Source organism: Leptidea sinapis, chromosome 17 (assembly GCF_905404315.1).
Source record: "Leptidea sinapis chromosome 17, ilLepSina1.1, whole genome shotgun sequence".
Classification (NCBI taxonomy): domain Eukaryota; kingdom Metazoa; phylum Arthropoda; class Insecta; order Lepidoptera; family Pieridae; genus Leptidea; species Leptidea sinapis.
In genome coordinates this window covers 9,010,804-9,154,982 of record NC_066281.1, presented here as the reverse complement: position 1 = coordinate 9,154,982, position 144,179 = coordinate 9,010,804, and the positions used below count along the sequence as shown (strand labels likewise).

At 34.5% G+C, this 144,179-nt stretch overlaps 1 protein-coding gene across 3 annotated transcripts; it reads left to right on the top strand.

Annotated features, from left to right (window-relative positions):
* The first annotated feature begins 72,007 nt into the window (after positions 1-72,007).
* Positions 72,008-143,897, top strand: LOC126968927 (T-box transcription factor TBX20-like). Of its 3 annotated transcripts, XM_050814129.1 has the most exons (7): positions 72,008-72,467; positions 78,662-78,947; positions 123,554-123,827; positions 125,097-125,261; positions 141,724-141,800; positions 142,091-142,162; positions 142,248-143,897. In XM_050814129.1, exons 1-7 carry the CDS (start codon positions 72,239-72,241, stop codon positions 142,666-142,668), a joined length of 1,524 nt encoding a protein of 507 aa, XP_050670086.1. In that variant the 5' UTR covers positions 72,008-72,238; the 3' UTR covers positions 142,669-143,897. The 3 variants fall into 3 exon arrangements, with proteins under 3 accessions (XP_050670086.1, XP_050670087.1, XP_050670088.1); XM_050814130.1 differs by lacking the exon at positions 142,091-142,162; XM_050814131.1 differs by lacking the exons at positions 142,091-142,162; positions 142,248-143,897 and having other exon boundaries at positions 141,724-141,804.
* The last annotated feature ends 282 nt before the right edge of the window (positions 143,898-144,179 follow it).

The following is a 144,179-nucleotide window of genomic DNA, read 5'->3' as shown; positions in this document are numbered from 1 at the left end:
TACACTGTTATGTAAGGTGACACAAAGTCTTTCTTTTTTTACTAGTCCGTGCCAATTAACTAAGGAAATAAATGTTAAAGTTGCAGAAATCTAATTAAAATCTTTTTATCTAGATTTGTAATTTCATTAACTTGAAAATCCCAACATGAAGTTCAGTGCTTTAGAGAAATGCAGGTATTAAAAAGGCAGGACTTTAAAGGTTTTTATTTGCCTCTGCAAGCGGCAGGCTGCGAATTGTCGTCGTATTAGTCGGTATCAGATGGTCTATGGGCACCTACGGTGGGTTGTACCCCCTCCCACCCTCGTAGCACCACCTCACCCCTATTAAATCCATCTGTTTTGGTTTTGCTGCGCCGGCAGATTTTCTTTTACAGTATTTGTTGCAAATCTAACGCGAGATGTTTTTTCGTTTATGTGGGAACTACTATTTCTTGTTTTGGAAATAAGGTTGAGTTCGATGTTTTTATTTATCATGTTGTTTCCGAACAAAGGCTGCATTCCGCATTCCGTTAATCACCATGCATTTGAGTTTGCAATATTTGTTTAATTGTAATTGGTTATGCAACCGACTCCTGAATGGAGAACATTCTTAGTACGAATGTATTTATTACTTGGTTTGATCTTCTAGAATACTTTGAAGGTGAATATACTCAAAAAATAGAGTAAAATTTGTTTATTAAAAAGACTGGGGTCAGTCGGTCTCAAGGAGTCCTCCTCCTCGCGTCGTATTCCTCGTTGCTGAGGGTAGTGATTTCTCTAAGGACTCAACTTTTTGACAATACTTCGTCATCTGTGTCTGTCTTTGGCTACGAGTAGTGCGTCATGAAGTCTGGTGTCCAGAGATGTGCGGATGTGGTCAGACCATTTTATAGGGCTACGACCTCTGGGGCGTCGTTCGTCTACCTTCCCAATAACCAATAATTGTTGAGGTTGTGGCCATCTTTTCTGGCGATATGTCCAAAGAACTCTAAGATCCTTCTCAAGCAGTACACAATATCATTTAGAAAGTTCTACACAGACATTTTTAAAAATTCTTTCGACTTTAGATGCAATTGTGTTTTGGATATTTTTTTTGATATTATACATAACGCAATAACAGAATTACTAACTCGACTTAACCGAGTTAAAGGCATAACAAGTTTATTTTTGTTTCTGGCCATTGCATTAGGTTTAGTATAGTTTCTAGAAAATTCTACTCCTACTACTTGAAACTGCTACTACTAACCTACAAGAAATTGTCAAGAATATAATAAGAGATTTCTATACATTAGATTTTACCAGTGGGAGGCTCCTTTGCACAGGATTTCGGCGAGTTGGGGGTACCACAATGGCGTCTATCTCTGCCGTGAAGCAGTAATTAGTAAGCATTACTGTGTTTCGATCTGAGGGGCACCGTAGCTAGTGAAATTACTGGGCAAATGAGACTTAACATCTTATGTCTCAAGGTGACGAGCGCAGTTGTAGTGCCGCTCAGAATTTTTGGGTATTTTCAAGAATCCTGAGCGGCACTGCATTGTAATGGGTAGGGCGTATCAATTACCATCAGCTGAACGTCCTGCTCGTCTCAACCCTTATTTTTTTATAAAAAAAAAAGGATTTTCTAAAAGCTAAGTTATAAATCACTCTCTTCTGGGGCACATTGTATGAATTTCGGCTATATTGCCGCACAACAATATACGATCATACTCGGAAATTATTAAAGCTATGACTAGTATGTATGCGTATGTTTAAATAGGTAGTATATAGAGAAGTAGTGGGATGTTGCGAACTGTCGTCATATTCCAGCGCTATCAAATCAGAGTGTTAGGGTTGTGCTCACAGCAATTTAAAAATTATATAATAACTAGCTGATCCGACGGACCTATTTCTGTGCATAATAAATAAAATTCTGTTTTTTTATGAATTTGTCAGTAATATTTCATAACACCAAGAATTATTTTGTAAAATATGCTCCCTGGCAATGACGTTGTATCTAATATATAAAATTCTCGTGTCATGGTGTTAAACATTGAACTCCTCCGAAATGGCTTGACCGATTCTCATGAAATTTTGAGTGCATATTGGATAGGTACTGAGAATCAGATAACATCTATTTTTCATCCCCTTTAATGTTAAGGGTGGTCCACACGATTTTTTTTTTTAATTTTTTTGTATTTTTTTTTTAAATTTGTTTGATTATGAGTCAACATTAAAAAATAAATACAACTTCAAATTTTCACACATCTACTTTTGTATCGCGATTTTAATATCGGCAATACAACGTTTGCTGGGTCAGCTAGTATTATGTATAGAACGTCATTGCGCCCTGTTGTAATGAAATTGTTTCACAGCAGAACTGCCAAACCGTGCGTCAATAAATTCTCTCACAGATAATATGTCCGTACAAAACAAATATTGAAAATAAAAATAATCATGGGTCCTAAATCGAAATAGAAAGTATCCTATCTCTCAAGTTGGACTAAACTGCACTCCATGAAGTAATCCCCATTAAAATCAGTGCATTAGTTTAGGAGTCCATCGCGGACAAACAACGTGTCACGTAATTATATATAATAAGATTAGTTGGCCCAGCAAGCATTGTATTCCCATCTAAAGTAATAAAAAAAATCGATTTGTTCCTGTTTCGGTCCGGGTTTTTGTCCCACATTCCTGTTTCGTGCCACGTTGATTTTTTATTCCTGTTTCGTCCCACTTTTTAAATTGTTACTTTTGTACAGCCAGAAAAAAAATGTGAATTACAACAATATTCTAGATATATATAAGAGCAATAGTTTACCCAAGACCAAACGATGGCATGAAAGGTGTTCATAAACCTATTACAGGATATTATGTTCTTGCAGATTGCGGCACAGCTATCTTAGGTTGTCTCAAAAGTATAACGATAAAACTTGGCACAAAAATATCATAAACGGACCAAGTACATCGTAAAATTATCTTGATTCCGAAGTCCATGCATCAAGATGAAGGTGGAGAAAGCGGTAGATAAAAGTTAGGATTTTAAGGATTAATAAGATTGTATAATCATCATAATCTATACTAATATTATAAAGCTGCAGTGTTTGTTTGTTTATTTGAACGCGCTAATCTCTGGTACTACTGGTCCGATTTGAATGATTCTTTCAGTGTTGGGTAGTCCATTTATCGAGAAAGGCTATAGGCTATGTTTTCAAAATTAGGGATCCGTAATAAAATTGCTATTTTGTAACACAAGGTGTAAAATCGAAAACCTATTTTTGCGTGCGCTGCAAAAACTATTGACAATAGAACAAAATGATGTACAGGCTATAATTATTTACTTATTATTACTTATAAAACTATCGCGTGAATTATACTTTATATGGCAAAACAACGTTTGCCGGGTCAGATAGTATAAAGAATATTTATTAATAAGTCACAATTCGAATCACAGACAGGTCTATTAAGTATTCTATCAACAATTCAAAGTTATCATCCTAATATAGACCGCTATACAAGTAAAAAAATCACAATCAAAATCACAGATCAGTAACATAAATTATTAGGTTTTAAAATATAAATTAGGTAAATGATAATTACACATCAGTCACATTAATAAAAAGGTTTTAAAATATAATGTTTTTTTGAAGATATTGAGTTTTTAAACCATTTTATATAACAATTTGAATAAGTAAAATTTGAATTAGATAAAAGGCTCCTGTTTCCATTAATTGATTTCTGGTATTGAATACTAACTTGTTGAGTTAATTAATAATATTCATCGTCAAAAATATGATTTATATAATATTTTGTATGCTGTCCGTACAAAACATGTTGTAAAACACATAAATTACTACCCGGGGCGAATTTGGAACAAAAAGTGGGGCGAAATAAGAATAAAATAATAATTTTTCTTATTTTCGGGACGAAACAGGAATAATATCTATTTTTTTCTGACGTATTTAATTAAATGAGCTGAATCTTGATTTATTTTCAGAGATATGAGTTATATTTAAATTAGTAGCTATTGAGGAGATTATTCTGAAAAAAACCGACACAAAAATAAAAAAGTCTTATTTAAACATTCATAATAGTGCACATAGCAAGGAGCTTTCATTTTGTTCATTTAAACTGAGACTTTAATGTATTTATTCATATTGAATTTCTACTTTTGACAACCCTAGCTAGAAAGCGGGTTTACGTTATAAAGCCCAGCTACTGGCCGCTTTGAGCGTGTAGCTTTCAAGATACCAGCTTCCACGTAAATGAGCTTGCACTGATAAGGTTCAACATTTTCCGCATTCACAAGTTTACATAAAATCTGCAATAGGAAAGTACTCATATAGTTTTGTATTGGTACCGCTATCAGCTTTTATTTTGCTGTATATATATTTCTCATCTATGTAAGCATGCTTGAAACAAAGAAGCAATGTTTAGCAATTGGCATTGTCTATGTTTCTCTAAGATGAAATCCTTAAATATGCTCGTCAAAATGTATAAACTATATCTTTATATATATAAATCCAGTGTCCTGAGAGTTGAACAAAGCAATCAGTATTTTATAACGAGGCGGTACTCGAACGGTTAGCTCAGTTGGTAAGAGCACCGGCACGGAACGCCGGAGGCCGTGGGTTCGAATCTCGCATTGTTCATATAATTTTGTTTTTCAAATTTTATTTGTGTATATATCCTAGAAGTGAGGGTTATCACTTTAAAAACATAACATATTGTTCAGTGTCCTGATGTTTGTTTCCAGTGAACTCCTATACTAATGAACGGATTTTAATGGTGATAACGTCGTGGAGTGCATTTTAGTCCTTAGTTTAGCTTTTATTTCGATTAGGGACCCATAGTTATTTTTATTTGAAATGTTTGTAGAATGGTTGCATAATAGAGTTGATGTCAGCTATAGAGGAATTTAAGATAAACAACCCGCAAGAGATTTTTTGTTATGAACAGAACATCGTCTGATGGGTCAGCTTGTGATATAATATACATAGAATTATTTATAAAATAGCTTAGACCACACGGACGAGTAAAAAAAATAAGGACTCCATGTCGCCTTACATAACAGTGAGGCACCAAAACAAGCCGGTAAACGTGTAAATACATAGCCCCACGCATACACTTACACTAATACAAGCCGATCGGCCGCCATTGTGAGATTTGCCATGGTCTGTGACAGATCAGTTTGCGTCGCAATAAAATATTTTAAAAATGCCGTCGTGGTTTTTGAAACAGTGTAAAAACAATAATATATAAGTATTTGTGGATATATGATAATTTAAGGGAGAAAAAATTGTAACCGCGCACACACTAGCATAAAGGTGCTTCACTTGCTAATATCACGGCGCGGAGTCCTTCTTTTTTTACTAGTCCGTGTTAGACCATACCTTTGAGACTTCCATGCAAACCTATAATTATTACATTAAGCAGACCCTTTATAATAACAATAATAATAATAATAATCATTTATTTCAGGCATAACCCATAGAAAATACAAATTAAAATCAAAATTACAATTAAATCCAATTAACTAACCATACAATAAAATTAAATTAAATAAATTACAAATTACTTACTTATATTAAATAGCTTATTTTCTATTTTTATTAAGATGGATGTCTATCCATCTTTTGAAAATATCGTTATTATATACATTGTTAGAGACAGTCATCAGAATTCCGTTGGTGGAGCGTTTCATTCGATCCCAAAAAGAAGCAATTCTTGTGCGAATTATTGCGAAGAAGTCGGGCATTCTCGCTCTCGCAAACATACTTGCAGCACTGCAATACCTTGGAAGTTTCATAAGAGCTCGATAGGAATCATTATATTGCACTCTTAGTGAACTTAAGGTCTTGTTTGAATAATTACACCACAGTTGGCAGGTGTACATACACAGGCAGAATTTTTTTGTCGGTGCTACTAATTTGTATGCTATCAATCGCGCAGACTCGATCTCATCGCAACTGTATGCACTTAAACATATTTGTATGATACCCGTTTCTGGTAAAGTTTCTATTTTATTACTCACAAAAGCCAATAGTTCATCTACCACTAATTTGCATTCCTTACATTGCACAGTATCACAAACAACAGTGTTATCACTTCCGCGACTCGCGGTATTGCGGGTAGGTGAACGAAACATTGGTATCGCGTTCGCAAAACAACCGTGCGCTGCGGGCAGCTGCGAGCGGGGTACTAATTCAAAGGGATTAAAATTAACTTTATAAATTCAAAGAGACTAAAACCTACAATTATAATATTATTTAAGTATAGTATTAGTATTGACATACATCTATATACATTACATTTCAATGTACTTGATTTAAACATATAATAAAAAAAACACTATTTCAACAATGCACAGGATACCTATATACATCGAACTTTTCACTAATTAATTAAATTTCACTTATAAGATATACCCAGCACTAATGCTTCACAATACGTCAGCTGTATAGCTACAGATATAATGCTTTAAGCATTTCGGTGACGCGAAATCACGAGATTTTATTTATTTATTGGATCACCAACATAAGAAACGGTCACGGTGTTAATGTTTTGTATTATTTACACCATGCTTTGTGTTACAAAAATTATTAGTAAGAAGAAATGAAGAAAAATATTTTAATTTCATCCATCCAAAGTGTCTAACTATATATATTAATATTTCTATTTTAAATTAACTAATTATCGCGTGCGCCTGTCATGTGCATTAGATTTTCCCCTACCAAAAAGAGCCCAACGGACTAAAAAAGTCATCTGGTGTGAAGTGAACACCTCCGCCCAAATTCTCTTGCAACACCATAGGAATCACAGGAGCGTTGTCAGTCTTGTGTAAGGTGTACGCGATTTTTGAAGGTACGCATATCGCATCGTTCCGGAAACAGATTTTCACTTCAAAAATAAAAATAAAATAACACTGCTATATTATGTCCTATGATAACCTACATAATTACTACATTATTGTACATTACAAATACTATTTCTGGTTCCTGCGGCAATTTATATTTGTCCAGTATTTAAAAATGGCTTAATATGCCTTATATTGTTGAGTATACTTGCTGCCCAGTCGTGCGGTGACCGATTCTTATTTAAGAATCCGTTGAAAGCGTATTTTTTTATTGTGTTCATTATTTTGAGTGAAATTGCGAGAGCATTAAGCTGAGTATAGGGTGGGACGCGAAGGCCTATTACCGCCCGCCCTATAATCAGAGATACCGCAATCTCCGCGAGGCCACATACACATATTAGCGTCAAATTAATATGTAAGTGATATTTTGTGTCGAATATTCGACGTAATTTGTACCAGATAGTTGTTGGTGTTAAGTAATTTGATGGATAATGTTTTAATTGAAGATATCTGTTAATGTTCGTTAGTTAATTATACTTGGTGTAGTTAAGGTTTAAGTTAAATTTAACGTAAACAGTAACGCTTAATTTAACATAGACTGCGGAATGTATTGCTCCATCGTATTCCTTGGCATAGTTATCTATATATATAAAAATGAATTGCTGTTCGTAAGTCTCGCTAAAACTCGAGAACGGCTGGACCGATTTGGCCAATTTAGGTCTTGAATTATTTGTGGAAGTCCAGGGAAGGTTTAAAAGGTGAATAAATAGGAAAATGCTGCAAAATTAAATGAAATCAACAAATTTGTTTTTCCTTTGATGTGTCCATACATAATTTCTGTGAGAGAATTTACTGACGCACGGTTTGAAAGTTCTGCTGTGAAACAATTTCATTACGACACCAGGGTGCATATTTTACGAAGTAATTTTTGATGTTATGATATATTATTGACAAATTCATATAAAAACATTATTTTATTTATTATATACAGAACAACGTCTGTCGGGTCAGCTAGTATCGAATATTTATTTAAACCTTTTGACAGGTCGCTTATTTAGCTATTTAGCATTAACAATAGCGCTAACCAGCGAAGATTGGACGGTTACGGCTAACAGTTAAAGTCATCTGAAAATTGTCAAATGGTGCAACACATTTTTTGCTTAATCGGTACTTTAACTTTGTTATTGCTAAAGTTAGTTGGAGCAACCTAGCCTTAGAATATAGTTATTGGTGTTTACAGCTTATTCATATCTTCATATGTTACCATAGAGTCTCCTTAGTGCTTCTCTGTTTTTCAATGTGAATATTTTATTATATCTCCTCAAGCTTTTCCATCTGTCGCATGTCGTTTTACAGCCGGCCGCGGAGTATTGAGTAAGGGTAAAGTTGAATCATAATTACAACTACAATTACTGTTATTTTGTAAAAAATAATCAATTGCTTTGGGGTTTCATAAAACCGCACAATTGATATTTGGTGACATGTTAAACCCAGCTATATCACTTCTAGTACCTTCTCATATAGATTTTCTTTATCGTGTATTGGAAAGAAATGTAATTAAAATAATTATTGGTATTGCGAATATACAGTTATTTCTCTTTCAAAAAAAAATAAAGTTTCCGGATAAGAATTCAATAACAATCATATACTTAAAACCTTCTTCAAAACATACTGCATCTACTGGTATTATTATGATTCCGATCGGTTCAGTAGTTTTCACAGTATAGCTGAAGGGAAAAAAGGTACTTCATTTGTATATAGATACGAGCTGACCCAGCAAACGTTGTATTGCCATATAAAGTAATAAAAAAAAATTTGGGGTGTAAAAAGTAGATGCAACCGATTCTCAGACCTACCAAATTAATCGTACTGCAATTATTGTAAGTATTGATCCATTGCAACTCTATAGCGGATTTGTGGATGGAACAGAATAATATAAAAATCGCGATACAAAAATATAGGTTGATCGTAGAGGGTTGAAAATTTAGGGTTGTATTTTTTTCTTTTTAATGTTGTATCATAAAAAAATAAAAAATAAAATTACATCCAAAAAAATAAAATAAAATAAAAAAACCCTTAACATTTAGGTAAAAAAAAGAGATAGTAGCCGATTCTCAGACCTACTGAATATGCATATAAAATTTGGTAAAAATCAGTAATGCCGTTTCGGAGGAGTAAGGTAACTAACATTGTGACAAGAGAATTTTATATACGAGTTTATGACTAGTTGACCCAGAAAACGTTGTATTGCCGATATTAAAATCGCGATACAAAAGTAACTGTTGAACGTAGATGGGTGAAAATTTGAAGTTGTATGTACTTTTTAAGGCTGACTCATAATCAAACAAATTAAAAAAAAATAAAAAAAAAAATTGGCGTGGACCACCCTTAACATTTAGAGGGATGAAAAATAGATGATGTCCGATTCTCAGACCTACCCAATATGCACTCGAAATTTCATGAGAATCAGTCAAGCCGTTTCGAAGGAGTTTAACTACAAACACCGCGACATGAGAATTTTATATATTAGATTAGTGTAATACTTATCGATTCACACTACGATAGGAAAAAAGAAAGAAGAATATAAAAATTTAGGAGCTATAACTTTTATAATTTAAAAATCAATTTATTGCCCATGTTACATTGTCAGAAAAAATATTATGATGGTAGCATTATTCCGAGCCACACCGCCGACTACCTTGAGGCAGTGATTTTCAAATGTGCTATCGGCGTGCTGTCCTGTAATCTTGGCAAATTACGTTCTCATTATGTGAGCGATCTGAATTAGAATTTGCATAAATTTTTATATTAGTTAACGCTTCGTTCGAAGTGTGAAAATTGGCATTTATGCCGATTTAGTTGCTGAACCGCAGCTGCATTTTTTTTTATGGAAACGGAGAACCACTTGAGTACGGGTCATCTGATGTTAAGTGATCACCACCGCCTACATTCTCCTGCAACACTAGAGGTATCACAGGAGCGTTGCCGGCCTTTAAGGAACGTGTACGCGCTTTTTTTGAAGGTACCCACCCATGTCGTATCGTTCCAGAAACACCGCACAAGGAAGTTAATTCCACAGCTTTGTGGTATGTGGAATAAAGTTCCTTGAAAACCGCACTGTGGAGAAACGCCATTCAGTCAAATGGTGGGGATAATATCCTAATTTGTGGCGTGTCGTGCGAAGGTGGAATTCGGCGGCAGGAATCAGGTGAAATAGCTCTTCGGAACACTCCCCCTGATAAATGCGGTATAGGAACCACAAGCGATGTCTCTACGCAAAGCCAAGTGATCACCACCGCCCACATTCTCCTGCAACACCAGAGGTGTGATGCCGACCTTTATAGAAGGTCTACGCGCTTTTTTTGAAGGTAATCATATCGTTACGTCCCACACAAAGAAGCTAATTGCACAGTTTTGTGGTAAGACAGTTTCTTGAAAGCGCACTGTGGAGGAACATCCGCACATCCAGATGGTGGGTATTATATCCTAATTTGTGGCGTGTCGTGCGAAGGTGGAATTCAGCGGCTAAAATCAGTTGAAAGAGCAATTCTGTTTTCACATTAAATTTGTACAATGTTGTTGCGAAGTTGTTATACTATTTTGACTTGGGTGGGAGCGATTATTTAGCTAGCACTTAATTACGATTTAAATAACGATAATAAGCGGTTGAGAGCTCGGCTGGTGGCGTGTCTCCGCTCTGTAATCTCACGCCGGCCCCCAATCACGCATTTCTCACCCGGGCGCGTTGAAAAAATAATACATCTTCAAGTTTCGTCTATAATTTGCTGTGTGCCGCCGGCGTTATACAGTGCGTGTGCGGCGAGCCTAATAACATACGATACGTGCCTATTCAATTCTATTTAGACAGTAGTTTTCCAATTTCTTATATTATCTGTAATTTGGTGAGGTGATACCGTCATTACATTAACATCTGCTCAGATAAAGCTTTGAATTAAGATTTTCTATATAGAGATATTATTGAATTTAGAATTTTTTAGTTGTGATTTGGTAGTCGATGAAACGAAAAAGCGAGACAAATGAGACAGACATATAAATTCATAAGATTTAACGTGGAGAAAATGAAATAGGAAGCTTTTCGAGTGTTTTGGTACCAGGCGAACATAGTTGAGGAAGAGATTGTCTTATGTCTCATAACCCGAGTATACCTAATAATTATTAAATTCTGACGTATTATACATAGGCACCAGGAAAACATAAATATGCTAGCGGTGATACTAATGTCAGTTGAAATCATGTGTCATCCTAGCAACATGTACCAGGACTTCATATGGAGTTAAGAGGTACGTGCATAATGCATGTTTCACTTCTGAGATATGTATTTTGGACTAACGCAATTTTTTATTGTTAAGAGGACTCTATAGAACATTTAGTTCTATGAAGTATGAAACTAGATATGTCACTTTGTTTTAGTGTGCGTGTGTTGCCGCTATTTTTTTTCAACGTGTTCACAGTTGTCAGAGATTATTTATACGCCTATTAAATTATCTAGGAATTAGTTAAAGTATTCTAAGTCAGTGCTGCTGAGAATTTTAAGTTCTATGGGCAGAAGTCTTTTATCATGGTCAACGTTTTGCTCGTTACTCGTAAAATTTAAGTTTTTTCTATTTTTATGCATTTTTAGGGTTCCGTAGCTAAATGGAAAGAAACGGAACCCTTATAGAACACTTTTTTCTGAAACTATAAGAACTATACTATTGAAACTTGGTAAGTAGTTGTATTCTAAGCGCATTCAGATTTTCATACAAAATAGGAAAAAAAATTAATAAATTTTGGGGGTTCCCATAAATCCACTTACCTAAAATTGAAACTCAAATTTTTTTTTCATCAAACCCATACTTGTTGGTTATCTATGGATAGGGCTTCAAAAATGATATTGAGGTTTCTAAAATCATTTTTTTCTACACTGAATAGTTTGCGCGAGAGACACTTCCAAAGTGGTTAAATGTGTGTAACTTCTAAAATAAGAGAATGATAAAAGTAAAAATAATATATGATGTACATGCAAACTTTCACCCTAAATTCGTTTGAACGATATCTAGTTAGCAGTTTTTTTAATAAGTCATAAATTATCAATAACTAAATTGAAAAAAATACACTATTGTTAAAATATCGATCAAAGTGACAACGAACTACAAGTACTTTTATATTCTGTTACTTGCTGCTACGGAACCCTTCATGGACAAGGCCGACGCGCACTTGACCGCTTCTAATTGTCTATAATGTCTGCTTACCTCTCCAATTTCGAGGGAATAAATTATATTTTTTTTATGAAAATAAGGGACGAGACGAGCAGGACATTCAGCTGGTGGTAATTGATACGCCCTGCCCATTACAATGCAGTGCAGTAGGATTCTTGAAAAACACCAAAAATTCTGAGCGGCACTACAACTGCGCTCATCACCTCAGTAATTTCACTAGCTACGGCGCCTTTCAACAGTAATGCTTACTTGTTGTGGTATCCATAATTTAGCCGGCATCCTGTGCAAAGGAGCCTCCCACTGGTAAAAATCTTTGATCATGTACGAAGCATACACACCTAATTTTGTTTTTTCACCACATTTTTACCGTCCTCAATAATTTCTCTTTGTACTAAAATATCAAATACAAAAAAAATGTAGAGATATTGTTCGATCCATTGTGCGGGTCAGAATTTCATTATCCATAATACCGGTAATACGACAATTTCATAGTTTGTGGATGTTTTGACATTTTGACTGACAGACACTTTCAATACAATTACACCACGGAACGGCGGGACTATTCAACGCGCTGTGATCTATTGTGACTTGACAACATTTACACAACAACGGATTTGGTGAATATCTAAAGGGAATTTGGCTGAATCCGTGTAAATGAAACCAATTCTATATTATGTTGGTTCTATACAAAAAAATTGGTTTGTATTTTCAGTTATTCAGATATTTATATATTACTAGCTGACCCAGCAAACGTTGTATTATCATTTAAAGTAATAAGAAAAAATTAAAATGTTTGGGGTGTAAAAAATTGATGATCTCAGACCTACCAAATATTATCAAATGGTACATAATGTATCGTACTTCAATAATTATTATTGCATATTATTCTGTTCCATCCAGTTAATCTACCAACTATAGTTGTATAAAATTAAGTTTATTTTTTACCGCCTGAGAAAGAAAGCTATAAAAATTCTAATTAGTTATTCATTTTAAACTATTCTTTCAATTTGATTCCTGAACGACTGGGGACACATCAAAGGAAAAACAAAATAGTTGTTTTTATTTAATTCCGAGCATTTTTCATAATTATTCAAACCTTCTCTGGACTTCCACAAATAATTCAAGACCAAAATTATCCAAATCGGTCCAGCCGTTCTCGAGGTTTAGCGAGACTAACGAACAGCTATTCATTTTTATATATATAGATTATGAAAGTTTATTGAATTTAGAGTTATTTTGCGCAAAATCTTGCTAAGATTTATCTTTAACCAATTTGGTACGTGTTTCGTCTCAACACGAGGCATCCTCAGGAGATGTTGACGCGCCGAATTATGGCACGAGATTCCAGATATCAACTGGATATTTACATCTCATAACATTTGGATATGCACATAATATTATGGTTAAACGACACTAAAAATGCGAGATGCCTCAAAGACCTCAGACTCCATGGAGTTAGCCCTTACCCCACCTCTGCGCCTCTTATGTGATTGGATGTGATTTAGATACAATTAAGAACTCCTTTTATGCAAGGGAATAATTTATCTAAACGTTGCCCAACTACCTTATAATATCACAACAACGACTTATGACAACAACGTAATAGTACGCAGATGAAGTCTCGGGCAAAAGCTAGTATATAAAAGAATTAAATTTTTAATTTGTATATTTAAACACATATATTATTTTAGTATTGCGATTCTTTATTTGGTAAAACTTAGTTTCCCGTAGCACGAATTATGAGGTAAAAATATGGTAATTATAGTACACAATTATAATGATACTACTCTTAATACACTGTAATGCACCGTTCCAGAGAAAAAAGCAATAATATGGAATAAATGAATTAAAAAAAAAAGAGAAAAAAGCATTATCACCTAACCTCAAATTATGACATTTATAAGCGTAGGGACATTTTCATCAGGAGGAAAGAAAGGGAAACGCCTAGATTTCGTTTCTGGCACACGCCGTCCGCTGCCGCGGCCCGCTACACTCGGCTCATGCCTTGTTTTAACTGTTCTAACATAACCTAACCTAACCAATTTTTATAAATTATAGTTGATAGAGTTTAAGTCCACGAATATAGTGCTACTAATCTTATTACAAGGTAGTGCACAGTTTTCAAGAAAATATCGAAAAATTATTACAAACGGGTAAAACACGTAAATAAAACACAGAACACAGGAATATTCAAGAAACTAGGATATAAACGGAATAAAGTATAAACATTATATGAAAATGAAAATGGAATATTTGTTTTTTTTTTTACTAGCTTTACAACTCTGGGTTCTAGCCTTTTTAGTGTAAAAATTATAATTGATGAAGCCGCTTAGTATAGTGCAAACTATTTCTTACATTTCATTTTACTGTTTTTCATTTATAATTGACAGTAATCAACAAGTTTTTAGCATTCCCGCCGCCATGACAGACACATCTACAGTTTTATTTACGTGATTTACCCGTTTTAGGTTAGATTTTTTTTTTGTTATTTTCTTGAAAAAGTTGCATCACCTTGTAATAAGAGTGGTATCATTATAATCGTGGACTAAAGCTCTATCAACTACAATATTTTTACCTCCTAATTCGTGCTACGGGATACTAAATCCAACCCGTTTATTTATTGTTACATTTTTTAAATGTATTTTAATGCGACAATTGTTAATATTTTTACTCCTAAATGTCAGTTCAGATCCAAACACAATGGGGTCACTGAAAATCAGTGTTGTGTATGTATCTATTATTTAAGTATGGGTAGACACAATTGTAACTGAGTTGACTCTAGTTTTGGAAGACCAGCGACACGAAAATCTAAGATCTAAGAGAGATTTCGTTATTTTTAGGATTAAGCTATTATTTGTTTTCATAAACTTATATTGTTAGAATATGTGATAAAGTTTTTCTTCCGAAATACATTCATTTTCATTTCACTTCGTAATATTATCTAGAGATTGCATTGAGAGGGTAACAAATAAGTTATCTATACTAATATTATAAAGCTGCAGTGTTTGTTGATTGTTTGAACGCGCTAATCTCTGGTACTACTGGTCCGATTTGAATGATTCTTTCAGTGTTGGGTACTCCATTTATCGAGGAAGGCTATAGGCAATTTTTTTTTTCAAAATTAGGGATCCGTAATAAAATTGCTATTTTGTAACACAAGGTGTAAAATCGAAAACCTATTTTGCGTGCGCTGCAAAAACTATTGACAATAGAACAAAATGATGTACAATATATATATAGGCAATATTTTATTACTTATAAAACTATTGCGTGAATTATACTTTATATGGCAAAACAACGTTTGCCGGGTCAGCTAGTTATTATCTAATATATAAAATTCTCATGTCGCGGTATTTGTAGTTAAACTCCTTCGAAACGGCTTGACCGATTCTCATGAAATTTTGAGTGCATATTTGGTAGGTCTGAGAATCGGACAACATCTATTTTTCATCCCCCTAAATGTTAGGGGTGGTCCACGCCAACTTTTTTTTATAATTTGACACTTATTTTTAAATTTGTTTGATTATGAGTCAGCATTAAAAAATACATACAACTTCAAATTTTCACCCATCGTAACAGTTACTTTTGTATCGCGATTTTAATATCGGCAATACAACGTTTGGTGGGTCAGCTAGTAATATATATATAAAATGGATATCATTCAAACAAGAAAAAAAAACATACTGACTTTTTCGTTAGCAACAGCTGTATGTCGAAAATAAAAGACCATATCTTTTATGGATTAGCCTTTTTGTGTGTTTTCTTAGCGATTCATCATATCATTTGTGACATTGATAGACACTTTGGAAATCAAACTGACGACCGCCGAACAGGTCTCGTAAGGTGTTTTAAATTCCTATACATCGATAAGATTTGTGTTTTGTTCATCAGAAAAAAATACAATTGTGTGGTTTTATGATACCACGATGTACTTTTATTCACATTTAAACATATTATTATAAGAATATAAAATCGAAAATATCTACACTTTTACTTATTCACATTTAAAAATATAATGAAAAAAAAAAACAATTGTTAATGTGGGGGGTTCGAACCCACAGTCTCTCTCAGGAATGAGAGCTTAAACCTTAGACCACAAACCAAATTTTTGATTAAACTACTTCGTAATGTATAGCTAGAATATTAAAAATTTCTCTATACTTTTGAATTGAAAAACAGATAGGTATGTAAAGTAAAGTATTCATTTATTCATATTTTATTTAAAAAATTAACTCGTATACAAAATTATTTTTTTTAAATTAAAACCTAATTAATCTTAATATGTATTTATAAGTATATAAATCCAGTGTCCTGATGTTTGTTTCCAGTGAACTCCTAAACTAATGAACGGATTTTGATCGGGATTACTTCATGGAGTGCAGTTTAATCCAACTTGAGAGATAGGATAGTTTTTATTTCAATTTGGGACCCATAATTATTTTTATTTCCAATATTTGTTTTTTATGGTAATATTTTCTATGAGAGAATTTATTGACGCACGTTTGAACACCTCTGCTGTGAAACAATTTCATTATAGCAACAGGGAGCATATTTTACGAAATAATTCTTGATTTTATGAAATATTATTGACAATTTCATAAAAAAACAGTATTTTAGTTATAACCCGATAGAATTACGTCTGTCGCTAGTATATTATATAAAAGTTTTTAAGAAATTTTCTAAACATTACTCTTGTCCAATTTTAAATACTTTTCAGTTTGTTGATCGTTCATCGTTTGATTAATTCACCCCAATTTCAAGTCACATACGACATTTTTTGTAAAATGCGTTATTAAAAGTGTATCACCCAAACAGAGCTCACATAAAGGTGGTCCCACACTTATTGTCGTGATTCATTGTGATAGTGTCAGAAAGCCGCAAGTTATACGTCACTCGGTGACGGATCACCCGATATACACCTTTGTAACCCTCACAGTGTGTCTAATATTTTAATACTATTACCGCAAAAGGTAAAAGACCCTTATATTGTGTAATGTACTTAAAATCTTTTTTTATGGGAATAACTGGTCCAATAATGTTTCTACATAATATGCTTCCTAGGGCACTAGATTTTTCAGATACACCAAAACTGAGTGTGCCTTACAGCCACCTACTCCCTCACCAAGTTCTGACCGATAATGTTTATATATATTTTTTTATTATAATAAGGGACGAGAACGTTTAGCTGATGGTAATTGATACGCCCTCCCCATTACAATGCAGTGCCGCTCAGGATTCTTGAAACACCCAAAAATTCTGAACGGCACTACAATTGCGCTCGTCACCTTGAGACATAAGATGTCAAGTCTCATTTCCCCAGTAATTTCATTAGCTACGGCGCCCTTCAGAAAGAAACACTCATTACTTATCTCTGCTTCACGGCAGAAATAGGCGCCGTTGTGGTACGCATAATCTACCCGGCATCCTGTGCAAAGGAGCCTACCACTGGTGCAAAGGAGCCTCCCACTGATTATAATATGGTTTTGGTTTATTTTGATAATTAATAATTAAAAAGTTTATTCGGTTCAAAAGTTTACAGAAATCTTATAACTAATAACAATATGGACATTACAGAACCAAAATAGTGTCTAGTCAGCATTATGTTGGGAATTTGACTTCTCAACGCTGGTGTTCTCTAGAATTTTGCATGGTCTTATAGCTAGTTTTAATAGCTTTCAGAGACATTCACATAAATCTAAAATCATCCTATTTATAAGCAATCTATTGCTACACGTAAAATAATATAAATTATTAGAAATAAATTTAAGGTGATAGGTAACTGAAGTAACAACTCCAAGTCAAAATAATGAATTTATGATGTGTTGATTTATCTTAATAATTGATTGGAAAACGAATACTAGGTGACTAATTAATTGCCTTAATCATAAATAGATATAACATAATAAATATATGATATAAAAACTTCCTAAATGAAAAAGCATATTTCATCGCTAGCTTAACAAAAAACAATGTCTGATAATAGATAAATAACTTACCAATAAAGTAGGGCTAAACGGATTCTAACAATACTTCAATCCGAACTAACCAACAATAGTGACTCGTAAACAATTTCGTACACAACAGCCAGTTTGTATTACATTACCCCTTTAAGTCTTTTGAAAAAACGACGGTACGAATAAACGCAGCAATGATGGTGATACAATGCTAAAATAACATTTAGTTCCAGTTTGAAAGATGGGGGAGTTGTTAGAATTATGAGTTGATTGGCCACTGGTGCCGCTCCGCAAGTCATGGCAGCACTACGTCGGCGGCAATCACAAATTAGAAACGGAAAGCTAGCAGCATTGTAATCTCAAGTGGAATCAGGAATCATCGAAATCATGATGTACGAACACCAGCGATAGGTGATTCTGATTGTTTGTCTGCAGACTGCATGCTCGATCGAAGGAGAAGATAATGTACCTGTTCGATGGTACGATCTTCAATCAAATATTACTTATACCACAGATAGCGGTTAAACATGGCGAGAAAAAATGGTATTTTCTTTGATTAAAGCGAGTGTTAGACATTTAAACAGAATGGTTTTTTTAGAAGGGCGTTGATGGCAAAGGCGGAAAGTAAGAGACTTAGAGAAAAGTCATGAAAGGAATCATGCCCTCAAAGTCAAAGTTTTTATTTGCATAAACATGTTAGATTGATGTTACATAAATATTATTAAGTACATGTTTGCCACATTTATGACGTGCAAATTTTAAATAAAATACATTTCTTACAATACAAAAAAAATCATTAGATACAATAATATAAATTTAACAAAAGATTAGTAGCAGTATTATATAGTATATAGTCAAGTTTTTAATTGAATTATAAGAATCCAAAAACTTATTTAGTTTTTTAAACATTCTTCAACTTTTGACAGAAATCAACCCAAAATAATTTTTCAAAAAAATTACATCCTGTATTATTTAACCAATGGATTCTATTGCTGATAAGGATTAAACCTTGCAAAAAATGTATTACAAAAAATTAAAGGAAATACCAAAAGCCTCTAAAATGTTTGGTACTAAGTAAGGCGAGACAGTGCTTTAGCAATCGGCAAATTTAGTACCACATGGAGTACTGTTCACTCTCCAGTACCAGCTTCTTCCATTTGACCGCATACAACGAAGAATAGCTCGAATCATCGACGATCAAGTCATCTCCAATCAAGCTGGATTCTTGAGTGCTCAGAGTAGCTCATCGGGTTGATACCACCAGCCAATATTCACCACTGAATATTACATCAAAATGAACATTCCACAACCGCACGTTTCCATGCACATACTTAAAAAAATATTACTCAAAAGTGAAAAACAAAATTTCTCTCCTTAAAAAACAGTCGAATTGAGTACCTAAAATATTCAATCATTTTGCCACCATTTTATATTGAAAATAGATTTTCTCCTTAAATCCAATTCCAGGTAATTTTCTTCCACGCATAACCAAGCTGTGGAATGAGATTCATTGTGTGGTGTTTCTGGAATGACATACAGACTTGAATGTCAAAAGTCTTCTCTTCTTTTTACATTTACAACCTTCGGATAAGGTTGAGCTTTAACGAGAAGAAGTAACTCATTGCCACTCTTTTAAATCGACATTTACAGATTTTCGTTTTACAAATAATTTCAATTACAATGTTACAATAATATGTAAAGTCATGCAACAAAAATACTCAAACGTCAAAAACACAAACACAAGTAAAAAGCATGAGAAATAGAGAGTAAAAAACAACTTTGTTTTTGTGAATCCTAAAAGAATTCATAAATTGAGTAACATACCTTTTGATCAGCCTAAATGGCCTTGCAAATAAACTTGGTATAACGTTATAACTGAGAATAAACCAAGAATAAGTACAAAGTTTTTTTTTATGAAAATAAGGGACGAGACGAGCAGTACGTTTAGTTGATGGTAATTGATACGCACTGCTCATTACAATGCAGTGCCGCTCAAGATTATTGAAAGATAGATGATTGTGGCTACTTATTTTTCGAATTCCAATTTTAAAATTCGCCCAGCGAAGCGGCGGGGAACGGCTAGTATGCTATATATATTAGGTAAACAATTGATCAACTTCGGATTTGGAGCCCCCGGATCCGTCGACGAAGGGCGACGTGTGACGTCACCCAACTTCTCCGTCAGATCACGGCCCACCTGTCCGATTAGCATCACCTATTTTTTATGGGTCACTGACTCGCATACCGCACACCAAATTGAAATCTATTTCGTTCCGCCACATCAAACAATCCAGCTGACGGTTCTTGTCTTTTTATTGCATTCTTACTCGGACAAAATCCTTTTTAATTTTGCTTGTAATATTTATTATTGATAGCCTTAGTTTAAGTATTGGTCTCTAAAGTGCGGCAACTATTACTACGCCCAAGTGGGCGTACTCGAGCCAGTCTAGAAACAACGTGTGACGTTGTTAAACTTTGCTAAAATTTTAAACTAAAATGTTGCGTAGTAAAACTTTGTAAAAATAATACTACTAGAAATAAGAAAGATACTGTTATCAGATATCATCAGTAAGTATTTTGTATTTTATTAATTTCAATTTTGAATAACACGAAGAGTATGTTACAATATTTGAAAGATGTTATTGAGTGTCAAGATGTCACAACAAGAAGACACAAGCATCTAATAGTTGCTGTAATAAAAAAAGTATTGTTCTTAGGTAGTGCGGTATCTAGTTGGAGCGTAGCGGAGACCAATCCTTAATCTAAGTTAATAGCATTACCTACTTAAAAGAGATGCTTCTGTGGCTCTATTATATATATATATCTAAACACCCAAAAAGATGAGAAAATAAGTATAGAATCATACTGTATTTACTATGTCGATTAGATTATGGGTACCACAACGTTAGACAAATTGTTAGTTAGTGTACTTCAAATTCACCAAAAATCAAAAAATTAAAAATTAAATTAACAAAAAAACAACCGATTTCAAAAACTCTATTCGAAAACAATAGATATAATGTGCACTCAAAAGTATAAAGATAATTGCGTATTTTTATACAATCTAATTAATTAATCTAATTCTAGTTACGATTATTGCTATTTTTGGGATCGCTGTCCTTCCGCCGCGACCCGCTCTCGCCTCTCGCCTCCTAACGACTCAAGCACATCTCACCTATAACTATGTAAATTTATTGAAGTAGGCGTTACTTTGCGGAAATCCATAATTATACAAATGATTTAAGAATTGATGAGTTCCGTTACTTTTTCATGGATACCGTAATCAGAACCTAAACAAACTCTCACCAAACTATTTTTGAAGTATATATTTACCAATAAAAAAAAAATTCACACACACGGGAAGTACCAATAAGTAAAAATATCAATATATTCATTTTTGAAGTCGGTTAATAAGAACTTTAATTTTACTATATTACTTTGTAAACATTCTTTTTGATGAAAAAAAGCCCGCTGAGTTTGTTCCGCCCATTCTTCTCAGGTCTGAGGCATTCATTTTGGAATGGGTGGTAGTTTTTGACTTTCAATAAGTGATGTCACATCCTATTTTGAATAAAAATATTTGAATTTGAATTTGAGTAGGCAAAAGTACCAAGAGACAAAATAGTCCAAGAGCTCAGGACAATTAGCTAGCAGGGCTTTGAGCGTCGTTAAAAATTAAACTATTATCATTCAATGCTCTAAAAATAACGAAACCTTCATCAAGTGATTGTCCATTAAATCAAAAAACAAATCAGAGTAATTGATTTGTGTACACAATAAGCAACAAAAGTGCTTCCTGAATATTAATTGAAATTAAAAGCATAGACAGTTACCAAACATCGTGCATCAAGCGCGGCCCTAGAGACTCCATTACTGGTAATAAAATGCCTATTATTATCGAGGGGCCAAAAGTCGATGCACGCGATGCAATTACTTGATTGGCGGTGATCTGGTTGAGACTGGTCGAGTCTTGATTGATGGCGAACATAATTAGAAATACTTCAGAGTGTGGCTTCATCAGGCTTATCTTAACGGTGAGCAGCACTTACCTCGCTGAATCAACAAACGCATTCAACTGGAAGAATGAACTCGAAACAATATCTTAATAAATTAGTCTGTGAATCACTCTGTTTAATCCAAATGTTTTGAGTTTTCTTGAGTGATAATTCCGCACAATACTGACTAGTCAACATTTTCTGAGGATGACTCGTGTAGAGGCGAAACACTACATTATACACTATATTACGTTTAGATTTATGATCCGATTTTTCGTGATTCGTTAGTTCGATGCGAAATGTATGCCATTTGGTCCCATAAAATTTGACATAGTTTGGCTCAGTAGTTTTCATTTTATGATTATTTTTGTTTACGTGGATGATGTTATTATAATCTATGTACTGTTTTTTAGGAGTTTTCATTTAGGTTGATTATTTAATATTATTATTAACCCGTTTGCCGATAAGTGGGTCTAAGTACCTGTCATTCATAACTAATAAACGTTCTTCACAATATTTCAGTGTCTGTGAGACATGGACATAACCCAAAATGGGGGATCTATATTGTTTAAGGTACCCGGAAATTTTCGTAGGCCTACATATATCTACTTAAAAAAATACTTTTTAATATATGACAATTAAATGCAACAAAATCTTATAGTTTCAGGTAAACTATAAGATTTCGTTCCTAATAATAATGACACTACACTGTTTAATATAATATGTATAATCTTAAATTTAAACAGAGTTTTTTTTATAGAAGTAGGCGTTATTCTGCGGAAATCTCATGACATCTCCTCAGCATGCTTCGAGTAGAGGCGAAACACGTGTCGAATTGTTTGGAGACGAATATTGGCGGAATTAACACTCAAGAAAACTCAAAACATTTGAATAATTATGGATTACCGCAAAATAACGCCTACTGCAATAAAAAAAAACACTGTTTAAATTATCGTTATTTAGTTTTTCTAGGAAAAACTTCTTTTGGCACGTTGCGGACTTTTGAGAGGTGATATATTATCCAAATGTTTTGAGCCTTTTTCAGTGTTAAGTCCACCAATATTCGTCTTCAAACAATTCGACACATGTTTCGCCTCTACACGAGGCATCCGCAGGAGATGTTGTCTCGCCAAACTCTGGCACGATACTGATCCTCAGGAGATTTAGACTAGCAAAACTCTGACACGAGACTGACGAGTCAACATCTCCTGAGGATGCCTGGTGTAGTGGTGAAAAACGTGTCGAATTGTTTTTCGGAATTGACACTCAAGAAAACTCAAAACATTTGGATAATTATGGATTAACGCAAAATAAAGCCCACTTCAATAGTAAAAACACTGTTTAAATTTTCGCTATTGAGTTTTTCTAGAGAAAACCTCTTTTGGCACGTTGCGGACTTTTGAAAGGTGAAAAATTATCCAAATTTTGTGAGCCTTTTTAAGTGTAAGCTCCGCTTAGATTCATCTTCAATCAATTTGACATTGTTTGTTTCGCCTCTACGCGAGGCATCCTCAGGAGATGTTGAATTGCTATTTTCTGGCACGAGACTAGGTGAAAAATTTTCAATAAAGTTTCGTTGACAGGTTATCATGAGTGGATATCTTAACTTTGTTTTATGATAATAAGGGAGAAGACGAGCAGGACAGTTCAGCTGATGGTAATTCATACGCCCTACCCATAACAATGCAGTGCCGCTCAGAATTCTTGAAAGACCCAAATATTTCGAGCGTCACTATAATTGCGCTCTTCACCTTGCGGCATAAGATGTTAAGTCTCATTTGCCCAGTAATATCACGCGCCGCTACGGCGCCCTTCAGACCGAAACACAGTAATGTTTACTAAATAGGCGCCAATAACTTACAATATAGCAGCGTCTAGACGAACAAAGTGTGCAAGAGAAAAGAACATCTCTAACGGAGATACAGCAAGAAAGAAAAGTCAATCGAATGATAATGATAAACGAATCTAGTGATGATGAGTTCAAGTCGTAAATAGTCAGCCACGCTTGAAATCAAAATTGATGGACATGGTCTGCCAGATCGTCTTTACGCTAGTATTTTAAATCTATGTCGTAGTGTTGGTAGGCGCCTCCCAAGATGGATCAAAGATCTGCAGTGTGATTCTCTAACAAACGTTTCAACGTTGCCAGCATCGATGCGGTCTGCGATGTAACATCGTACAGCAGTGTGATTCTCTAACAAAGGTTTCAACGTTGCCAGCATCGATGCGGTCTGCGATGTAACATCGTACAGATCGAGCAGGCCAGCAACTGTTGTAAATTTGTAATTCTGTAGTCACTTTAAGCTCATCGGCGATCTTACGGTCGAGACGGGCTCTACGATGTTGTCTCGGGCGAGCCAGTGATGTTATCTTATTTTTTTATAAACCGATAAAAAATACGATTACGAAATATGGCATTTAAAGTGGATTATAAATTAATTTCTAATTAAGTACTTTTACTATTTTTATACTAAGTTTAAGTAAGTTATGCAAAATACTTTAACAAATGTTCATTATTTAAAAAATTCTTGGACACTGGCAGAACCCATTGCCTTTGTCTTGCTTCATTAAAAAAAGTTGTTTATCGCCGCGCGAAATGTAAACTCAAGATTTGAAGTGGTTTAAAACTAATCACCAACACCCTTAGAAAAGTGCTTACTCCACAAAAAGTCCATGTTGAACCGAACTGCACAAAAATAAACCTAGCGGGACACTTAAAATTCCTATACAGCCATGGGGACTATAGTTCTTTAGAAATCAACCAATAGTGCGTGCTCTTCATGCATAATATACGTCGTTTAATCATGTTTTGTTTTAAAATACAAGTAAGTATTAATTAAAGCATTGCTAGTATGTTCCTTGATTGCGTACACACTTTTATTAGAGAGATAATATTCATTGTGTAAAACTATTTTTTCAATGCCTACATTATTCAATAAATTTCAGTGCCTCGCAATCTTGCCCCATCCACTGCTTAATTAGAAAAGTTGGTCGAATTTATGGAGTCAAAACCATGGATAGCCACCGGGCATGCTCGCACTGCCCGTGCTAGAGAACGCAGTCATCAAGCATGGATGGAAATCACCAACTTCTTAAATAATAGCAATGGAAATGGATGCATCAAAACATGGCAACAATGGCAAAAGGTCTGTAAATATTTATTTTCAAAGACACACATAATTTACTTTTAAGGAGAAGAAATGCTAGTATAATTTTTGTCACACAGTATTGGAAAGATAAAAAAAGGTGCCGTAAAGAGGAAATGTAGTAGCATTGCCATTGCTAGAAGAACAACAGGCGGTGGCATGGGTGAAACAGCAGTAGCAGAACTGACTCACCTAGAACAGAGAATTGTTTCTCATATGGGGGGAGAAAGTTTTGCTACAGGGCATTAAGATTTAGAATTGCCTGTTATCCATGTATGTATTTGCCTTAGTATACATTAATATTTAAATATGTACCTACTTTTAGTTTATTTATATATTTATTTACTGTTTTAGGAAGCTGAAAGTATTGTTCATAATCAAACACTTTGTAGTGGACAATCACAAAGCATACTGCTACAACAGGTAGGTAACTTATTTATATTTAATTATTTAAGATAGTCTTACATTTTAATTAAAATAAGTACAAACATGGAAAATTATTTAAAATGTTTTTTTATTTTATTTCAGATTAACATAAATGATGACACTTATCCACAACTTGAAACTTATTTGGCATCTGAGGTGAGTATATTATTGAAATAAACCAGAGATAGCCTTGTTAGTAGGTTTTCATTGATGTACACATTTTAGTCTTTAAGTAAACTGCTTTAATGGTGAAGGAAAACATTGTGAGGAAACCTGCATGTTGGGAAGTTCTCCATTATGTTGGACAGTATTTTGGCCAGCAAGGTGGAGTATGGTCTCAACCCTTTCAATTTAGATTGCAAAGCAATGCTCAAGGGTTAGTGGTGATGAATAATTATTATCATTGAAATATAAAATATACAGAATTTTGTTAATTAAACATGGAGTTAATGTAATTTAAACTATTTCAGAATCTCTTTACTGTAGCTGTTGCAGGCGAGGAATTCACAAGAGAAATTTCTACTGATACTTCTCAAGCAGAAGAAATTTGTCAAACTCCTAGATCTCCTGCAGTAGAGGAGCAGGTACAGTTAAACATTGTTTAATTATTGACAGCATTATATCAATGCCAAAAGCTCATGTGAATCATCAGTTCTTATAGGAAAATATATTATGGTAATATTATTTACTATCTTTATTCAAAAATACTATCTATACTACTAACCCAAAAAAGGAGTGTTTTCAGAGTTTATGTATGTATGTATGTCAAGTAAATAATATGCATTTTTTTGTTCCACTGTAACTTTTAAATGCCTAAACAGATTAGGATCTATGTAGCATTTTTAGAACTCTTACAATATCTTTTTCTTTTTTAATTCAATGTGGCACAGTAGCTGTTTTATTTTTTAAATTGCTACTCGGTCTTCTTAAGAGGTGCCGCCAACAAGTACAGTACACATTCAAGACATGTAAGTGATAGCACCCATATGTCACGTAAGCAATATTTTTTAATTTAGATAGGTACACAGGTACTTTTTGCAATTCTATGAACCTAGTTATAATACCAAAAATGTGGTCAGCTGGTGAGAGTGAACGTCGGCGATGGGCGCACAGTTCCCCGAGAAGGCGATCGAGACGTGGTGGCAGTACGCCAGCGACACGACGCCGACTCCTGCAAAGATCTCCTCCGTCACAACGTCGCTCTAAAATGGCTAGTTTGACCGAAAGGTTTATAGCTATTGAAGAGCGACGTGTTGAAACAGAGGCACGTATCGCTCGCTCGCAGGAAATGTACGCCCAGGCTCAGCAGAGGACTAGTGAGAGTGTAGCTCAGCTGGCACAAGCTTGGTCTGCACATGCTCAAGCCCTCAATAGTTTTGTTGAAGCTCTAACAAATAGAGATAAGAGTTAGATTTTTTTTATGAAAATAAGGGACAAGCCCAGCCCATTACAATGCAGTGCCGCTCAGGATTCTTGAAAAACCCCAAAAATTCTGAATGGCACTACAACTGCGCTCGTCACCTTGATACATAAGATGTTAAGTTGTTTGTTCAAATAAATACCTTTTTATTCATGTACATAAATGTTGGTGCACATAAAAATGTAAATTATTTTATAAATATATTATTATTTTATTACCCATGTGTTTTATTCAGTTTAGTGTAGTGTAGTTTATTTGTATTTACATAAAGTCTACTAAATCTGCAAGGTAAATATGTAATTAGGCCATCTTTGGTTTGGTAGGTCCAGTAAATTCTTTTTGTGAAAAAATGTAATTAATTTAATGAAAGCATTTCGTAATTTATAGGTTCAGTTATATCAACATATCATTGTACATAAACCAGTGATTACCTGGACGTCATACGAATTGCTTTAATTTTGAGATTATATTACATTATATCAAATAACATCAAAACCCGGGTTTTGATTTCAAAAATGATAATTTGATGCAATTCTAGGCTGCGGTTCATACATTTTAGAGCGATCTCCTTTAGCGATGTCAAGGTGTGAAAACGAGTCAAATAGACATTTTTGTATTAATAATATTAGTTATATTATAACATCGCTGACCCGACAGACGCTGTTCAGTCAATAGAACAAAAAATGATGTAAGTATTCGGGAATAATGCAGTCTAAAGCCATCGGAAATGTTTAATAAAAGTTTATGATTTAAAATAAAACAAAAACGTATTTCAGTACTGAAGAAGAAGGAAAGAACACGTTCACAGCTGGACAAAGGCCTATATTGCTTTTTTCTGAATGCTTTTATGAGGTAGTAATTAAATGAAAAAGGTTAATTTTGTATTTGTGTAAACAGCTTTAAATTAAGTAACACTTTAATAACCAATTTTTTAAATCATTAAAATAGATAAAGTATGTTATCCTTAAAGGCATCGCGAATGCCCCCTGGTTAATACAAACCTGGGTAAATCTCCAATCGAGGGAATGGGAAGAGAATATAATGAGTACCTAAATAAAATGCCAGGCTTGTACATTGGTGCAGATGGGTTTACAATATTTATAAATAAATGTACTAAAATTTATAAGAAGTAAATACTGTTGTTTTGTATTGGACTTAATTTTAATTTTAACACGATATTTAGATAGTTCAAGTTGTATAATATGGTGGGGAAGGTAACAGATAATGAAAGGTGTGTAACAATGTAAGTTATCTGTACACTTAGATATATATTTTTTTATGTAATTTATGTATTAGTGTGCGATTGTTGGGTTTCCGAATAAATTAATATTAAATAAATACTACAAGAAATAAGATAAGAACACTGGGATCACATATCTCAGTAAGTTATTGTTTAAATTAAATTTATTATTAAAACAAAACAAATCTTATAACTATATTTACAATACTATGACTACATAAAATTAAAACTATCATTACGTGGGAGCGTACCAAGAATACTGGCAGTATTACCGCGTTGGATATCTAGGCTGATCCGTTGACCGAAATAGCTGCCAGCGCTTGGATTTCCAAATAAGTATTTTGTATTTTATTAATGTCAGTGTGTCAGTGTACAATAACACGAAGTGCATGTTAAAAACATTAAAGATGCCATTGAGTGTCCACACAAGCATCTAATAGTTGCTTGCTTTTTAAGTCTATCTCTGGAAGACGTAGTGTTGGTAGGCCCCCCAAGATGTACCGACGATCAGGACAAGATCGCCGGAATACGTTGGATGAGGGCAGCGCAGGACCAATCGTTGTAGACATAATATGTCCACTGTATCTAAACTGAATAAATGACTTACATTGTTGCTAATGGACGAAAAATATTTTAAGCAACTGGAGTAAATGGTCTAACTTATGGCATGTTCCATATTTCTGCGTTGTTTTTATATTCAAATTAAAATATTTTTATTCAAAATATAAAATCACTCGTTGAAAGTCAAAAACTGTTAGTTTTTCCATGCCTCAGACCTGAGAAGAACGGGCGCAACAAACTCAGCGGGCTTCTTTATTTATACAAATTTCTTTAATTTTACTAAAAACAGGCAGCACTGAAATAGGTCTGAAATTAGCAGGGTCAAAAGAACTGCCCGATTTAAACAAAGGTATAACTTTGCTGTATTTCATGAGGTCAGGGAACACACCCTCATCTATGCATTCATTAAATATTATTGCTAATTCAGGTGCTATAATGTCAAGTATGTATTTAACAATATTAGTCGAATGGCCCCATAGGTCTTTTGTATTTTTTAGGTTAATTAATTTGAAGATTTTTATTATATCGCTACCTGTGATATACTTAAATTTCAAATCAGTAGAAGATACTGGTACGTGTAATTTAAGCATATCATATGCTGCTTTTGGCGAAGAGTATGTAAAGTGATAATGTACTCTGTATATTAATACAGAGTACATTATCACTTTAAATCGTTCTTGCCCAGCTTTGCAAATGATATAAACCATCAGGCAAAGAATGGGTGTTCGATAGCAGCCGACAACTCGCAGATTTATGAGCACAACGCAGATATCGGCTATTTTCGGACAATATTGATATTTTCAACTCGTGCCACGAGCCAATGCGTTAAAGTACTTTACAAAGTGAAATAAACTGAACTAATAGCATTCAGCTTCAATGGATATACTTTTATTATTAAAATTTCTTTATTAAAGCTGTAGGAATGTTATTTATTATTTATTCACCTTTTGACACAGTCCTGTCACTGTCACTGATCACTATCGTGTCTTGTTTTCTTTAAAAGGCATAAAAGGCATTTATTTTCTAAAAGTTGATTTCTTTTTGATGTCATTTCTAATATACTAGATACTACTACCGCTTCGGAAACAAATGGCGCTCTGAGCGAGAAGAAGCAAGAAACTCTCCCAGCATTATTTTTTTAATATTATTTAATATATACATTAATCTTATATTGAGGATTGGTCGAAGTGAATGTGACCACGTACCGGAAGACGCAGTGCTGATATACCCCCCACAAGATGGACCAACGATCTGGTCAAGAGCGCCGAAATACGTTGGATGAGGGCAGCCCAGGACCGATCTTCGTGGAAATCTTTGGGGGAGGCTTTTGTTCAGCAGTGGACGTCTTCCGGCTGATGATAATGATGATGATGAAGGATTGGTCTCCGCTGCACTCCAACTAGATACCGCAGGCGTAGTCGCAAAATGCGGTAACTAATACTAAGCCCAAGTGGACGTACTCGATCAATGTGTGTCCCAGTCACGAACAATGTGTGACGTTGATGTTCTATTAAACTTTGCTAATAATTTAAATTAAAATTGGTTGCGTAGTAAAACTTTGTTAAAAGTGCAAGAAATAAAAAAGACACTGGGATCACATATCATCAGTAAGTATTTTGTATTTTATTAATATCAATGTAAAATAACACGAAGCGTATCTTACAAATTTTGAAAAATGCTATTGAGTGTCAAGATGTCAAACACACAAGCATCTAATAGTTGCCGTAATACTTATTTATTTATGAAATTCTGCCAACAAGGTATACACTAATATAAACACAGTATAATACAAAAACAATAACATTCATATGGTAAGCGATGCCTCAATTATAGACGAAAATGACATGCTATTCAATTAAATTAAGCCAAAAAATAAAATAAGAACTATAATATATTATATATCTACGAATACAATGTTAATATAAATTTACACAAAATATTATCGAAAAATAACGATTGAGGTCATCCCTCCTTTGAAAGAACCGTTGATTTTGATTTGATTTGATTTGAAATAACGTTATGTAGTACTTTAAAGAGGAACATACTGTCGTACATACATAAAAGCTATAATTCAAAGAATTTGCAAAAGTAATAGAAATTTATAATTAAAACTCGTGTCTTATAAAGAGTAAACGATCTTATGCAGATTTAAGCTTGAGTTGTGGAAATTGCAGCGACTTGAGATTACGGAGATTTTCTTAGAGTTGTCGTATGGTCTATAGCGGGTTCCGGGATGCACTGCTCCGAGTCGTCCGAATTCCCGAGCCACAGCTCTGCTAAAGGCCCGCAAGTAATCAACCTATTAATAAAGGGCTCAAATGTAATACGACTAATTAAAATGTCGCCCATCTTAAGACGTTCCCAGTTTTTGGGATCGTTCCAGCCGGATTAGGATAACCTCGCAACAAATTTATTTTGGCGATACAATTATTTTTACATGTACATGAGGATTTCAATTTTGGTCGGGTTAAATTATTGTTTAATGTTGAATTTACAGGAAATAAGAAAGCTGATCTTACGATCGCTGTTACCAAAAAGCATTCATTTTCGTTTGTTTGTAAGAACAAACTGAATTGGGTATTATTTTTTGTGGTTTTTATTTCGTCATTAACCAATGGTAAGTTTTTGGGGCAGCCTGACATTCCTAAAATGTTACCACATAATTTTTTTAATAATAATAAGGGTAGAGACGAGCAGGACGTCCAGCTGATGGTAATTGATACGGCCTTCGATTACAATGCAGCGCCGCTCAGGATTCTTGAAATTCCCAAAAATCCTAAGCGGCACTACAACTGCGCTCGTCACCTTGAAACATAAGATGTCAAGGTGACGAGTCCGGGCCTGCAACGTGTACGGCGAACGAACTGACGATTACATAATACCTCGCTTGCTAAATGAGCTGCCCTTCATTGAGCGCAAAACTTAAATACTAAAAACATGAAATATATAGTAAAGGATTATCTATTAAATTATAGCAACTAAGAGAATTTGAACCTGCTAAGTCATATTTATAAGTTATATTTATTCGTTTTTAAGTCTTTTAAAATATTTTCACTGTGTTCATTTAATTTATAGCATAAGTTGTGAGTTGTGACGTATTAATAAGTGTTATTAGCATTAGTTGTTAACCTTTGTGGTTTTTTTAGATCCTAATTTGACCTAGTTTTATATCGGTATATGTAATATGATAAATAAATAAAAAAAAAAATTCAGTAATTTCACTAGCCGCGGCGCCCTTCGGACTGAAACACACATTATTGCTTCACGACAGAAATAGGCGCCGTTGTGGTACCCATAATCTAGCCGGCATCCTGTGCATGGAAGCCTAGTGAATGCCCAGCAGTGTGATTCTCTAAGTTAAAATAATATTAACATCGGTTGCACATCGGATGTATCCTCAGATGTAGTACATATGTTATTCTATTAGTTACATTCGACCCGCCTTTGCGACACTAGCGCTTCACGAGCGAGTGTGACGGATGTTGGAAACATCTTTTTGACATTTATGTATGGAGTTTGCTATTCTAATTGCTCGCCTTCGACTACATCGTACGCCCTCGCCTTCGATTTTATGTGTCAAACATAAAAGCGTCTCCTTTGTAGCTTTTTCCTACGATGTACCATCGATGTACGCGTAAAGTTTTTACAGAAAGTTGTACAGAAAAGTTCGCGATGCCTTTTAGGATAACATACTATATCTATTTTAATGTTTTAAAAAATTGGTTATTAAAGTGTTACTTAATTTAAAGCTATTACATAAACTTTTATTAAACATTTCCGATGGCTTTAGACTGCATTATTCCCGAATACTTACTTCATTTTTTGTTCTATTGACTGAACAGCGTCTGTCGGGTCAGCGATGTTATAATATAACTAATATTATTAATACAAAAATGTCTATTTGACTCGTTTTCACACCTTGACATCGCTAAAGGAGATCGCTCTAAAATATATGAACCGCAGCCTAGAATTGCATCAAATTATCATTTTTGAAATCAAAACCCGGGTTTTGATGTTATTTGATACAATGTAATATAATCTCAAAATTAAAGCAATTCGTATGACGTCCAGGTAATCACTGGTTTATGTACAATGATATGTTGATATAACTGAACCTATAAATTACGAAATGCTTTCATTAAATTAATTTCATTTTATCACAAAAAGAATTTACTGGACCTACCAAACCAAAGATGGCCTAATTACATATTTACCTTGCAGATTTGCAGATTTAGTAGACTTTATGTAAATACAAATAAACTACACTACACTAAACTGAATAAAACACATGGGTAATAAAATAATAATATATTTATAAAATAATTTACATTTTTATGTGCACCAACATTTATATACATGAATAAAAAGGTATTTATTTGAACAAACAAGTTAACATCTTACGTATCAAGGTGACGAGCGCAGTTGTAGTGCCATTCAGAATTTTTGGGGTTTTTCAAGAATCCTGAGCGGCACTGCATTGTAATGGGCTGGACTTGTCCCTTATTTTCATAAAAAAAATCTAACTCTTATCTCTATTTGTTAGAGCTTCAACAAAACTATTGAGGGTTTGAGCATGTGCAGACCAAGCTTGTGCCAGCTGAGCTACACTGTCACTAGTCCTCTGCTGAGCCTGGGCGTACATTTCCTGCGAGCGAGCGATACGTGCCTCTGTTTCAACACGTCGCTCTTCAATAGCTATAAACCTTTCGGTCAAACTAGCCATTTCAGAGCGACGTTGTGACGGAGGAGATCTTTGCAGGAGTCGGCGTCGTGCCGCTGGCGTACTGCCACCACGTCTCGATCGCCTTCTCGGGGAACTGTGCGCCCATCGCCGACGTTCACTCTCACCAGCTGACCACATTTTTTGGTATTATAACTAGGTTCATAGAATTGCAAAAAGTACCTGTGTACCTATCTAAATTAAAAAATATTGCTTACGTGACATATGGGTGCTATCACTTACAAGTCTTGAATGTGATACCGTACTTGTTGGCGGCACCTCTTAAGAAGACCGAGTAGCAATTTAAAAAATAAAACAACTACTGTGCCACATTGAATTAAAAAAGAAAAAGATATTGTAAGAGTTCTAAAAATGCTACATAGATCCTAATCTGTTCAGGCATTTAAAAGTTACAGTGGAACAAAGAAATGCATTTTATTTACTTTACATACAAACATACATAAACTCTGGAAACACTCCTTTTTGGGGTTGCATAAAATAATTACATTTAGTAGTTAGATAGTATTTTTGAATAAGGATAGTAAATAATATTACCATAATATATTTTCCTATACGAACTGATGATTCACATGAGCTTTTGGCATTGATATAAGGCTGTCAATAATTAAACAATGTTTAACTGTACCTGCTCTTCTACTGCAGGAGACCTAGGAGTTTGACAAATTTCTTCTGCTTGAGAAGTATCAGTAGAAATTTCTCTTGTGAATTCCTCGCCTGCAACAGCTACAGTAAAGAGATTCTGAAATAGTTTAAATTACATTAACTCTATGTTTAATTAACAAAATTCTGTTTATTTTATATTTCAATGATAATAATTATTCTTCACCATTAACCCATTAACATTGCTTTGCAATCTAAATTGAAAGGGTTGAGACCATACTCCACCTTGCTGGCCAAAATACTGTCCAACATAATGGAGAACTCCCCAACATGCAGGTTTCCTCACAATGTTTTTTTTCACCATTAAAGCAGTTTACTTAAAGACTAAAATGTGTACATCAATGAAAACTTACTAACAAGGCTATCTCTGGTTTATTTCAATAATATACTCACCTCAGATGCTAAATAAGTTTTAAGTAGTGGTAAAGTGTCATCGTTTATGTTAATCTGAAATAAAATAAAAAAGCATTTTAAATAATTTTCCATGTTTGTACTTATTTTAATTAAAATGTAAGACTATCTTAAATAATTAAATATAAATAAGTTACCTACCTGTTGTAGCAGTATGCTTTGTGATTGTCCACTACAAAGTGTTTGATTATGAACAATACTTTCAGCTTCCTAAAACAGTAAATAAATATATAAATAAACTAAAAGTAGGTACATAATTAAATATTAGGCTATACTAAGGCAAATACATACATGGATAACAGGCAATTCTAAATCTTAATGCCCTGTAGCAAAACTTTCTCCTCCAGTATGAGAAACAATTCTCTGTTCTAGGTGAGTCAGTTCTGCTACTGCTGTTTCATCCATGCCACCGCCTGTTGTTCTTCTAGCAATGGCAATGCTACTACATTTCCTCTTTACGGCACCTTTTTTATCTTTCCAATTCTGTGTGACAAAAATTATACTAGCATTTATTCTCCTTAAAAGTAAATTATGTGTGTCTTTGAAAATAAATATTTACAGACCTTTTGCCATTGTTGCCATGTTTTGATGCATCCATTTCCATTGCTATTATTCAAGAAGTTGGTGATTTCCATCCATGCTTGATGACTGCGTTCTCTAGCACGGGCAGTGCGAGCATGCCCGGTGGCTATCCATGGTTTTGACTCCATAAATTCGACCAACTTTTCTAATTAAGCAGTGGATGGGGCAAGATTGCGAGGCACTGAAATTTATTGAATAATGTAGGCATTGAAAAAATAGTTTTACACAATGAATATTATCTCTCTAATAAAAGTGTGTACGCAATCAAGGAACATACTAGCAATGCTTTAATTAATACTTACTTGTATTTTAAAACAAAACATGATTAAACGACATATATTATGGATGAAGAGCACGCACTATTTGGTTGATTTCTAAAGAACTATAGTCCCCATGGCTGTATAGGAATTTTTAAGTGTCCCGCTAGGTTTATTTTTGTGCAGTTCGGTTCAACATGGACTTTTTGTGGAGTAAGCACTTTTCTAAGGGTGTTGGTGATTAGTTTTAAACCACTTCAAATCTTGAGTTTACATTTCGCGCGGCGATAAACAACTTTTTTTAATGAAGCAAGACAAAGGCAATGGGTTCTGCCAGTGTCCAAGAATTTTTTAAATAATGAACATTTGTTAAAGTATTTTGCATAACTTACTTAAACTTAGTATCAAAATAGTAAAAGTACTTAATTAGAAATTAATTTATAATCCACTTTAAATGCCATATTTCGTAATCGTATTTTTTATCGGTTTATAAAAAAATAAGATAACATCACTGGCTCGCCCGAGACAACATCGTAGAGCCCGTCTCGACCATAAGATCGCCGATGAGCTTAAAGTGACCACAGAATTACAAATTTACAACAGTTGCTGGCCTGCTCGATCTGTATGATGTTACATCGCAGACCGCATCGATGCTGGCAACGTTGAAACGTTTGTTAGAGAATCACACTGCTGTACGATGTTACATCGCAGACCGCATCGATGCTGGCAACGTTGAAACGTTTGTTAGAGAATCACACTGCTGCACGATGTTACATCGCAGACCGCATCGATGCTGGCAACGTTGAAACGTTTGTTAGAGAATCACACTGCTGTACGATGTTACATCGCAGACCGCATCGATGCTGGCAACGTTGAAACGTTTGTTAGAGAATCACACTGCTGTACGATATTACATCGCAGACCACATCGATGCTGGCAACGTTGAAACGTCTGTTAGAGAATCACACTGCTGTACGATGTTACATCGCAGACCGCATCGATGCTGGCAACGTTGAAACGTTTGTTAGAGAATCACACTGCTGCACGATGTTACATCGCAGACCGCATCGATGCTGGTAACGTTGAAACGTTTGTTAGAGAATCACACTGCTGTACGATGTTACATCGCAGACCGCATCGATGCTGGCAACGTTGAAACGTTTGTTAGAGAATCACACTGCTGTACGATGTTACATCGCAGACCGCATCGATGCTGGCAACGTTGAAACGTTTGTTAGAGAATCACACTGCTGCACGATGTTACATCGCAGACCGCATCGATGCTGGTAACGTTGAAACGTTTGTTAGAGAATCACACTGCTGTACGATGTTACATCGCAGACCGCATCGATGCTGGCAACGTTGAAACGTTTGTTAGAGAATCACACTGCTGTACGATGTTACATCGCAGACCGCATCGATGCTGGCAACGTTGAAACGTTTGTTAGAGAATCACACTGCTGTACGATGTTACATCGCAGACCGCATCGATGCTGGCAACGTTGAAACGTTTGTTAGAGAATCACACTGTTGAGTCGCCACCCTTGGGCCTGGGACTTACCTATTCTTTATATGCCGCGTGGAAGCACAGGGCATATTATTAGGTATCAATAAATGATAATAAACCTTCATAGTTAGTACATGTTTAAAAAATATGTAGTAGAAGTTACAATTACATAATAGTAGGTATATTGTGCAACTCGTGCGACAAGTTGTCGTTTGCCCTTACTTGGTTGTATTACAAATGCGACGATTTATGTATTACTTATTTCTAACTCGTTTTTAAACTTTTGTAACTTAAATTATAGTTTTATTTATTAAATTGTCAGACGCGTCAACCACAATTCAGTTTTGATACTTGGATTGTGTTTTTTTTTTTGTTATTATTTTATTTATTTTAGCAATTAAAAACTATAACATATTAAAAACAATAACAGATTTATTTACGAAAGAACTAACGTGTAATTTTTAAATGTGTAATTTTTCAACCGTGAACCAGTAATGTGTAAGCATTATTGTGTTTCGGTCTAGATGGCGTCGCGTAGCTAGTGAAATTACTGGGCAAATGAGGCTAAACATCTTATGTCTCAAGGTGACGAGCGCAATTGTAGTGCCGCTCAGAATTTAAGGGTTTTTTAAGAATCCTGAGCGGCACTGCATTGTAATAGGCAAGGCGTTTTAATTACCATCAGCCGACCGTCCTGCTCGTAAATATATTTCATACCTATTGAGCACAATAATTATTATTTTCGTAGATACAAGTATTCGTTGCTCTTCGTTAACATTACGTAATGTATGTACTTAAACATTTCGGCTGCTGTAATCTTAAACTTTGGCCATCCGCCACACTCTCTTATAAGACTGGAAGGCAAGTCATAAAATGTGTCGGTACTCGTAAACTGGTACTCGAAACTCAGCTACCGGCGCCCGCGTAACGATCAAAGATACTCGCCGACAAAGAGACCGCGACTCTGTTACTTTTGGCCCTGTCAACGCAGACACGCTTGAGACATTATGTCTTCAGGCGATCCATAAGCGAACACTACGTTTAATTGAATAATAATTGATATTTTGCAGTAAATGTTCATGATAAGCATAATTACTCACGTTATATTAAAAATATCGCACATTATTTGAAATTATACATCTTTTGGTGAGTTAGGGAAAATTTTTCAGAGTAAATTTTACGAAGCGCGCACACCGTCACGCAAATTCGACACCTTTTTTTTTAAATGAAAATAAGGTACGAGACGAGCAGGACGTACAGTTGATGGTAATTGATACGCCCTGCCCATTACAATGCAGTGCCGCTCAGTATTCTTGAAAAAGCCCAAAAATTCTGAGCGGCACTACAACTGCGCTCGTCACCTTGAGACATAAGATGTTAGGTCTCATTTACCCAGTAATTTCAATAGCTACGGCGCCCTTCAGACCGTAATGCTTCACTGGCAGAAATAGGCGCCGTTGTAGTACCCATAATCTAGCCGGCAACCTGTGCAAAGGAGCCTCCCACAGGTAAAACCCTGACGTTAGCCTGTAGACCATTTGTGTCATACTTCAGCTACCAACCTCACAACCAATGATGAAATTTGTGAGTAAAAGCATATACAATAATTAAGGTTAATGTGTGAGATTTTTGTGTTGTCGAACTTGCATATAGGAATGGAATAACAATTTATTTTAATACCAACGAATCCTTAATACTGTAGTTTCCTATGGAGAACAACAAGAAATAAAACACTTTTTAAAATATATATTTTTACATTATTTTTATGATTAAATCAATATTTGGGGTTGTGAATGCCGATATAAAAGCACTTAGTTTAAGCCTATGTAAATAATGTTGACTTGAATCAAACCTTGTGTCCTTAGGTCATCAATCATTGCAATATGGAAAATGGTAAAATGCAAAGGATTGGATAGGACACAACTGAGAGCCCTCACGGGGTTCTTATCCGGCCATTGCAAGCTGAAAGGGCACCAAGCCAGACTGGGTCTCAGTGAATCAAACCTGTGCAGATTCTGCTGCGAAGCCACTGAAGACCCCATACACATTCTTCTGGAATGCGAAGCATTTGCCAGAATCAGACTGGGGTATCTTAAAACACCTCTACTTAAAGCAGAGGACGTGCCCTGCGTGGACCCTCTGAGTATCCTACGCCTTTTAAAAGTAATAGGTCTCGAGGATATAATTTAAATCGCGGCACAGTAACACGTATCCTAGTTAGTAGCATCGATTCTCCTCCTTAACTTTTAAGTTGGGGGCAGGCGTGCTAGCGCAAGAAGGGGACACAATAGATCCTAGGATTTAAGTGCATTGAAAACCCCAAATCATAATAATAATAATCGAAAATGGTGTTTCGAAAAGCAAATTAGACTTTGATACTGATATCAATAACGCTGTAGCATCAAAGTGAATTAATACCTTGTAATCATGAGGTTAATTCACTTGCGTACTGCACTCGATGCTTCAGTCGGCGGTGTTTTGGCAACTAAATCAAAGTTGTAACGATAATTATGATAAATTGTTTATTGATAAACGTTTACACTCGCAGACTTCGAGATGCGTCATTGTTCAGTAGTTTTGTTATGTGTCATTATTTATTTACTTACTGCAATGTATATTAAAAGGCATAAAAGGCATTTCTTTTCTCGAAATTGTTACTTTTAGAATGATTTTTGATCACCACCGCTTCGGAAACAAATGACACTCTCAAGAGAGTAGAAACGGCGCCAGAAACTCTCCCGGCAATCTTTTTTTGCGCTCTTCTAGATAATATATTGTACTGTCATTGTTATTGCTATAAAATAATCGTAATCTAGTCTCCCAAGCTGTCCGATCACTTAGATATTATGCTGTGGAGTAGTAGGATTTACGACTGAGCCATTTTTTAATAAAACATTTAAATTTATTTATAGGTAATGCCATAAGAGCAAAAAGGTGACGATTTTTGTGAACATATATTAAATTTTCAACAATGTAATGCCAGTCATAATATTTATTTCTTTTATTTTTCCTTGAGTGACTATTGATATTGATATTTAATTAAAACTTTTTTTTGAAACGTCTAGATTATTTGGCGTTCCGTCCGTTCCGAAGAGCTGTTTCACCTGATTCCTGCCGCCGAATTTCATCTTCGCACGACTGTTCCACATCTGGATGTGTGGCGTTCCTCCACAGCGCGGTATTCTAGGAACTTTCTTCCACGAACAACTAAGCTGTGTAAATGAGCCTTGTGCGGTATTTCCAGGTCATCTTCCTTAAAAGGCCTGCAATGCTCCTGTGCATCCTCTGGCCTTGCTAGATAGTGGGGATGGCAGTGATCACTTAATTTCAGGTGAACGGTACGTTTTGTCCCCTACTTCCATAAAGAAGAAGAATCTAGCCGCATCCAGCATGCGTTACATTGCTATGAACGAAACAATTAATTTATGTTTAGAATTTTTTGGTCAACTGTCGCGTGCGTCCTAAGAAGACTTATAGATATAAACGTTTCATTTCAATCTGCTTATTGCTTTCGGAACGCATAGGGAATAAACATACATATTATATTCTTAAATATTAGTTTTTATTTTAACGGCCACATTAAACAATTATCAACAAAAAAATTTTTTTTTATGACAATACGGGACGCGAATAGCAGGACGTTCAGCTGATGGTAATTAATACACCCTGCCCATTACAATGCAGTGCTGCTCAGGATTCTTGAAAAACTCCAAGACTTCTGAGCGGCACTACAATTGCGCTCGTCACCTTGAGACATAAGATTATAAACCACTACAATGTTTACACATTTCTGCTTCACGGCATCAATAGTCGCCGTTGTGGTACCCAAAATCTAGCCGGCATCCTGTGCAAAGGAGCCTCCCACTGGTAACTACAAACATTCTCCACATTCTTGCTTTATTCTCAGGTAAAACTCTATACCTAGTTTATTTGTAAATCCATAAAAGTTTAAAATAGACAAGTCGAAAAACTGCATATGCCTGTCTTATCTTAAAACAACATGCACTTGCTTCCTATTGAAGGGCCGACACTTCAGATCATTTTTTTAATTTTGGATGCGTTGATTTATGGCTTAAATTAAGCTGAAATATATTTGAAATAGGAATATATATCTTCTACGCTGTAATACTTGCTAACGGCTAACATTAGTAAAGCTTCTTTCTCCAAATACTCTTACATTTGGGAGGGATGGTTAATTTCCCAGTTGAAATTTATATCTTCATTCATATTAATTCTGATATATATGTAAAATTTCAAAGGCTTAAATTTCTAGCATAAAATGCACTTTTTCTTAAATTCGTTGTTCTGCAAATACCTCATACACGTGCAATAAATGAAGTCCCATACACATTAAAATTTAAATAGTTTTATTCAAAATAAATAAATCACCATTCAAAATAGTATGCTTCAGGACCTGAGAAAATAGGGCGCAATCAACTCAGCGGACTTCTTCTTTTTTTGAAGTTAAACTTCTTTAGGCGCGACTTGGGGGAACTTAGAATTTTTTTCTGACGGAAGTAACGCTCAGTAAAAAAGTCAATTGAAACAATTTTTTAACCCGATATAATTTTATGGTTTTAAAAAAAGAATTTCAATATTCTCATTAATATTTTTCGAAAATCTCCAAGTGTATAATTTGCTTATTTATTACAACTTTTGTATTAAATAATATAAAAGCTATCAGAATTTTTCTGACATTTGCGACATTCGTTAATTTTTTTTTTGGTTTCTTCGTCCATTATTAAGATAGGCAAAGGGTTCGAGCTCATACAGCCATAGTCGTTAATATTCAATAACAACGTCACATTAATATGTGTTTCTTATCAATTATTTTATTTAAAGAGTGAATATATTAAAATGTGCGAATGGTATTAATGAATTATAAATAGAATATAAAATTAAAATAATAATCAGTCCAAAAAAATGGTGGAATCCCAGAAACATTTTACTCTTTCATCAATAAATAAGCATAAAAGAGAAAATCAAGAACCTGATAATATAATAAAAAAAAATATAAACCTCACCTGTAAAAAGTTTAAGTGATTATTTTCTGATGAATAATAATATCAAAAAATATCATTATATCAATCTTTATAAAATATATAAAAACTCACTTGATTAAATAATATTAAATTTATTATAAAGGCCTTTTATTTTAGGCAGAGAAAATGCCAACTTTGCTCAAAAGATGAAGTTATATCGCTAGCGTTTCCGAGAAAAAAAATAGCAAAAAATCTAAAAAAGCTCCTCAGTAATACGTGAGTGCTTATTAAATAACAAGGTTTTATTTAATGTAATATATTTATGTATCTGGTAATTATTCCTAAAGTTAATTATTATTAAGTTCAACTTCAATCCCGCGTAAAGATTACACGCACACACTTTTTTTATAAAATTTATTTAAAATCAAATTTTTATTTAATGTAGTGGAACGAAGTTCCTTACGGCAGGCTTGGAGGGGATAGGGAATTTGCTGCGCGACCGAACTGAAAAAAATGTGATAGTAAAACCGTAAGAAAAAATCCGTGGAAAAAAGTGCGTGGAATAAATCCGTTAAATGAGACGTGCGCAGGCACGACAGTCGCATACACAAGCGAGTAGTGTATATATTATCAATATTATTATATGATAACGATTATAGCAATATTAGAACGATTTTTTTTGCAATTTGTGTCGATTCTACATTAGCCGAAGGAACTTCGTTCCTACCTGGTGTCCCACGACACCACATTTGTCTTTTTATTTAATGTATTTATGTTATAGTAACCTTTGCTTAATAATTCCATTGATAACTGCTACAGAAATATTATAAAGTGATTCCAAAAAACTATGAACCGCAAAATAAAAAAATCAATGACTATAAACTTATAAGCCGTAGACAGATCCACCATCTGTTACGAGAACATCTCAGCTAAGGGGCTGATGATGACTATTGTCAGCAATTAACAGCCGGCAAAAAATTTCGGACCACCGCCGTGGAAAACACCTTGACTAATGTCCCAGTTGACAAACGGAAAAAACGAACTGCAGGGGTGCGGCATTCTTAATGACCAGGAATATGTCCAAACATGCCTCTTCTTATATCGACCACCACGTGGTTGGATTGGCCATTTAATGGTAGCATTGTATTTTGTTTGTTCAAGAAGCATCCTTACACAAACAATGAATTCAAGCTCTAAAGGTTGATGCATACAAATCCAATATACTTTATATCTCTAGGGTCTTTCAAATAAATTTATAGTTGAGAATAAACTAAGATTAAGCAAAATGTTGACTATATCGCTGACAACACTAAAGGCATAACAACCATTTATTTTCTCAAAATTGATTCCTTTAGTACTCCTTTTGATGTCATTTCTAATATACTAGACACTACTACCGCCTCGGAAACCAATGTCGCTGAATGAGAGAGAAGGAGCGGCGCAAGAAACTCTCCCAGTTCTTTTTTTGCGCTCTTTTTAATAAAATATACAATATTGTATTGTTATTGCTATTGCTATAAAATAATCATAATCTATAATCTAGTCCCAAGCTGTCGTATAACTTATATATTCAGCTGTGGAGTAGTAGGATTTACGACAGAGCCATTTTTTAATAAAACATTAAAATTTATTTATAGATAATGCCTCAACAGTGGCTGGGACTTTATTATAAAAGTGTTTACATTTACCCTTAAAGCTATTATGTATCTTATGAATCACTGTCAATAGAATGATAATTCTGAAGTTTTCCGAATGTGCAGACGCGGGAAACGTTATACGTCCGAATACACCAAACATAAGCAAAATGTCTATTTGTAAATATTTTGCATATTCTTAGTTTGTTCTCAGTTATAACTTTACACCAAGTTTTATTGTACGGCCGATACAGTTTGTTATTTATTCCAATAAAATATTTGATATTTAAAACACTTTCAACTTTGCAGAATTAATTAATTAAGTATTATGCGAACAATTATACATTTTAACTAATAACTTAAAATGGTAAATTAATAATAAAATCTTTAGCGTCCTTGTGTGATGTTTCCGGGACGATACGACATGGGTACCTTCAAAAAAAGCGCGTACACCTTCTGCTGGCAACGCCCCTGTGATCCCTCTGGTGTTGCGAGAGAATGTGTGAAACGTAGCACGAGAAATATAATAAAATTATATATTTCTCGTGCTACGTTTGTAGAAAGAACAATATTGTAAAAATCATACAAAGATGGCTTTGACAATTAATGATTAAATAACAAATACGGCTGTATGGGCTTTAACCCTTTGCCTGTCCTAATAGTGGACGAAGAAACCAAAAAAAAAACTAATGTCGCAAACGTTTTAAAACTTTAGGAACCGTTTTCACCCTGTTACTTTTGTGTTACAGAAGCGCGCGCGCGTCTAAAGATTTATAACTTCAAAGAATCAGTCATTTATAAATCAATTATTGTTTGAATGAATGATTGATTGGTTTCGCAATATTTTTTTATATACAATTTAAATAATATGACAAAGAACTCTTTAAAAGTTCCAGATAATCCGCGATTATTTATTGAATCTTATTTAGCCTTGTTTGTCTATGATTATTAATTGAGCGTGCTTGAAAACATCAATTTAATGCCAATATTAATATACTTTCACAGCTCGCCATCAATCTTGTTAATATCGAGTTTCCAAATACTTGTCACACGACACAATACGGAGGGTATCACAAAAGATTCGAAATGGAGACATCTTCAAAATGTCATTTGGGACAATTCACTCAGAAGACACGAAATAAAACCACTAAAATTAATTGAACAATGATGTGGTGTGTTGTGTAGTTACATTTGCACCTGGCGCCATGGGAGCATTCAATATTTTTCACATGAATAGAGTTTCTTGCGATCATTCGGAGAAGAAAAAAGAAGCTTGGAAAATCCAAAAGTACACACCTCTCTTATCATTTTCCAGAATACTCTAAGCCGAGGAAAAATATAGGATAATAAAATGTATGATACCTATGTTTGAAAACTTTTTTATTACTCTATTTTTCTTAAAAATATATTTGATTCCGACAAAAAAAGTGCGTACAAATAGAAAAATCTATTTCAGCTTTCGAGAAAACTGCTTTTATTGACACGTTGGGAGGAGTACACTACCACAACGCTTCGCTTATGAGGCGTGCAATTTATGCATAAGAAAGTATACCATATAAAATTTCGAATGGGTGGTAGTTTTTGATGTTTAATAAGTGATTTTAAATCCTTTTTGGACTAAAACTTTCTCAATAAACGACAACACAGTTAAATTTTGCTACTTACATTTTTATTGAAGTGAAAACTTCTTTAACATCGCTGTGAATTGAAAGTCGATGAAACGAAAAAGCACGACAGTAAAAAGAGATAGAAACAATAAATTCACACGATTTAAACGTGGGAGAAAATGAGATAGGAAGTATAATACAATGTTTTGGTACCAGGCGATCATAGTTGAAGAAGAGATTGTCTTATGTATGACGTGAGTATACCTTTATATATTCTGACGTATTACTGCATAGACACCCAGAGAACATAATTAATATGGTAGCGGTGATAGACATGTCTTTCATAGCGGTTGTAATCATGTATCACCCTAGCAACATGTACCAGGACTTCATATGTAGTTTAGAGATTAATATAGAATGCAGGTTTCACTTCTGAATTTTTTTTAAATTTTTATAACATATTATTCAAAATTTCATTACGATTAGTAAATTTTTTGAGGAGGACAATGTCGAGACCGTAAAGCAGAATTAATACCAGATCAGATATTATGTTGTTATGTGGCTATCTTGGCAGTCAGATAAGACTTAGAAGAACCAAAATACTATTTCAACAATATACAGTACATACTATATGTTTAACTTTTCACTAAATCCATTAAATTTCACGTATAAGATATACAAAACATTAATGTTGCACAATACGTCAGCTGTATATCTACAGATATACTGCTATAAGAATTTCGGCGACGCGAACTCTGAAGATGTCACTCATCCAAAAAGTGTCCAAATGTATATATTTCTTTAATTATTTATTTATCGCCAGTCATGAGCATGTCTGTGATTTGAACCCATTAGATTTTCCTCTACCAAAAAGTGCCCAACGTAATGTGCCAAAAGTAAATCTAGGTTATGCCTTCTAATGTATATCGAGTACAAAAAATATACATACAACTACTTAATTAATTACCAACAACTCCAACATACGTTGTTTAACAATAATTAATCTTAAATCTTAGCCTTGAGAGACGGAGCTATCATATTGTACAAGTTCTACTACAAAAATTTAACAAAACCTTATGGAATGCGCGTCATGTTTGCCAAGCCAGCAATAGTACGCTTAGATATTTTTCCTTCGTCAGAATTTACATAAATGATAAATTAGAACCGCCTAATGCCGTGCTTTGGTCATTTATAAAGCAGAAAGTTGACCAAGAGTACTCGCATAGCGCGCATGCCAACGGTCTTGCGCCGACAGCGAGATACCAGGGACCACACTGACTCATGCGCATGAGAAAAATCTGATCGAGTATGTCTTGTTGACGTATGTAAATCATCTATAGATCATTATCTGACAAACTTAACGTTGACCTGTTTGTCTGTACCAGTTAAAGATCTAAAGTCATCACTTATAACCAATGATGATCTATTTATACATACCTATATAAGCACATATCGTTCGCAATCTGATAGAGGAACGGTAAGAGTGTGTTTAAGACAGTGTAAGTACACTTTTCTTCTTACTTGTGTCTCAACTGTCACTATCCGAATCGGGTTCCAAATTCAACATACGTAACCTGAAGACAATAAATGTTTTACATTGTTGTTTATTGTACAAGAATATTTAAACAAGTGAAGTAAATTCGGCAATGTATAAATATAGAAGTCGAAGTTCTTATTATAGTAATTTGTGGCATGTTCCATATATCGGCTTTCTTTTAACACTACGTGATTCGTCTTTATTTGTAGAATATCATTGCTTATAACGTTTATTACTAGAATTATGAAAAAGATAACGCTTACGGTCGTTTTCAATAACCTATCTATCCTTAGTTTAGCTTACTAAAGGTAAATTTATTTATTTCAATAATCTATCGACATTGGATATATAGCATTGGATTATAACTATATTGGACATAACTATTGACAGATAAGATCTTGTCATTAAACGGTGATAGCAATATATAACTACGGCACGTTATTGAAAACGGCTGAAGGCAATACTAACTGTTAAAGGTTCTATCCATACCGCTACCTACGCCCTCTTTTTCGAACGACGACCAAAAACACATATTAGTTTATAATTCTAATATATGAATCGTGTTTAAAATTAAAAGCGTTTTAAATATCAAATATTTCATAAAAAAATAATAAAGAATAAACTGTATAAATATAAATTATCTTATATTGGATGCATCAACCTTTACAGCTTGAACATCTACATGTAGATATAGTTTTTTATAAATTTTTATTTATTATTCCATAGCTTTGATTGATTTATAATATAGGTGTGAAACATACGCCCCCGATAGACACAGCCGTTGACCGACGCACGCGTAGACCACCCACACTTGGCCACCAACAGGCACAGTTCCAAGTTACAACGTTCGAACAGGGAGCTCACGACCCAAATATTTGTTTGCACGTGGACTGTGCAAAAACTCGGATACGGGCATTGCAGACAAAATGAATGCTAAGTTGCCTCTGACCTGACTGATTTTATTATCGTAAATACATATATTTCTATAAGAATTTTTCTGTTACTATAGAGCCTTATTTTCTACTTAATATAGTATTGAGCCTGAGAGTTGAACAAAGCATACAAGATTTTTTGACGATACTTCACTCGAACTGTTAGCTCAGTTGGGAGAGCACTGGCACGGAACGCCAGAAGTCGTGGGTTCGAGTCCTGCATCGTTCATAAAATTTTGTTTTTGTTTTTCAAATTTTATTTGTGTAAAATTTTATTCCTATCGGAACGCACGTATAAATAATAAATGGTAACCTATTAGTGAAATAATAACCTTTCGTTGGCTACTAAATGCACAAGTTCCGGGAGATTTTTTGTGCTAGTAATCAGTGGTTTGGTTGGAGCGTGTGAGGTAATTTGTAGACATTATCTCTCTCAGATCAGTTTACTGGCACTCGGACTATAGAGACATTAAAATGATCTTTATGATTTGTTGCGTGATAACTTTTGGGTAATTCAGGGCGCAATTTTATTCTCACGGTTTCATAAACCGAAATGTCGGCGAAGTCATCATCATCATCTCAGTCGGAAGACGTGCACTGCTGGACAAAGACCACCCCGAAAGATCGCCACGACACGGTCCTGCACTGCCCTCATCCAACCTATTCCGCCGATCTTGACCAGATCGTCGGACTTGTCAGATGTGGAGTTTAATCCTACTACTCCACAGCTGAATATTTAAGTTTTGGTACAACCTCAAATACTTTATTTATGACCAAGCACAGACGACGCCACAATCAAACTTTCTTTACAAATCGTTCGCTTCTCGATGTCATCCACCCTAGACGATAGCTCTATCGTGATCGGATAGCCTGGGACTAGATTATTATTCTTTTATAGCAATAGCAATGACAGTACAATATTGTATATTTTTATTAAAAAGAGCGCAAAAAAAGAATGCTGGGAGAGTTTCTTGCGCCGATTTTTCTCTCTCAGAGTGCCATTTGTTTCCGAAGCGGTAGTAGTATCTAGTATATTAGAAATGACATCAAAAAGAATTCTAAAGGAATCAATTTTGAGAAAATAAATGCCTTTTATGCCTTTTTATCTTGTGTGTTATCCTATTAACACTACGTCTTCCGGTACCTACGTGGTCACCATTCGAGGACTTTGCTGCTCCAACGGCCATCTGTCCGTCGAGCTATGTGCCTTGCCCACTGTCACCATGGTTTCGCAACCACTGGGCTGTGTCTGCAACTTTGGTTCTCCTACCGATCTCCTACGGATTTCCTCATCTCTGATTCAATCTCGCAGGGAAACTCCGAGGATAGCCTCCTCCATTGCCCTCTGAGCGACCATGATCTTCCTCATATCCTGTGCTCCGTATGTCGACATCACTGGCAAAGCATACTGGTTAAAAAGCAGACGGCAACGTACGGCTAATTATTGCTTATCCCGATTGTCAAAACTCTATTTTGTAAGTTCTTCCGGGTATTTTGGTTATAAAAACATAATTAACGATTTTACGTCTTCGAGAACAATTTGTAATGGTTTACGATACTCGATAAATCACGTTTGGGTGTCTTGTTTCGGCTGATGGTCGGATTGCTGAAATATTTGAGAACGGATCTGTCATCTCGCGGGTAGCTCTATTTTTTGGAACACTTTTTGTGCTACCCACTGTCACTGCTAATGAGGTATCTGGGTCACTGAATCTTCGTTTTTCTAATATAGCCCAATGCCTTTCTGAAGTTGTGTGAAGCTTATCGCTTTTTTCTCTAACAAAATACCTCTTAAAATAACATGCTTTTCTGAATGACTTTTTTGAAAAGCAAATACTCAAAAGTCTCTCTGACTCTGAATTTTTTTTGCAAAATGATCGTTCACGAAACAACTAGACTCATAATCACAATCAAATATTGTCTGAAGCAAAACTCTGCCTACGCGTCTTTTAGGCAGAGTTTGCGTTGAGTTGTGTTTTGACCGCGCTTTGAATGCAATGCCACGCAATGAAAAAGTGTTCAGTGAAAAACTGTCCAAATAAGAGCATCCAAACTTAATGGAGTGTCGTATTTTAGGTAAGTGCATCTTTAAATTAATAAAATTATGTAACTTGACGTTTTTAATTATTTTGCTATATAATTATATTTTAATTGCTAAAACAAAATACATCGCCGACGAAATGTGTTAAAGAGACGTCGGGATCTTTCGCACATTTCGCAAAATTATTACCGAGCTTCTTATAAGCGTATACAATAGACTTTGAACATTACTGCCATCAAATAAGGTATTAATTTGAATAAATATTTTAATTTATCTGTAGTAGTATATACAACGCTCGGATATTTTTGACGACCTTTTATCCAGGTCATTGTGAGTCTGGTTATTTATAATACGTAAATGAAAATGATATTTTAATATTGTACCGTCATAACAATTAATAGATTTTAATAATGATTAATTTCAAAAAAGAAATTGTTAAAATATAAATGAACACAGTAGATACGAAAAATGTTACTGGTGCAATATAAAACGAACAAACACATAAACACACGCACATATACACAAACACACACTACAAGCACACATACACATCCAAACATAATATAAACACAATAACCGATTATAACATAATATAATAATAGATATATATATATATATATATATATATATATATATATATATATATATTATATTCGCATTCATACACATAATATTGTTCTTTTAATGTTTTTTAAACTAAGTTTATATATTCGTCAATGTAAATGAAGTTGAAATTCATAAGTTGATTTTTTGTTTATATGTTAAAGCAATGTAAGTTGAAAATTCATTGGTTGATATTTATATATATATATATATTTATTTATATATTATATATAAACATATATAATTGTAATTGGCTATTATATGTACACTAATTTTTAAGACTCATTTATAATATATATGCTGTTGGTCTTTTGAATAAATAAATAGACGTATAAACAAACAACTTATTATTAAAACGTCTCAATAAATTTCATTTAGTTGCGTAACGAATAACTCTATGCGACCTCGAACGTAAACAAAAATCCGAGCAAATAAATTTCTAAACCATTCCGCGGGCCCGGAGTGATACTATCGCAAAAGCCACTATTTACAATCCGAGTAGGCCATATTTTTGTCAATTTCCCTCTGACATATCCCATTCCATATCCAGAAAAACACGGGCCAGACATAAAGCTGAAAAACAAGGGAAGAAAAAGAGAGTCCCGGTTGAAACGACAGATAATTGTGTTAGCCAGGCGGTGGCCACGATTTCGAATAAGTGATGCTGGTTGGTGCAACTACCCAATGAGATTGTGTGTTTTTTCCATCGAGACTGGGAAGACAAACAAGGGATGCAAATTCATGTTGACACCGCAATCCATCTTGTTCGATACTCCGGAGACCTGTTCTACAAATACTGTGATTTAGATAATGTTTTCTTTGTTTTTCCATTGAGCACTGTATATTGTTGTTTACAATATTATTAGAATTATCTACGTTATGCAAATGATTTGAGTTTTCTTTAGTGTTAATTCCGCCAATATTTGTTTTTAAACAATTCGATAAGTGTTTCGCCTCTACACGAGGCATCCTCAGGACGTGTTGTCTCGCCAAAATGTGGCACGAGACATATTGGTGGATTTAACATTAAAGAAAACTTAAATCATTTGTTTAATTATGGATTTCCGCAAAGTAACGCCTACTTCAATAAATTTTCATACTCTAAGTTTACCAGTTAGCTTAAATTATAACAATTTTTTTGGCATTCTCAGGTAAAAATAAATAATGTGCCCTTCTTGTTATAACAATATTTTTGGCAAAATTTATTAAAAAATTATAAGAAATTTTTAGGTTCCTTTAAAGTATTTATAGTAAAAGCATGAAATTAGTACGTTAGCAATTTGTTACTTTTTTAAAGTGATCACCCTCACTTCTGGGATTAATAACACAAATTAAATTTAATAACAAAATTTATGTACGATGCCGGACTCGAACTTGCGACCTATCCGTGCGAGCGCTCTTCCACAGAGCCGTTCGAGTGACGTAAAGTTCATAAATCTTGTATGCTTTGTTCAACTCTCAGGTTGTGGCTTCATCTACAGGATCTACTTTACAGTTGATAACCTGCTCAACCTCAATCATTTCATATTTCGAAATTGAGCAACATCTTTCAAATCTAAACAATTTGTTTTAAAGTGATAGCCCTCACTTCTAGGATTAATAACACAAATTAAATTTAAAAACAAAATTTATGAACTTTACGTCACTCGAACGGTTGGCTCAGTGGAAGAGCGCTCGCACGAAACGTACCAAATTTTGTTTTTAAATTTAATTTGTGAAGTTAGTACATAATTTTATTAAATAAACGATCTATTAGGTAACCTTATATTTTAAACTAGATAATCAACAATTAAATTCTGTTGATGAGCTGAGTCAATCGATTGCTTACAAAATAGACCAAGTAAAACTATTTTGCATTAAGAAAAGTGAAACTTTTAAAATCCTAATATAAACTAAAAGTCCTAAATCTTGTATCCAATGAGCGTCTTTGTAGCGTTGTTTTGAAGTTGTACAGTTCTCGGTAGGTAGTGGCGGGCAGCAGGAAGGCTAAGTGTGGGTAGGTGTGGGTAGAGGACAGATTGTGAAGCAGGATCGGGTCCACTGTCCAATAAATATATTGTTTCGCGCAGAGCCAGCGCAGATAAAGCAACCTCGCGCCTCGTGCCGCCTCGATGATTCCGTGTGGCCCGTCTGCTAGCGGGCGTACATCTTATGCTATATTATAGCATCGATTTTCTCAATCTTCGGCAGAGAAGGAAAAACGAATGAACCTGATGTTAAGTGAGCACCGCCACCGACATCCTGGTAATCACAGGAGAGGTGTCGGCCTTTTAAAAAAGTGTTTAATTTTTTTGTTCATCACTTGATGCTAATTGATCATCCCCGCCTATATTATCATAAATATCATTAAATACTGAGACTCGAGAGCTAATGTGTAATTCGCACTTTAAATTCTTATTATCTATATATATAAAAATAATTGCTGTTCGTTAGTCTCGCTAAAACTCGAGAACGGCTGGACCGATTTGTCTAATTTTGGTCTTGAATTATTTGTGGAAGTACAGGGAAGGTTTAAAAGGTAAATAAATAGGAAAATGCTCGGAATTAAATAAAAACAACAAATTTGTTTTTCCTTTGATGCGTACCCCGTCGAATTTATTGACGCAACGGTTTGACAGTTATACAATTTCATTACAACAACAGGGTGCATTTTTACGAAGCAATTCTTGATGTTATGAAATATTATTGAAAAATTCATAAAAAACATTATTTATTATATAGAAGAAGCGGCGCTAGAAACTCTCCCAGCATCCTTTTTTTGCGCTGGGACTTTACTATAAAAGTGTACACATTTTACCTTTAAAGCTATTATGTATCTTATGAAGCCTACTAGAATAAGTTACAAGCAATCCCTTATTCATAGTGTTATAATAATGAAAATCACAATTTAGAGCAAAAAGGTGACGATCTTTGTGAACGTATATTAAATTTTCATAAAGTATGTACATTGAACAGTCATAAAATTTATTTCTATAAATTTTTCCTTGAAAGACTGTCAAATATAAAAATATATAATATAATATAAAAAGTATAAAAAGCTGAAATTAAAAAACACAAAGTTGCTTTATGGTGGTCCATAAAGTATTTTATCACAAAATAAGTGTTTAAATATCGTTTTAATTTTTTTAAATTTTTCAGTTTTTTATGAAAATATTATAGCAGTATACAAGTCGCAATAGTTGCGCCATAAATAAAAAAAAAGAGCAAAAATATAGTGTATTAAAATCAACGTGTTTACCGTGAATGACCAGTTTTAAATTTATTCTTGTCTCTTTTTTGTTAAATAAAAATATTGTTGTTGTACTGAATAACTGTATTGAATTAATTAAAAAAAAATACGGGTTGCACTTTGAATAATTAGGGAATAATTTCGCAGGAACTGCTTTATTTATCAGTATAAAAGAACTAGCTATTATGTGGTTAAATACAGTATACATTTAGTATTACAATTATTTTACATTAAAAAATTTATCTCTCAGAAAAATCAACCTTCATTCATAATTTCAACGACTGTCTTACGAATTTTCGATCAGGTCACGTGTCCTGACGAGAGCTTAACGTGTTTTAAGTTTTCACTTCATAAATATTAATTATAAATTACAATTTATGTTAGGCCCGCTAACAGTGAGACCACACAAAAGCTCCAGAAGTCTGGAACGGTGTCAACCAACGCGGATAGCTTGGCGTTTGCACATTATGACTAAGCTACGTGGATAACGTTTTATTAAATGTTACCTATACTTTCCTCGTATCTGTAACATATTGGAACCTGCTACTAAGATATATACTTAAAACTTTGAAAAAGGTTTATTATGACTCACAATTTCAATAAGTTTCAAAACTTCCAAACGATTTTGGCAAATGAGTATCCTATGTATGAGAAGTTTACTATAATATTATAGTCTTATTTTTTAGAGATATTTACTTACATTTTTTTTTCTTTTAACTTAGATTTAAACCTAGATGATTTAATTAGAAGATTTAATGACATATGGACTGTTTAACTTTACTGACGCCACTATATCGTAAATCATTTGTGCATGCTGTCAGATACATTTACTAAATATATAGTCGTTACCAGAGACTTACAATTTACCAGTGGGAGGCTCCTTTGCACAGCATGCCGGCTAGATTATGGGTACCACAACGGCGCCTATTTCTGCCGTGAAGCAGACATGTGTAACCAATATTGTGTTTCGGTCTGGATGGCGTCGTATCTAGTGAAATTACTGGGCAAATGAGACTGACATCTTATGTCTCGAGGTGACGAGAGCTATTGTAGTGCCGCCCAGAATTGTTGGATTTTTTCAAGAATCCTGAGCGGCACTGCATTATAATGGGCAAGGGGAATCTATTAGAAACAGCTGAACGTTCTGCTCGTCTCGTCTCTTATTGTCATAATAAAATACTAGCGTATAGACGAACAAAGCATGCTAGAGGTAATAACATCTCGATTGGAGATACACAAAGACAGAAAAGGAAAGCGAATCCATCGTTACCACTGACCTCTAGCCACTTCTATTTACCACTGGACTGGCGAGTGTCAAAATGATTTTGTACCTGTTTGATATTCGCCATTTTGGCGCTGTTGGTCACGTAGCGAGAGTCTCCGGTACTAAAACTAGTGATGACAACCTCAGCTAAACAAACATCGATAGAAAAACTATTTACAAAGAAATATTATATACTTTATTACGTTGGTCCCTGAAGTATAAATAACACGGAATATGACCGAATTAATTCAAAATGCAATAATACTTCAGAGCACTTTATACACTTCTCTCGCAGCCATTTGTATTATACGTCAAAATTAGTTCTCTGGACGCTCGCGATTGGCGCCTCAAATAGGCACAAAAATTTGGTGTCAAACATACGGAACAGCCTGTCCAGTAGTATTTATACAGGTCAATGATTTTTACTGTTATAAATTTTGATTGACAAGTCGTAAACAGTCAGCAAAGCTTGGTATTAGGTCCTTAGTTATTTGAATATAAGACTAGCTAACGTATACGTTGACAAATAAAATGAGGTCTAGCATTATCGGGCTGTCTGATCGTTTATAGTTTGTCGCTTATATATTCAGCTGTGGAGTAGTAAGATTTACGACTGAGCTTTTTTTTAATAAAACATTTAAATCTATTTACAGATAATGCCTGAAGAGGGGGCAGGGCAAATTGTTGGACGGAGAGATGATGGTGGGGCAGAAAATTCTCAAATAGCGACCACGTACCGGAAGACGCAGTGTTGATAGGCCCCCACAAGATGTACCGACAATCTGGTCAAGATCGCCGGAGTGGAGGTCTTTGGGGGAGGCCTTTGTCCAGCAGTGGACGTCTTCCGGCTGATGATGATGATGATGATGCCTGAACAGCGACTGTACTCCCAGTATAGAGTATATAAAAGTATACACATTTGCCCTTAAAGTTATTATATATCTTATGAAGCCTTCTAGAATTAGTTACAATAAGAAATTCCTAATTTCTAGTGTAGTAATAAAAGGCATAAAAGGCATTTATTTTCTCAAAATTGATTCCTTAAGAATTCTTTTTGATGTTATATCTAAAAACTACTAGATACTACTACCGCTTCGGAAACAAATGGCGCTCTGAGAGAGAAGAAGCGGCGCAAGAGACTCTCCCAGCATGATGAATAATGAAAATCACAATTTAGACCAAAAAGGTGAAGATTTTTGTGAAGGTATATTAACAATTTGTTATGTTCTTAAAGTGATAACCCTCACTTCTGAGATAAATTACACATATAAAATTTGAAAACAAAATTTTATGAACGATGCGAGACTCGAACCCATGACCTCTCGCGTTCCGTGCGAGTGCTCTCGAGTGACGTGTCGTCATAAAATCTTGTATGCTTTGTTCAACTCTCAGGTTGTCAAATGTAAAGTAGATCCTGTAGATGAAGCTACAACCTGCGAGTTGGACAAGGCATACAAGATTTTATTACGATACGTCACTCGAACGGCTAGCTCAGTTGGAAGAGCACTCGCGCGAACGTGACAGGTCGTGGGTTCGAGTCCCGCATCGTTCATTAAATTTTGTTTTGAAATTTTATAAGGTACCTATATTAAATTTTGTGTAGTCAGTAGACCAAATAAAGAAACTAATAATATTTTCCAATCAATTTTCAAAAGGATACTGTATGTAATACATTCTGAGTGAATGAGAAAAAGGCAAGAATTATTTCCTCGGTTTAACGATTGGAAAGAAAAAGGTTAAAAGGTTGGGTAACCATACGATTTAGTGTGTCCCGGGAGGAATTCCTTATTGTCACCCCTCCCGGGGGATGTTTACTGAACCTGGCAAGGAATCGAGATACTTTACAATGAACCTTGATAGATTTATGTGTGATGTTCTTATTTATGTTTTAATCTCTGGCAGTTCTGTAATCTAATATATAAAATTCTCATGTCACAGTGTACGTAAATGAACTCCTCCGAAGCGGCTCGAACGATTTTCGTGAATCTTAGCGTGCATATCGGCTAGGGTGGAGAATCGGACAACATGTATTTTTCATCCCTCTAAATGTCCACCCCAATTTTTTGACATTTTTTTTCAATTTGTTTAATTATGATTCAGCATTAAAAAATACAAACAACTTCAAATTTTCACCCATCTACGATCAACACTTACTTTTGTATCGCGATTTTAATATTATTCTAATCTATCTACAGACACGCAATAGAGTTGCAATATGGCAATCGAATATAATAATTATTGTAGTACGATACATTTTATGTATGATATATTTGGTAGGTCTGAGACTCGGTCGTCGTCTATTTTTATACCCTAAAAATTTTAATTATTGAATTTTTTATTACTTTATATGGCAATACAACGTTTGCTGGGTCAGCGAGTTTATTTATATAATTATAATAGCTGACCCAGCAAACGTTGTATTGCCGATATTAAAATCGTGATACAAAAGTAACTGTTGAACGTAGATGGGCGAAAATTTGAAGTTGTATGTATTTTTCAATGCTGACTCATAATCAAACAAATTTAAAAAAAATGTCAAAAAAAAACAAAATCGTGTGGACCACCCTTAACTTTTAGGGGTATGAAAAATAGATGTTGGCCGATTCTCAGACCTACCCAATATGCTCACAAAATTTCAAGAGAATCAGTCAAGCCGTTTCGGAGGAGTACGGGAACGAACATTGTGACACGAGAATTTTATATATAAGATTTATAGTGACGATTCAGAAGCTATGGTTATGCCTTTTTGAATAACGTTATTTGACTTTGATAACTACGTGAATCTGAATTTTTAGTGTACTTATTTAAAATACATTTATGTTACAACGTGTTTAAAATTGGCTTCGTATTGATGTGACAACTGGGCCGAAATTAAATCTTATAATAATTGGCACATCCAAAAAACAGATAATTTTAAATTTTATCGACATTTATTTTTTACCTACATTAACGCTTAATTATGTCGGTACTATAAAGTGCGAAAGAGATGGACATAATATTGTCTGTCGCACATTTCGTCGGCGATATACTTTGTACTAGCTGACCCGGCAAACGTTGTTTTGCCATATAAATTATCTTTAGAGTTAAACCGTTTCTTGGACATTGCAACATTACCTTATTTTTCTAAAATAAACGTAGCCTAAGTTACTCCTTATTACATAAGCTACCTGCCAATAAAAGTTCCGTCAAAACTCGGTCCAGCCATTTTAGAGATTAGCCGGAACAAACAGAAAGACAGACAGACAAAAATTGTAAAAAATGTTATTTTGGTATATGTACCGTATATATATTCATTTACATGTAGTATAAAACGGTTATTTCAACATTACAAACAGACACTCCAATTCAATTTATATGTATAGATGTAGAGATGAGCTTGTATTAGAGATTGTATTAGTAATTATATACCTCAAATATGATCCTTTTTAAATTTGGATATGTTGCTATTTGGAAAGTTTTTAAATGAACACTTTGTCATTGCGTGGCGTTGTATTCAAAGCGCGGTCGAAACACAACTGAACGAAATCTCTGCTTTGCTTCAGGTTTTTGAGCATGATTGTGAGTCTTGCTATTTATAGCTATCGTCAATGTTTACCTAATGTTTTGCTTAATAATACTCACCCCTTTCACATTAATTGGTAGATACGCTCGCATTGTTACGGCTCTTGCGGAACTAACCGATTAATAAGGGTTACAAAACTACTTCCTTAATATTTATACTTCGAAATAAAAAAAATATAACGGATATTTGAAACCGGTCCCAATCGCTAGTTTGAGGATCTCTCTAGTACTTAAAGTTTGAATAAAAATCATGTAATTTGTTCGGGTGATCGACTATCGCCTTAAGAGCCCTGTGTATGAAGATGACTGTCAAAAAGAGGTTTATACATGATATTGTATGATATTTTTAACACGTTTATATTAGCTTGTTATGTGTTATTATTTATGTATTTTATTAAATTGAAACTCTGAATTGTCTCTATCATTCTTTTTTTAGTTTAGTAACGTTGTGCATACCTTTAGTTTAGATATATAAATAATGACACTTAGAGGATAAGGATAATATAAGGATTGGTCTCCGCTGCGCTCCAATTAGATACCGTGGGCGTCTAATACTACGCCCTAGTGGGCGTACTCGAGCCAGTCTCGAACAATGTGTGACGTTGCCGTGCCACATGTAAAACTTTGCTAATAATTTAAACTAAAATGCCGGGTTGCGTAATAAAACTTTGTTAAAATAATACTACAAGAAATAAGAAAGACACTGGGATCACATATCATCAGTAAGTATTTTGTATTTTATTAATTTAAATGTAAAATAACACGAAGCGTATGTTACAAAATTTGAAAGATGCATCTAATAGTTGCCGTAATAAAAAAGCTATTGATCTTAGGTAGTGAGGATAAAGACCAATTAAATTAATTAAAAAATTAATTAATCGAAGCCTAAATTAATAAATAAATATGTAACGGAATTCTTCAATGTGATCTTCATCCACTTTGAAACGTTGGATTCAAGTGAAAAAATGCATATTGAAGTAAAACTTCTTTTGGCGTGATTTGTACTTCCGGCAGAAAAAAGTCAATTGAAACAATTTTAAACCATTATAATTTAATGGCTTAAAAAATTGTTTCAAATTGCTCACTCATATTTTCTGAAAATCTCTGATTTGGCAAATTTTGGCCTTGAATTATTTGTGGAAGTCCAGGGTAGGTTTAAAAGGTGAATAAATATGAAAGTGTTCGGAATTAAATAAAAACAACAATTTTGTTTTTCCTTTGATGTGTCCCCCGTCGTCCGATATTTGATTTGTATGGACATATTTTCTATGAGAGAATTTATTGACGCACGGTTTGACAATTCTGCTGTGAAACAATTTCATTACATCAACAGGGAGCATATTTTACGAAATAATTTTTTATGTTATGATAATATATTATTGACAAATTAATAAAAAACATTATTGTATTTATTATATACAGAACAACGTCTGTCGGGTTAACTAGTAAATAATAAAATAAAAGTTCTCAGTCTGACGTTTGCGACATTCGTTAATTTTTCTTCGTCCATCGGACAGGCAAAAGGTCCGCTCCCATAGAGCCATATACGTTAATATTCAATAACAACTTTATATTGATATGTGTTATATTAATAATTTAATTATTTCTATTCAATTACTTATTAATAACACGGCTTTAATTAATGCAATCATATATTTAATGGTATAAATTAAATCTTCTTGTCTTTCAACTTTTTAAGAATATTTGTTATATATACTGGATGTCCTAGAATAGGTGGGACAAACAAGGGCAAACGAAAATAACAAAATGTCTTTGAGCTATCAGATAAGCAAAAAAAGTATATATATGTATCTGTTAATTATTTCTCAAGTTAATTATAATTAAGTTTTACTTCAATCGCGCGTAAAGACTTTAGACGCACACACTTTTTTTTATCAAGGACGAATGGGAATGTTATAATTTAAATAATATGTCCCATTATCCTAACTAGAATCCTCAGGACTAGCGATTTTTAAAATCTGATACTCGATATCTTATATCTGATAATGAGGCGAAAGTTTGCCAGAAATCTTTTGCTATTTAAAATGTAATAAAGAGTTTGACTCTAGTTCCAGCTTTTCAGGCAACAGCTCCAAAAGATGACTCGGGTATAGTAGAAACACGTTAATGTCAAGTGATTTGCAGAATTAACAATTTAAAATAAAGAAAACCATATTTATCTATAATGCCTTGCTCACATGACAGTCTCGCAAAGCACGATTAAAATAATGCCAATATATCCTCATATTGGTAGTTGAAGTAAAAGCAATAAGGCACTGTAAGTTTCAATAAGGGCTGGTGCTAAAAATTGATTGTACTTTATGTTATTGCAATATCGAGATAACTGCTACTGTTTTGGAGATATATGTAACTAATACTATTGAAATGGAATAGGAAAGGGGTAGTAAGAAAAGGCGCACAAAATGGCACAGTCATCATATTTCAAAATTCTGCCGCTTCTGGCTGGCCGTAGACCAGTAAGAGGCTCCTTTGCACAGGAAAACAGTGAAGCAGCAATGTGTAAACAATACTGTGTTTTGGTCTGAAGGGCGCCGTAGCTAGTGAAATTACTGGACAAATGAGACTTAATACCTTATATCTTAAGGTGACGGGCGCAATTGTGATGCCGCTCAGAATTTGTAGGTTTTTTCAAGAATCCTGAGCGTCCCAGCATTGTAATAGGTAGGGTGTATCAAATTACCATCAGCTAATTGTCCTGCTCCTCTCGTCACTTATTTTCATAAAAAAAGATAAAAAGAAAAAGCCCCCTCCTGTTCGCCTTTCATGCGTCCTGTTGGGTCAGTACGGTTTGCAGTTTCATTACCGTTAGGTACATGTCATGATATTTTCGTGCTATCACAGCTTTGTTTTTGAAGTTTTCATTGTTACCTTTTGTGTTTTGTTGTTAATAATTCTGTAGTTTCTACTGTTCTCTGTCGATATAATAGTACTACCAGAAATATAAATACTATTTTACTTAACCCAGATTCTTTCATTATTGTTTCAGCCGTTTTGTTTTTACTTACACAATCCTAGAAGGATTCCCTAAGCCTTAATGGAGGCCTTCAGCCGACGTAAAATGGAACGTCGATTTGAAGATGGCGCGCACGCGTACGTCACTCGACAATGACGTTTGTGTAAACTTGACACTTTAAAATCCTCGTCACGATGCGTGTAAAAATAAAACGGCCGAAACAATTATAATAATAATCATCAGCACCAACACAAATCCTTTACATCAATCTATAATACTATAAATATAAATCGTAGTTTATTTATTTATAATCATATCCTAATGATACTTGTATTGCACACCGTAACAAAGCGACGATGTGACGTCATCGACGTAATTTAAGGCAGGGGACCGAGCCAATGGCCTTGAAAAATCGAGCGGAGCTAGGTTACCTCTCTCGCACAAGATCGCCATAGTCTTAATTCAGAATAAGAAGCATTTTTAATTTATTACAAACATAACACAATTTTCTTTACAAAAATAACAAAACTATGTCATGTTAAATAGTATTGGTGAACAGTTAAAAAATTTTCATACAATTTTTATCTAGATTGAATGATTAGCATGGCTCCAACTGTAAAAGTTAGGGGTACTTTGGTGATTTGTTTTCGCATTGTCTATTATCTATTACAGATGAAATACCTCCTCATGTTCTGTAGACATATTATTATTTTTTGTAAAAATATAAGCTTTCTACAAACCGTTAAGAAAGGGTTTAATTTATGCGCTATTTTGGCGATTTCTCGGGATAGCGGTCTTATGGGGGAAGTACATCACTTTTTACTCATACCAACCTGTCAAAAGTGAAGTAGCGCCAGTGTGTCCTTCAAATGTCTTGGCCAACGACATACATTGGTAAGTATGTCTGTATGTATATACAGTTTTTTAACTGCCCCATGTTTTTTTTTATATAATACAAGGAGGACAAATGAGCGTACGGGTCACCTGGTGTTAAGTGATCACTGCCGCCCAATTTCACCCCCAACACCAGAGAAAGCGTTGCCGGCCTTTTAAAAATTAGCGCTTTTTTGAAGGTACCCATATCGTATCGTCCTGGTAACACCGCACAAGGAAGCTCAGTCCACAGGTTTGTCGTACGCGGAAGAAAGCTCCTTGAAAAATGAACTATAGAAGAACGCCACATATCCAGATGGTGGGGATGATATACTAATTTGTGGCGTGTCGTGCGAAGGTGGAATTTGTCGGCAGGAATCAGGTCAAACAGCTCTTCGGAACACTCCCCGTGATAGATATTTTAACTTGCGTATACATTTATTGCGTCCCAAATACTTATTGTTGCTTTTGACTAGATTTTTCTTTGAATAATATTTTCTTTTTGCATTTATTGTTCTAGTCTGTCAGAAGCCATTTCAGAAGTGGAAGATTTACATCACAATTTAGGTAATGTCACGTTAAAGTCAATTAATGTCATCAAAAAAGTCACCAAGCTTAGAGTAGGTATGTGGTTTGTCGTTTATTCACTAAGGTCAAAATGGCATTTATGATTGTAAAACATTTTACCACCACTTCGGAAAAGTTGAGCTTGAGGAAAAGTGAAGAAGTGGCAAAAAACTAATCGTCACTCGTTTTAATCTAAGTATTTTATCAGTTTCAGCATTTTACATTATATTTTATACAATTAATGTAAAGTGATGCACCAAAAGTGATTATTATTATTATTTAAGAATAAAATCATCATGCCTATTGAAGACGGGATATTTTGTATTAGCTTCTAGCATTATAGCATTTTACTGCAGAATAAAATCGCACAACATTTTTGAAGACGTAATTTAAAAATATGGACTGAAGCCAAAACACCCGCTGTTGATATTCAAAATTGAATAACACATTTTGATGCCGCGAAGAAAAAGCAGCAAAAACGCAGTGCTACCAGAATGCTTATTACTCTACTTAGTATAGCCTTTCACCGAGAGCCTGCATAATGCAACTATTTGTACAGACGACTTTGAGCTTTATGTAATCGATGTATACAGTTCAGTTCTGCTCTGGCTCATCATTGGCCCGCCTTAAAGGGGCGGCAATCCCCTCCGTCTTAGTCATAAGTGCGTTCACATTGCTTACGTCTTTTAAATTTTTAATCACTTGTCTATGGTTTGTCTGTGGTCAAGTAAACTGGACTGTGTTGATAAGTAATATTCAAGAAAATTTATTGAATTAGGCGTTACTTTACGGAAATCCATAATTATACAAATGATTTAAGTTTTCTTTAGTGTTAATTCCGCCAATATCTGACACGTGTTTCGCCTCTACACGAGGCATCCTCAGGACGTGTTGTGTCGCCAAAATCTGGCACGAGTCTCGTGAAAGAAAACTTAAATCATTTTTATAGTAATATTCAAATTCAAATATGTTTTTTCAAAATAGGATATAAAATCACTTATTCAAAGTTAAATCCTACGATCCATTGTAAAAGGTATGCCTCAGACCTGAGAAGAACGGGCGCATAAAATCAAAATCACTTTATTCATGTAGGTCACGGAAATGACACTTACGAATGTCAAAAAAAAAATTCTTATTGAATCTACCGCTACTTCGCAAAGGGTTGAGCTAATGAGAAGAAGTAGCAAGAAACTCATTGCCACTCTTTTGTGTCAAGGTTTACAATTCCATCGATTTACAAATCATTTCAATTACAATATAATATGTAAAATGATGCATTCTTACAAACTCAGCGGGCTTCTTTTGTTTCATAAAAATATGGTTACAATGTAAAATCGCACAATAAACTTTATTATTTAATAGCTGTGGGGGTGCTTGCTTAATTCTCAATCAGTCAGTTAAAAAAGTCATTTATGCTATAGTAAACTTTACCATACAAACATTTTTTTAACAATTCCTTTTTTAACAATATGGTACAGGTAGGGGCGAGTTAAATTAAGTTTAATTTTACTTAGTATGACTTGATAACAATAAAATTAATATTTATTATAATCCTGCCAATTATAAAATAAAATAGTATATTTTATTTATTATAACGCCAGAGAAACTATTTTTCTAATTAATTTATTGCGTAAGTATTTAATTCTGTAGCAAGAATAAAAAAAAAATATTCATAAGAATCGTTTCTGTCTAAAACTAAAATAAAATTTAGTTAGTAAAGCAATTACTTATTTGACCTTTTCGTTAATAATATAAGTACCATTCAATTAAATTAAATTTTACTTTTCATAAAAGTTTTTCAAAATATATTTTTCTATTATTTGATGAGGTAAACAAAAGAAATATTATCTATATGATAATACTAGCTGACCCAACTTTGTATTGCCGATATTAAAATCGCGATACAAAAGTGTTGATCGTAGATGGGTGAAAATTTGAAGTTGTATGTATTTTTAATGCTGACTCATAATCAAACAAATTTAAAAAAAAATGTCAAAAAATAAAAAAATAAAAATTTGGGGTGGAGCCTTAATATTGCGGGGGATGACAAATAGATGTTGTCCGATTCTCAGACCTACCCAATATGCACTCAAAATTTCATGAGAATCGGTCAAGCCGTTACGAAGGAGTTTAACTACAAACACCTCGACATGAGAATTTTATATATTAGATGACATAAAATTGTGTTTTGATGAATGAGTTTAAGGATATTTTTAATACGCTTTTATTAGCTTCATACGTACCTATGTTAGTAAAGGAATCTTTGAACATAATTTTGACCCCCTTCAAAACGTCGGATTAACACGCATTTTGGCGTACTTATTAAGGACCGATGACAATTCAATATAACAAAATAAACATGAAAAATAAATAATAGTTTAAAAAAAATCTAAAAAACTACGCTTTTATAGAAAATCCCACTAAAAATAGAATATAAATTGAATTGAAAATAGTGTGAGAAAAAATGATTTTACTGTAAAAAAGCGTGGGGTGCTTTTCAGGATATTATATTATATCTGTACATAAAATATTTATAAATATTGATACCATGTTTTGATTTGTCCAACTACTCGTGGCGGCGTCGTGGGGAGGGTCGTTACTTTGCCTAGATTCGTGCGAGGGAAGCGATGGGTGATCGATGAGTCATGCTCGTGAAGTTGTGGTGCCGGGACAGCCCTGTCTTCGGGCATTTTTGTATTTATATAGATACTATACCAATTTAAGTTATTAAATGACAATATAATAGAAGCTTAAATATATAATTGCTTGCATAATTCTTTTATTTATTTAAAGTGTCTAAGAATTGATACATCTATTGCACTCCTTACTCTGTTAGGTTTCTTTTTTAAGATTAATCACTTATTTTTTTTACTTACACAAGTAAGCCAAAGCATTTGAGTAATTTTCGTTAACTTTACATACATTGAATAAAATATAATTTAAAATTAAACTGTGCATATATTATTTAAAGAGTGATTATGAGTTTCTTGCCACTTCTTCTAATTAAAGCTCAATTTTTGCTCAATTGTGGTAAAATCTTTCATAAGTGTAATTTTAACCTAAGTTAATAAATGATTTTTCTTTCTTCACAGCACATGTCGATGATCCTATATCTAATATATAAAATTCTCGTATCATGGTGTTAAACATTGAACTCCTCCTAAACGGCTTGACCGATTCTCATGAAATTTTGTGTGCATATTGGGTAGGTCTGAGAATCGGACAACATCTATTTTTTATACCCCTAAATGCTAAGGGTCCACGCCAATTTTTTTTTTTTAATTTTTTTGACATTTCATTTAAATTTGTTTGATTATGAGTCAGCATTAAAAAATACATACAACTTCAAATTTTCACCCATCTAGGATCAACAGTCACTTTTGTATCGCAATTTTAATATCGGCAATACAACGTTTGCTGGGTCAGCTAGTGGATATATAGGATCTTAGATCTTACAATTTCAGTGGCTGTTACTACTCTCAGAATCTATCGTGCTTAATAAAAGCAACAATAGTGACTTAACTTAACAGCAGTAAGTTTATAATAATTTAAATACGGTACAACTGTTGTTTGTGTACCTCATCATCATCAGGCGGAAGACGTCCACTGCTGGACAATGGCCTCCCCTAAAAATCTCTACGATGATCGGCCCTGCGCTACCCTCATACAACCTAATCAGGTGAACTTGACCAGATCGGCGGTCATCTTCCGGTATATGGTCACCATTCGAGGACTTTTCTGCCCTACCGACCCTGCCCACTGCCACTTTAGTTTCGCAACCATCTGCGCTATATCGGTGACTTTGGTTCTCCTATGGATCTCCTCATTTCTGATTCGATCTCGCAGTGAAACTTCCAGCATATATTTGTGTATATATTACACACGTCATATTAATGTACAATACCTTTATTTATTTATCGTGTGTGTGGTTGATACCGTGTGTATTGATGCATCTACTATACTCTTGTTAAACACAATTTATAAATTTACATTTACTTTTTTTTGATTTACTCGTGTAGGGTTATTGAAAATTTGACGTCTGTGTATTTTTGTTGCATCCTTTTACATAAATTGTAATTTTTGTTTCAGGTGTAAATATTGATTTAAAAAGCAATTAATTAAAGGCAAAGAGATTCTTGCCACTTCTTATCATTGCATTGAGAATTTGACGTTTAAGTGTTTTTGTTGCATCACTTTACAATTATTGTAATTTGTAAGTCGATGAAGCTGTAAATGTTGATTTAAAAAGCTATAAAAGGCAAGGAGTTTCTTGTCACTTCTTATGACTGCGTTGAGAATTTGACTTTTAAGTGTTTTTGTTGCATCACGTTACATATAACCTATTGTAATTTGTAAACTGCTGAAGCTATAAATGCTGATTTAAAAAGCTACAAAAGGCAAAGAGTTTCTTATCTCTTCTTATCATTGCATTCAGAATTTGACGTTAGAGTATTTTTATTGCATCACTTTACATAAATTGTAATTTTTGTTTCAGGTGTAAATATTGATTCAAAAGCAATTAAAGGTATTTTAGTTTCTTGCCACTTCTTATCATTGTATTAAAAATTTGACGTTTGTGTATTTATGATGCATCACTTTAAATACACCTATTATAATTTGTAAATTGCTGAAGCTATAAATGTTGATTTTTAAAAGTTATAAAAGGAAATGAGTTTCTTGTCTCTTATTATGATTGCATTGAGAATTTGAAGTTCAAGTATTTCTGTAGCATCACTTTACATATATTGTAATTTGTAAATCGATGAAGCTATAAATGTTGATTTAAAAAGCAATAAAAGGCAATGAAATTCTTGCTATTTCTTATGATTGTATTGAGAATTTGACGTTCGAGTATTTTTGTTGCATCACTATACATATATTGTAATTTTTGAATCGATGAACTTATAAATGTTGATTTAAAAAGCAATAAAAGGCAATGAGTTTCTTGCTATTTCTTATGATTGCATTGAGAATTTGACGTTCGAGTGTTTATGTTGCATCACTTTACATATATTGTAATTTATAAATTGCTCAAGCTATAAGTGTTGATTTAAAAAGTTATAAAAGGAACTGAGTTTCTTGTTTCTTCTGATTGCATTGAGAATTTGACGTTTGAGTATTTATTTTGCATCACTTTACATATTATATTTTAATTTGTAAATCGATGAAGCTGTAAATGTTGATTTCAAAAGCAATAATAGGCATGTGGCGTACGGAGGTTTGGCTTAGTTGTAAAAGCGCTTGGTCGTAACCCGTAAATAAATTTTGGTACAATTTAAATTTGTATACCATTGCTTACGCTTAACCAGACATCGGGCATGCACGGGCAGAAGACACGCGATGGACGTCGTCATTAGTATTAATATAATTGGGTACAATTACTCTGATTAATTTTACTCTGGCCGATCGCGTTCATACTCCTCTTATGCCGATTTTACTCCAACGACGAACTTTAAACTATTGTTTTCATTAGTATAATTGTTATGTAAACTTTTATGATGGCCGTTGGGGTAGTAAAGTCCTCGAATGGTGACCACGTACCGGAAGGTCCCCCACAAGATGGACCGACGATCTGGTCATGATCGCCGGAATACGTTGGATGAGGGCATCGCAGGAGCGATCGTCATGGCAATCTTTGGGGGAGGCCTTTGTCCAGCAGTGGACGTCTTCCGGAAGAAATGATGATGATGACGACGAAATTTTTATGTACTGATGTAGCAAAAAAATAAAGAATGTCTCAGGAAATAATTAGTATTAAAATACAGTACTAATGACAATGAAATATTAATTAGTTTAATTAATTACTAGAAACATTGCCTACTTATGTAAAAGTTTATTTATTTATTAATAAGCACTAATTATGTAAAATTTTATTTACTTTCGTTTTAAATATAACATTACTACAACTGTATGTTTCTTTTCCTTAAATTTGTAAGTTTTTATTGTAAAAGTTAAGATTAATAAATTAATGTTCGGTGTTAGAACAAAAAATCTTTGAAAAAATCCGAAGAGCTGTTTCATCTGATTCCTACCGCCAAATTCCACCTTCGCACGCCTCAAATTAGGATAATTATCACCACCATCTGATGTGTGGCGGTCCTCCACAGTGCGGTTTTCAAAGAGCCTTGCTTACTTGTACGGTGTTTCCGGGACGATACGACATGGGTACCTCCAAAAAAATCACCTCCTTAAAGGCCGGAAATCCTGTGATTCCTCTGGTGTTGAAAGAGAATGTGGGTGGCGGTGATCACTTAACAATGACCCATACGCTCGTTTGTCCTCCTTTTCCATAATAAAAAAGTGTGTGCGTGTAATTGATGTAAAACTTAATTATAATTAACCTTAGGTAAAATTAACAGATACATATATATACTTTTTTTGCTTATATGAAAGCTCATAGACAAAATATGCTATTTTCCTTTGCCCTTGTTTGTTTCCTATTCTAGGACATCCAGTATATAACTAATATTCTTAAAAGTTGAAAGACAAGAAGATTTAATTTATAGCATTAAATATATACTTACATTAATTAAGGCCGTGTTATTAATATATAATTGAATAAAAATAAGTAAATTATTAATATCACACATATCAATATAACGTTGTTATTGAATATTAACGTATATGGCTCTATGGGAGCGGACCTTTTGCCTGTCCGATGGACGAAGAAAAATTAACAAATGTCGCAAACGTCAGACTGAGAACTTTTATTTATTATTTATTACAAAGTAGTCATAAATGAACAAATACACTTGGATATTTTCAGAAAACATTACTGAGCAATTTGAAACAATTTTTTAAACCATTATATTATAATGGTTAAAAATTGTTTCAATTGACTTTTTTCTGCCGGAAGAACTAACGTTACTTCCATTAGAAAAATATTCTGAGTTACCCCCAAGTCACGCCTAAAGAAGTTTTACTTAAAAATAAATAATATACAAAACAAATTGTTTTGATTTACAAGAGCGACATTTCAAGTCAATTTCCTAATATGCAAATATTGGGGTTGAGCGGGTTATCACTAGTAAAGTAGATCCTGTAGATGAAGCCACAACCGCAGGATTGAACAAAGCATACAAGATTTTATAACTATACGAAACTCGAACGGTTAGCTCAGTTGGTTAGAGCACCGGCACGGAACGCTGGAGGTCGTGGGTTCGAGTCCCGCATCGTTCATAGCATTTTGTTGTTTTTCAAATTTTATTCGTGTAAAAATAATATAATTTTATAATGTGAATGAGCCTAAAGTATAGCAATCAGTGTCATTACAACGTTTGTGTTATTTTCATAATAAGTAAAAGTCATTTGTAACTCAATTACTAGTCCGGAGACGATAAGATTAATGAGTAAACGACATGGTTAGTTTGTTCTGATCGCACTTAATAAATTATTATATTCACGAAACTGGAAAGCCACCAAGTTCAATTTTCCGCAATTTTCCTTTGCCCCTATAAACTGCCAACTACAATTAGTTTTTAACGGCGCGATTGCGTTTTTAAATAATTAGCAACACGTTGTTACTCGAATAAAACTGCGATCGAAATTTGTTTGAAATCGAAGTGTTTTTGTTTAGAGGTTCTTATGGGAGGTTAAATCGATTTGTAACGTAACGCGTTACGGCGCCAGTCTGTCTGGCTTCCCTTTCTCTCACGCATACGGCAGCGTTAGACAGGCTTCTCCTCTCTCACTCTAACCAATTGTTACTTTTATAAATAATGATACTAATAATGTACATACACAAAATTCTAATGTAACTAAGAATAAAAAATGCATATCTTATATTCAATAAAAGATTTTATTTATATAATATAACCTTTCTTACATTATCGTATAAATATACATAATCAAGTAATAACGTTAGCTTTTCTCAACTTAAACAATTTCAATTGTTCAACTTAGATTAGTTTAAGTTATCATTCCTGTGGGGCGTTTTGAGATGCACGAGTTATTTTTTTATTAGAGGGTGCAAACTGAAAAAGTTAGCAATTGGTATACCCAGAGGTCAAACTTGAACCTTAAAAATAATTTCATCAATAGCTCAACCCTTTACGAAGTAGCGGTAGATTCAATAAGACATATATTTTATTTTTTTTTACATGCGCAAGTGTTATTTCCGTGACCTACGTGAATAAACTGATTTTGATTTGATTTGATTTGAATACCACTTCGTGTATCTAATTGATCACTACCTTACATTAAGGATTGGTCTCCGCTGCGCTCCAACTACATACCTACCGGCAATTAAAACTATGCCAAGAGGGCGTACTCTAGCCAGTCTCGAACAATGTGTGACGTTGATGTGCCACATGTCCTGCTGAACTTTGCTAATAATTGAAACTAAAGTGCTAGGTTGCGTGGTAAAACTTTGTAAAAATAATACTGCAAGAATAAAAGAAAGGCACTGGGATCACATATCATCAGTAAGTATTTTGTATTTTATTAATTTCAATGTAAAATAACACGAAGTGTATGTTACAAAATTTGAAAGATGCCATTGAGTGTCAAGATGCCACGCACACAAGCATCTTATAAGTTTGATCTTTGAAGAAAATTGGCCTAAACGAAATTATTATAATTGACAAACTACATTTATCTAAAAATTTACAATTATTGTACGCCTGTAAACATTTTCTCCAATTTCTTTTTATAAAATAAATATATAGATTTTATCTTTGTGTACGAGAAAACCATTCTTGTACACTATTTAAAAGTAATTTTAGATATGTTGTTAAAATTAATTTCACAGCCTTATTATGTTTCATAGATAAGACTAATCAGGTCATATTAAAATAAACACCAAAAAAAGCCTTCGTACATTTTATCATAGCCCATTAATGTTTTATATCGTAACAGTCAATGTGCAAGGCATGCCTAAGTGGTGATAAACTAAGGGGGCAATTAATTTATCGTAAGGCAAAGAATATATCCAATACATAATCATCGAAGCAGAACTCACAATGCATAAATAGTGATGCGAAACTTACACGAATAAATACTTTGATAGGATCAACTCGCCGTTTAACGAGAGCCTTTTCAGTACCGCGGTGAGCCATTTAGCGAATTTCAATAGTTATCGCGTTGAGAAAAACTCTATTGGAGAGCGAGATGCGGCGTTAGTTTTGTTATAAGTGCGAGTGAGACGGGAGGTGTAAGAAAGAAATAATAAAAAAGCGGTTAGTGTGTGAGTGTGGCTTGTGGTGGTGGCATGGGGCGTCGGTCTGGCCCCTCCCTGTGGCGACTCGCCTTCTCGCCACCGCCTCAGTCTGCTCTACCGCGCTCACAACCACACTGGTCTGATCTCTCGGCGTGTTTTACGCGCGTAAAAAGTTTCCCAACTATTCAAAAAGTTTCGATCGCGATATCAACACGCCTGTTTAACTATATTTTAAGTTGAAGCGAAAATTAATAAAAGCTTAACTTAATTAAAGTTTTGTTTCGTTGTAAGATTAGTAAGTGAAGTTTTGTATACACTTTGGTTTCGTTAAGTTATGGTAGTTCCTAATGGGATGTACGGTTGGTGACGTATGGGCGCGCAGCCGGTTTCCTGAGGCTGTCAGCTTGATGCTTCTTCAGGGTGAGGGCCGGGAGCGGCCAACCATGGACGGAGACTGCTCCGCAAGGCCTTGCGCCACTGACTTCTCCATTGCAGCCATCATGGCAAGAGACAGACAAGAGAGACGCGAGAGGAGAAGACATAGAGAATCAAGAGACGATACTTTGACTCCACTTGGTGAGAAGTTGATCTTAAATTTTCTTAATTTTTATTTTATTTCATAAACAACTAGAATTGAGTGCTCTATGATCAGCAAACTAATCTAACTTATCATCAATTTAAGCACAAAATATATTATTATGTAAAACCATAGCATTCAAGTAATCGTTGTAAGAAATCATATTTCTTAATCTAAGTAGCCAATATTTTTTAATTACTGGATTTAAATTACTTAAAAAATTATTTAAGTCGTCATTTGTAAAGCTAGGATTTAGAAAAAACTAGCAAGGAATTAAGCCATGAAGTCATCGTTATTATAAGGATAAACTCCGCTATAATTCACTAGAATATCTTAATATCATCAAATAAAAAGTATTATTAAATATTGTTAAATATTTTATTTAACAAAATAAAACATTTAATTAACATAGGGTTCCGCACCTAAAACGTAACCAATGGATATCCTTTACTGAGGCAATAGACACCTATTTGCCGATATAATAATATTTACATTTTAGATATTATATTGTAATTGAAATAGTTTGTAAATCGATGTAAATGTAAATCTTGATATAAAAGAGTGGCAATGAGTTTCTCGCTACTTCTTCTCATTAGCTCAACCCTTTACGAAGTAGCGGTAGATTCAATACGAAAATTTTTTTTTGACATTCATAAGTGTCATTTCCGTGACCTACGTGAATAAACTGAATTTGATTTGATATAACAAAAAATATTAAAAATTAATTTAATTAATTTTAAATAAAATGATTTAATTTTTTTTACATTTATTAAATTTATTTCTATAATTTTCCACTCGCACTTGGCTGGTTTTTAGTAACCCCGAAATTTTCTCCATGAATTTTTATCACCCTTTGTATCAACATTTACAACAGGTACAAATATAAAATTACTGTGCCTTATACTCGGCTTAGTAGAGTAAATCTTCTGTTATAAAGCGATATATATATATTTGGTTTACAATAAACAGGGTCCCAGAAAATGTACAAAGTGTTATACATGAAAAAAAACATATTATACTTTATGCTACTTTTGTATAAATGATTTCTAAATGATAATACACCAAGCTATTTATTGCAATAAATTAATTTTATTGTTGTTTAAATGATTAAAACAAAATGTAGAACGCTGAGTTTCTTGCGCCCGTTCTTCTCAGGTCTGAAGATAAAATTGTAAAAATAAAATAAAATATATTTTCGAATAGGTTATGATATAGCTGGAACAGGTTAGAGTAGAATTACCCGGGCGTATTGTAGAAAATGTTAGGGGAGGCTTTCGACAATTAGACAAATAAAAATGTAACTAATATTAGTCAGTATAGAGTTTAGAATGAATGTATTTATTTATTATTACAGTAGTTGAACCTATGGTATCGCGGATTTGTATATATATATGTATATATGTTACTTGTATATATATACGTTCATCATCAATAGTTTCCGCAGCGCACGCGATGACAGATTTTTTATGACAATTTTTTTCACACCTTGGGCATTATTGCATTTTTATTAGGGTTCCCAATTTTTTTTATTTTAATATAGCCTATGTCAATCAGTGAAGTTGCAGCTATGTAATGGTAAAATAGTTTTTGAAATCGGTCCAGTAGTTTTTGTGTGAAAACATTACAAACATACATACAAAAACACAAATGTTTCCTCTTTATAATGTTATTATTTGAGAAACTTACAGCAGTACAGTATTAACTTATGAAACCTAGAGAACGGCTGGACCGATTTGGCTAATTTTGGTCTTGAATTATTTGTAGAAGTCAAGAGAAGGTGTTAAAAATAAATAATATATAGGTGAATAAATTCGGAAAAAGTAGAGCTGAGAAGAACATACAAGAAACTCAACGGTCACTTTTTTCAATCAAGTGGAGTATTTTATAATGGCTGTAATATACAGAACAAATTTATTTTGGATTCGAATCCCGGTAGATGCAAACATTATAAATGTTTGATGAAGGATGTTTGTTTCCGAGTCATGGATGTTTATATTCTGTATTCATGTATGTTTAAGTAAGTATATCGTATTAAATATATCGTCGTCTTGTACCCATACTACAGACTATACTTAATTTAGGGCAAGATAATTTGTGTAAAAGTGTATCAATATTAAAAAAAAGATTGTTTGTAAGGTGCTGCATTCAATATATGTATCGTGTTTTAATAATATGAAATATTTCATAAAAAGTAATGAGGAAATGTGCTGTATAAATACCATTTATCATATGTCAGAAGAATCTACAAGAAATAACTGGCCACTTTTCCTATTTGCCTCTCACAGCCCCTCTCACAGGTATCATCTACCGGCTGCTGTTTTCCTAAACCGATATGACTTAGGGAACTTCAAGCATAGAGCATACTACCAACTTCAAAAAATTCTATTGAACAATGCATGTAAATTTATTTTTAATTTACTTCTTATATCCTTAATCAAAATCCTTCCAAAATAATGGTAAAAGCAGTAAGATAGGTTTAATTCTCAAATCTCAATCTCAAGTTACATAAAATTTGAGGTTCAAATTAGTAGCAATAACCTTTACTGATATCTTGCACTCCAACAGGGATATGCTATTTACAATCATTTTTTTACTGTCTCAATGATATGTAACTACTAACTAACTATGTTAGTTTATTCTTCTTCTTCTTCGAGACACTCTTGACAGAGCGGTCGTGGTCATCACGAAGTGACATCTTTTGGGGCAGATGTGAATTGTCCCACTCGTTGTCTGGTATACTCGTTCAATGGGCCGCCCACAGCAGACTTCATTTGGTCGGTCCATCGCATGAGCGACCCTCCTCGGCTTCTGGTGCCCTCCTCTTTGCCCTGTACGACAAGACGCTCAATGGACTCTCGCGCTGGGAGACGTGACCGGAGAACTTAAGAATGTGACTCAGCACTAACACCGACTGTGAATTATAAATGTGATAGTGAATATCAGTTCTTCACAAATCCCGCGGGAACCATGGGTTCTTCCGGGATAAAATGTAGCCTATGTCCTATCATCAAAATCGGTTCAGCCGCGTAAAAGCGTAACAAATAAACTTACATTCACATTTATAATATACAAATATTATAGGGATACGAAAAAATTGGTAAAATTATGTTTTGCTTCGTCATATACTTGTCTTAACTTTACTCTCTAAGCAAATTTTTTTTGTATAGTTATTAATTTGACTATTTTGGTCTATTAGTTTTAAATCAAATCAAAATCACTTTATTCATGTAGGTCACGGAAATGACACTTATGAATGTCAAAAAAATATTTTTCTTATTGAATCTACCGCTACTTCGTAAAGGGTTGCGCTAATGAGAAGAAGTAGAACTCATTGCCACTCTTTTATATCAAGATTTACATTTTCATCGATTTACAAATCATTTCAATAAAATAAAATAAGTAAAATGATGCAAAAAATATACTCTTTATTATTTATATATTATATTTGTATATGACTGTTTGTACCTTTTAAATCAATAAATAAATAAATAAAATAGTAAGTTACACTATTAGTTTGACTCATATCTGTAAGGGAATCTTTCAAAATGATTTTCACCACTTTTTAGATATCCGAAGACTTGCACTTGTGACTAATACTAATAATAATAGCTTATAATTATTTCCTATAACTTAATGTACGGTATTATGTAACTTAACGGTGATTCTGGGACTATACGACATGTGTACCTTCAAAAAAATCCTTCCCTACACGCTCCTGTGATTCCTGTGGTGTTGTAAGATAATGTAGGCGGCGGTGATAACTTAACATCAGGTGACCCGTACGCTCGTTTGTCCTCCTCTTCCATAAAAAAAGTGGAGGAAATATGCATTGCTATTGCAAAATATTATGCTCGACAAGTTGAAAATATATTCACACACATGTGATACAATAATTAAATCGATTGGATCTTTTTAGTAATAAAATAAATAATTGAGTGAACTTTATATCGCTATAAAACAAGCTCTACATATTTGATGCTACGCTGTGAAAGGAAAGAGGTGAGCGATTCCTTCTTCTTCTTCGTCGGATTACTCTTGACAGAGCAGTCGTGGTCACGTCGAACGACGAACGATTCTACGCCAGTTATCCCTGGCTGTTGCTTCTCTGGCACATGTGTTGAGGGGAGTATTGGTTAGGGCTTTGATCTGGTCTGTCCAGCGCATAGGGGGGCGTCCTCTTGACCTACTGCCGTTGACCCTTTCCTGAACAACAAGTCTCTCTATGGTATACTCGAGCTCGAGCGATTCCTACGAGGGTGCTATTTGTCACGTACAAGACGAAGTAGAGGTCCTCAATACACGAAATTAGTTAAATCGCACTTTCTTCGAGTGATAGGTACATATTTTTATGCTACCTACTACTGAGAACAAATTACAAAAATTGATTTAAAAGAATTGATTCAGATTTGACGTGTTTTAGACAGCCTTCGTAAAAGAGAATAAATCTGACATATTCTTTGTATATAAATGTAAAATAATTTTATCAGTGTACAGGATAGGATTTCGGCTAGATTATGGGTACCACAACGGCGCCTATTTCTGCCGCGAAGCAGTAATGTATAAAAATTACTGTGTTTCGGTCTGAAGGGCGCCGTAACTAACGAAATGAGACTTAACATCTTATGTCTCAAGGTGACGAGCGCAATTGTAGTGTCGTATTAGTATTATACTAGTAGTTATTAGTAGTATTTATGTATCAACTATCACCAGCCTGCTCGTCTCATGCCTTATTGTTATAAAAAAATACTTTTCCCATTCTATAGCCGCACGATTTGCGAGTTAATTCTCGCCTCGCACAGCTACTTTATGGAATCAAATACCGTCTGCTGTTTTTCTAAGACAGATAAGGGACCTTTAAGCCAATGCTTGTTTTAGTCTTGCATACATATTTAAGTATATTATATATATATATGTATCAATAGATTATACTACCAACTTAAAGAAGTATATATAGGTATATCTTAATATATATAAATTACTTGACACGTTGTTTGTCCGCGATGGACTCCTAAACTAATGAACGGATTTTAATGGGGATTACTTCATAGAGTGCAGTTTAATCCAACTTGAGAGATAGGATAGTTTTTATTTTGATTTGGGACCCATAATTAATTTTATTTCCAGTATTTGTTTTGTATGGACATATTTTCTGTGAGAGAATTTATTGACGCACGGTTTCACAGCAGAACTGTCAAACAGTTCTGCTGTGAAACTTGTTCACTAAGGAGCATATGTTACGAAAGAAATCTTTATGTTATAAAAAAAATATTGACAAATTCATCAAAGACAGTATTTTATTAATTATGTACAGATCAACGTCTGTCTGGTCAGCTAGTATAATATATAGTATATTATGCATATATATGTAGCTGTGTGATACAGATTTTACAGGCTGAGACAACATGAAAGATATTTTAATTCAAAATAAGATTAAAAATCACCTATTGTCTAAAACTACGGGCGCAAGAAACTCAGCGGGCTTTTTTTTATAAAAATTTGGATTACAATGTAATATCGTACAATAAACATTTATAATTAAAGAGCCTGAGGGTGTCCGCTTCATTCCCAGTCTGTGGTATCATTAAGAAAATCATTTATGCTATAGTAACCTTTTCCACACAAACGTTATTTAACAATTCTTTTAAATTTTGTAACACATTTGTTTTGTGATAAATGTTTCATAACTTAATTCAATATCAATAATAGTAACTTTTTAATTTATTCTTCATTGTGTGTCTTCTACGACACACCACTAATTAGAATATCATAGAAAAGAATTCTAAAGAAATCAATTTTGAGAAAATAAATGCCTTGTATGCCACTATCTGCATGTGTGGCGTCCCTCCACAGAGCGGTTTTCAAGGAACTTACTTCCAAGCACAAACATTCTGTGGAATGAGCTTGTGCAATATTTCCCGGACGATACGACATGGGTACCTTAAAAGCGCGTACACCTTCTTTAAAGGCCGGCAACTCTCCTGTGATTCCTCTGGTGTTGCAAGAGAATGTGGGCGGCGGTGATCACTTAACATCAGGTGACCCGTACGCTCGTAAGTCCTTTTATTCCATAAAAAAATATATGTATGTAGTATACAGAAAATGCAAAGTAGAGCTTATAATACAAATCACAATAATAATAACAATTCAATATAATCTATTATAATTTGATTTAACAAAAACTTTCAATCCTCAGAAAAATTCGTGGATGCAGCAGCCACATCATCAATAACTCCATCACCGCCGCTCCCAGAATACGAACGGGACTCCCCCGTAGACGTGTCCTCCACATCAGAGGCCGGGTCCATGAGTGGAGGACCCACCAGCTCCCGAGCTGTCACCCCGACACCCAGAAACCCTCAGCTGGCCGAGCGCTGGTCCAGTGAAGAGATGAGGCATATTCAATGTCATTTAGAAACTAAAGAGCTGTGGGACAAGTTTAATGAACTGGGCACGGAAATGATTATCACCAAGACTGGAAGGTAGGTCACTCAATAGTTTTAATATTGGTTAAGGCTTATGCCCTTTTTTTATATATAACTGGCTCCGTCGACTGAATGTCGACGATTCGGCCAACGTCAAGGTGGAGAGATTTTTTATTTTAATTTAGCTGATTGAAGTATATAAAGAGCTGATTTAAAAGGAAATGATCGGTTAATATAGCTGTGGTTTTTTTGTGAACTGAAGAATAGGCAACAAGAGTTAGTACGGTTAGTAATAAACACCCATAAACCAACAATATTAACTACCTTGTTAGCATCTAATCTAAGTTTAAGGGAGAAATGTGTGAATGTAAGTGGGAATATGTGCCTAATAGAAGCGTAGAAAGTATGGAGGATAGAAATTACAATTTAATATTATTGCGGGAGATAAATTTGTAAAGAATCTTTATGAAAGGGGAATGGCATAAAGTAAGAAGAAATGGGATGTTGATGGGGCGAGGGATATCCTTCGGTAGAAGGTCATATAAAGGAATTGACAATTTAGGGCAGTAGAAAAAAAATATGTTCAAGAGTACCTTCCTCAAGGCCACATTCACATAGCTTATGCCCTTAGATGATTTATACGTGTAGATAGATTTTTGACAGCTGCCATTAACACGTCAAAGATAATATTTTAGTAGTATAGTTATTAAAATTACTTCAAGTCTTCCACTTTATGAATAATATCATTTGATATTTTGATTGATTGGTCACGCCCCTTATTCAATCTTACCGCACTGTGCATCATCATCATAATCAGCCGGAAGAAGTCCTTTGCTGGACAAGAGCCTCCCCCAAAGACTTCCACGACGATCGGTCCTGCGCTGCCCTCATCCAAGGTATTCCGGCGATCTTGACCAGATCGTCGGTCCATCTTGTGGTCGCCATTCGAGGACTTTACTCCCCCAAAGGCCATATGTACAACGCAGTCCATAGTGAATTTTATTTATTAAAACATCGGAAATTAATTATAACTTTTTGATTCCATTAAATGTGTTTAATTCGATCCGATATTAAAGGACTACAAAATCCTAAGATATATAATTATATAGGTAGCAGGATGTAACATACATGTTACATAAATGTGACATATCTGACATAATAAATGATACCTATTAGACATATATGATACATTATGACAAAAAATGCTGCACTAGAGTACATAAAAATAAATGCTTATTTTAATTCTCTCTCAATTCAGGCTTTCATCTTAAGGGGAAAAAAGTATACCTGACAAGTTTTCCTATTTTCTATTCTACAACAAAACCTTAAAAACAAATAAGCAAAATAGCTTTTAGGTGTATACTAAGTAACTTAAATATTTAAGTTACTTAGTCAACTAAGTTACTTTCGAATAATTCAAGTAAAGCAATTGGAATTGCAGGTGAAATGTTATTTCAAACAACTTATTAACAGTTAATATATAATTTGTGGTAGGTAGGAAATACGAGGCGATTGTTTGTTAAACGAAAATCGAGATCAAGGCAATTCTTAATCGATACCTTAGGAGGTGGTGTCGCCAGAGTAAGTAAATCTACAGAGACAAATTAGACCAAAAATTAATATAAAGTTATAGTAAGTTAGGTATATAAAGTTTTGGAATCTTAAAAAACATCAGTAATTCTATAAAAGTTAGTAACTTACCTAGTGAAGGTAGGGATAAAATTCGAACTAATTTTACTTAAAATTTTGGCCATTAATTCTTTTCAAAATCAGATTGTTTCATGGATTTTAACATAGGCTATCTTACGATCTACGGCGAGAGATGGCGTTAGTTGAAATTTTATATATATATTATTTTAAATTACAGTCAATGTAAGCTCTATTTGTCTGTTTATATCAATATACTTGCATTACAATTCTTTTTAACCGACTTCAAAAAGGAGGAGGTTCGCAATTGGATCGGTTTTTTATGTATTTACACCGATTACTCGGAGATTTATGATCCGATTTACGCTATTCTTCTTTAGTTCTATGCGGAATAGATGGCATTTGGTTGGTAATTTTATATAGTTTGGCCCAGTAGTTTTTTATGAAAATTTTTGTCTACCTGGATGATATAATTGATTTTCGTGTACGGTTATTTTATCAGTTTTCATTCAGGTTGATGGTATATTATTATTATTAACTGACACTTAATAGAAAAAAAATAAAAAATCTACGTTTAAAAAAACCGACTTCAAAAACTGAAAAGTATTGGTAAAAGTAGTGTGAATTTGGATGTCCTCAACCAGACATAAAAATAAACAGAAAAGACACAGAAATTAATATACTTTTATTAATTTTATCGGTATTTAATGTAATACTATGCATAAATTATAAATAATATCCATGTACGATGAATACGTACTGTGCATATTGCATATGTTTGACCGGACACAGCGAAGCACTAAACATGTTGAAATTTAAAAAAAAACGAATCCACCCACTGTTCTTATATTTATTTTTCTGAATATATTTAAAATATTGTTATTGTAAATGACTTAATTAGTTTCGCTAATTCAAATCAATAACAAAAACATTACTAGACTATTCAATTAATGTTGATAGACATTTAAATATTGAATTAATTGCTTTTTATCAAATATGTATATGCGGAAAATGTTTCTTATAAACTATGAAATATCCATTTAAAATATGATAAAATTTAATTAAAATAAGTTCTGACTTGCCAAATGTTGTTTTGCCATATAAATTAAATACCCCACGCCCGTCCATTGTATGACTTGTCATATGTAATGAAATCTCATTGACTGAATTATTTGGATTGCGGCTTGATATTACTAAGGCAAAAAAATAAAGTTTCCGTATAAGTAATCACCAACATATTATATACTAAATTCTTCTCCGAAACATGCTGCATTTATTGGTATAAGTGTTATTCCGATCGGATTAGTATTTTTCCCTGTATAACTGAAGGAATAAAAACCGCTCTTCATTTACAAGTATAGATAAGGGATTGTGTTATACATTAACTGCCACATATTATGTTCATGTTTATACATAACAGCTTAGTTTAAGGATTTGTCTACGCTGCGCTCCAACTAGATACCGCAGGCGTAGTCGCAAAGTGCGTAATGTTTTAAGTTAGTGTGGAATATAGTTGAGGCGCATCGGAGACCAATCATTTAAGACCTAAGTATAACAGTTTGACCTATAGAACTTGTAAAACTCTTAAATGCTTGGTACTTTGATTTTAGATACTCTGATATGTCGCATTACCTCTTATCAAAATGTGGTCCGCAAATTGTTTTCGCAACTCCAATGTTTTATGCTATAGAGTTTTTGTCATTGTTCGATGTGTAAATTTTACGGTAGGGTACAGTACAGCTTTCTTCCACTTCTACTATAATTATTAGACACTGACAGTGATACAATCATTTTCCATAAACCTAAATGTTTTAACGATTTTAAAATAATTATTATCAAAGTGAATTTTATAGAGGGTACAATACTTAATATATTATAGTAAATGCTGTCACTATGTGGAAGGGTACCTAGAATTTCCGTGTTGGATAACCTAACTGTTGGCTGAAATTACTGCCAGAGCTTAGATTTTGTAGTGGCTCTTTTGAAACGCGTGGGCTGCCGTGACACTAATCCCCAAAAAAGATGTTAGACCCCCTGAGACCGAGATATTTGTGACATTTGCTGTCTTCTGCAGCCAAAGTATCTGTCGCAGGATCAACTGAAGTAGCCTGGCTGCCAAGGTAAGTCCATTACAGCACCCTTAACGGTGCCACCAGGGTCATAACCATCAGGCAACTCGCCATCGCGACGACAATTATAAATATATACCAAAAGCAGTACAAAAGACTCAAAATGAATTTAATTCAAGTATTTTGTTAGTTACTCGGTGTAGGCGAAGGCTCTGTGGGTATAGTGGTATGCTTGAGTGGCAGAGCAGGGTTCCCAGCCGCGCGAGGCATATCCGTCTCGCCTCGCCATCAAACAATAGCCAATCGACCGCCGACGCAGAATCATCGCTTGCCACCGAACAATTGTAAAAAATCACTTAATTGCTACAAAAACACTATAATTGAGATTAATTGTGAGGTTACTGTTGTTGATTTAAATTCAAATGAAATCATACAGCCATTGTATTTAGCAATCAATTCTCACAATTTGCAATATTGTGCGGCAGTATCGCACTGATTCATAAGAAAATACCAGTGTATGAGAATTTAATTCAGCCGAAAGACGTCTTCTGTTGGTCAAAGGCCTTCCGCAAAGATGCGGTGCCCTTCTTTACTATATAATTAGTCCATCTTGTGGGGCGTCTACCAACACTGCGTATTCCGAAACGTGTTCGCCGTTCGAGGATATTACGGTCAGGTATTAGAAGAGAAACGTCGTCTGCAAAAAGTATGCATTTTCGTGATGTAGAATTTGGTAAATCATTTATATATAGAAGAAACAGCAAGGGCCCTAGAAGTTTGCCCTCTGTTATTAGGAAGTGCTATATCCCTTTGAACTTATAATAGAATGAAGGCGAATAATGTAGGTATAGCTTTGAACAGATAGATTCGAATACTCCACACAAAGGTTTACAAATAATAGATGCATAAAATAAGTTTCTTAATTTAAATATCTCGATACATGTTATTTATTTTAAACAGGATAGGAAAACGACTCCTAAATTAGAATTATAATTATAAAGAAAAATATCGATGTTTTTTCTTTTTTTGTTATCCACGTTCTGTACGAAGACATTATAATGTTTTGGAAATTAATTCTATAGTTCTATAGTAGTGTGTGTTTCTTTTTCTCTTTTATTAAAAATGTATTTTAATTAAGTAATTTACTATTTGTTTGCCTCTTCTTGCTTATATGCTGTAGGTATACATTTTTCATATTATATTATTTATCTATAATTATTATACTTCGCCATTTTGTTCTCTTAACTAAAATTATACCATTTCTGTGTGTAGCCCTACTAATATTATAAATGTGAATCTACGTTTGTTTGTTACGCTTTCAAGCCTAAGCCACTTAACCGATTTTGATGAAATTCAGTACAGAGCTTAGGAAAGGACATAGGGCAACCTTTAATGGCGAATAGAAGGCTTGAAATAGGGGATGGAAGTTTGTATGACAGCTCGTCGTTATCGAACATGACACCATGAAACTTTGTATTTAGGGACTTGATAAGAAATACATAAATATTTGTTCTAGCGTTTTTGAAATTTCAAACCATGCGGTGAAGAAAATTCGAATGGATGCCATGTCTAAACAATTTTTTGGTTAGATTTTTTTTAGTACAAAAATAGAACTCTCAAAAGATACAGGACTAGGTACATTAAGAAAAAATGTTTTTCTTGTGGGCAACTTTTGTGGCGTGCCCACGAGTATCAAACCTGCAAAATCTTTATGTCTGAGCAAATTAAATTTATTTTATTTATTCTAAACATAAAAATGCTCCCCAAAGTAACTATTCCACGTAGATGAAATCGAGGGTAAAAGATAGTTACAGTATAAAAATAACCGTTTGTACCAAGGCAACATAACTTCGTATCGACTTTGGCAGTCGTTACAGCAGCAACGGTCATGCTAGAGCATGCGATGTTATCGCCCGTTGTGTAAATCAAGGCGACAGCTCACCGATCGTGACAAATTCGCTAACGTGACCTTTTGATAAGCAATACCTAACTGCTGGATTCATTTAATGCAACTCTATTGTACTAATATAGTTCATAATGCTTTGTAAATGCCAAAAGATCGAAAGCCATTTCAAATATACGTCAAATCGTTAACCACTGAAACATTCCTTTTAATGTTTCAACAGACAATATTCCTTTATTAGAATCGTCATCAGCCGGAAGACGTCCACTGCTGGACAAAGGCCTCCCATAAAGATTTCCACGACGATCGGTCCTGCGCTGCCCGCATCCGTACGTGGTACGTGGTCGCCGTTTGAGGATTTTACTTCCCAACCATGTGCCCTGCCTACTGCAAATTCAGTTTCGCAATCATTTGGTCTATGTCAGTGACTTTGGTTCTCCTGCGGATCTCGTCATTTCTGATTCGATCTCGCAGGGAAACTCCGAGCTTTATTAGAATGCTGGTATTAAATTTATCTTAAAGGCAAAGGCACACTGGCTGCGAAGATACTAGGTGTTGTAACGAGAGCATTGTAATAAATATCACAAAAATTTAGTTCAAGCCATGTTTTTAGTAAATACAGGCTTGTAATCGTGCATTGTGTAGGTACAGAATGATCAGCAAAAAGATGTGAAAGAGCTACACATTTCCCATACCGCAAGACTTTCTTCAAATAAATTGAAAATAATGTTTATTTTTAGATCATCCCATCTGATGATGAACATTTGTTTGGTGAGGAAAGTGTAATTTATATCTCCAAAGTTAGTTACTAATGCTCATAAAGATAATATCGTGATCTTATTGCCGATATTTCATTCAATTGCATTAATTGGAGAGCTGAGACTAATATTTTAATCTATTTTCTGTTGTTGGTGTTCTGATCTCTGGATCGTCATTGTGATCTATTTTTTCAATCCATCTATGATGACGTATTGGTATTTTTGAAGAATTGGGAATCTAAGATAAGCAAAAATAAATTTAGGTAATTAATGGTATTACCGCGATGGAATAACCCTGGGGGCTTGGGCGCTAGTGTGTTGGTTCTGAGGCTGCTGCTCGACTGCCGAAGACAGCAAACGTCGCAAATATGTCCATCTCAGTGAATCTTACATGTTCGTGCCATTTGGTATCGAGGCACTTGGCCCGTGCGGAGAATGCACAAAGTACTATCTACGCGCCTCAATAGGGCTACTGGAAACTCAAGCACTGGCAGCTATTTCGGTCAACGGATCAGCTTAGTTACCCAACGCGATACGATAGTTTTAATTTAATAGAATCATTGTATTGTAAATATAGTTCTTAATAAGTTTGTAATAAGTATTGTTTTGTTTGAATAAATTTATCGTCTTTAAAAATATAAACATATTGAAATGGAGATTCAAAATCGATCTGACGTATCCATGATACGAAATCTGCAACCTCAATAACATTAAATTGAGGATCGATTAATGACCGCGTAAGTAAATTTATTTAGACGGTATTAATTGAAACAGGTTAATGATTCAAAACAAAATGGCTGGTAATAACAGCAATGCAATTCCAGTAGAGCCCGCTGAGTTTCTTGCGCCCGTTCCTTTTAAGATTGAGGTATATTATATTCGAATAGGTGGATACTTTTTCATGTTCAATTAACAATTTAAAATCCTATTATGTTCTTATTATGAAGAGCTTCGGATGGAAGCAGCTGAAGTTTATAATCTATATATATATATATAAATGAATTGCTGTTCGTTAGTCTCGCTAAAATTTGATTTGGCTAATTTCGGTCTTGAATTATTTGTCGAAGTCCAGAGAAGGTGAATAAATATGAAAATGCTCGGAATTTAATAAAAACAACGATTTTGTTTTTCCTTTGATGTGTCTCCCGTCGTTCAGAAATCAAATTGAAAGAATAGTTTAAAATGAATAACAAATTAAAATCTTTCTAGCTTTCTCCGGAGGTAATAAAAAAACTTAATTTTTAGCTACCTATAGTTGGTAGATTTTATGTACGACTTAATATTTGGTAGGTCTGAGAATCGGTCGTCATCTATTTTTTATACCCCAAAAATTTTAATTATTGATTTCTTTCTTATTACTTAGCAATACAACGTTTGCTGGGTCAGCTAGTATAAATATTAAGTTTGAAAATAGGTATCTACGTAACAGTAAGCCAAACAAAACAAGCAAAGACGAAAGACTCAGTTGATATTTATCACTTTTCCCTTATATATTTTAATTTGAGATGCGTTCATGCAATTCTTGACAATTCTTTCAATATCCGTCCTTATGCTTTCTTTTGCTTTTTAAATTAACAAATCAAATCAAATCAAAAATATTTTATTTCGTAGGTAAATCTCATTACACTTGAAATATGTCATTTTTTCATACAGCTCATTTGAAAGGCAGATTTCCTTAGAGAAGAACGTGCAAGAAACTCTAATACGGATGTCCATGCAACAGTTTTTTTAACATATTTAAAATTCTAAAGCCCCTTCCCCCACCGATAAAAAGGTATATATCATTTAACATTTTTTTCTTCTTATCATCTAAGCTTTGCAACCCAATAGGTAGAGACCTATTACTACTCGAGCGTCGTAGAGACGACGCTCGGTTCGAATTTAGGTATGTCAACAGGAACTTTATTGTAAAAACGTATACAGAGACCTGTGTATGAATTTGTGACTATATGAAGTCGACTAACGGCCCTTCCCATTATACTATCAACAGATAGAGATAGATTATTCCCTTCTACTGTTTGTAATTAGCTAATAAATCTCCTGAAGCTGTCCCAATATTCCCGAAAAGTGATTATCATCGCCAGTTCACTGTAGACGATACAAGAGATAAGGATTGGTCTGCGCAGCATAATTTATAGACAGATATAACGATTCTTTAAATATTTAATTTAAAACCAACAAATACACACTTTATTTTCGTCATAAAGTACGTTACAAATGATATAAAGAGTGGCGGCCACATCACGATGGGGGATAATTTGCCACACGCGGGATTATCCGGCACCGAGTCGACCTCCCCGATTAGCATAAATCTTGCCAACTAACCGTCGCAAATGAACAACGCTCTCTACTGCCACTGCTTCATTCAATCGTTTACTTAATACAAAACAAACATTGCCTACTCACGGTACGATTTATAGCGAATCGACACATTCTACTCAAGTTTCGTAATAAAAATAAAATAAGCCGTTATTATTACCTACTTATAACTTAAATTTTCTTATCAATAAAACATAAAATATAAATTTAAATGTTTTATTAAATAATGGCTACCTACCACCACAGCTGATTATCTAAGTGATCGGACAGCCTGGCATTTTATAGCTACATCAATGACAGTACAATATTAAAGAATGCTGGGAGAGTTTCTTGCGCCGCTTCGAAGCGGTAGTAGTATCTAGTATATTAGAAATGCCTTGAAAAAGAATTCTTAAGGAATGAATTTTAGAGAAAATAAATGCCTTTTATGCCTTTTCAAATTAACTTAACTAGTAATTTGTCTTTCGACAAAGGCCTCCTCTACGGACTTCCTCTTTATTCGGTCTCTAGCTACTCTCATTCAGTCTGGTCCTGCTGTCCTTTAAAAACCCTCCTCCCACCTTCTAATCTACCTACCTTTTCTTCGTTTCTCGTCTCTTGGATCCCATTCTATTATATTATTTGTCCATTTCTCTTTCTTTTCCCTTAATCGTTTACTTAACACGAAACAAAAATTGCCTACTCACGGTGCGATTTATAGCAAATTGTCACACAATTACTTTACTTGAATTTATTCAGTTCAGATTTGATTCGGACAGTGACTCACGATTAAGGAGAGAAGTGTGCTTACATTGTCTTTAAGCACACTGGGGCTATTTTGTGCTCTAATTGTATATGTGTATAAAACTGATTGCTCATTAGTGTCACATTGAAAAAGGTATTTACCCAAAATTATCGTAGTTGTTCAATTAGAACTCTCTTAGAGAAACTGCGGAAGAAACTAGCACATACTAATATATTTGTTAATTGTATGTTTATTTATTTTATTTATTTATTAAAGTACATCATATTTAATACAAACTTCTACATCTTATGTTTCAATTTGTTGTTCTAAAGTATATGACAATTATGATGAACATAAAAATTACAAAAAAATACTCCCTAATTGCTATTGAAAAATAAAGCTAATGCTATGGCTATAATAAAAAAAACAAAAGAAGAAATTAAAGTACAAATTATAAAATAATAATAATAATAAAAGTTGATGTATTGCCCCGTGAATAGGCCGCGGGTAATATCGGTCGAAGTTCGCATGACTCGGTGACGAGGCGCGACGAATCGCGGCCATCGCTCGTCGGTATAAATCAGTATTATCTGTGGAGATACCGGACCCGAGGCCCCAGCCATATCACGGCCCGTGCCATTTGAAAAAATTAATGACTCGGAAAAACGGTTCGCTTATGAGGGATCTTTTATTGTAATTGAATTGTCCCGCTGAGATGCATCGCATTGTCGCAACGACATGGAGAACTAGCAAGCTTAGATCGCTGTTACTGAATCAATCCCATCCATCAAACTTTTTATGCCTACTATTTGGATACTTCGAGTTGGAGAGTCTTTTGATGGGTACAGTAGTGTTTTATTGTTTTTATTTTGTTTTACAATTCTGCTTGCTTAGAGAGATTTTTTAATGACAAAAATCTAATGAAACCAACCAGATCTTCACATAATGGTCAATGATAAACCCTACCTACACTGTGCACCGAACTGTGAGTGACCTTTCTCATCACTTTGAGACATAAGATGTCAAGACTAGCCCAGTAATTTCAAAAAACTTTCAAACAAAACCAAAATAATGCTAACACGTCACTCCACGTTATTAAGAGGCGCCGTGCTATCGACCAAGCAAAGAAGCCTCCAACTGCTAAAAATATCAGAGATGAATTGCGAAACATACTATTGAATGACAAAACGAAGGGCAAAGCCAAATAGGCTTCGAAGAAGCTGGGCGTCATAAATAGAGCGAGGCGATTCTTCGATCCGGCCCACATTCTAGCGCTCTACAAAGCGCAGGTCCGGCCACATATGGAGTATTACTGTCATCTCTGGTCTGACGCACCCCAGTATCAGCTCGATCCATTTGATAGTGTGCAAAACAGAGCAGCTGGAATTTTCGGGGACCCAGTGCTCTGTGAACGGCTGGAGCACTTGGCGTTGCGTAGAGACGTCGCGCCATTATGTGTCTTCTACCGCACTTATCACGGGGAGTGTTTCGAAGAGCTGATTCACCTGATTCCTGCCACCAAATTCCACCTTCGCACGACACGCCACAAATTAGGATATCATCCCCATCATGCGGATGTATGGCAGTCCTCCACGGTTTTTAAGGAGATTTCTCCCACGCACTACAAAGCTGTGGAATGAGCTCTCTTGTGTTTCCAGGACGATACGATATGGGTACCTTCAAAAAAAGCGCGTACACCTTCCTTAAGGGCCGGCAACTGGTGTTGCAAGAGCATGTGGGCGGCGGTGATCACTTAACACCAGGTGACCGGTACGCTCATTTATCTTCATTTTTCATAATAAAAAACGATCTATAATACGAATTCAATTATTAAACTTCGCCCGTCATTTACCTTAAACCTTTAAGACGGTATCTCATGGTCGTCTAATCAATCAGCACCAAAAAAAACAACTGTGGTATATAGATACATTTATGGTTGATACCCTTTATCGAATTACAGGAGATAATATCGAGAGAACTTTTCCCCAATTAGTAACACATGTGCACACCCCACAGATTTTAAAATTATTTGCACTGTAGATGAAAAATGGGACAGTTTTATACAAACACGGGCACAATGAGACAGGTTTAAAACGCAGCTTACCGAATTAACTGCGTGCATTCTGAATCCCAACTAGCAAACAACGAATGGACACATTTACATTATTCTATAACGCCTGTTATGTTAATCTTGGGGATGAATGAAACTAATGCGTAACCACAAACGTTTTTTTTTATTTTGTCAGTAAACAATAAATTCTTTTGATTTATTTCAAAAGTCAAGTCGTTAAAGATTAATTTGACTGTTTCGTTTTGGGTTTTTGATGTTTTCGTATGATTTAATATTGTTATCGTTTTATGCATACCTACATGATCGCTTTTAGGGAACACATATTTAAAAAAATCTAGTCCCAAAAGGGTTTGTTTTAGTTCAAGGTAGCTATAATAAATTTGATCGCAATAAGGACATGATTGAGGCATTATTCGCCGTCAAAATTAATAATTTGTTTTTAATAAATCGGGTTGTTAAACGTTAAACTTCTCACAATATCATTTAAAATATATTTGGTTTGAATTAGTACACTGTGGTATTTAAGACGAGAAGATTTTAAGGAGCTTCCCGAATACTGACCATCCGAGTTGGGTGCGATTAGTGACTTCTTTCGTGAAATTGGACCTACCTAATTGAATTGTTTGTCCAAGGTAGACGTACTCGTGAACAGTTTTAAGAATACAGTTCACAATTGTTACGGGAGTAGGTTCGATATGGACATTTGACATGATCTTCGTCTTGTCATACTCCTTGGGAATCTGTATTTAAACAACTTGACCGGATCGTTGGTCCATCTTGTGGAGGGCCTTACCGATACTATATATTTTAGTACGTGGTCGGCATTAGAGTACTTTACGTCCCCAGCGGCCATCTGTCCGTAGCATTTTGTGCCCTGCCCACTGCCACTTCAGTTTCGCAACCATCGGTCTGTCTGAGACTCTAGTTCTCCTACGGATTTCCTTAATTCTGATTCGATCTCTAAACATAGTTGCATATTTAATATTCACATAATATCTATTTGAAGTCTACTGATAAAGCAATGTTGTTCCAAATAGTTATTGAGATAGAATATTATAGAGATGTCTTCTCTCTTCGCCGCAAGCCGCGAGTGTTGCCAACACTTTCAATCTTGGCACACAACAATCGCCTTGATTTACGTCTCACCACTATCCTTTATAACATTCGTATGATAAATCGTCTCAAATGTTTTACAATCGTGAAAAATAACACTCACGGCAATATTGTGCTCTAATTGTTTTTCCTCATATTTCTTTGAAGTTAAATGTTTCCGAGAAGGTTATGGGGAATTGAGACATATATAACGCTTGTCGCGACAAAAACTCTAAAATTATCTGTAATGCTGTGATGTTTTTATTATACTCCAATCAAATCTGTTATTTTTCTGATTTATTCCATTCGAAATACTTTTATTTTCAAACTTATACGATCAAAGAATGATTAGTTGTAAAATTCAGAAAATGACGTAAATTGATTGATTGTTATTGCGTGATTGTTGCTAAAATGATTTAGTTAAGCTAGTTGCTATACCAGTTACCGTGTAAACAATTGCAATTATTGTTTTAATTTATCAGTGCATCGACATGGCTGGTTATTTGTAAAAGTAACAGAGATCTGTTGCAATGGCAGATAGTATTTGCCTGTGCCGCGCTTACACGTATGTAAACTCCGTGGCCATTTGTCGGGGCGCAGCGATAATTGTTGATATACGATCGCGACCCGTTTCTATAATTGTCAACGTTTAATCTTCTAATTGGCTCGCATTTACCAATGCCAGCGTGTCGCCTCACTCGCAATAGTTCGCGGAACAAAAAAGGTGTAGTAAAATCGTGTACCAATTTCGGTTACGAATGCAAAGCCCGCGACGCTGAGCGGCCATAAAAGTTGCGAGGAAGAAAAGCAATTTGCAATGCCAATTTCGAGAACAGTAAAAAGTGCGATTCACAAGTGCAACTTGAAACGGCGTTTAAGAGCGAAGCGAGGGCTAGAGGGCGCGGAGGGCGGTGCCCACCGAGGGCGAGGAAACAATTTGGAATTTTATCGGCGCGAGGAGGGGCGGGTGACCGTGTTACAGCAGATTTATGTGCACATTAGTTGCGACTCCGCGGTTCCGTAGACGTGCGAAATGCATACGTGAACCTATCTGTGCATTCTGTACGACTATCGTAATGGCAGACTTATTTTACGCTACCGTCCATTTATCACATATCATATATAGATATCATCCCCACCATCTAGATGTATGGCGGTCCTCCACGTGCGGTTTTCAAGGAGCTTTCTTCCACGCACTACAAAGCTGTGAAATGAACTTCCTAGTTCAGTATTTCCGGGACGAAACGACATGGGTACCCAGGTGACCCGTACGCTCGTTGGTCCACCTTTTCCATAAAAAAATCAACCCTGTTAAGTAGTAGTTATCGTTAAGTAACCAGGCGATATTCCGTAACTTTAACTTTAAATTACAGATATCAAAAAAAGTTAAACTAATATCGATAGTATGTTACCTAATCAGTAAAATGACGTCAATAACTTTTTAAAAATCAAACGAGATGTATCCAATTATTTGATATTAAACACTCCCATAAATTTAGTATGCGATTAGTAGAAAGATTTTGGTTTCCTTATTTTCAAACGTTATTTTAGACAATTTCTTATGATTATTTAAAGTGATAACCATCACTTCTGAGACACATATACAAAAATAAAAATGAAACCAAAATTTTATGAATTCGAACCTGCGACCTCCCGTGTTCCGTCCGAGCGCTCTTTCAAACTGGGCCAACCGTTCGAGAGACGAATCGTTGATAAAATCTTGTATGCTTTGTCTCTGTGGTTGTGGTCTTCATCCACAGGATCTACTTTACAGTTGATAACCTGCTCAACCTTAATAATTGTATAATTAGGAAATTGACTTAACAATTTCTTATATTTTTTTAAAGTGGTCGCGGAGAGTTCGCGGATTTCCAGTCCCGAATCGTTCATAAAATTTTGTTATCACTTTTATTTGTGAGATTATTTTAGCTTAGTACTGATATAAAAGGAAACTGTTTATTAAACTAACAAAGAAATAAAACTTTTAATCTTTTAATTAAATAATATTTATTTCTTAGTAAATACAAAATTTTATATTCAAATTCGATGTTCCACGCGTGTTCTTATCGTGCGATACAATTATGTTCCTTTTTTAAAAAATAAATTGATGTAATTTTATTGATAAGGTAACATACTTTATATGTCAGTTTAAAGTTTTTTAATTTATTTTTTTATGAAAATATGGGACAAGACGAGCAGGACGGTCAGCTCATGGTAATTGATACGCTCTGTCCATTACAATGCAGTGCCACTCCGGACTCTTGAAAAGCCCAAAAATTCTGAGCGACACTACAGTTACGCTCGTCACCTTGAGACATAAGATGTTAAGTCTCATTTGCCTAGTAATTTCACTAGCTACGGCGCCCTTAAGACCGAAATACTGCTGTGTTACATCAATACATACATGGGGTACATCAATATTGCGAATATAGTAAAGGTTCGGTTTCGGATAGTAATGATTACACATTACTGCTTCACAGCAGAAATAGGCATCGTTTTGGTACCCATAATCTAGCCGGCATTACTAACGATTGTATATTACAGCGCTACAAATAAAATTGACTGCTAGAATAAATACTTTCATTATAACAAATAACATCGAAGTCAAAAACCAATTTACTTTTCCCTAATGAAAGTACAGACAAACTCTCCCTCTATTTAACTTGTACCAACTTTAAATTGAAAACACGAGCGAACTCTTTACGTAGTCCGCGTCAAATTTTGAAATTCGCCGAATCGGAAATTTCTTTATAAATATGTTATTAAGCTTAAACTGTCTCGGTGTCATGTTGCCGACAGTAATTTTATACTTGAGAGACGTCGGAAGATACGCTGGTGTAAATATATGCAAACGGGAAACGCGATATTTGACGGAGCTGAAAACGACAAAAGAATTAAGGAGGCACTTCCTTCCCCCCCCCCACTCCCTACTCAACGGTAACGCGGCGACACCGACCCTCGCGGGAATTGCCTCATTTCAAATTCACTTTACTTTGTGTCTTATTAAGAGATTAGCTGTCACTCTAATCGTGATCTCGACGTTTTGTTTCATTTAAGTAAAGAATGGCGCTGAGAAAACAAGCCTTTATAAATTTTTAGGACACTGTTATTTGAAAAAATTTGAAAAAAACAAAATTATAATTAAAAGTACAAATTATAAACTTAACCTATTAAATGAAATAAGAGAGAGAACAGAAAAACTACTTATTTGACTGATGCAGATTGAGTACCAGCTAAGTTCTTAAAAATGCTTTTTCGGAAATTCGAAAGAATTGTTAAAAGACGTTTGTGTGGTGAAGGTTACTATAACATAAATGACTTTATTAATGATACAACGGACTTCGACACACGTCAGGCTACTTAAATTATAAATTTGTTTGCATCTAAATTAAATTTTCATAAAAGCCCGCCGAGTTTCTTGCGCCCGTTCTTCTTAGGACTCAGGCATAGTTTTTCAAATGGGTGTTGATTTTTGACTTCTTATAAGTGATTTTATATCCTATCTTCAATGGTATATATAAAAGTAGAAACCGCTGAGTCTGGAATCATTATATTTTCCATAAATATTCCGTTACTGACGTAAATGTACATTAAGGGTATATTTTTCAAAATTCAACCCCAAAGAGAGTGAAAGTGGGTTGTAAAGTTTGTTAATCTTGTATTATTTAGATTTATAATATGTTCCATATTTCATTGCTATATTCATTGTTTTTATACGACGTGATTTGTCTATATGTATAGAACGTCATTGCAAACAAAACAAGAATTTCGCCACGAACAAATTATCTTACTCAAAACTAGGCGTAGCCTGTACACTGGGTACAATACAACGAAATATTTAATACAATATACTTACTTAAACATACACAAATACATATTAAAATCCATGACTCGGAAACAAACATCCATTTTCATCGTATAAATGTTTGTACCTACCGGGGTTCGAACCCGGGACCTCTAGCGCTGTAGGCAGTTTCACAAACTGGGATATTATATATGGGTCGCCAAACTTATAACTATAATATGTCAGTTTTAGTTATTCCATAAGAAATAGCTATTTATGTGATTTATTAAGAATGTAGTAAGCCCTATCTGCTGTTATCTAGGCTATGTGAAGCACCACATGCAGCCTATAATAGATGTGTGATTCATGTAAATGTACCCTTAGCGAGTGTATCGTGGCCTAAACTCCCCCCTGCCACCCTCCCACAATATGCCGGGGCGCGGGGAGAGCAGGGTGACAGGGCGCTACGGAGAAAACGTGTAAACTAATTATGTATATTTTCGTAGCTACTTATTTACATAAGCGTGGCCCCAGGCCCGCTTTCACCGTGAATAATTCATTTGTAATCTTTACTATGTCGGTTTAATTTGACATCTGTTTGGTTTGTTGTGGAAACTTTTAATTTTCGGTCGGCATTCCGACACCCTTTGTACTTTTTCCTACACCACCCACATTAATGATAGGTGTTTGTCGAACGAGTTCCGAAGATAAACGGTTGGGAGAGCTCGAGAGGTGTAATTTGAAATTTTCATTAAAACGAAGCATGTCGCCTGTTGCCTGTCAGTTTGTGGCTACTTATTACGAAGCCTATAATTATTATATTTATACAATTTTGTAGCACTTTCTATATAATGTCATACCTACAAACTGTTTTAAACTATTGATGTAAGTCTGACAATATGGAATGTAACGTCGGGTTAAATAAATAAATTATAAAAATGTAACTCTTACGCAAATAGCTTATGTAAACAGTTACAAATTCACACGGATTAATCCTTGAAAAAGTATTTTATTTCAAACTGTAACACTTGCCTTAATCAACGAAAATACATACCACCTTATTCATAATGGTCCGCTAACTTTAAACAGCCGCTAAGGAGTGTTTTTTCGCATTCTGACTTTGGTCAATAGAAGAAGACAGAGTAAGAATTAGCAATGTTTTAAGTTAGCAGACTATTATGAATAGGGGGGATAATATTGAATGTATGATTAAGAACGGCTGGATCACTTCGCGTTGCATATAGACGTCGCTTCATTGTGTGTCTTCTACCGCATTTACCACGGGTTTTCCGAAGAGCTGTTTCACTTGATTCCTGCCGCTGAATTCCACCTTCACACGACACGCCACAAATTAGGATATCATCCCCATCATCTGGATGTATGGCGGTCTTTCACAGTGCAGTTTTCAAGGAACTTTCTTCAACGTACAACAAAGCTGTGAGCTGCAATGTGTGGTGTTTCCGGGACGATACGACTTGGATACCTTTAAAAAAAGTGCGTACACTTTCCTTAAAGACCGGCAATGCTTCTGTGAATCCTCTGATGTTGCAAGAGAATGTGGGCGGCGGTGATCACTTAACAAGAGGTGACCCGTACGCTCGTTTGTCTTCTTATTCCATAAAAAAAAATACACTTTCCTAAACGCGTTGAAACCAAACAATGGTAATAAAGATGCGAGATAATTATTAAGTTTGCTAAGTACTAATCCAAATGTGTTTTTCACCCGGTTAAGGCGGAAACCAATAAATAATTCTATTAGTACCTAAGTAATGAACGGAGGGTGAACACTTTGCAAGTATTTATACCTCGTCTTAGCAGGAACCAATTTATGGAAGTAAGTACGCGGAAAATGTATATATATACCTATTGCCTCCGTTGACATCCGGTAACCTCCCACATATGAGCCTCCATGTAACCGCATCGTGCAATCATTACCACAATTACTTTCTATAACAGTATGGCTGAGTAAACACAAAGCCATTACGTAGATATTCCTAATTGAACCATTGTATAGTCCCTCTATGTTTGAGTAAATAATTATATATATAATTCTAATTGCGATTATTTCGTAGGGCTGTCGCTCGCTACTTTGTATATAATAATAAATGTAACATATTCCACGGCATCCTATTTAACTTTTTACACACGCAACCCACAGGACCAATCTCGGTCATCATTCCCTAATACCCCGATTAAGTAGACAATATAATGAATTTATTAGTAAAGATAAGTCAATTGATCTGTTCAGCGATAATATAACAAAATTTAAAGATAAATTAATTAAGACACTCGATTCTGCAGCGGTAGATATCACATCGATATTAAAATTGTAAAACTTTTTTTCCTTATTATTATTCTTGTATTTTTATTTTTTATATACTTCTCATTATATAAATTTAACATATACATAACTTTATTCAGCCTTTACTTATTTTATAAATTTTAACTTTTTGTACGACTTGTATTTGTGTACATGCTGTAACTGCCTATAAATATAATTATGTGTATCCCTAGCACCTAAGACTTGTTTAATGTTAATGTATCACATGTAATCACTGTTGGTAGTTCATAAATAAATAAATATATTCAGTTTACAGAGTATATAGCTTTTAATCATGAATTGTGCAATAGTATTATTATTCGCTACGGTTTTGGTCGTTGTATATGCTTTTACAACATGAGCCCAAAAAATATACAAGAAAAATGTGTTACGAAATTCAATAGAATTGTTAACAATATTTATACCACAGATTGGGAATGGAGCAAACGCCCTCAGGCTATTTAAAAACTAATTTTAATTAGACGAAATTAAAAAAAAATAATGTTACCCGTTGCTTTTTGAATTTTTCTCACGCTCGTGCAAACAATTTTCAAATGACTGGTTGTTTTTGATGTCCAATAAGTGATTTAAAATTCTATTTTGAATTAAATTATATGATTTGAATTTTGCTCAATATTTTGAAGGTTCATTATTAAATAAAATGTACCACTAGCGGGGAGACTTCTGTTTTAAAATTAAACAAGATATAATATTTATAAAATGATGTTGATAAATGACTCTCTGGAAGATCTAAGTGTGTCTTTCATTATAAAAGTCATTTTTTTTTCAATGTTATTCATTTTCGATATTTCCTATGGATTCCTGTAAATTGTTAGAACATGTTTGATGGATTTTTTTTCTACATTCAACCAAAGTCAAATTTAAATAATTTTTATTTAAATCGATTTATAAATAACACTGCAGACCGTTGAGTAGATTTTTGTACCCGTTCTTTTCTCTCTCATCTACTTAGGAATTTCTTTTGCAAATAGATTCTATTTATAAAATTTTGATTGCATAACCCAAATTTTGAAAGAAAATATAGAATCTGAAAGCTTTTTCGTTGTAAGAACTTCAATGTGTAATAATATTTCTTTTAAGAAATTACCAATTAACATTTTAATGTTTATCGAGAGGTGGCAACCCTAATATAGAGGTTCATATTCCCTTTGATGTGAGTTCGAGGAAAGTTGTGGCGATTGATGGTTTCGTTGTCGCGTCGTGGTGATTCTGTTAGCAGATTTAGAGCATATAAAATGATTATTATATTTGAAAACCAACACCATAATTTATATAACTGTTCTTGCTGTGTCATTATAATGTATTAGTTCTAAATAACTGATGTATTCACTCATTGTATGTGATAAAATATAATAATACTAGCTGCCCCGACAGACGTTGTTCTATAGATAATAAAAAATAAAAAAATAAAAAAGAAATTGCCAATAATATTTCAAACATCAAGAATTATTTCGTAAAATTGCTCCCTGTTGTTATAATGAAATTGTTTTACAGCAGAACTGTCAAACTGTGCGTCACTAAATTCTCTCATAGAAAATATGTCCATACAAAACTAATATTGAAAATTAAAATAATTATGGGTCCTAAATCGAAATAAAAACAATCCTATCTCTGAAGTTGGACCAAACTGCACTCCATGGAGTAATCCCCATTAAAATCCGTTAATTAGTTTAGGAGTCCATCGCGGACAAACAACGTGTCACGTAATTTATAATATATATTAAGATTGACATACTTTTACACAAATTATCTTGCCCCAAACTAGGCATAGCCTATACTATGTTTCAGTATTAGTTTATGTTTAAGGCCTTAAGGGCCGGCAACGCTCTTTTGATTCCTCTGGTGTTGCAAGAGAATGTGGAGAACTTAACACCAGGTGACCATACGGGTCACGCTCGTTTGTCCTCCTTTTCCTTAAAAAAGTATGTACATTTAGTAAAATATTTTACTTAATCATACATAAATACATATAAACAACCATGACGCGGAAACAAACATCCATATTCAATATATAAATGTTTGCACCTACCGGGATTCGAATCCGGGACCTCTAGCTCAGTAGGTAGGATCACTGGCCTATACTGGGCTATATGGGGCGTCTATATAAAAGGTATAAAAGGCATTTATTTTCTCAAAATTGGTTCCTTTAGAATTTTGTTTGATGTCATTTCTAATATACTAGACACTACTACCGCTTCGGAAACAAATGGCGCTCTGAGAGAGAAGAAGCGGAGCAAGAAACTCTCCCAGCATTCTTTATAAGATACACTTGTTGGAATAAGCTACTTTTGAAGTCAAATAACCTACATTTTTTTAAATTTCCTTTTGGAAAAATAACAGTTAGTTTTTTAACAAACACAGCTAACTTTTGAATGCTAATTAACGAAGAGTTTGTAAGCGTTAAAAACTTTTTATAAAGCGTTGTAAAAGGAAGTGGGCTTTTGAAAATATAGGTATTTTTTTTCTTAAATATTAGGACAAATGCATACAGTTCGGTATCTAGTCGTATAAATTATCTAAGCATTTAGGTTTAACTGTCACATTTAAAATATAATAATGCAGACATAAGTTCAATTAAACCACGTCGTTAGGATACAGTCAGGTCTGGTGACACGTCGCATTTAGCAGTCAGTTCATACCTCCTTAGCTCCCTTCCTCCCCCCCCCCCCCCTACCCCCTCTCCAAGTGATGACATATCGAAAGCTCGCACCACCCCACAAACCTTAATGTCGTCTTCCATTTTACATTTGCCTTCAAAGAATCTAGTTAATTTCTCATCAAGTGAAAACTTGACGTGGGCAGACCACGAAAGAGCTAGATCAAACCTAAGATATCTATATATATAAAAATGAATTGCTGTTCGTTAGTCTCGCTAAAACTCGAGAACGGCTGGACCGATTTGGCTAATTTTGGTCTTGAATTATTTGTGGAAGTCCAGGGAAGGTTTAAAAGGTGAATAAATATGAAAGTGTTCGGAATTAAATAAAAACAACAATTTTGTTTTTCCTTTGATGTGTCCCACGTCTTACGATATCTGTTTTGTATAGACATATTTTCAATGAGAGAATTTATTGACGCACGGTTTGACAGTTCTGCTGTAAAACAATTTCATTACAACAACAGGGAGCATATTTTACGAAATAATTCTTGATGTAATGATATATTATTGACAAATTCATAAAACAACGTCTGTCGGGCCAATTTTTAATAAGATAATTTAGTAGAGAGAATTTAAAAAGAATTTAATAAGATACGATTTACACATCCTCTAATATACGATAATTTATATTTATACAGTTAATTCTTTATCACTTTTCATGAAATAATTTATATTATTTAAACACGACTCATATATTGGATGTAGCACCTTACAAACTAATTTATTATGTATATTACAGCCATTGTAAAATACTCTATTTGATTGAAAAGAGTGGCCGTTGAGTTTCTTTTGTTTCTCTCACGAGCTCAACTTTTTCCGAACATATGGTAGATTCAGTAATTTATAAGAAATATTTATGGCGACGATTCAGAAGTGATTAGTTTAAGCCTATTTGAATAAAGTTTTTTTGACTTTACATACATACATAAAATCACGCCTCTTTCCCGTAGGGGTAGGCCGAGACCACTTCTTTCCACTTCTACTATCTTTACATACTTGTTTCGCTTCGTACAATTTCATTATACCTTTTTTACATGCTCTCCGATTCAGGGTACTCTTGACCTGGCCTTTTGACTTTGACTTATATAAATTAAAAAACATGAAATGCGTCTGATTTTTAATAGATTTTTTATGATAATAAGGGATACGAGTAGGACGTTCAGTTTATGATAATTGATACACCCTGCCCACTACAATGCAGTGCCGTTCAGGATTCTTGAAAAAGCCAAAAATTCTGAGCGGCACTACAATTGCGCTCGTAACCTTGAGACATAAGATGTTAAGTCTAATTTGCCCAGTAATTTCACTAGGTACGGCGCCCTTCAGGCGGAAACACAGTAATGCTTACACATTATTGCTTCACGGCAGAAATAGGCGCTGTTGTGGTACCCATAATCTAGCCGGCAACCTGTGCAAAGGAGCCTCCCACTGCTAAAGATCCTCAGTCACCTCAGAAAATATCTTAAACTTAAATATTATTTTGATTTCGAGAATTTACTCAGCCCTTACTACAGCTTTGTATATCATCCGTTTCAAATCAAAAAGTACTCATTAGATATTATCCTCGCGCTACGAGTATGAGTCACGTTAGTCCAGATATACGCTTAAAAAAATTTGGCATTTGTAGAGACTGCTGATAGATAGATAGTAGATAGTTTTACTGTTAAAATTTGAAACTTCATAATATTAAATAAATTAAATTAATAATATAAATTTATTTTTAAAACTTATCTTCAATTATATATTAATCAAACAAAAACACTATTTCAACATTGCACAGTATAATATACATTGAACTTTTCAATAAATCCATTCAATTTCACTTATATTGCAGAATACGTCAGCTGTATAGCTACAGATACACTGCTTTAAGTATTTCGGTGACGCGAACTCACGAGATTTCACCCATCCAAAACGTGTCTAACTAAATATATATTTATTTTCTTTAATTATTTATTTATCGCGTGTGCCAACCATGACTATTTCAGTGACGCGAACCCATAAGATTTTCGCCTACAAAAAAGTGGCCAACACGGGTAAAGAAGTTTTCACTTCAAAAATCCTGTATTTAAGTAGGTATAAAGCGAAGTATTTCATAGTAAATGAAGTGAATCCAAAATTGAGACATAAAGAAGGTTGCATAGCTCGAGGCGACAGTTTAAGCAAGATTGTCGCCGAGTTTCCAATTTGGGCGACGCGACGAGTTGGGAAGTTCACGCGGGAGTAGACAGGATCGTGTAGAGCACAGGTGCGCCGTCCCGCTCCCTGACTATAAGTAGCGATTACCGACTTAATTGTAGGATTTGTTGGAATTAACGTGAATTTGTGGAAAGTTATGCACATCGACAGATTACCGTGCAAATAGTGCAGGTATACATGCATATGTAGAGAGTTCAGAACTTGTTTATATATCATATATCTTTAAACGAGCAATTCTTGTATAAATATATATATATATATATATAATCTGAATCTCGGAAACGGCTCCAACGATTTTCATAAAATTAAGTATGCAGGGGATTTCGGGGGTGATAAATCGATCTAGCTAGGTTTCAATTTAAAAAAAATGGTTATATCCATGTTTGAATGAGAAACAGCTACAATAACATTAGAATACAAAGGTAAATTTCGCCACTATATACAAGACTATTATAGCTCAGATGGGACATTGGGTGATCCGGAAAGCGGAAGACCCCGGTTCGAATCCAGATGTCCTATTAGCTTTTTTTTTGTTCAAGTTTTGTACATTCTTAAAAATCCGAGCAAGGCTCGGTCGTCCGGATATTTATATCTTTAAACGAGCAATTCTTGTATATATATAATCTGAATCTGGGAAACGGCTCCAATGATTTTCATAAAATTTAGTATATAGGGGATTTCGGGGGCGAAAAATCGATCTACGAGTAGCTAGGTTTCAATTTAAAAAAATGCATTTTTATCTGTGATTTAATGAGAAACAGCTACAATTTAATTAGAATACAAAGGTAAATTTCGCCACTATATACAAGACTATAATAGCCCAGATGGGACATTGGGTGATCCTGAAAGACGAAGACCCCGGTGCGAATCCAGATGTCCTATTAGTTTTTTTTTGTTCAAGAGGCAATCAGTCGTCCGGAAATTAACATTTTCTTTGCTTAACGCGAGTGTTACACATTGAAATAAAAGAGTTTTTAAAGGATTAAAATGCGTGTAATTGACTTTGATTTACATTCGATTTTAGCGTAAAAGTTACATTTTTATTATTATTTTAGCCAACCCGACGTTACAAGACCTCTCCAGATCTCATTTTCAAGGGACTCAAAACCCCCTTACTAAAAACCCACTAACTTTTACGCTTAAATCTAATGTTTAAACAAAGTTACAATTACACGCGTTTTAATCCTTTAAAAAGTGTTATATTTAAAAAGGTTTTATTATGTATAAGATTTATTAAATTAATATTTGGTTACAAATTTAATTAAATTAATCCCAGAAGTCAGGTATATAACTTAAAAAGAATAACAAATTGTTTAGATTTGAAAGAGCGACATCTCAAGTCAATTTCCTAATATGCAAATATTGTAGTTGAGCAGGTTATCAACTGTAAAGTAGATCCTGTAGATGGAGCCACAACGTGAGAGTTGAACGAAGCATGCAAGATTTACGAACGAACGTCACTCGAATGGTTAGCTCAGTGGAAGAACGCACAGACGGAACCTAAGAGGTTATTTACGTTGAAGCAATTAAAAATCTAAATTGTCCGAATCTATACTAATATTATAAAGCTGCAGTGTTTGTTTGTTTGTTTGAACGCGCTAATCTCTGGTACTACTGGTCCGATTTGAATGATTCTTTCAGTGTTGGGTAGTCCATTTATCGAGGAAGGCTATAGGCTATGTTTTTTTTTTCAAAATTAGGGATCCGTAATAAAATTGCTATTTTGTAACACAAGGTGTAAAATCGAAAACCTATTTTTGCGTGCGCTGCAAAAACTATTGACAATAGGACAAAATGATGTACAGGCTATAATATAGGCAATATTTTATTACTTATAAAACTATCGCGTGAATTATATTTTATATGGCAAAACAACGTTTGCCGGGTCAGCTAGTATCAAATATAAATGTTTGTAAACAACAAACAAATAATTTCCGTGACGTTGTTAGGTGCTTGTACGACTTCAAACTACATCGCAATTAAAATCATTCGCCTTACTAATATTTGTTTGAAATCCCTAATTACTTCACCACTAATAATACTTACAACACAACATCTGTTCATAGCAATACAGCATTGTATTTATCCGTACCTATATACAGTTAACTTGTAATTTTCTATTCATTGCTTTACGTCAATGGTTACCTACTTTGTTGTATAGATATACTTAAAATAGGGTAACTTGTTGATCGAGTATGTAATATTATATTCAATTTCTAGTAACAAGGATACATCATTCGCAGTCTGATAACGGAACGGAAAAAGTGTTCTTAAAGATAATGTAAGCACACTATTCTCCTAAATCTTATGTCAACTGTCAGTGTCTTTTTTTTTAATTTTATGGCCTGGTAACGAGACCTTTAAGCCATTGTCACTGTCTCAATCTGATCCTAAATTCAACATACGTTATCTAAAATAGGTAAGGTTTTACATTGCTACTTATTGACCAATAATATTTTAAACAACTGGAGTAAATGCGGCAATGTATAGATAAAGAACTCAAAGCTTCTATTCCATATTTCGGCTTTGTTTTAATCCGACGTGATTTATCTATATGTTTAGACCGCCATTGACTATATTGCATTCTTCTTTTACATGACTTAGGTTGGTATTCCAGAATGATGTAATACCAACCTAACTGTGTGTAAAAAACAAGAATGCTCTCGTCAATTTGGGACACAGAAATAGAAATATATTTATTTACCATAATGAGTGACAATAATAAATTGTAACCACTTGCTAAGCGTCTAATATTTAAAGGACAATTATTATCTCAATCTCATGGTTATTTTTTATGACAGTAAGGGACGAGACGAGCAGGACGTTTAGCTGATGGTAATTGATATGCCCTGCAATTCTGAGCGACACTACAATTGCGCTCGTCACCTTGAGACATAAGATGTTAAGTCTTATTTGCCCAGTAATTTCACTAGCTACGGCGGCCTTCAGACAATAGGCAGAAATATTCGCCGTTGGTACCCATAATCTAGCCGGCATCCTGTGCAAAGGAGCCACTAGTGTTTATAATTTAAGCAAGAATAGTATCTGATAGTGAATGCTACAAATGACGCATGCAGTTCAGAAGTGACACGAAACAAGATCATCTGACAGAGTTATTAATCAACAAGATTGACAAAATCGTGCGAGTGTCGAAAATATGATTCTGAGACGACGGCGCTGAGGATTGGACCTCACAGGAAGAACTATATTTCATCCAGAGCGCCAGTAACCACGCCCCTCCAGCTCATTATACAACTAATACACATCAATCTTTCACACATACCGTCCTCAAACACATTCCTAACAGTCGTAGCATAGAGTTTGGAAATGGAAAAGGATTCCTGCCATTTCTTTAACTAATATATAATATTTATTTCTGTTATAATATAGATTTGAGTTTTATATCCCATACCTACAGCTGAATATCTAAGTAATCGGGGAGTATGATTTTTTTATAGCAATAACAATGACAGTACAATATTGTATGTTTTAAGCAATTCGTTATTTTTTAAGTGAGAACCTCCAATTCTGAGATTAATTATACAAATTAAATTAGTAACCAAAATTTATGAACGATCGTGCCGTTCGAGTGACGTATGATTCGAACGGATGGCTCAGTTGAAAGAGCGCTCGGACGGTCGCGGGTCCGATTCGGATCGATCATAAATTTTGGTTACAAATTAAATTTCTATAACTGTTTATTTTATTGAATAGAGCGCAAAAAAAAAGAATGCTCGGTGAGTTTCTGGTGCCGTTTCTTCTCTCTCAGAGCGCCTTTTGTTTCCGAAACGGTGGTAGTGATTTTTAAGGAATCAATTTTGAGAAAAAAATGTCTTTTATGCTTTTTATTGTATGTTACTATTATAACTAAATTTTAAGTAAGTAAAGTCTGAGCAAATTCTAAGTAGGCCCTTTCTAAGATCTCAAGCATAATATACTAAGCCACTAGCTAACGCTCACGTTTACAAATCAAAAGAAGGTCATGCATTATTATCAGGCTGCCTGTTAGTCTACATGCTTACATATACATATAAGTCTACAGTGGTTTAGGCGTGAAAGAGCCTCGAACAAAGACCATATTCATTATATACAGGGTGTCCCAAAGTTATGGGACATGAAGGGAAAGTACCTTAAATATCGAAGATCGGCTATTTTACTGAAAGATGACTATGTTATTTTTAAAAGTTAGTACTTCTGCAATCAAAGATTTTCTAAAAATTACTTGCCTTGTCTGGGAATCGAACCGATTGAAATGTAAAAAAAACATCCCTACTTTTATAATGCTAATCGAAGAATGGCCAAAAACTAATAACTCTTCTCAAGTAACATAGTATTTTATAATGTAACATATATTTTATAACATAGGATTCCCAGACGAGGCAAGTAATTTTTAGAAAATCTTTGAATGCAGAATTACTAACTTTTAAAAATAACATAAAGTCTTCTTTCAGTAAAATAGCCTATCATCGATATTTAAGGTACTTTCCTTTCGTGTCCCATAACTTTGGGACACTCTGTACATATAAATAGATATACAAGCATGTCTTGTTTCTCAATAGTTTTATTTTATGACAGACAGTAATTTGTCATCGCGTCGACTGACAGGAGCGCGCGTCACGCCCTCTTCCATCAAAACTGCACAAACTCATCTCAATGTTCCTTTGAGGTTATCTTTGGTGCTAATTACTGCTAATTCAGTACCAACAGAAATGGTATTTATAACCACGTAATTAATCAAATTCAAATTCAAATATTTCTATTCAAAATAGGATTTAAAATCACTTATTGAACGTCAAAAACTACTACCCATTCAAAAGAGACTGCCTCAGACCTGAGAAGAACGGGCGCAAGAAACTCAGCGGGCTTTTTTATTTTAATGTAAAACATGGATTACAATGTGATATCGTACAATAAACATTTATAATTAGAGAGCCTGAGGGTGTTCGCTGTATTCCCATTCCGTGGTGTCATTAAGAAAATCGTTTATGCTATAATAACCTTTCCCACACATACGTTTTTTAACAATTCTTTTAATCACATTAACATTATCACATCACATTTAAGGTATTAAATATATATATATCAGATTGGGAATGGAGCGACCGGCGTCAGGCTATTATTATAAATTAGACTGTATCGAAATATTTTATTTAAAAACAAGCAGTCCGCTGAGATTGTGGCGCCCGTTCTTGACAAATCTGAGGCAAAAATTATCGAATAGGTGGTAGTTTTTATTAAATACATTAAATGATTTCATATCCTATTCCCAAAATATATATTTGAATTTGATAACCGTTATGGTTTCCAAAAAAAAATGGTTTTAATCAAGCTTGATAGTTTTAATCAAACGAAACATTTGTATTTAAAGATAATTTTATATTCAGTTTGGAATATTTATAAACAGAAACAATATTAAATAGTAACGACCTAAATTTTCCATAAATATTATAATGCAATTCAAAATCAAGTAGACATATTGTACCTACCTTTTATATGCTTTTTATTAACTTGATCAGTATGTATGTTTGTTTGTAACCGACTCATTTGGGCGCAATTTTGACCCACTTTAAACGGCCAGATTTCATTCAAACTTCGTAGATTTATCGAGGACCGATGACAATACATTAATTTGATAAAATTATTCCATTTTTCAATTTGCAAAATAAGATTTTTGTTAATTTATGTAATTTTTTCATGTAGTGACAATAAGGAATTGATTTCATGTCAAGCATTATCTTTTCAACCAAATGTGCGTTTGAAAATATGTCAATGTATAAATATTATGTATCTACCAACCAAATAATAATAAGTAAAACGAATACTTTTGACTACTAAAGGCGTAGGTACTCGTAGGAGTGGTAGTTTTAATTAAGTAATATTAATATGGTGAAAAGGTATAGATACATTATAAAAATACTTTAATTACATGATTAAAACTCGTACTGAAAATAACAGACAGTAAAAAAGAAATCACAAAATAATATTCTTAAATTTCTTTGAAAATTTACCGTATCCATTTTATAATATGCCTAACAACGCGTATGCAAAGAATCATTATAATTGGTTAAGCAGTTAATGCGTTTTACGCTAAACAAACAATAGTAAACACATGGAAAGTAAGTATATTCAATAACATTAACTATATTTTTGCAAATGCTCTATCATATCATCCATCATATTTATTTATATTCCATCGGAAATGATTCAGGCAATACTAATGACTTCTGTATTTTCGCTGCTTCGTTAAAGGTTAAAGTCCTCAAATTTCAGAGAGCGCGAGTGATTTTTGTGACGATTCGTGACGAAGTGTCAAAGACAAGAGACGGCTCGTATGCGTCGCGTATCGATCAGAACACAACGCTCCGTGACTTACTGTGAACGAACCTGAAGCCGTATTTAAGGCGAAGACTGACTAGGTTGTAAATGCTACAATAAATGTGTTGATCATGTGGCTAAGCTGCAAATGGGCAAATAATAAATATTTTTATTCAAAATAGTATATGTTAGCACTTATTGAAAGTCAAAAACAACCACTCATTCGAAAAAGAATGCCTCAGACCTGAGAAGAACAGCAAGAAACTCAAACTCAACTCAGCATACTCAACTTCTTTTTTTACCTTCACCTGTATGTATGTTTGTTTGTAACCAACTCATTTGGGCGCGATTTTGACCCACTTTAAACAGCTAGATTTCGTTCAAACTTCGTAGATTTATCGAGGACTGATGATAGTACATAAATTTAATAAAATAATTCCATTTTTCAATTTGCAAAATAAGATTTCTGTTAATTTATTTAATTTTCATATTCAATTCTAGGCAGGAATTGATGTTAATTTTAAATATCAACCATTATCTTTAACTGATTTATTTAAAATTAGGATATTTTTGAATACCAAAGAGAATTTTTTGCTCTTTAACGTGTTTTTTAGTTTTTTTTATAAAAAATATGGTTACAAACGTAACGTGTAAAACGTCTCTAAGCAATTCTTTCGACTTTCGTAAGACATTATTTTTTGAGCATTTTCTGGTTCATCTTGTTGTAAAAACATAATATACTTCGCCACACAAAAGACTTAATACTTTGCCGGGTAGTTTCATTCATTAAATGATATTGATATTTAGGTAAATAAATATGAAAACGCGTTTAACATTTAAAGTTGGGCAACTATTTGAAAATCATTCCGCGTTATTGAAATAGCATAATGCTGGTCTAATCCAAATGTAATTACACGAAACATACTCATGAAATCAATGAATATAACATAATAACAATTATAGTTAGTATTGTGGTTTATATATGCAAATACACATTTCGAAATAAATCTAAATAAAATTCTTTTTTAAGGATTAAAACTATTTTAGCTAACCCGACGTTTCAAGACTTTTCCGGAGAACGTTTTCAGGGATACTACGGTTGAAATGAGTCAAGATAGCCTTAATTCTTTAAAAAAATCGTATTTGACACTCGTGTTAATAGAAGAAAATACTATTTGGAAACACGGACTAGTAAAAAAAGAAGGACTCCGCGCCGTGATATTAGCAAGTGAAGCACCTTTATGCTAGTGTGTGTGCGGTTACGGGGTATACAAGATACACAATTTTTTCTCCCTTAAATAATCATATATCCACAAATAATTTTATAGTATTGTTTTTAAACTTTTTCACAACGCACGACGGCATTTTTAAAATATTTTATTCTCACAGATCTGTCACAGACGATGGCAAATCTCATAATCGTGGCCGATCGGCTTGTATTAGTGTAAGTGTATGCGTGGCTATGTTTTTACACGTTTACCGGCTTGTTTTGGTGCCTCACTATTATGTTAGGTGACACGGAGTCCTTCTTATTTTACTCGTCCGTGTGTGGAAATAAATCTGTCTCAATAACCAGTGTTTCATTGTCCTCTGGGTATTTGTATATAGTTGTCATATTGTGAAGAAGACATATGCACCAATAATTTTTTTTACTAGCTGTCACCACCACCACCAAGGGGCTTGTGGCTTACTAGATTGTGGATTAATAACACCAATCGGGTTTTTATTTATATATTTATATACTTTACAATTCCTGCTCAAACCCAAATAATTGCACTCTTTATATCTATGGTAAGTATGGTAAGTACTTTTAAAATAATTTAGTAAGAGTTTTTTTATTTGATTTAATTTATTATTTTTGTTAGAGTTATAGTAGTACACACTATAGTACACTATAGTACACACATACACTGCGAAAAATTCAGCAGCGGTTTATGAAGTATGAAGCCGAATCCATCTCCGTACGACACACCACAAAATTCAATATCATCTCCACCATCTGAATATGTGGCCTTCCTCTACAGGGCTATCATGCAACTGTCTGCATACAATTGTCATCTACCAGTGGGAGGCTCCTTTGCACAGGATGTCGGCTAGATTATGGGTACCAACGGCGCCTATTTCTGCCGTAAAGCAGTAATGTGTAAGCATTAGTGTGTTTCGGTCTGAGGGGCGCTGTAGCTAGTGAAATTACTGGGCCAATGAGACTTGACATCTTATGTCTCAAGGTGACGAGCGCAGTTGTACTGCCGCTCAGAAATTTTGGGGTTTTTCAAGAATCCTGAGTGGCACTGCATTGTTATGGGCAGGGCGTATCAATTACAATCAGCTGAACGTCCTGCTCGTTCGTCCCTTATTTTTATTAAACAAAACACACTATGGAATGCGCTTCCTTGCTTCCTTCATGCTTCGATGTTAACAGGTCGTCCTGGAATAGATACGATACCATGGGAACCTTCCAAATAAAAACGTACACATTTCTAGAACGACGGCAACGCTCCTGTGGTTCCTCTGGAGTTACAGTGTTGTAACGTGGGCATTTCAAAAAATCGATTTCGAAAAATTTAAATGCAATATACTCATTTTAATAATCTGCGCTCTGTATGTACCATCACTCTATTCAGAAATACTCAACATCTTCGGGAAAAAATTGGCAAACCTAGGTTTGGAATCCTTCAAAACAAAGTCGTGGTATATACGAGCATAAAATTTTAACACATAACAGATAGTATTATAGTATTCTTAACAGTAATTTTCATTATTATAACACTAGAAATAAGGGTTTGCTTGTAACTAATTCTAGTAGGCTTCATAAGATACATAATAGCTTTAAGGGTAAATGTATACACTTCTATAATAAAGTCCCAGCCACTGTTCAGGCATTATCTATAAATAAATATAAATGTTTTATAAAGAAATGGCTCTGTCGTAAATCCTATTACTCCACTGCTGAATATCTAAATGATCGGACAACCTGGGACTAGATTGTGATTATTTTATAGCGATAGAAATTACTGTACAATATTATATATTTTTATTGAAAAGAGCGCAAAAAAAGAATGTTGGGAGAGTTTCTTGCGCCGCTTTTTCTCTCTCAGAGCGCCATTTGTTTCCGAAGCGGTAGTAGTATCTAGTATATTAGAAATGACATCAAAAAGAATTCTAAAGGAATCCATTTTGAGAAAATAAATGCCTTTTATGCCTTTATGCCTTTTAGAACTCGTATTTAAGTATCAATCCATCAAAATGCAACTCTATAATTAAATATGCGTATTTTTCGCAACTAGAACTTATTAATTCACTATACTAAAATATGAACAAGCAATTACAGCCATTAAATGATGTGTAAGTAGTATCATAATTGCGTATGAAATATTCATCGAATACGGTCGGGTTGTTGTCGACGATCGTAGCTTGTATTATGCATCTAAATCACTTAGTCCTTATTATCAGTGCTAATTTATTTAATGGCTAACAGTAACACTTAACTTGCCTATGCCTATTATACGCTCAATGTTAATATCTCGTCGATAACATTCAGCATCAACGGATATGCTGTCTATAATTAAAAGAATGATAAGTCTGTATTATCTATGTGTTTTTTGTTTGTTAATATAAGCATATTCTTTGCAATATTTAATATGATTATTTAAATAAACATCATTAAATACAAACATTTGCAGTTACAAAATTTGTTACAACAGTTGCGTATTTCTTTTCCTCGTTTATCAAGATAGTTACTAACATAGCTTTTCTGTAACAATAATATAACTAGTCTGTCGTTCCGACTGTCAACATGGCAGTTTTAGCTGCGTGCAGTAACTTTTCTTAAGTTTGATTCGGTACCCCTCCCACTTCCGTCGACCCGCCCCGCTCTCGTCTAGTCACGGACAGTACCGTCTGAAATATAATCGTTTACTCCTTACGTATATGACGTGATAAGTTTATCGTTGTTTTAAGTGTTGTTTGTTTGGTTTTCATGTTGTGTTGTTTGAAATGACCGCTGGAAATCGTTCATCGAGTGTTTCTGACCGTCAAACGAGCATTGATTTACTATCTGTGATAGCTCTTGTCACTTCGTCAAACTAGTAGAAAGAGTCCGTCGACCGGTGCGATCAATATGTTTGTCTCTTTTATTCACACGGGATTTACATCTGTTGTTTCTTGAGCGAGAAAATAGTAGTAGAAAGTCGCTTTTCCGCTGATAGTGGGGCAAGTCCCTAAAGAATGGTACCGCTCTCTTGATTGTTCCGGTATTGCAAGGAAGTGTGAATTAAACTAAAGCGGTCCTTTGCGGTGTTTGGCTATGCTCATCTTGAGGTTTTCATGACTATTGTGGGGAACATAATGTCATCATTATTCCCCCGAATGAGAACACATCGACTGAAAGAAACGAAAAGTTATAATTAGCTAAAAAAACATAATTAATTAAATTAGATTTTGATGTTTGAGAAACTGAAGGGACACTGGGTAGAGCAGAGATTCATCGTGTAGTTTTTTGGGAGAGGCCTTTGCCCAGAAGTGGACATCCTCCGGCTGATAAAATGAGAAGACTTCGACTGAATAAACTAAAAATTTGCTATAATGTGATAGATCCAGTTGTATAGTATGTAGCCATAAACATTATAATTATTTACAATACAAAGTCTTCATCAAAATCATTACTTCAGCCGAAAGACGTCTACTGCTGGACAGAGGCTTCCCAAAAGATCTCTGCGACAATCTGCCCTCATCCAACCAATTCCGTCAATTTTGATGATGATGATGATTGCGATTGTGAAGTGGCACTGGGCAGAGCAGAGATTCATCGTGGAGATCTGACGGGGAGGCTTATATCTAGCAGTGGACTTCTTCCAGCTGATATAAATGGACACATAGCCCGAAGTACAAGCTATTGGGGCATTAAGTCTTCGAATGGCGGCCACGTTGTAGAAGAATCATTGTTAGTAGACCCCCCACAAGATACAACATCTTAAATAGCAATTGATATGTTAATTGCGAAATAATTGGCAGCAGGAATCATATTATTTTGTCTCCTATCAGCGCATCGAGATAATTAAATCGCTTGGGCAACATGGCCGCATATAATCGCTATTAATAAAGAGCTTTCCTGTATAATTAGACAGCTGTGCGCCCATTGGTCGGCGAACCCTAATCATGACATGATAACATTACTGACTACTAATGGTGAACACTTTCTACTTCATAACTACTACTTATTGATTGGCTATTTGTTACGCTTTCCTTGTCCTCTTATCTTTATATATATATTTCTTGTGTGAGTGTGTATATCACTGAACTCCTCCTCGACGGCTGGACCGATTTTGATGATATTTTTGTGTGTTCCATTGAATTTGATATTGGTGTGTGTCTTCAAATGGATTCGAGAATGGTTTAGATTCACAATTAAACTACCTCCTAAACGGCTGGACAGAATTTGATGATATTTTTGTTTGTTTCAGTGAATTTGAGATTGCTGTAGATTTTCAATTCCATCCATATAATATAATTCTCCTGCTCGTGTGTATGTTAGTGAACTCCTCCTAACGGCTGGACCGATTTTTCAAATTTAATACGTGTGTACAGGACAACGTCTGTTGGGTCCACTAGTCTATTTATATATCTAAACATTTAGGTATATATATGCAATATGTTGTATAATGAAACTAAAACTAATTTATCGTTGCTCTGTAAAGAGATAAATTTATTTTGTTATAAAACTTCACAAATAACTTACGTACTTCTACTCTTATATACTTACTTATGTAAATCAGGGACGAGACGAGGAGGACGTTCAGCTGATGGTAATTGATACGTCCTGCCCATTAAAATGCAGTGCCGCTTAGCATTCTTAAAAAACCCAAAAACTCTGAGTGGCACTACAGTTGCACTCGTCACCTTGAGACATAAGGTGTTAAGCCTCATTTGCCCAGAAATTTCACTGGCTACGGCGCCCTTCAGGCCAAAACACAATAATGCTTACACATTAGTGCTTCACGGCAGTAATAAGCGCCGCATCCATAATCTAGTGTAGCTAGAGAAATTACTGGGCAAATGAGACTTAACATCTTATGTCTCAAGGTAATGAGCGCAATCGTTGTGCCACTCAGAACTTTTAGACTTTTCAAGAATCCTTATCGGTACTGCATTGTAATGGGCAGGGCATATCAATTACCATAAGATGAACGTCCTGCTCGTCTCGTCCCTTATAGCCCTAACAAAAAGAAAAACAGATCTTTGTGCATCATATGTCCAGCTCGCAATAGACTATTTGATATATTTAGAGTAATTAAATGAAGTAAAGTAATACGGTAATAGACACAATCTCTACACATCCCTGAACCGAGGCTAAGAGGCGGATTAAATTTGCCCAGCGACGTAACCGAGTCTATAATTTGAAACAATGTTGCTGACTGTAATAACTAGTAATTAAATAATTCACGGCTAGCAACACAGTCTAATAGTGCGTGGAGTAGATCCATCAAACGGTCACGCAGACGAGCATTGATTGACGAGTTCGCACCTCGCTTCGTGTCGCTAATTAAGTCGACATGACTGCGCATGCGCACTGTTGCAACTCGTGCGCACTTAACTCACAATCGCAATGCCTTCATGCTTTTAATTAATTGGACCACTTGCAACACTAGAATCTGCAGCTAATTACAATATCTACAATTATCTAAAGTTAAACAATTTGTTAAGTATTTTTAATAAAATTTATTGAATTAGGCGTTACTTTGCGGAAATCCATAATTATACAATGATTTAAGTTTTCTTTAGTGTTAATTCCGCCAATATTTGTTTTTTAAAACAATTCGACACGTGTTTCGCCTCTACACGAGGCATCCTCAGGATGTGTTGTCTCGCCAAAATCTGGCACGAGACTCAGCCGTGAAGCAGTCTCGTGTGGAGGCGAAACACGTGTCGAATTTTTATTTTTAAAGTTATATCACTAATTTCTGGTATTAATTATTATACAAATAAAATTTTGGCATACCTTGGTCAACTCTCATCTTGTGGTTTATTTTTCAATTGCAAAATTTACGACCCATGCGTACTCGACCGGTTGGCTCGGTTGGAAAGAGCGCTCAGAAGGAACTCGAGAGGTCGAATTTTGGTTACAAATATAATTTGTATTTCTACAGCTTTGCATACAATACTATTAAGGTGTTATTTTAACTCAATTGATACATTAATTTGGTAAAAATTAACGTAGGTTTTTTATCGACGTTTCGGTGTCCAAAACAACAATTTCAGAAATTAACACCGAGAAAATAATTTTCCAAACTGTTAATTGGTAGTTAAACGCTATTTATTGCCTCGGAAGTGATGGGGCTTTAGCAATGTTAACTGAACCTTACCTTTCTTATACGATGTTTAAAAAATAATTTAATTGGTACATTACGAAATCCTACAGCACTTACAACGAATTCTTAACTTAAAAAGACGTAGGTACATATATTTTCTGTATCTAGCACAAAGTTAAAAAGAATGTTTACTAATAAGTTCTTCCATAATAAGTAACTGCAGTTTAGTTTTAAGTTCAAACTTAACACATAAACATTGAAGTAGCCATTATTACTTTCAAGTACAAGTATGTTATCACTGTTAAACTAGCTGTTTTTCAAATTTTTCCCAAATAATTATAATTATGAATTAAAAATAAATACTAGTATTAGCATGATTGCGAAACTGTAGTAGCAGTGGGCAGGGCACATAGCTCGACGGACAGATAGCTATTGGGGCAGTAAAGTCCTCGAATAGCGATCAAGTACCGGAAGACGAAGTGTTGGTAGGCCCCCCACATGATGGACCGACGATCTGGTCAAGATCACCGGAATAGGTTGGATGAGGGCAACGCTGGACCGATCGTCAAAGCGATCTTAAGGGAGGCCTTTGTCCATTTGTCCTGAAATGGATGGACTATTATTAGGTCAGAATAGGTATTAGGAGGAAAACGTGAAGCAGGTGATCAACGATAAGTAATCTCAAAGGAGAATAAAAAAATATAGAATTAGTTGTTATTCTGCGAAAATCAGTCACTCAATTTTACAAAATCACTTTGTCACATCTTTCGCCTGTACGCGAGACACTTTCTGTAGCTGCTGACTCGAGAAACGCTGGATCAAGACTGACTCACACTCATCAATCACATAAACAAAGGAGATTTGCTGGAATTTTAAGCTTTTAAATGTGAACATACAAAGATCACAAGCTCTATTCAAAATTTTGACGTTGGAGAAAGTTACTTGAGCTTTTGAGTGCTTTGAAATGATCAGTATTATATTTCAGCTTGCTGCCAGTTGGCCTCATACAGAATATTTAAAAATTAAAAAAAAAAAAATAATGATGTTATTAAAAGAAACAATGAGATATTATGATAAGGAAATTAGATCTTATTGTTCCTACTTAGGCCGTAGAGGAGTACAAATAGTAAATTTAAAATTTGATACTTTTCGTATATTAAGATCTCACTATACTCTTGGCAAGAACGGTCTAAAAAGAATTAAATTAAAATTTACAACTTAGATGATGCGAATAAGAAACGAGAGATCATAAATTGAAGTAAATACGGTTGGTTCTCAACATATTGTATAAAAAAATAGAATTAAACTAACATATGTAATAATAATAACTATAATATACGGTTTCACTGTGCTACGATCCCACTTCTGAACGAAGGACTACACGTTACTATAAATTAGGTGAACAACCCCATAGATTATACCGTGATAAAGTCGGCTAATAAATAAATCTGCAAGCATAACAATAATAAGACAGCCTAAGACATATGCCTCTTTATTTCTGTCTTCAGTGTCTCCTCATTAAATGGTTGCAGACGATGGCTTCGTTTGCTCACATGTTTCTCTCTAACTTTCGGGTGGTAGGATGATGAACGACGCTACTATCCATATATCATTTAGTAGTGTCACCATTAACGCATGCGCGAAATTGCCCGTGTTCATGCTATACTGGTGTGGTAGTTATAAGAAGCGTTATACAAATCGACGCGAGTGACTTGGCTAAACGCGCATAAATCTTGTTAACGGCATTCTTATTTTAATTCTCCCTCACTCAAGTAAATCTTAAACATCTAAAATTACATGCTATGTTCTTTGTTAAGCAAGCCAACGCCAACGCTCTTGCCATTGGTTTAGTATTTTGTCCAATCTTAATCGTATGATAAACAAGATCCCAGAAATTGTTCAAAACAAAAGTATAACGTCATTCAAAAGAATTGTTAAAAAACGTTTGTGTGGTAAAGGTTATTATAACAAAAATGACTTTCTTAATGATACAACAGATTGGGAATGGAGTGACCGCACTCAGGCTATTAATTAATGAGTTTAATTGTACAATATTAGTTTGTAAACATATTTATTCGATGAAAAAAAAAGCCCGCTGAGTTTGTTGCGCCCATTTTTCTCAGGTCTGAGGCATTCATTTTGGAATGGGTGGTAGTTTTTTGACTTTCAATAAGTGATGTCACATCCTATTTTGAATAAAAATATTTGAGTTTGAATTTGAATATATTCACTATGGTTTTCGGCTATGTATATGCTTCTACGACATGATCCCAGAAAATGTACAAATCAAATTCTTTACGAAATTCAAAAGAATTCTTAAAACACGTTTATGTGGTAAAGTTACTCTATAACATAAATGATTTTCATAATGACACCACAGACTGAGACTGGAGCGATCGCCCCCAGGTTATAAATTATAATCATTTTTATACGATATTACATTATTAATAACGAAATTAGAAAATTAAAGCCCATTGAGTTTCTTGCGTCCGTTCTGTCAAGTGTGAAGCATTCTATTTTGAATTGGTGCTAGATTTTGACGTTCAATAAGTGATTACAATAAATAAAACTAGTTGAATTAGAATCACACAATAGAACTACTTATTTGGCGCTGTAGTTGATAATAATTTAATTTTTTCGACCATTGGAAGCTCCGTCGGAATGTAGGTATTATCTTGTACGTAATTGTCAACTTCTTATACTCATATCACTCCCCGCACCCTCCACGTACCAGTGAGATCTAATTTAGAACTTTTGTGCATTGCATGACACCGCTCAAGATCAGGACCTCTTTTATTCTTTATCTACCACCTGAAAATACTATAACATTATGGTCTTTCTTACTTTTAAAATCAATTGTAGTCTGATTAGCTTCGTCTGTTTTTCACATCTATTGGCAATTTATAAATTAATCAATATTTGTTTGATTAAGATTGATAGAAACTTTTTATTTTTATACCTTGTATAAGTATTTAATATACGGACGACCGAGCCTTGCTCGGATTTTTAAGAATGTACAAAACTTGAACAAAAAAAAAACCTAATAGGACATCTGGATTCGAACCGGGGTCTTCTGCTTTTCGGATCACCCAATGTCCCATCTGAGCTATAATAGTCTTGTATATAGTGGCGAAATTTACCTTTGTATTCTAATGTTATTGTAGCTGTTTCTCATTCAAACATGGATAAAACCATTTTTTTAAATTGAAACCTAGCTAGATCGATTTATCACCCCCGAAATCCCCTGCATACTTAATTTTATGAAAATCGTTGGAGCCGTTTCCGAGATTCAGATTATATATATATATATATATATATATATATATATATATATATATATATATATATATACAAGAATTGCTCGTTTAAAGATATAAGATATAGAGATTTCAATGAACTTTATTTAATTTGTAAGCATTGTCATTTTTAAGTTAATAATAGTCAAGGAATTTGGTTCGCGTACCGCTTTAAGCCTAAATTGCTGATGACAATTGATAAATACTAAGATAGTTCTTTGGAACGCTAATATGACGTTTGTGCGGAAGTGCTAAACGAATATAACCTTTAAGACATTTCCATATTTCAAGCAATAAGTTAACTAAAAGGTACGCGATTCAAATTTCTTGACTGTACATTGAATAATATAAGCTATTGCATCTAACGCTTGTCTAACACATGCGCAAAACATCAAAACGTATAACACACCTACAAGTTTTTCCCGTTACAAAATCCTTCAAGGTGGCTACAGCAGTTTTAACTTCAAAATGTTCCTAACAAATATACAATACATAAAATCTGTTATCCGGTTATCGTGTGGCACACTCATACCGCATAAGCATCTAATCTTATCGAAAATCGGGTTCGTCAAATCAATAATCAAGTACGCAAAGATGCGTACAAGAGCAGTTATCGGTAGTCCCTGGGTGGTCATGTTCTTAGATATCTCCGGGTCACGAGGTGTTCCATCGCGTGAGATGTGGTGAATTGACAATCACTATGGGACTGAGCCTTAACCAATAAAAAGTGACTGGCCACTTGAAGAACTTGCTCTGTCTCAGCTTACAACATAAGATTTGTTATTTCCGGTCTCGCTCAATGACTACTATATCGATTATGAGATTGTGTTTCACGCGCCCGCTACCGACGAAACTTTTTTGTGACACTTTTTTCCATAGACAATGAGTTTATCTCAGATCGAATCGTGTTTAATTTTTTCTTGTCGCAATTCTGAATCTGTTTCTCGTTAGAGATATCTGGTATGACTGTTCCCCTTGTTATATAAAAACAGGAAACCAGAAGTAGACAGTAATAAGACCCATTACTCCCGACCAACCGCAAGCAATTTTACTAAGAGTAAATAAAAACATACACTTTGACAAAAATGACTAGCGATCCATCTTTCTCCAATGGGAGACGTTAAAGTATATCCCTTTTAAGAAAGGGGAAGGGGAATTATAATAAAGCAACGTATTACAAAACGAATGTATTTTTTAGAATAATAAGACATTCTAGTTATTGTATTTTTATTGATCGTAACAGTACATAAATATATATCATAATCTATTTTGAGCCGTTTACTTGCTTCGGTCTCTTTGCAAAAGCTACTGAACCGATAGAAATAATACTTCTATATAAGATGCAGCGTGTTCCGGAGACGGTTTTAGTTTATGTTTGTTTCTGATAAATTATCCAAAACCTATATTTATTTTGACTTAGAAATACCTATATAATTTACTAGCCGTTCCCACCCACTTCGCTGAGCGAATTTTAAAAGTAAATAAACTAATGAGGGAACGTTAGAATTAGTTATTTTTTTTTTAAATAATAATTGCTAAGCTGTTTAATTTAAACTTAAATAAATTGGAGTAGAAATAAACATACTTTATATTGTTTGTATTTTATTGTATTCTTTACGAAGTATAACTATTTTATTATTCATTAAATTAGGCTTTAATTGAGGCTTTTGGATAGTCGTTACATGTATCTTACATTTAATTTACTGATTCTATCATTTGTTTGGGAAAAGCAGAGTCTGTGAGAAAAATAAACTGGCCACTCTAATTAATTGTAAATGTCTGTACACCAAATGTTGTAACTGTAGTAGGCACCTAATTAACAAATTGCTTTGTAAACTAGCATTCAATACACTAATTGTGCTAAATTTTTACCGTTTTCATATGTAAATTCGGGATTCGAACCCGGAACCTGTAGGCAGGAAAACCACTGGGCTATATGAGTCGTAGTTATCACCACAATGCTAAAGCCATATATTAGCAATTAAAACTTTAACTGTCTCAAAATGACAGAATTTTGAGTCAATTTGATTATGACTGCGGTTTTCAAGGAACTTTCTGCCACGTAGAACAAAGCTGTGTAAATCAGATTCCTTGTGCGGTGTTTCCACGACGATACGACATGGGTACCTTCAAAAAAAGTCCGTATACCTTTCTAAAAGGCAGGCAACGGCGGTGATCACTTCACATCAGGTGACCCGTACGTTCATTTGTCCACCTCTTCCATAATTCTTTAAGAATCCTTCTTACTTTTTTTGACTTACTCGTGTAAGGCATTGAATATTTGACGTTTGAGTATTTTTGTTGCATCGCTTTACATAATATTGTAACTGAAATTATTTGTAAAAAGGTGAAGCTGTAAATGTTGATTTAAATTAGCAATGAGTTTCTTGCCACTTCTTCTCATTAAAGCTAAAAAGTAAACAGTTTCCAAAGAAAACTTTTGACATTCATAAGGGTCATTTCCTTGACCTACATGAACAAACTGATTATGATTTGATTTGATTTATTGTTAATAGGCAGAGTGTATCACCTACCATCAAGTGAACCTATTGTTCGTCTCGTCACCTTTTCATGATTAGTTCAGGTCGCAATAAACAGAAACTTAAGCTGATCCGAGTAATTATCGAATAATTGCGTTAATTCGAAAACGTACGGTTTAATATAACAATGGCACGTGAAAGTTACGGGTGAAATGTATTTAAAATAAACTGCGTCGTAAGCTGTGCAAAGTATTTTATTGCTGTAGAAATAAGAATGAAACAAAACCCATGACGACTCATAACAAAAATTATTTTATTGCAAATACACGAGGGGACTTTTTCAGATGGATTTCTTATGAGAATCGTATTAGTTACATACAACATGTTGGTATACCAAAAACAAAATTTAATGTCGTTCAGCTGATGGTGATTGATACGCCCTGCCCATTACAATACAGTGCCGCTCAGGAAGAATCCTTTGAAGGTTTTTGAAGAATCAAAAAACCAAAAATTCTGAGCGGCACTACAAGTGTGCTCGTCACCTTGAGACATAAGATTTTAAGTCTCATTTGCCCAGAATTTCACTAGGTACGATACTCTTCAGACCGAAACACAGTAATGTATTTAAACCTTCTGTATTACAATATTGTTTTTTCTACAAACATAAAATAGCATGAGGAAAACATTTTCTTAAGGGTTTTTGTTTTATTACGCTAAATAAGAATATTTTCTTGCGTGTGTACACACATACTTTTATTTGTAGGTAAATATGTGCTTATTCGCTGTTTCTATTTAAGTGTATTACATTTGCGCCGGGGTGCAGCTAAAAATAAAGAGTAAATTATGATTGACTTTATCAAATGCACTATTTAAATCTATGTAAATTACATCAGCTTGCATTTCTTATTCAACGCTTTCAGTTAAGTCATAAGTAAGGTTCTTGCCCTTGTTCCTAACCGCGAGAATTACAGTCAATGTTGTGATCTACTTCTTTGGGGTTATGTTCCTATATGTATCAAGAATGTCGTTGCTCGCAGACGAATGTTCCTAACGGTGCGCGTGTCGATAGCGGCTTCGGAACCAATCATTCAGTACGTCTTTAACCTACACGATAATAGGGGAACTGAGATACTATATTTGAAAAGCTAAAAATAAAGAGTAAATCATAATCAAATTTTTCAAATGCACTACCAAAATCTATGTAAATAACATCAGCTTGCATTTCTCAGTCAACGCTTTCAGTTAAGTCATAAGTAAAGTTGTTGCCCTTGTTCTAAAGCGCCTGAGTTATAGCCACTGTTGTGATATATTTCTTTGAGGTGATGCTCCTATATGTATCAAGAATGATGATGGTCGTAGGCGAATGTAGTTTTGAACGTCTTTAACCTGCAATATAAAAGGGGATTTGAGATACGTTAGTTGAAAAGCTATAAATAAAGCGTTAATTATGATTGAATTTATCAAATGCACTACTAAAATCTATGCAAATTGCATCAGCTTGCATTCCTCAATCAACGCTTTCAGATAATCATAAACAAAACTCTTGCTATTCGACTCTGTATCAAGAATGTTGTTCCTCGCAGTCGAATGTTCCTGACTTTCTCGTAAATTATGATTGACTTTATCAAATGCACTACCAAAATCTCTGTTAACTAAGCCATCTTGCTATTCCCATCTGTATCTCGACTGTCGTTCTCAGACGCATGTTCCCGACGGTGCGCGTTTCATTCGCGGGCTGCCGCTCGGAGGCGCGCTACGCGGTGCTCCTGGACGTGGTGCCGGTGGACGGCAAGCGCTACCGCTACGCGTACCACCGCTCCTCGTGGCTCGTGGCCGGCAAGGCGGACCCGCCCGCCCCCGCGCGGCTCTACCCGCACCCCGACTCGCCCTTCTCCGGGGACCAGCTGCGCAAGCAGGTCGTCTCCTTCGAGAAGGTCAAGCTCACCAACAACGAGATGGACAAGAACGGACAGGTCAGTTACAGTTACATGTGAGAGAGAGATAGCGTCACCATCTTGGTAACTTTCGGTAGATGGTACGCCCAGTCAAATACAATGCAGTGCCGCTCAGAATTCTTGAAAGGCCGAAAATTCTGAGCGGTTCATCACTTTGAGACATTTGCCGACTCATTTACCAATACTCACCAGTTATGATGCCAATTCAACCATAGTTTTATATTGCATGGTGGTAGAAAAAAGCACCAGTGGGGTATCCATCTATCAGGTATATTGTGCTAAGAAGCCTCACTGTGATAAATAGTATTCTATAAGAATTCCACCTTCGCACGACACGAAACAAATTAGAATATCATCCTCATCATTTGGATGTATGGAGTAACTACACAGTGGAACAACCAAGCTGTGGAATGAGCTTCCTTGTGCGGTGTTTCCCGGACGAGACGACATGGGTACTTTCAAAAAAGCGCGTAGTACACTTTTCTAAAAAGCCGGCAATGCTTCTGTGATTCCTCTGGTGTTACAGGAGAACGTGGGCGGCGGTGATCACTAACCACCAGGTGACCCGTATGTTCGTTTGTCCTCATCTTCCATTAAAAAAAATATCCGTCTAAAGTCATAGCATACTCGTGGTACTCACCAATCTGAGGTTGAATATTCTATTAGAATTAGTTTTATCGTAGAATGCCCATGAAATTACATAATCAAAATTTTTGACTTTTGGTCCGATGTTTCGATCCAATACAATATGATGTAGGCCTCTTCCATATCCGTTCACTATTGGTCATATTGAGACAGACTTCTGGCCCTCATTTACATGTTGTCGAATGTAGTCCCAGATCTGTGGTTGTCTGCCGTGACTTCTGGTATTTGTTGTTAGTGGGAGGCACCTTTGCACAGGGTGCCGGCTAGATTATGGGTACCACAACAGACCGAAACACAGTAATGCTTATACATTATTGCTTCACGGCAGAAATAGGCGCCGTAGCTAGTAAAATTACTGGGCAAATGAGAATTAACATCTTATGTCTCAAGGTGACGAGCGCAATTGTAGTACCACTCAGAGTTTTTGGAGTTTTCAAGAATCCTGAGCAGCACTGAATTGTAATGGGCAGGGCGTATGAATTACCATCAGCTAAACGTTCCTGCTCATCTCGTCCCTTATTGTCGTAAAAAAATTGATAAGTCGAATGAAGACAGATTGGGCAGATTACAGTTTAGATAATTCCTAAGAATACACGTAATCGAAATAAACAAACATTTTAAACGATTTAATATTTGTTTCAGCTTGTGCTAAACTCGATGCACAAGTATCAGCCAAGGATCCACCTAGTGCTGCGAAGAGAGGGCGCAGTAAACGCCCCCATAACCGACCTCGAGCAAGAAGAGTTCAAGACCTTTATCTTCCCCGAATGCGTGTTCACAGCAGTAACAGCGTACCAGAACCAGCTTGTGAGTATCTCGATATAGAAATCGTACCCGATTAAAATAGATCAGAGGACGAATGCTTGAAATTGTATCGAGTTGTCTGCCGAGTATCGACATTTCTATTTCTGTGCCACTAATTGCATCGCGCTGAAAGGTATGTCCAGTCTGAACAAAGGAACGTGTCACGTAATTTTTGTGTATCGCGCGGCCACACGCGAGCTCAACTGATGATGGACAGACAATGCGACAGACATCTAGCGATATTCATGAAGTATTCGGCCAAACTATATTTATCACGCATTCGGTGACTCATTAACTTAATGACTTTGGAATGTCGAAAATCATTTGGGATATTTTTGTTCGTTGATTAGATTCCTTGTTTACGTTGTTATGGATTTTGGGCAACCTCTGTCGCGAACCTGTATTTATATTTGTTTGTAACCGACTCATTAGGACCGATTTAGACCCTTTAAGGGCCGGTTGTTTGAATAATAGTTAATTTTTACTAATAGTTACAGTAACCATTAGTTAGTTGACACATATTCTACTACAATTTCATCATCGGAAGAACTTTCCGAATCTTGAAAATGCCTTGCTACACTTAAATCCATTATTTTAGGTCAAAAATGCAAAACCGCGAAAGAGTCGATTGACGTAAAAAAACAACTTAACAAATAGTCAAAAAGATAACTACTACGTCTGCCTGTAGTCATTTTTTTTTAACTAATAGTTAAAATTATAACTATAGTTATCATTACTATAGATTGAAAAACAGAATTTCGTCAATTTTAACTAATGGTTACTTTAACTATCGAATTTTAACTAATAGTATCCGTAACTTGTGATCAAACAACGGGCCCTAAGCGGTCAGATTTCGTTCAAACTTCGTAGATATATCGAGAGCCGCTGACAATACATTAATTTGATAAATTTATTACATTTTTCAATTTGCAAAATAAAATTTTTGTTAATTTATATACTTTTCATCTATCGTCGATAAGGTAGGAAATGAAACCAAAAATTCTGAGCGGCACTACAATTGCGCTCGTCACCTTGAGATGTTAAGGCTCATTTGCCCACTAATTTCACTAGCTAGCGTCCTTCAGACTGAAACACAGTAATGCTTAAACATTACTGCTTCACGGCAGAAAAAGACGCCGTTTTGGTACCCATAATATAGCCGGCATCCTGTGCAAAGGAGACTCCCACTGGTAAAATTACAGATTGTTTAGTATTCATTACGTAATCAATTCTTAAACAATCCTTTTTTAAATAATCTTAGCCAAATAAAATAAGTGACAGGAATTAGGGCGTCCTCACATTACCGTGCTTATTGTCGCTGCCCGCTCCGCTCATCGCTCAGTCGTTGAACGCGGTCGCACATGTCGCCACGAGCAATTAATTCTCTGTCACAAGAACGTTTGGGCGTCACGCTGTTCCTCGTTTTGTTTGTACCGCGCGGTAATTAGGACGTTTTGAGGTTCATAAAGGAAACGTTACTTTATATCGACAACGCGGCACATAAATCTTCATTCACTCCTTAATTAGCTGTTTCGTTTCTATAATTCTTTTACGAGTCGATTCATGGCTTTTCAAATGACATGGATCGTTTTTGTTAGTGTGTATTCTCAATGACGTTCTTTTAAATAGAACAAATAATTCTGTACTCGTACATTAATAAAGAAATGCTCAAATATGAGGTTACACCAAAAACTAGTTGTTTAAATACAACAAGTACAAAAACAAAATTTATAATTTTTTAAAGCACGAAACTCAAAATCGCGTTTCGTGCGACCGCTCTTCCACTGACGACGTTCGAGTGACGTCACGGGTTTGAGTCCCGCATCGTTCATAAATTTTGTTTTCATATTTAATTTGTGCAATTAATCCGAGAACTGTGGGTTTTCAGTTTAAAAAAATAACAAATTGTTTACAAATACTTCTATTATTGTACCCTAATGATAAATATACTGTTTTCATGTGACTTATACATTATATTCTTCATACTGAAGCTTATAAACTGTATCCTATTTGAACTAACAGCTTATAACAAAATCTGTATATAACCAGGAAGATTTAGTAGTTTAGATAGCATGGGGACTCCCCAGCGTGTCATTATTGATATCTATTGATTCTAACGACTGCTTGGGATAGCCTATAAATTACTAGTAATACGTTGAAAATAGATATTGCATTAACTGCACTAAATCTAGGGCTATCAAAGTCAAAGTCAAATAAACTTTATTCAATTAGGCTCAAATTAAGTGCTTTTGAATCGTCACTATAAATACTTTAATAATTAGGTTCGGAAAAAGTAGAGCTCGTGAGAAGAACATACAAGGAACGAAATATTTAAAAAAAAAATGGTTTGTAAGGTGCTGCATCCAATATATGAATTGTGTTGGTTAAAAGCGTTTTTAAATACCAAATATTTTATAAAAACTGCATCAACCTTTAGAGCTTGAATTCATTGTTTTTATTAGGATGCTTCGTGAACATGATGGTCGTGATTACTGTCATTATTAGTAATCGCATCCAACAAATACTAATATCATCAAACGTAAGCACAATAATCATTAAGCATTTTATTTTATCAGATGTTAAATTATTCCTCCTAAATACCCGTATCCATTTTTTTCTTTAACTTATCAATTGTTCATAATATTAAACCGAAAGAAAATAGAGCGATATCGGTCAGATCGAAGAGTCGGCCGACTCGATTTGGCTGACGTCACAATTCTGACAGCTAAAACATTTGTCGAACCACAGAGATAGTGTCACTGATAAACCAATCCCTTACAACAATAAGAAAACACTTAACGTGTTTGCACCTGCGCCAGTCGATATGTCTTATGCCCGCATAACTTGACACTTGACAAAAAACCCGATCGCGATATCACCGTAACAAAATGCTTATTCAAATCAATGTAGAAATCGTTTTTTAAACGAGGAAAATAATCGGATAGTTGTATTTTATTTAAAATAAAATATTTATTAAAAATTTTAATTTTATCTATACCTACTATAAAAATTCTGTAGCGTTTATAGCAGTTCAAAATGAAACATCATTATTGGTGCTTTATCATTCCTGGACGTTGATATAATACGAGATAAAATCGTTCGGTTAAAAAGTTATGAATTGTATTTTTTGTTTGCCTTTCGCCGTGTGAGACGACGCGTCGCCGTGGTTTCGCCGCGGGGAGGTTTCCCGGGAAACCTCGCAAGTATAAGACATTAAATATTTTACACCCTCCACAATGTTGTGCGTTGTGGAACAATCCATTGTGTGGAATTCGTTTCGTAGGAGGTGACAATGTTTGTAAAGGTTTACGCGTTCTTAATACACAATGCGTTTTTTTTAAAGCCGATGACTTGTGAATTTGTTGTGATTGATCGTTCCATTGAGGATCAGATTTTACGAAACAGTCTTGCGAACCTGTCGCGGTTCCTCTATAAGGCTTTTCATATTCTCTACGAAATAATATAGGTTTTCGTAATCACGGGCTCTTCTCGGCAACCCTATATCTACTGAAATTGAAATTAAATATTCTAGTACAGATAGGTATGCTTAAGAATTTTGGATACATTAGTATTATATTCCAGAAAAATATAATTACAATATTTTTTTTTATGAAAATACGGGACGAGACGAGCAGGACCTTCAGCTGATGTAAATTGATACGCCCTACCCATTACAATGCACTTCCGCAAGAATCCTGTTCTTAAAAAGCCCAAAAATTCTGAGCGGCACTACAATTGCGCTCGTCACCTTGAGACATAAGATGTTAAGTCTCATTTGCCCAGTAATTTCACTAGCTACGGCGCCCTTCAGACCGAAACACAGTAATGCTTACACATTACTGATTTACAGCAGAAATAGGCGCCGTTGTGGTATCCATAATCTAGCCGGCATCCTGTGCAAAGGAGCCTCCCACTGGTGCTGAATATACAATATACTGAATACACTACACTATACTTTACCAGCCTTTTGTTTGTGGCTTTATTTTTGATATATTTTTCAAAATTATCGTTAGCTTTAAGTTAAACAGAGAATATCAAATTATACCTAATATGCATGTTGAGTGAGCCTTTAAGTGGTCTGTATAAAGGAATTTGTGTTTATTTCAATAGATTAAGATTCTACAAAATAATTAGATACAATAATACTGAGCTAGGATACAGTTTGATATATGCGTTAATAGGATCAATAGCCATTGAAATTTATATCTCATTTATCAGAATCAATAATCAATATTCTCAAATCCAATCCAAACCTATTCTTACATCGAGCACCCACAAACAAGTTCCAGTCACAAACGAACAATATAAAGAAGGCAAACAAAATTTCAATAACAAAAGGGAGCCATGACAAATAAACATATTTCACGGGCCAAAATGGCTACGGTCAGGTGTCATGAGGTGTCCCCCCCCTCCCTGCCCCCGCCCGCCCAGTGCCTCACACCCGCATATCTCGTATTCTTCAAATAATCGATTCATTCTCATGAATACGATACTTTTATATTTGTCAACGTGTTAAGTCCGTATTATTATAAAAAGCCAGCTTAAAGTGATAAGTATGAATTAGACGATGTTAGTAAATATCTTGTTAGTTTAAATTTACTTGCAAATTAGGAATTGTTTTGTTTATGTAGAAGCTTAGAACTATGTACTTTTACCAGTAATAAGATAGGAGAGTTATGTATATCAAACATTTTAACAGTTCTATTATTAAAGTAAGTAATTAAAAAAACACCTCTAGGCTCCTCGGTTTAAGTTCACAGTCATCTTTCATTCAACCAATAATAGCTACGTGCGATAATACGAAAGCAACATAAGTCAAAAATTCAAGAAGTCAACGTACTTGCTTATGAGAAGATTTAAAATAATTTAACATGAAATTATTTATTGATATTCTGTCTCGCTCTCGCGTGAATGTTAGCTGGGAGTGTGATCTCGTTCTCACTTGCCATCGATCATGCGAGGTGTGACGTCACGCAGCGCCGAGCTCCGTCGCGTCGTGTGCGGCCGGCTTCAATTTATTGCGTCTGCGCACCAAGCTACCACGAAACAATTACATTTATAGTATCCATAATAAGTATTTAAATAATTGCTGTTTACTTTAAAAGTGAAATATTTTTGGTACTTAATCGTGGTTAAAATTGTTGTTTCATTCATTGTTTATACCTCAGATTTACCAGTGGGAGGCTCCTTTGCACAGGATGTCGGATTAGATAATGGGTACCACAACGACGCCTATTTCTGCCGTGAAGCAGTAATAGGTAAGCATTACTCTGTATCGGTCTAAAGGGCGCCGTAGCCAGTGAAATTACTGGGACTTAACATCTTATGTCTCAAGGTAACGAGCGCAGTTGTAGTGTCGCTCAGAAGTTTTGGGACTTTCAAGAATCCTGGGCGGCACTGCATTGTAATGGGCAGGGCGTATCAATTACCATTAGCTGAACGTCCGGCTCGTCTCGTCCCATATTTTCATAAAAAAAAGATTATTTAGACGTCTAGATAGAGCCTCTTGCTGTTAGACAACCGATGAAAACAGGCCGGGTTTATTGCTTTAGTGTGCTTTACACTACGTCATACATTCGCGATTTGTATGTCACTAAGTGTTAGTGTGCATGCATAACTCAAAGTAGAGATTAAAATGTCCAACAAAAATTTTTCGACGTTTTCACAACTGTCACAGTCTATGTAGGCGTATAAATGATCAATGGTTTATACATATTTTGTGGCCTACCTCAACCTGATATAAGTGATTCTATTATATTATTTTTATTGTAACTCTTGCTTTTGTGGAATGGCCATCATAATTTAGCCAATATCACGCTAAAGTAGACCAATAAGTTATGAATATATGATTTATTTTAACGGTGATGATAGGTGCTAAGATCGAACTAAGTTTTATATTAAAACTTTAAATAACTTTTAAAACAAAATAACACATGATGATAGACTATAAAGGATAAATTGATATTAACACCTTCAGCTTATTTTTTTAAATAAAGTTTCACAGATTATTTACAAAAGGATTGAAAACTAGGGAGTGTCTCCTACATTTAAAGGACATTTAAATTTCAGGACGCATAAAATTGTTCAAATATGAATGCATTAAGTGGCAACGAAAGAAAAATAATCCACGTTTCCCTCGTCTAGGTCGCAATCAAAGGGAATGCACGCTAATTCTAAGTTTAGCTCGAAATATGATAATAAAAAAAAACAATCGTCAGTCATAGATAAAGAACATAGATTATAGAAAACAACTTCATAAATTTCGATATGTCAAAACTGACTTTTACGCGTCCTTTAGCGTCAAACAATAATAATTTGTTTATTATTGCAAAAGAAATACCGATAAGTTATATTTTTTTAATATTGCAATGTGGCAAATTGCATATTCGATAATATTTAGAGTTTACAATTGTAACTGCGGTCATGAATGTAAAATTGATTTTATATTGACCATAGGTTCCATGAAGGATTTGGTCTAGCGCCTCAATACCATGCATTCGGAGTAAGAAATTCAAAAGCTGAATTAACATGTGGATGGGTAGAATATTGGTAAATATTGCAAGTGAAATATCAGAAGATCTGTACAATTTATACGCGGTATCTTTTATAATATCAATCGGAACTATTCGAGAAAGTTTGCAGCTGATCGAGTTGCTTGATGAAGATGATGGTTTATGATGAATAAAATTTTATTGTGTTTGAAAAAATTATTTGAATTTTTAATTCTTATATGTTACATTCTAGTATTACATTATAGAATCTAAATAAGAAGTTACTCGAAGGTACATATGGTTAAATATAACTATATATTCACATGAAACTGAATCGATCACAAAACGACATATTTTAGGATTTTTCGTAAATATAAATAACTGAAATATATAGTTTTATTAGATAAAACTGTATCTAATATATAAAATTCTCATGTCGCGGTGTTTGTAGTTAAACTCCTTCGAAACGGCTTGACCGATTCACATGAAATTTTGAGTGCATATTGGATAGGTCTGAGAATCGGACAACTTCTATTTTTCATCCCCCTAAAAGTTAAGGGTGGTCCACACGATATTTTTTTTTTGACATTTTTTTTAAATTTGTTTGGTTATGAGTCAGCATTAAAAAATACATACAACTTCAAATTTTCACCCATCTACGATCAACAGTTACTTTTCTGTCGCGATTTTAATATCGGCAATACAACGTTTGCTGGGTCAGCTAGTAACTATATTATATAATACTAGTGGACCCAACAGACGTTGTCCTGTACACACGTGTTAAATTTGAAAAATCGGTCCTGCCGTAAGGAGGAGTTCACTAACGTACACATGAACAGGATAATTATATTATATGGACGAAATTGAGAATCTAAATCAATCTCAAATTCACTGAAACACACAAAAAAATCATCAAAATCCGTCCAGCCGTTTAGGAGGTAGTTCAATTGTAAACTTAACCATTCTCAAAGCTACCTGAAGACACACACCAATCTCAAATTCACCGGAACACACAAAAAAAATCATCTAAATCGGTCCAGCCGTTTAGGAGGAGTTCAGTGACATACACACGCACACAAGAAATATATATATAAAGATATTCGTACCGGAAGACGCAGTGTTGTTAAGCCAACAATATGACTTAAAAATAGAAATTATTATAATTAAAAAGTTATATTTATAGGGGGGAGGCCTTTGTCTAGCAGTGGACGTCTTTCGGCTGATGTTGATGATGATGGTGATTAGATAAAAAAAAATAATGTTGGTCCCATTAAGTCCTTGTAATCACCTAAACATAAGATGTATTTATTGATGATCCATAAATTATGTAGCCTTTAATGTTTTTTTCTGGTACTAGAACAATATTATCTCAGCAAGTGAATTAGTAAGTATTTTTGAGATAAACAAAGTGTCTGTAAAAAAAAACATTTCCGCATTAAACAAATTTTATCAAAATGACTGATTATTAAGGAAAACTCACGATTTACATAAAAAATAAATATGCTAAAATTATGGTTCCCAAGACAGTTTTTCTGTATGTCTTCTGGATTAGGGTTTCCCCATTCTATCCCAGTTTAAAAACATTTTAAAGCCTTAGATGATTTATACGTTGAGATAGAGTCCCTTGCTGTAAGACAAACGAAGAAAACACGCCGGTAATATTAGTTTAGTGTGCATGACAAGCTACGTCTTACACTCGCGATGTGTATGAAACTTTGTGTTAGTGTGTGTGCATTGCTCAAACGCTAACCCCCTTATTCATAATAGTCTGCTAACTAAAAGCATTTCTAATTCTCACTCTGTCTTCTTCTATAGACCTAAGTCAGAATGGGAAAAAACACTCCTAAGCGGCTGTTTAAAGTTAGCGGACCATTATGAATAAGGGGGTAACGGTGTAAATATTAGTGTATTTCATACATGTGGATTGGGCTACTAAGTCATGGTGTCATTTAAAGAATGACAGTAGGGCTGCCATTTTTTGCCAGTCCGTTAATATTAATCCAGGGACCAGTTTTGTGTTCTTAACTCAATTTCGACATGATTGTGGCTAGGAATGTTTTTCTGGAATTACGTCCAATTATTTTCGATGTTTTCACAGCTGTCATAGTCTATCTAAACATATAAATGATCTAAGATTAAAACCTATATATAGGTAATTTATAGCAATAATAATAATTACACCGTTCGATGTTTTAGACGATTTCAGGGAGTTTAAAGGAATTATTTCTTGAAATGCCGTTTACAGCTCCCACATCTGTTCGCCATTTCAAATTTATTGCTAATTTTATGCCATAGAGGGCGACATAACTTGCATTCAAGACTAGTTTATTTATAAGCCAATATCTAATAAGATTTTCAAGTTGAAATAAACTCACAAAATGAAACACCAATACTAGTTATTTTAGGCAAATATATGAATTATTTATTATTTACGTTGCCTTTTTCTGCCGTGAAACAGTAATGTGTATTTCACTAGTCGTAGCTAGTGAAATTACTGGACAAATGAGACTTAACATCTTATGTCTCAAGGTGACGAGCGGAGTCGTAGTGCCGCTCAGAATTTTTGGGGTTTTTCATAAATCCTGAGCGGCACTCATCAGTTGGACATCCTGCTCGTCTCGTCCCTTATTTTCATTAAAAAAATAGGACTTATATTATTGTAATACTAAATAGCCAATTTCCCACAACCCCAGGTTGATGACCCCATGAATATATGAAACTAAAGGAATCTTGAAAGTTCATCAAGACATTTTATCAATAGAGAGATATTTAGACAAGACATATTTCTAAACGGAGCTTATGCGTTCCACTGCATTCCAGTGTCTCTGTCATCATTTAAATAATATATTAAGTATCAACGATTTATTACACATTACATACATTTTAAGTCATTATCATTTTGAAATGCTTAAGCTGGTCTCGTCTTCGAATATTCATTTTATTCAAATAGAAAGGCACTCTATGAATAAGCTTCCGGTATTGAAAAAAATAAATATGTGTGTACTTATGTACGTACATAACAAATTATACCTCTTTGGCGTAACAAAACAAAAGTCATTAGATAATTTAAAAAAAAGGCATAAAAAGGCATTTATTTTCTCAAAACTGATTCCTTTTTGATGTCATTTCTAATAACTACTAGATACTACTACTACCGCTTCGGAAACAAATGGCGCTCTGAGAGTGAAGAAGCGGCGCAAGAAACTCTCCCAGCATTCTTTTTATGCGCTCTTTTCAATAAAAATATACAATATTGTACAGTCATTTCTATCGCTATAAAATAATCACAATCTAGTCCCAGGCTGTCCGATCATTTAGATATTCAACTGTGGAGTAATAGGATTTACGACAGAGCCATTTTTTATAAAACATTTAAATTTATTTATAGATAATGCCTGAACAATGGCTGGGACTTTATTATAGCAGTGTATACATTTACCCTTAAAGCTATTATGTATCTTATGAAGCCTACTAGAATTAGTTACAAGCAATCCCTTATTTCTAGTGTTATAATAATGAAAATCACTATTAAGACCAAAAAGGTGACGATTTTTGTCAACGTATATTAAATTTTCATAAATGTACTGATAATGAACAGTGTTAATTTGTCTGGACAGAGTCTCTTGCTGTTAAATAACCGATAAAAACAGGTCAGGAATATTAGCTCACTGTGCGTGGTACGGTAAGGTAAGGTACGTCTTACACTCGCGATTTGTATGATACTTTGTGTTAGTGTGCGTGAATTGCTCTAAATAAAGTCCTTAAAAATGGATTCCTCGTGCAATTTTACGTTTGTAGAAAGAACAATATTGTAATAAATAAGGTATTAAATATAACCAATGAAAATATTATTACATCGTTAAATTTAGTTGAATAACGTTTATTTATATATCATTATATTGTTTTTATACAATTATTAGAATGATTTTTTTACAATTCATACAATATATTGAAATTGATGAAATTTACTTCATTTGTTATGGTAGCTGAAGTATGATACAAATGAACTAGTTTTCTAGCTACTGAGCTTCGTCAGGGTGTAGAATTTTGGTGTCGGTGCGCGCGCGAATTGTAAAAATTCATTCTGTATTTCCCTAACGCGCCAATAGCACATTCTAAATTCAAATTAATGAAAAATGTCAGAAATTTATACTAAATATAAATTATTTACATTTAAATAAAATCTGGTAAACAAATCTTTTTTAGCACTCAAAAGATTAGCTTGATAAAAATGCCAATTCAATGTGCCGCCCGCAAGTTTTTACAATAATTTTGTTTGTTTCCCGCGCAGAATAATGTCATTATGGCACCTTTAATGTTGCCAGCACCGCCGCCCAAGGCGGCCATTTGTTGATACTTAAATTGGGTTGCTTTGACACGAGTTGTCCCGATGTTTATAGTAAATCTAATAAATGTCGGTAGCAAGAGAGCGATCCATTCATTATTCTGTTTGTACGCGATACACATATCTTTTACTTGTTAAATGACTTTCTATTGAAATCCGACATCTGTAATGCCGTTAGAGTTTTATTAATAGACAGTTTTACATCTTCATCGTTGGTATTATTAGAAACAATTAATTATTGGACGATATTTTTATTTTATGTTATACCGCTTTGTGTCAGGATTGAGATTTCGTAAAGATTCGTAAAAATATAATTATTATCGAATATTTCGAGTATAGGGATCACTATTTTTTTATGAAAATAAGGCACGAGACGAGCAGGACGTTCAGCTGTTGGTCATTGAAACGCCCTACACATTACAATGCAGTGCCGTTCAGGATTCTTGATAAACCCAAAAATTCTGAGCGGCACTACAATTGCGCTCGTCACCAGATAAGATGTTAAGTCTCATTTGCCCAGTAATTTCACTAGCTACCGGCGCCCTTCAGACCGAAACACAGTAATGTTAACACATTACTGCTTCACTGCAGAAATAGGCGCCGTTGTGGGAATTTATGGGAATTTTACAAATCGAGGCCTAAACGTACGTGCTTGAAAATTATTTCGTAAAATTAATATTATTTTGAGGTGATAGCTTCGTATGGGGTAGTAAAACCACTTCGTAACGTAAAGCATTCCTAATAATAATAATAATAAGAATTCCTAAAAACCGTTACGCTGTTCACCGTTTGCTGAACATGTCGTTTGTGGCGTGTCACATGTGAATAAATGCTTCGTCATGTCGTACAATGAGGTGAGACGATTGTCCGAGGACGTAGGTTCGATGTCGGGGTCAACAGCTACTAACACTTGCACACCCACCAATACATTTGAGCATACAATGCTGTGTATGATTGAGAATCGAGTAGCTTCCACATTTCGAATAACCATTGAAACTATAGACAGAGCTTACAGTCTGATTTTTGAAGTTTTATCTTCGTAACGTAACGCGTTACGGCGCCAGTCTGTCTGGCTTCCCTTTCACGCATACGGCAGCGGGGGACAGGCTCCTCCTCTCTCACTCTAACCGGTAGTTACTCTAAAGAAAATTCTGCTTTTTTTTAAGGGGCAAGACGAGCAGGACGTTCAGCTGATGGTAATTGATTCAAAAATTCTGAGTGGCACTACAATTGCGCTCGTCACCTTGAGACATAACATGTTAAGTCTCATTTGCCCAGTAACTTCACTAGCTACGGCGCCCTTCAGATCGAAACACAATAATGCTTACACATAACTGCTTCACGGCAGAAATAGGCGCCGTTGTGGTACCTATAATCTAGCCAGCATCCTGTGCAAAGGAGCTTCCCACTGGTATAATATCCCTATTACGCGGAAGTACTATAATGGTGCAGTGGCTTACTTACGGTGATATAATCTTTCCTTTGTATCTCGATAATTAAAATGACTCCTAAAATTTTATGACCATAAGTAGGAACTATGTCACGCCTTTTAGAATAATAGAAAATTTACTTCGAAATTAGTAAAGTAGAGTAAAGTATGCATTTATTCATGACAATTACACATAACATATATACATAGTTAAATTAACAAAAAAAAAAATAGGCGTCATAAAAAGGACACCCACTTAGTATTTTTGGAAATGATTTCCAACACTGATTTTCAGTAGGTACCTACCAAGTCGACCTGTTGTCAGTAGCTGTAGACAACACGGTTCCTTTTGTTATAGGTCTTAAAAGTGACCATACAAGACATAGTAGAAATAGAAAAGAAACTAAAAGATTGAATTGGAAAGCGAGTTTAAAAATATTTTTATTTTATTTATTCATGCTGTTTATTTTTGATTTTATGCCTCTGAACACTTTTGTTTCTCTTATAGAAAAGATTTCAGTTTGTTTTTAAAGGAGAACAAACTTTGTTGATCTTTAATAGGTGGCGGCAAATCATTCCAGCATTTGGAATGATAAAATAACAATGAACGTGAATTATTTTCTTTAATATATCAACGAGAATCAATTCGAATCCGTCGAATGCAGTTTTAATTTTCGTATCGAAGTCTTATTTTTAACAACATTTAAGGCACTATAAACTAAACATTTAAATCTTTATTATCTCCTTTGAACTAAAACAATGTTCTTGTGACATTAATTCAGCTATTCATTTGATAGAGACTTCAAACAAACAACACATTTAAACATTTTCGGAAGCGTTAGTCGCAAATCGTCTTCGTTCAGAAGTTCTTTATTTATAACAGCATCTCTTAGTCTATGGACTCAATCTTATTAAATAAATTTAACTAAATTAGTTTTAGCAGCGTATTCGAAAACATTAGCAGATTTTTCATTACTACTGCTATTCCCGCTAAAAGTTAGAGCCATGGTGCGAATATTGAGAGATTTGATAATTGAATGTAAATGTAAATACGGATATAAGCGACATTTCTAGAAACTGTGATAAGCAATTATGCTTATCACTACTATTAAGTAACACTAAGAAATACCATAAGTTTGTTATGCCTATTACTCGGTTAAGTCCAGTTAGTAAGTCCTTTGTTGGGCGATATGGTAAGAAACTTTTTTCTTCCTTATCAATTGGCACAACCGCACAAACTTGTAATAAGTAGTAGATATATTTATTACTGAATGTTTTGATGTTATATATTATGTATGTTAATAAACATGACTAAGTTGAGCCTGTGCTTGCTTCCGTAAATTTTTTATACTTTCAAAGTCTTACTTTACCAGTGGGAGGCTCCTTTGCACACTTTGAAAATAAGGGACGAGACGAGACAGACGTTCAGCTGATGGTAATTGATACGCCTTGCCTTTACAATGTAGTGCCGTTTAGAATTCTTGAAATATCAAAATATTCTGAGCGGCACTACAATTGCGCTCGTCTCCTTGAGACATAAGATGTTAAGTCTCATTTGCCCAGTTATTTCACTAGCTACGGTGCCCTTCAGACCGAAACACAGTATTGCTTACACATTACTGCTTCACGGCAGAAATAGACGCCGTTGTGGTACCCATAATCTAGCCGGCATCCTGTGCAAACGAGCCTCCCACTGGTGAAATATCTTACGAAATGGATTTTCTTAAGTAAGTTTTTTTAAGTAAGTGAGGTAAAGATAGCTGTAGCATAAATGATTTTCATAACTATTGATATAACATATATTGATATTGACACACTTTTACACAAATTATCTTGCCCCAAACTAGGCATAGCCTGTACTATGGGTACAAGACAACGATATATTTAATATAATATACTTACTGAAACATACATAAATACATATAAAAATCCATGACTCGGAAACAAACATCCATATTCATCATATAAATGAATGTACCTACCGGGATTCGAACCCGGGATCTCTAGCTTAGTAGTCAGGGTCATTAACCATTTGGCTATATGGGTCGTCTACTTATACCACACCAATAAAATTGTATTAGGAAGTAACCCGCGGAGTTTCTTATGCACTCTTCTTAGGTTTGAGGTCAGACACCTCAAACCTTTTGACTAAGTGGTAGATTTGGATGTTCAATTCCTATTTTGTTTTTTTTTTTTTATTAATTTTGGATTTATGAAATTAAGACAAGATTTCACTTTATAATCAATATGACCTTTAACCCTTGCTGTACAAGTTTGACTTGAGTTTTATTTTTAATAAACGTAGATTTCAAATAATGAAAGCGCAAAGATGTCGCGAGTGTTGCAATCATATCTGTCAGAAGATAATTACTTGCGCGTCACCGATGCACGGAGCCAGACGTGCTGACAGATTGACAGACGGTCACGACGACGTCGATCGAGCGATGACTTGTTTATTGCCAATACTGATATACCTAATTTAATCCCCGGCAATTGGCTGAATGTTCAACTACGCTTAGATGTTAACACTAGTTTAGGACCTCCATCTTGTTTTGAAATCAAAATCACTTTATTCATCTATTAGAACATCTCATAGAACTGGAGTAAACCCTAAATCTAAATTTATACCACAAAGGGGTAGCTATTTCTTTTGTTTTATGACAATAACGGACGAGATAAGCGGGACGTTCAGCTCAGGAGGATTCTTGAAAAACCCAAAAATTCTAAGCGGCACTACAATTGCGCTCGTCACCTTGATATATAAGACGTTAAGTATTATTTGCCCAGAAATTTCATTATTGCTTCACGGCAGAAAAAGGCACCGTTGTGTTACCCATAATATAGCCTGCATCCTGTTCAAAGGAGCCTCCCACTTGTAGAAGATATCGCTTATTATAATAATAATAACAAACTCGTAATCTATATAGATGTATTTAATCGATCTATAATTACTGACATTCTTTCAAATTAAATACTTTAATTATCGTAAAATAACCTACCACTATTTTCTCCGTAGAGTAATCAAAATTCCATTAAGTTGACTGACTTAACTAACCAACAATTAATAATAAGCTCGAATTTCTAACAAAAGTACAAAAATCTTTCTCAGAAATGTTTCAGAACGAAAAACATAAAGAAAACCAATTCATTATTATATTGTCGTAGATTGTAAATACATAAGTTAACACTGATCGTATTTCTTGTACAAAAGTTTGCGAGTTTTGTCGTAAATATAAGTATCAATTTGCAACAAACGCAGCAGTTCGCTCTCACAGCGAGGGGGCAATTATTCACAAAGCTGTTTGTGCAACGGCAAACACATTTTTAACACCTTCAGCCAATATTTAAATCAAACGCATTCTTTACGAGTGCAATCACATAATTTAATTCGTCCGAAATTTAATAACGTGTTAAATAATATTTATTGAATTAGGCGTTACATTGCGGAAATTCATTATTAACTAAATTTTATCACTTATTTTAAGTGTTAATTCCGCTAAGATTATTATTGTCTTCAATTATACGAGGCATCCTTAGGAGATTGGTTCAAGACGATCCCCTGAGGATGCCTCGTAAAGAGGCGACACATGTCCAATTGATTGAAGACGAATTTTGATGGAATTAGCAGTTAAAATAACTATTAGTAATTTATCATCTTATATATAAAATTCTCGTGTCACAATGTTAGTAACCTAACTCCTCTGAAACGGCTTTACTGATTTTTATCAAATTTTATATGCATATTCAGTAGGTCTGAGAATCGGCTACTATTTTACATTATTTACTAAATGTTAACCCCAAAAATTTTTTGTTTAATATTTTGACAATTTTTTTTATTTTTTATTTTATTATGATTCAGCATTGAAAATACATACAAATTTAAATTTTCGCCCTTCTACGGTTTTCAACTATTTTTGTATCACGATTTTTATATTATTCTGTTCCATCCACCAAACCGATATAGGGTTGCAAGATGGCAATCGAATACAATAATTGTAGTACGATATATTTGGTAGGTCTGAGAATCGGTTGCATCAAAATTTTAATAATTGATTTTTTTAATATGTTATATGGCAATACGACGTTTACTGAGTCAGCTAGTAACGTGTAAAATAATAACTGCATACGAATATACTTTCGCTTGATTGTTCACAGTTGACTTAAATTGATTCGATTTAAGCCAAACACTCTTTGTTTCAGATCACAAAACTTAAAATCGACAGTAATCCATTCGCGAAGGGATTCCGCGATTCATCCCGCCTTACTGAATTTGAAAGGTAAATATCTAACCTCGGAAAGTTAAATTGTTTGATATATTTAATTAACATTAAATTTCATTGATTTATTTATTATAGATATTCGGGAATAAATTCTGCCCAAATTGACCCCAATCAAGTATTATATTATTATATTAGTTACACTCTTAAGAGCATTAGTATTAGTACTTATGTCTGTAAAATTAATATTGTCCTTAAAATAATTCTCTCTTATACGTCCCGTTGTTTCAACCTTTCGTTCGTCTTTGATTTGCATACATTTGATTTATTTTTTTGTTTTCTTTGTTGAGATTCTATATCACTGGAGAGCACGAAAGGTCGACATTCCCCGATGACACGCGCTTCAGCGCCTCAAACTATAGGTAGATATTGATTTAATTCGAAATTGCTACTCCAAATAGTCTAAGAGCCTCGAATTTTATTAGTTAAATTGGGTTGTTCTTTCAGAGAGACAATGGAGTCAATGTTGGCGGAACAGCACTACCTGAGGTCACCTTTACGACCGTTTGATATGGATCAACATAACAATAACTTGACATTGGAAGAGAAGGCTATACTGGCAGCTCGATCGCAGCTGTTCCTAAGAGCTGCGTATCCGTTGTATGGAGTGCCAGCGGCTGCTTTGTGGGGTCAATGGGCTTGTTTAGCCCCGCAGTTACTAGCGCAACAGCACCTAGCGTCTGGGTCAGGGTTACAGTTGCCCCGGCCGGTGTACCCCGGTGGTGTCCCGGCTCAGTTATCACAGCATCGCTTCTCGCCGTACCCTCCTCGCAGATCCTCACCAGGGTCTTCGCCAGACTCACTCCGGGACCCCAGCCCTCATCCCCTCACACCGCACCCTCCACATACGCCACACAGTCCAACCTAAGACAAGATAAAGATAATTTTAACAGGATGAAATCTTCTACGTACCTACAATAATTAAAATGCTAATATTTGGTATGTTTTAATTTATTAGAATACTTTGTATATTCTTGTACTTGAGAAATTTAATTCCACATTGTAATCATAGGTGTAGCTAAAGATGTGATAATATATACCACATTTATATTTTGATTTCTGAAATAGTAACAACATAATATATTATATACTGATGATATTTTTTGAAAATCGAATAATCTTTTTTTTTATTATAAATCTGATAAACATATATGTTTGAAAACCCAGACTGAATTCTAAGTATTCAATTTCTTTGTGAATCCATTTTTTTTTATTATAATTGATTGATGCGGTAGTTGTATTTGGATGCCTCTACGACGTATCACCAGGTTCGTATGAGAGTAAATTAAAATTTGCTTGACTTAAAAAAATGTATTCAACCTTGTAACCTTTCAGTTTTTTTTATTAAAAAACTGCTACAAGTAGTGAGAAGAAGAATTACATGAAATTAGGATCGCGCGTTGCGATCATGAAATAATGTATTATATTGTAACATAAATAACCTATAGTATTAATAATTTAAGTCTGTAATTATTTTGTTATCATAAGTTCCTATTAATTTCCTGTAGTTATATTTTAATATTTAATTTATGAAATAGGCAAATAAAATAAAATATTTCGGTGATTAAGACTTAGAGTACATATTATTTATAAAATTAACTTGTCTCAAATGATCATCGCTAAAAGAACTGTGCAATACAACAAGTGTAGAATATAGAGGTTGTAGTTTTAACTATGTATTATATAGATAGAAAAATAGTTTTAAGTGCTGTGGTAAGAATGTTCCAAGTACATTAAAACCTTTATACTTAGATGATTTATACATCTAGATAGACTGTGGCAGCTGTGAAAACGTCGAAAAATTGGACTGTTAACATCGATTTTGAGCAATACTCCACGCACTAATACGCACACTAGCACAAAGTGTCATACAAATCACAAGTGTAAGACGTCACGTGTCACGCAGACTAAGGTAATAAACCTGGCCTGTTTTCATGCATTGCCTTACAGAAAGAGGCTCTATCTAAATGTGTAAATTATCTAAACCTTTATAATTATTGACTACTGGACGCAACCCAGTTATTTTGTAGTTCAAGTTAATAGTTATCTTAAATAATATATTAATAAAATCCAAATTAAATGTTTGTTAAAGCATAATGTTGTTTGTTTTATTTTATTTGTATTATCTAGGGCTTATCCATATTGAATTATCCAAATAATTTGAGTTTTCTTTAGTGTTAATTCCGCCAATATTTGTCTTTAAACAATTCGACACGTGTTTTGCCTCTACACGAGGCATCCTCAGGAAATGTTGAGTCGCCAAAATCTGGCACGAGACTGAATCAAATTAAATTAAAATCATTTTATTCATCTATATTTAGGAAATGACCACATCGGAAAAAGTTGAGCTATGAGAAGAAGTGGCAATAATCTCGTTTC

Coding starts and splice junctions, on each gene's coding strand:
- LOC126968927 (XM_050814129.1), top strand. CDS start 72,239: ATGGGATGTACGGTTGGTGACGTATGGGCGCGCAGCCGGTTTCCTGAG. Junction 72,468..78,661: donor CGATACTTTGACTCCACTTG/GTGAGAAGTTGA, acceptor TTCAATCCTCAG/AAAAATTCGTGGATGCAGCA. Junction 78,948..123,553: donor ATTATCACCAAGACTGGAAG/GTAGGTCACTCA, acceptor TGTCGTTCTCAG/ACGCATGTTCCCGACGGTGC.